The 144,179-nt window shown below is 29.6% G+C and overlaps 4 protein-coding genes, 1 long non-coding RNA gene and 1 other non-coding gene across 14 annotated transcripts in view; 3 read left to right on the top strand and 3 right to left on the bottom strand.

Moving 5' to 3' along the window:
* Positions 1 to 2,305, bottom strand: part of LOC130663544 (uncharacterized) — a 2,687-nt gene extending 382 nt beyond the window's left edge. The window contains exons 1-7 of one of the 4 annotated variants that reach the window (XR_008989213.1): positions 1,704 to 2,305; positions 1,477 to 1,624; positions 1,296 to 1,409; positions 1,111 to 1,185; positions 802 to 1,015; positions 584 to 688; positions 1 to 505 (exon numbers count right to left, since the gene is read on the bottom strand). The exon at positions 1 to 505 is cut by the window's left edge and continues 382 nt beyond it. This is a non-coding gene — a long non-coding RNA (uncharacterized LOC130663544). Of the gene's footprint in view, positions 506 to 583; positions 689 to 801; positions 1,410 to 1,476; positions 1,625 to 1,703 lie in introns of all 4 variants that reach the window. The other 3 variants (XR_008989211.1, XR_008989212.1, XR_008989210.1) reach the window with 3 other exon arrangements.
* A 28,370-nt stretch (positions 2,306 to 30,675) lies between these two features.
* Positions 30,676 to 33,688, top strand: LOC130663540 (holocytochrome c-type synthase). Of its 2 annotated transcripts, none has more exons than XM_057462815.1 (4): positions 30,676 to 31,007; positions 31,256 to 31,508; positions 31,591 to 31,946; positions 33,226 to 33,687. In XM_057462815.1, exons 2-4 carry the CDS (start codon positions 31,278 to 31,280, stop codon positions 33,461 to 33,463), a joined length of 825 nt encoding a protein of 274 aa, XP_057318798.1. In that variant the 5' UTR covers positions 30,676 to 31,007; positions 31,256 to 31,277; the 3' UTR covers positions 33,464 to 33,687. The 2 variants fall into 2 exon arrangements, with proteins under 2 accessions (XP_057318798.1, XP_057318799.1); XM_057462816.1 differs by lacking the exon at positions 30,676 to 31,007 and adding an exon at positions 31,044 to 31,179 and having other exon boundaries at positions 33,226 to 33,688.
* Positions 33,689 to 33,938: 250 nt separating this feature from the next.
* Positions 33,939 to 50,107, bottom strand: LOC130663539 (traB domain-containing protein). 4 transcript variants are annotated; one of them, XM_057462812.1, is made up of 8 exons: positions 49,890 to 50,107; positions 49,575 to 49,795; positions 41,329 to 41,546; positions 41,146 to 41,260; positions 36,649 to 36,785; positions 35,706 to 36,115; positions 35,473 to 35,626; positions 33,939 to 34,217 (listed from the first exon to the last, which is right to left on the bottom strand). In XM_057462812.1, the coding sequence occupies exons 2-8, from the start codon at positions 49,771 to 49,773 to the stop codon at positions 34,206 to 34,208; spliced, it is 1,245 nt and encodes a 414-aa protein (XP_057318795.1). In that variant the 5' UTR covers positions 49,774 to 49,795; positions 49,890 to 50,107; the 3' UTR covers positions 33,939 to 34,205. The 4 variants fall into 4 exon arrangements, with proteins under 4 accessions (XP_057318795.1, XP_057318793.1, XP_057318796.1 ...); XM_057462810.1 differs by lacking the exon at positions 33,939 to 34,217 and adding an exon at positions 35,150 to 35,287; XM_057462813.1 differs by lacking the exons at positions 33,939 to 34,217; positions 49,575 to 49,795; positions 49,890 to 50,107 and adding exons at positions 35,150 to 35,287; positions 41,628 to 41,740.
* Trnad-guc (transfer RNA aspartic acid (anticodon GUC)) lies at positions 46,993 to 47,064 on the top strand. Its single transcript has one exon. It is a non-coding gene; the product is annotated as a tRNA-Asp (tRNA).
* An 806-nt stretch (positions 50,108 to 50,913) lies between the features above and the next one.
* On the top strand, positions 50,914 to 53,193 carry LOC130663169 (coiled-coil domain-containing protein 86). Its single transcript, XM_057462281.1, has 4 exons — positions 50,914 to 51,047; positions 51,118 to 51,188; positions 52,685 to 52,889; positions 52,997 to 53,193. The coding sequence occupies exons 2-4, from the start codon at positions 51,166 to 51,168 to the stop codon at positions 53,081 to 53,083; spliced, it is 315 nt and encodes a 104-aa protein (XP_057318264.1). The 5' UTR covers positions 50,914 to 51,047; positions 51,118 to 51,165; the 3' UTR covers positions 53,084 to 53,193.
* Positions 53,194 to 53,241: 48 nt separating this feature from the next.
* Positions 53,242 to 132,441, bottom strand: LOC130663168 (Fanconi anemia group J protein-like). Of its 2 annotated transcripts, none has more exons than XM_057462279.1 (8): positions 132,283 to 132,441; positions 131,828 to 132,061; positions 131,392 to 131,741; positions 130,148 to 130,259; positions 60,401 to 60,451; positions 56,424 to 57,169; positions 54,335 to 54,679; positions 53,242 to 54,242 (listed from the first exon to the last, which is right to left on the bottom strand). In XM_057462279.1, the coding sequence occupies exons 2-8, from the start codon at positions 132,051 to 132,053 to the stop codon at positions 53,247 to 53,249; spliced, it is 2,826 nt and encodes a 941-aa protein (XP_057318262.1). In that variant the 5' UTR covers positions 132,054 to 132,061; positions 132,283 to 132,441; the 3' UTR covers positions 53,242 to 53,246. The 2 variants fall into 2 exon arrangements, with proteins under 2 accessions (XP_057318262.1, XP_057318263.1); XM_057462280.1 differs by having other exon boundaries at positions 132,211 to 132,416.
* Between the last annotated feature and the right edge of the window lie 11,738 nt (positions 132,442 to 144,179).

Here is a 144,179-nt window from a genome sequence, read left to right as displayed (position 1 = left end):
TTGTATTGAATATAATTAAAATATATATTATCTATAATAAATTTTGTGTTGTAAATTTTCAAAACATAAAATATCTTAAAAAACGATTAATAGGTTCATTAAGATCTAACACTGCCTTATATTTAGTAGATTCCGACACAAGATTTAAGGTAATAAAATTCGATAGAAGTGCTTTTCCCAGAATATTCATGTTTTTTTTTTTTTTTTTTAATTTAATTGATCTGTAATTATAAAAATAAATAAAATTAAAATATGTTTTTATGTCTTTCAAATTTGAAAACTAGAAACTATAATATATACTAAGCTGTAGTTTTTTATATGGTCTGGTAATCATTACTATTAACTAATTACTATGTTAATTCGAATCTCAAGATTTTGGAACAGTACTGTCAATCATGATGATGAGTCTTATGTTTTGGAGTCATATTTCTTTGTCCGTTTAACATGCTTCTATATATTTGTTTTTCGTCGTGATGCTCCTGTCCTCTATAGAGATTTTTTGCCACTGTAACATGTAAATTTTTGCCACTGTATATAACATGGTACTGATTATATGAAAACTTGATAACATAGAAATGATTACCGTATATTTTTCTCCGTGACGTATTTTTTTCTCCATTTTCACTTGCATAATGTGTAATTTGAACAATAATGCATCTTATCAGCCATAAGTTGAGTAAACCTTATGCTGTTAATTTTCGTGTAATAGTATACCAATGTGAAGGCAAATCATAGAAAATTCATTAATAATTATAATTATAAGCTAATTAATATTTTGATTGAATGCCATATATACCATACTTTTTCAGTAGTCATTGACTTTTGAAGGTCAATTCGCGCTAAGCTTTGCCTCATTTTTATTTTTACTATGGTGGTCTCTCTTCATTTTTCTCTAATTGGACTTATTTTCGAATAATTCACTCTTATATTTTCGACATAACTTTGCTACTTAACTACGTGGCTAGGTATAGGACTTTCTTGCTACTACATTATATCATATATTTAGCTCCATCCGCTATAACGATTGTCATCATAACGGCTCAAAGAAAGTCTCAAAAGAATTAACACAGTTGGCCAGTCTTATTAGCAAAAATTCCCACTTAAACTTACCTCTCATTCTGTCGTGTTTAGAACTTGAGAGCACTTGACTTTTGTAGTATTAAACTTGCACTTTGGTGTATTCAACTAGATCACATAAACCGTAGTCATTATCCATAAATAGAAAAAGGGATGTTAAAATATTGAACTGTATACAAATCTAAAGATCATTTGTAATATATAAATTTTTGATTTACTCAATGTTTATTTATTGATCAATTGATATTTTTTTTTCCATAGTCATTTTAATAGATGATTTCATAATAACCCGTTTCATAAAAAAGCTTTTGAATATATATTTATTGAATGCTCTGAAAGAAGTTTTAATTGTTTGTTTTGGTAATAAATCTTAGTAAATATATATTCAAAATTTTATACCTGATATTGTTTTCATTTACTAAAGTATAAATTTAATGTATACTCCAGATAGTCTCTTAACTACATGTTAATTTTCATTGTGTACCCGTCGACCTTTTCGCATCTTTTCAAACATCTTAAATAATGATTCGTTGTAAAGCAATAGTACCTACATGCAACAATGCTTTTTTATATCACAAATGAAAGCTAACTAATGAAAAGTTAACTGAATCGAGCATGACAATTACCTGCATTGTTGCTAATTTTTTTTCATGCACCTGATCAAAGCATTCTTGGCATACAGCATTAATTGATACAAACATTTCTGTTTTGTATATATCATTATATTAAATATGTGTAGAATGATTTGGAGTACTACTATTTTCGATCACATAAATGCAATAAAAATATTTTTTGGAAAATGTAATTATAAGGAATGTAAGAAAATTAAAGGTGATATAATTTTTTGACATTTCTTGAAATTGTGATTAACTATGCATTCTACAATTGCTTGGTGTTATTGACTAAAGATGAAAACTATTTTAGCGTTATGAGGCCAAGTATTTTATTATAAAAATATAAAACAACAGAAGTTTTATTATTTTATTTTTCGTTACAATACGTATATAACTTAACCGCGGTCAAACATAACCTCAGAAGTTATACTGGACAATAAAGTTAAATAAATTACTGACATAAAAAAAAAATCATTTACATTTGTGACCATCTGCAATACGGAGTGAACATTTCGCCGCGATGGCCAAAGTTATTTCTGTAGCACCTGATTCTTGATATTATTAAAAAGAAAATAACTGATGATTTAATCTCGCTTTCTCTTGCGTAAACTAATTCTTCGCTAATATACGATTAACTTGGCTGCGCATGTCACGACCTCCCTCTCCCCTGGAGATAAAGGGGTGCGTACACTTACCCAATACGCATGTTTACCCCGAATGACTCTACAGTGCAGAAAAATTTTAATATAGAAATAAATTTTTGTCAGATTTTAAGATGTATTGAGTACTTAAATCGGGTAATTGTGTTTACAATATTGAAATCAAATTATAAGTTTTACCCATGTTGATGTCATATTATTACAAAATTGACTTGTTACATGATTCGCGTGCGTACGTTCACACCCATTATGACTTATTCATTGACCCACAAAGCGCATTGTCCGGTTTTCATCTGGACCTCTGACCGAAGAACAGGTCCAGCGTGAGTTTATTCCAGTGGTAAGTTCACTGTAATTCTATTGTTATATTTCTATTGAATCAAGCTATACCACTATATCTGAAAAAGTAGTAAAAAAAATTAAAAATATTCATTGTCTAAAATGAATTTTACTTTCCTTATAATAAAGGATTTGTCAATAAAAAAATATCAATAGGCCTGAATAGTATACATTCAACCAAATAATACACAAATAAAATAGATACCTTCGTCCAAGAATATTTTTTGTAATCCAGAAGGAAAGCCAAAATTTTCTTGTTTCAAAAAAATTTTTTTGTGAACTAACGAAATTTTGACTTTCCATCTGGATTACAAAAAATGTTCTTGAGCCAAAAAAGTAACTCTTTAGCAGTGGTATCCGTTTATCTGTGTATAATTTGATCAGCGATTTGATAACACTATATATTTATAATTATTGGCCTGAACATAAAATATTTCAATTGGCTGGAAATGGTTTATGGAACCACTGCAAAGGAAGAAGCTGCAAACATCAAAAGATCATTATTAATTGAATTATATAATTTAAAAAATCATTGAAAGTTTTTGAGAACCTGCATGAAAAAAATTTTGATACAAAAAATTATCCAATTTCTTTTTTTCATCAACAATGAACGCGAAAGATGGAAACACGCACCATGGATAAATTTGCCATCATTAATGAACACCATACTGATATTATCAAGACTAAAATGCTAAGATGCTAAAGTGATGCTGTAAGCGAAACTTTGTAAAAAAAAACTTAATTTATAATAAAAGATTTATTTGTCAAATGAAATCGAAAAGTCTGAATCTTTAGATGATTTGTGTTATGATGATAAAAATATAACTTTAAGAGAATTTTAAAAAATTATGAATTAATTATATATTCATTGAGCCGGCCAGTTGAAATCCTATACAAATAGTTAAACTAATAAACATATTCTGTAATTTATATCTCTGGGAAAATTTTAGGTGATCGTCAAAATGCTAGTTGACAGGTGATCCCTGTATTTGATATGTGTAGAAGTAGAAAGCTTCTGTTATATATTGTCGGTTATAAAACTTGTTGATGTACTTTTGGTTGAAAAGTGTGAGTTGAAAAAAACTTGAAACTGCTACATTGATATCAATATATACATATATTTAAGCGATTATATACATGAGCAGTAATATAATATAATAGTGATGTACATACTTAATATCGTTGTAAATCTTGATCCGTTCTCATAACGACACAATTTTTGTTAACCCCGGAAATAATAATAATCTGTTATAGAAATCGCAATGATTACCAATCTAGATTGCAATCGTTGGATGTAACAACCATGAATACACGATCAGATAGAATGAAAAGAAACGAAATGAGTCGTGGCATGGGTCACCATCAGGGTCACCCGTGGGATCGTCGGGTCATCGGAGTTGCGGACCTGTCGTGGCACGAACCGGAAGACAAACTTGCCGCGAATTATAAAGAAAAAAAATAAATTTGCCAAGAGCCAGTTGAACAAGAAAAACTCATTGGGATCATCGGTTGGTCGTATGGAGAGAATCGTTAGCACGCGCACGCTTTTTATACATGTTATATATAGATTTATACTATATACCTGCTATAGGAATATTAAACTTTTGTATTATGAAATCCAACGTTAAGATATCAATGATGACTAGATTATACCTGGTCCCAGTTTTAAAGTTAGGCAATGAAGTCGTTACATCGAGTTTCCGAAAACTCAAAGAATACAACCGTTGGGTTGAGTTTTAGGTCATAGGCTGACCATCATCGCGTGGACATCCAGTTGAACCGGTGATTTATTATTAGCGGCCATTCACAATCATCAAAACTGGATGATGATGAATCCAAGTGTCAGGCAAGTTTAGTTGTTAGTTGTTAGTTCAATGATATGGGCACGCTTCAAAGTAGTTTTTGATCGTACATACATATATATATATATATATATATATATATATATATATATATATATATATATATATATATATATATATTGAAAGAATAATATATGTCTAAGGATCTGGTTGATGTTCCGGTCAATCTGGTCATGTGTCGACAGATTATAAGGTGAAGAGTGCAGCTAATGGTGATCTTGACCCGTGAGATACACACGAGCGTGTAATGCACTAAAATTCATGTTCGTGTTATTCAAGGGTAAAAACGTACCCTCAACATCTAAACAGACCGTAAAAATAAATATGTGGCTGTAAATACAATATAAATTACTGAATATGTTTTATTTGTGATGATCACCCTTTCAGTTATTATAAGTTCGTTAAAAAGTTTTTTTTATTCTGTTTACCGAGAATAAGCTTTAGTTTAAACAAACCATTTACATAACTTTAAAGTAAATGATTTTTTTTTTACTAGGAACTCGAGAGATATTTTTTTTTTATTTCTTAACTTTACATACTTTAAAGTTTGTTTATATCGATTCGAAGTATGAATTATTGTTTTAAAAGCTGAGTAGTTTTAATCAGGAAGATAATATTTAAAGTTTACTTAAAGTTATCATGCTGGTGAATAATACGTCAATTGCAGAATCCTACGGTTATCGAGGTGAGATATTGAATATAAAATTACTTGAAAGTTTTTCAATATTTTTATTAAATTTTAAAGTTATCTAAAGCTATTTTTTCGTAAATTTAATATGGTACTTGAATTGTAGTAAAAACACAAAGTGTATTAATTAAATTCATTATATTTATTATTCAATCAATACAAATTTACATAATTGATTTTTGTTATTTTTATTTTTCATTTATAATTTTGAGAAAAGATTAGCAGACCCTTATTTAATGTATTGTGCTCATTATCGTCATCATAAAGACTAATAATAAAGAAGCAAAGGGTTGAGGAATCAAAGAGATTGAAGAGGAAAATACGGCACCAAAGGAATAGACAAAGGAGTTTAAGGTAAACATGATAGTGGTTGAAAGCTAGGCGCCTCGAGGAGTAGAAATATAGTCTAGATTGTACATGTAGGTAAATGCGCAGCTGTTTTCTCTAAGTAGGGGGTATATGATGTTAGTGGATGAAAAGAGAAGGATGAGCAGGATAGAATAGAAGGCTGGTGGGAACACTGAGAGTCAGCCACACTGCTTCTTACCAATAAGATGATGCTGCACAGGACTGATCTCTTTGGCGTGACGTAATCGCTCCTCTCTAAGCAGCTGTGGCTTCTGACCGAGCTAACCCAAGATTGATTGCAAGATTAGTCTAAGTACTCGGCTCCAGGGGGGTTTACGTGAATGTGCGTCGAGAAACGGGAACGATCAACGAGGGGAATACCATTATACACTATTCCAATAAAGAAAATCGTTCTATATATTTCCTAACCCTTTTTAATGTTTTTAACTATTCCTACCTTGTTTTCCTACCTCATGCTGATTTATTTTGATTTCAAGGAAGTACATTAGGATACCTAAATCCTTACGAGTCTCTTTTAAGTTCAGTAAGTTATTTTTTATTTTGGACAAGCACTAATTTTTTTTTTTGCAATATTTTTTATAAAAACATTTAATTTTTATCAATTAAATATTTCATCCACAGTATCACTGTCTAAATAATCTATATGGGAATCTACTGAAGAATTTTTATGGATTCTTATAAATTCTATGATGTCTTCGGGCAAATTCCTGTGGCTTCCCATGGATTCTTATAAGATGATATGAATTGTCATGTACGATTTTCAGAGAGATTTTGATGGATTTCTGTAGGATCTCATAGATTTCTATATAAATTTTTATAGAATTCCCTACGTAGAAATATTCCAGTTTAGTTTTCCTTTGGTCTAAATTTGACATGGTGAACTCCGTATTTGCTATTTGCGCCACATTAGGCAATTTCATACAAAGCACGGATCACAAAAATAAACCACGATCGAATTTCTACCTAATTAGGAAAACTGAATTTAGCATATATTAATAGAAATCATACTTACATCTGACGACTCCAGTTTGTTACACACTGAAAAAAAAAATGCTAATTGTCACCATCTTGTAATAGGGAATGATTACCATCTGTATGTGATAATCATTATCATGCTTTTATGTTAACTATTTGTTTCTCATATAGTAATAATTACTATTGCCGATAGTAATAGTTTCCATCTAAATAGTAATATTTCTTATGCCTAAAAAATTTTTTAATTTTGCCTTCTAAGATATTAATGATTATCATCACGGATAAGAATGCTTACCATCTCCGATAGTAATAGTTAACATAAAAGCATCATAATAATTATCATATACAGATGGTAATCATTCCCTATTACATGATGGTGATAGTTAAGGTACCGGCGGGTAATAAGGCCTAGCTAAGGGAAGTTTTGAATAGAATCGAAAATATTGCATTTAATTATCGAAATGTATCATTAATTTTTATTTTAATATATTGGCCATAAAGTATAATGAAGTAATGGTAATTTATACCACAAACAAACAAAAAATTAAACTTTTGCAAAACCATACGAATAGGCCTTATTTTACTACGGTAGGATAATAAGGCCCACGGGTTAATCAAACTGGAATAGTTTAATTATACTTAATAAAATTGGTATTAGAGATGAATCATCACTCAAATTTAGCAACAATACTTTTTAAGAGTCAGAAGACTAGATTGCTTTGCTCAATAGCACTTGAAACTATCAGTATCCTTTTTAAGGGTCAGAGGACTAGATTGTTTTTTATGATTTCTTCTGCGCTACGACATCATATGCCGGATGATGAAATATAGAAGACAGGGAACGTGGTATCGGGACTCTATAAACTTGTTGTAACATCTCTAGGCAAGACCCTTCTACTAGAGTAGCCTTTAGTGGAGGCGGTTATTTTAAGTATCATATCTGTCACTTAGGCCTTATTACCCGACAGGCCTTATTACCCGCGGGTACCTTAATATTTTTTTTTTAGCGTATAATGGCGCTGCTCATAAAAAACTAATTTGGCATACCTTACTTTTCCATCCAAGCCTTTGGTCATCATTATAACGTGTCAATCAGGAATCCTAAAGATGTGCGTTAGTTGAGCCACGATACTAATTTTCCTGATAACAACCTATGAAATTTGGAATTTTTTTGACATGCCGTATTTTAGTTTTTCTTATGAGGACGAAACAGATTTCGAATTAAGCTTATCGTATTGCAGAAAGTCTCATCTGGTCCGGATTGGTTTATTAGCATACCTGATTAAAATTTCGGTATTTGTTTACAAGTGGGGGCCACCTTATTTTGGGCCATAACTAGGCGAAAAATTAACATTTTCAACTTTTTTTTTTTTTGATTCTGCTTATTTTTACGGCGCATTTATGATAAAAAATAAAGCGATGTTGAAAAATTAAAATTTAAATGACTTTTTTGCGATTGAAAGTACGAAAAATGAGATATTTCTCGGTTTTTCGTTGAAATTTGTTTCATATGATTTTTTGTGGATAATCTAGTAATTTTTTTTAGAAACTACAGAAAAAAAGAAATAATTTGAAAAAAAAAAAAAGTTGATTATCACAATTTAAACAAATTTTATGAATTATTGAAATAAAAAAAAATTAAAATTAAAATTTTTTATTAATGATTAATAAAAAAAATTTTTTTTTGTAATTAGTTTATAAATACATATATATATATAAATATAAAGAAATAATTTAGGTGGCCCAAAATAGGGTGGCCCCCACTTGTAAATATTTACCAAAATTTCTAGTTGGGTCTATATATAAAGACCCCATACTCTTCTCCACTTAATCGTAAGAACCCGTGGATTCCCATGATGTTTTCGGTAAGCATATATGGATTTGTTAAAGACAGTAATATATGTATAGACTTATCTAAAAATTCTACATAAGAATTTATATAGATTCCTATAGATTCTTACTCTGTAAAAAAATTGCTGAATAAACGCGGATTAAATCTGTAGTGAAAAGGGGGCAGATGATGTTTAATTTATTTAATCCTCTCGAAGTGAAATTTACTCCACAGGGGAAATCATTTCAACATTAAAATTACGGGTCGTATGCATATTAAAATAAAATCCACAGCACACTCCAAAATCACTCCATTGAAAATAAAACTCCTTATTTACTCCTAATGCGCAGTGATTTGCTTAAGTTCCGGAACCTTGAGTAACAGAGGGAATTTAAATTGAACTAAAAACCATATTTATTCTGAATTCACTCCCAATTTTTTACCGTGATGGCTTCCTATGCACGAAAAGAAGCGAATGTTATATTTGCCAATGTAACATAGTAATCATTACCATGTAGCATGGTGATGCAGATTTTTTAGCCATATTATTTATCAGACATAGTAATTTGTCCAATTGTGAATATGGTGACGCTTAATTTATAATTAAAATTAATTATAATTAAATTAGGTTAGATAATTAATAATTAAGGAATATTTGACTAATTAAAAAAATTTAATACACTGTAAAAAGAGCGGTGTTAAGAATGGACTCATTTTAACTCCGCGCGACGTTAAAATAAAATTACACCGGTGTAGGAGGCGTAATTCGGCGGTGTTAAAATACCGGTGTAAAAGCGGGGTAAACCGCGTCTGTTCAGAGTATATTAACTTTAGGAAGCTTATAAAACGCAACAAATATCTTGACACACACACGCACACACATATGCACACATTCCCAAAGTTAAATATTTTAACACCAGAAAATTTTATTTAACACTGGTAAAGAATATTTACACCGGCGGCGGCATTATTTTCACACCGCTTTCGGTGTTGAAATTTAACACCGCCAATTTTAACACTTACACCGCTTGGACTTTCCCCAATGATTTTTTACAGTGTATTATAATTACCAAATTTTTATTTAGAAAAATTTTGTCAATAAAATATTACAATATTAAAATTTTTTATTGATAATATAGTTAATTAATTATTAATTATGAGTATAATTGTAAACTATTAATGATAAAAACTTTAAAATAAAGTAACGTTTAAATAAGTTTATTAAAAAATTTTTATAAAATAAAATGCTTATTAAAACATTAAAGTACTTACATTATCACTCTTTTTTATGCAAAATTCTTGAACACATTCAACCACATGTATATTTATTTTGTAAAAAATTATTACCTTTATTATTTTATTTAATGCGTTTCTTTTTTTTTTTTATAAATCACAATTCAATGTTATTTGTTTTAATCATAGTTATGCCATACTATTTTTATTGGCCATATATATACTATAACAACGCGTAATATTTAAACTGCTTTAACGTCTATGCAGCATGGGGCTCAGTACCATTTTTGCATGGCTTTGATTCTTATGCTTCAAAGTAATATTTAGCGGTAGCATAGTTACTATGTTCCATGATAAATATTACCAGAAAAATGGTAAGCATTCCTATCCTCCATATTATCGATTCTAATTTCTTGGAAAATAGGACTGAATACGCTGTAGAATGGTAATCATTATCATTCTCTCCACTCCGTTTAAGATCTCATACTTTTCTATGTGAATTCTCGTAATGTTTTCGACTAATCCAAATAAATTTTCATACGGATTTTTTAGATAATATACCTAGTTTTTTTCTTTTTTTCAAAAAGTATTATTTGGATAGCAGTTTATTTATTTAAAAAAATGTTTTAAAGAAAAAATTTAACGGTAAATATTGTTTTATGTATTATATTATTGCTTTGTCATTCTCTTCGGCATCTGTGTAAAAAAAAAAGAAAACGAAGAAACAAAGTAGATTTTGGAAGACTAATTGTAAAAAATTCTCGAAATGAAATGGTGCAGTAATTGGACACGCCAGACAAGGTTTAAGGAAAATTATGTTTGACATTCGAAATGGTTATCAACTTTGACAGGTACAATAACAAATAGCTCTCTCGAGTTTTTCCTTGAAATAATAATGATCTGTTCATATATCATTAAGTGTTAAATATCAAGAATTTAATATAAATCATTAAATAGGTTTTAAAAATTATTTATAAATAATATAACATATATGTGAAGACAATAAAAACATAATAACCATTGGAATTTTTATTGGCAGTTTATAACCTTATACACGATATATATAGTGTGTGTGTGTGTGTGTGTGTGTGTGGGTATGTAAAATAAATATTAGTAGATGTAAATACTTTTTGAAAAAATACAAAGTTAAGAAAAATGAGGATTACAGGCCTTCGGGAGCATTGTATAGACCACACACGAATATTTTTGGGTGATGTCGCTCTTAACAAATAACAGCAAACCAAAACACGATGCACTTCTTAAGGGATTTTCATGAGTAACCAACTCATGTACGATGTGCTTTAGAGAAATGAACCTGTTGCGGAGGTTTATGAGTGACATTAACATTCTTTGTTGGCACACTGTGGTTATGCCAGTGTAACAGACTCTTTCGTTCCGACACCCACGGGCGCTACCGCAGGATTGGTGATACACTCGATCCTCGTTGGAAGAAGGAACGACTAACTGAAGAAGGAGAAATAAAAAAAACATTTGATGCACTTGTTGCATGCGCACGTTTAGTACTTCAGCGCCGACGCTGTTTCTTCGTATAACTTCACTATCACAATCTTCTGTATGTGAGATGGGATTTTTTTTTAATACTCAAATATAATTTAATGTAAAAAACAACTCAGATTTCATTTTCGAATAATTATTATAAACATAATTGAGCATTTTTTATTAAAATGAAAGGATCATTGAATAATTGTGTGTTCACAAAAACATTTCATAAGTAAATTATAAAAATTTAGGAATTCCAGTGAAATAAAAAGTAAAAGTATTTTTATTGATATGTTTAAAGCAGGCTTCACTTTTTTTATTTTGAATTTAAAAGGTCAATCTTTACGACGGATAATTTGATTATATCTTATTTAATAAATTCTTTATGATCGAGTTTTAGGTTTACCTATGACTAATTAATTTCGTCAAAGTTAATGTCAATTCTTTTTAATGATATACTAAAGGTAAAAAAAAAAATTGAATAAAATAGTGTGTCTAGAAATGCTTATTAAGTAGCTCATCTCAAGATAAACGATTAATTTTAATACTTAGTAAAAATTTTAAATAAATCAAAAATTAAATCATTAGATACTAAGCCTGTCGGTAGAATTTCCATCACGTTTTCCTAGTGCAGCTGTTGTATTGTAATAATAAATAAATAAATATATATATATATATATATATATATATATATATATATATATATATATATTATCTATCTTGAACTAAGTGAAAAGAGCCAAGCTGTGAAAATAATTACACCTCGAAAGACAGAAAGTAAGAGAAGAGAGTAAAAAAAAAAACGGTTCCCAGGATTCATTCGAATGGCATCGTCTGTCTCTTATAAAGGGAAGATTGTTTGGGGGGAGGATTGGGTGAAGGCTATATAGCAAGAAAAAATAAAAGAGAGAGAAAAAAAAAGTAAAAGAGAGGGGCTACATTCAACTCGAGACGATCCGAGAGTAACACCAAACGCTTTATATAAGGGGAGATATACCTCTGCATCTGCCCCTTCGTTGTAATGATATCTGCCAGAGAAGAAAAAAAACGTATTGAACGCGACACTTGGCCATCAATTTGGCTCATAAATGGAATTTCGCCCTGGTACTTTTGAACGCGATGTATCTACACGATGTTGAGCTATCATACCAATTCAACAAATATATTTTCATGATACCAGCATCGAAACTTAAAGTTTCAGTGTCTCCATAGCCAGCCAAAACAAGCTAATTTCAAGCCGATGCTGCAAACAACTATTAGCGAATTCGTAATTCGCACTCTAATTTATTGAAAATCACGAGACAATCACTATTTGGCAGTGAATAGTCACTTATTGCTAGTGAAAAGTATACCACTATTTGAATTAGTGACATACTTTTCACTAGTAAACAGTGAATAGACACTATTTTCACTATTTCAAATTAAAGAGAGCAAATACCTTCATACAGCGGGCAGAAACAATTGTGTCTTCCCAAGGGAAGGGTGTTAGTTATATTCAATGTCCATTTGCAGCCTTATTACTCTCATTTGTTTGCTTGCCACTTCAGTTTACTCATTTCATTTTTTAAGTGACAGTTTTAATTAATCAAATAAAATTACTAAAAAATGAGTGAATACAATATTTTTGTCATATTTACTATTTAATAAGTGGCTGCAAATCACATATTCTCATTCTCTAACAGTTCTCCGCATCATCGACTTGATATTAACGTGTTTTTTACTGGCTGCTGACACTGAATCTTGAAGTTCCGATGCAGGTAATCATGAAAAATATGGTGTGTGACTCTGGATGAAACACGATCTCAGACTGTGGGTGATGTTAGTCCTCACCTACGGCTAGGGCAGCCAACTTCACCCTAGTCTGAAATCGTCTTGTTTCATCCCTTGTCACACAATATACCTATAGTATTGATTAAGAATATTTCCAATAGTTAAAATAGTGATTATTCACTGTTCACTCGTGAAAAGTATGTCACTAATTTAAACAGTGGTATACTTTTCACTGGCAATAAGCGGCTATTTACTGCTAAATATATAGTGATTTTCACTAATTCATTTTTAGAGAATACACAATCCAGATTTTAGTGTTTTATTATACAATGATTTTTTACGACAATTTTCAAAATAAATCTATCAATTTCGTTCATCTCAATCATTCATTACACATAAATATCGTGTAATTTAATTTTCCTTTTTGTATTTGCTAAATTCAATTTAATGTATAGGCATATACAACATATATTTATATAAAAAATCTTTACTTGGAATTTAATCGTTTTTTATGACTATATATTAGATAATAAAATGATTTAATTAAAAGAGAAAAATACAACAATTAATCATTAATAAATTGATAAAGATTAAACTGTTGTGATGTTTATTTAATAAGTTTTAATAGTTATCATAGGAAGTTATTCAACTAATTATTTTGGTGACGTGACGCATATATGATGATAAATCATTTATCGCAGATCTTAAAAGACAAAAAAAATTAAATATTTATATCCGTATAGAATTTTTTAACAAGTCTTAATCTCTATGATCGACAAAAACACGGAAATTCCTTTCTTCTGTGCATATATTTACTCTGTGAATTTATTAGTGTATAAAAAATTAACTTTAAACAAGCAATAAAACCATCAGATATATTTGACATTAAAATACTTAGTTAAGGTAATTAAATGCTGCTTTAGAGATAGTTTATTTTCAAGAAGATAGAAAACATCTTCGATGTTTACTTTATAATGAACCGTGGATGAGAAAATTAAAGAGTAGGAGGAGTAAAAAAAATCTTTCGTATACATAATTCTCATGCTGAGACACATTATTTATTATTTTATTTTTTATTTTGTATTTTCTCTGCGCTCGTGATAAAAAATATATTTATTTTATTAATTAACCCATTAATTTTTACTCTCAATAATTTATCTGATAAATTAATAATTTATTTTATAAATCTCGAGAAAATGATTTCAAACAAATAACTATTTTATACATTATTTAATTAAACTAAAAATATGTAAATATAAATTGTTAAGAAAAAAATAATAATAATATTTTTTCGGGCCTACACAGAACTGGCTCATCTGAAATTAAGATTTCTGATGCATTTTAAATGGTAAAAAAATTTTTATTTTCAGTCAAACTTTTTTTGCGTCAACGAAAATAAGCGCACGATATACTCAATAAAAAATTTCATCCTTTATAAAAATTTCTCGAAAACCCAAGTCACTAAATCTAAACACTTTTAATAGTCATAGCGATTTAAAATTCAAATTTATCTATAATGACTTGTTGTTTTTAAAGATTAACTCCTATAAATTCTTCAGTTAAATTTTATAGGAAACTCAAATTTTTATGAAAATAATCAACATAAAAAATATATAAAGTCAGCATCTCGACTATAATAAGCTCTAACATATATAATTATTTAAGTAACTCTTCTATATAAATTCAACCAAATGTTCGACATTTTTTCAAAGTTTAATGATGCATACATCAAACATACGTTTTAACACTTTGGATAGACACTGTAAAAAATCGGGAGTGAATCCGGACTTAATTTCAATCCGAATTAACTCCGAATTCACTCCGCCACTCGGAGTTCTGGACACTGAGAAAATTAAATAATAGGAATTACTATCTAGTGATGGTAAAATTTTTTACCATCAATCCGATAGTAGTGAATACTATCTAAATGATTGTATAAATCATCTAGATTGTAACATTCACCATATTTATAATAATTGTTACAATCTAGATGATTTATGCGGAACCTGACTGAGTGATATTCGCACATGACTCAGTCAGGTTCCGCACAGTAATCAGTGTGGTGCTGCACCACAATCGAGCTTTTTTTTTTCAGCACCGTACTGAGTCGGGTGCAGAACAGTAACCAGTCGTGTTCCAATCTTTCCGTGTTGAAACGGTTAGATTTGGCATCTTGGGTCCTTAGAAAAATTTTGTAGAAGATAAAATTATGCTTAAAATTATCTCTTGAGCCTTTTTTGGTTGACTTTCAAAAAAAATTCTATAGCTAAAAAAAAATTATCTCATTTAATAAATCATAATTTTAAATGTACTACTTCTGTATTTGAAATACACTGTAAAAAATCGGGAGTGAATTCAGAGTGAATATGGATTCTGTTCCAAACAGAATGCCTTACGTCTTTTGTAGAGATTTTTTGAAAAATCACTCCGCATACCGAGTAAATAAGTATAGTAAAAGAGGAAGTTTTTTTCAGCGACGTGATTTCGGTGAAACGGGAATTTTATTTTAATCCGAATTCACTTCGATTTGGAGTTTTAATGTTGAAATAAATTCTCTTGATGGAGTAAATTTCACTCCAAAGAGATTAAATATATAAATAAAAAAACTTCCACTCCCCACTTGCTGAATTCACTCCGGATGCATTGCATGTAATCCATACTCACTCCAAAAAACTTTTATAATGTCACTGTGCTTTGAGAAAATTATTTTTTTTTTATGTAAAGGACAAATTATTTTCAATACGGAAACAAAAAAAAATATTGTTTTTTTTTTTTGTTTTTTAAAAAGAATCTAATAAAGATGGATAATAATTTATCTTAGAATAATTCATAAAAAATGCAGATTGTAAGAAATAGATAAAGAAACTCGAGAAGACTGGAAATTCGATATCTATAAGTATTTTAAATTATATTTAGAGAAAATAAGGTTTTTTAAATGTATGAATAAAGGTTTCAAAGATCTCTTTAACGCCATATGTACCCTATAATTACATGATCTTCATATAAAATAAAAATAGTCTTGTCTCTTCGCGTTTCGTACCCAAAGTTGTTTAGAAAAGAAAAAAGGGATTTTTTGAGAATCTACACGAATAAATAAAACTATACAAAAATATATCAAATTATGTGATGGCTGTCTGCTTCTAACTATAAATTAAAAAATGATGAGCATTAGTAGGTAAATTGTATGCTGAAATACACACGTCTCAGTTTTCAAATATCCTTTCGTTTACATATATTTGAGCTTACAGTTTGTAGTAGTCTCTTATTTGGCGCTTAAGGATCGATAACCGTTTGAAGAACAGAAAAAAAAGGATGATACTCGATATATACTGGAGAACAACGGTAAAGGATCCCAAACAAAAGCATGAGAATTTAATTATATACAACATATAACGGAAATCATTTTACTTTGATACGTTTTTTTTTTCTTTCTTATAAATTTGCTTACAACGGAGTAAAAAAATTTTTATTTAATTAAAAAAAAAAGAAAATTACATTTTAAAGAAACTTTTCATATAAAGAACTCTCTAATTATAGTTATAAAAAATTAAAAAATATCTCAGAACCGGATTTCATAACGTGATATAATTAATTTGAAAAATTTTTTAAGTTACGTAATTTAATTTAATGAGCGAACTTTTATTCCAAAATATGTAAATAAAAAAAAATTTAATTATAACCAAATCATTTTATATTTTTCTTTGCATAAATTTTCAAGAAAAAATGAAAATAAAAAAAAATACATAATGAAGAATAACATCCATAGAGTATTGTTGTAAAAAATCAATGAAAAAAAAAAATTGATTTATATCAGAGAGAATAAAAAAAAAGCTTATTGTAAAGATAAAGTCTTGTCTTCAAGTCAGGCATTATTTTTTTTTTATGACTGATGAATACAATTGAGGAAAATATATTCGAATGGTCATTTCGCTGTCATCGAACTCAAGAAATTTTACCGATTTACTTAGATAGAGAAGTAAAAAGACCCTCGATGTTCTATATTTTAGTCTCATTTTACTAAAAGCTGATCATATTTCATTCATGATTCTCACTTTTACAGTCTTCGTGTACAATACTCTCCTCATATAAGCAATAATTTTTTTTATTACAGTTTATTTAGTATCTTCCAAACCCTAAGGTATTATAAAACTGTAACCTGACTTCTTATAACATATATAAAAAGGGGATGTAATTTTTTGTCAATAATTTTTTTAAATACCTAAAAAACACACGCATGCAACGTATATACATGTACACATACAGACACGGTCATTTGTCCGCAAATTTAACCAAAAATAGAGCGACGCACGATATTTACTATATACGTCATTTGAAAGCGATAAAAAAAATTTTTTTTTATCATTCATTTTATTGTTCGTCTAGCGATCTATTCGCACCCCAATATAAATTTTTTTTATCGAAAAAAATTTTTCACCGAATCGATAAAAAAAATATTTCTGGTATTCCTTAGGAATAATATATGATACAAGGATCAAATAGCATGACCTACAATGAGGAGCGTGGAAATTTAGAATTCTAGTGCATTCGCAACGGACTAAAGTCTGCACGCGCAGTGTTCATACACAAATAAATTCAAAACTTTTAATCTGTCTTTTAAAAACTCATTTTGAATAGAATCAGTATCAAGTTACAATTTAGATTTTTTTAAATAATTTAAAAAATTATTATAAAAAATTTTAAAACCAGTTGAATATGCGGACCACCCAATTTTATTTTTTAAAATCTTCATAACTGGCAGTTCAAAAAAAATACATTACATAATGATGATGTGTTCACATTATTATGTATTTTTTTTTACAATTATCTTAGTACTAAAACTAATAGTTTACTAAAAAAATAATTTTTATTAAAAAATAAAAAGCAAAAAACAATTTAAAATAAATTGATAAATAATATCGTTGGTCACTTGAAGAATCTACTTAAATTATACATCAAAGAAGGAAGACCTAGAAAAAGACTTTCATCCTTTTATATACAACCGACATGTAGAGTCCTTTACCTTTGGAATAAATAAAATAATCAGGTCAGTGTCGGTTGCAGGTCAAAGTTCGACCAATCGGCGGCCGGACGATCCCTTCAAGTGTAAGGAAGTCGAAAAAAAATGATAAAATGGGTTTACGCACGATAAACGCGAGCCGAAATTCACGCATCGCCCCGGGATGATATTCAAAGAAGGGGTAAATTTCAACGAATAAGAAGACTTTGAAAGAATAAAGAGAATCTAAATGCATCTAGGTACTAGATATATCCAGAATATCTTGGTTCCTATGTCCGAGTTCGTTGGCATTACCTTTTTCTTCAATGTGTCCCGTATCCTATGGTGTGTCTTGGTGTCTCCACTACACTCTCTCTATTTGAGACTATACTAGTGCTCTTTAGATGTCCGTTGGAAAATCGGACTCTATGAGGATTAGGGGCTGTAGGCATTACCTAAATTCTCTGGCATGTAGTTCATATACAGATTTGAATATTAATCCCAGAGTTGAAAGGACCGCTCGAGGGTGAATTCAAAGTTGTCTTTCAGTGACCCTGATTTCGAATAACGTTATCCGTTATCCTTTGGTTAACGATTACAACTGCAATGCAGTATATGTTATATCATACATATATACATTTAATAGCATTTACAAAAATTATTAAACAAAATATTATCTTATATTAGCTATTTTTACAGGATATTCTGCTGTAAATCTGTAAAACAATTTTTTCTTTGAGAAATAATGGATTATAAAAAAAAATAAAATAATAGTTTATGGATAGTAGAATCAAAATTTCTTTATAAGAAAGAGGAAACAATAAAGAATGAAGAATATTAAAAAGTAGATGAAAAAAAGAAAAAAATATAATAATAAAAATAGTAAATCCATCGAATAATAACGGGACGTTGTCGGTCCCTAAAATCAAAATACAAGAACCTATCATTTTTACTTTTTTATTCTTTTCTTTCAACTAATATATCTATATGTATGTATATATATCGTAGTAAAAGAGCAGTTACTAGAATATACGTGCGGCTCACCACGTAATCGGAGTAGAAATACCAACAAGAAAGTATAAGAGATATCCTTGGTTGTGATGGTCTGCGTGTAGTGTACTGGTTCAAAAAGTATCTCGATCGATCCTTTGCGCAACTTATTTCCAAGAAAAACGTCCTATAGCTAACAAAATGGACGTCGGTAAAACGACAAAGAAATAACTGCCAACGGGCAAACTAGAAAGTAATATTCCCGCGATATGCTAGCTCAAGTGTGGGACTATACGCCTGTATCGTCCAATATTATTAGAGTCCCCTTAGTGAGTTCGTAGATTCGGCAATAATTCAATTAGTCGGAAGAATTTAGTACGGTGGACACCATTATTCAAGCGTGATGTACGCGAGCAAGCGATGTTGGACGAGAATAAATTAACCTATACACCTCCTCTTTCCCTCTGTACACTTCTCTGTTTTTTATTTTTTTTTTTTTGTCTATCGTCTCTGTTGCTGTGGCATAAATTAGAAAGAACAATGCTGTCCCCAAAAGAGAGAAAGGACAAGAGTCCATGCACATTGACGCATGAACGCACCGTCAGTGCCGAAAAAAAAAAAAAAAAAATAAGAGAAATACTTTATAGTCTGGCAAATAGACGTTGCGAATTTTACATCTGATGGATAAAATATGTATACCGGCCACAACGTGGCCTCCCGAACAATTAGAATTGTCCAGTGTTATAGTGTTACGGACTTTTAAAAAGTGTATACAGTATAAAAGGTATAAAGGTATAGGGTTTTGCTACCAAGACCCAAAGGGTTGCGTTTAAATTTCGGTGTGAACCGTTATATTGCAATGTCTACAGTTAAAACGTTCGGACAGTTTTCAACTGCTTGTGATTTTATAAAACTTTGACCTTCATACACATATTTTCAAAATATTCTCATTGTAACTATTCAATTATTTAGATCAAACACTTACAAATTTTTATTTTACAAGTTAATTTAAAAAATTACACGTACTCTGAAGTTAAGTTTATCTTTCTTGGTTTAATAATGAGAAAAAAAAGTTTTAAGGCTCAAATTTAGTACTTACAAATCACTTGTAAACAATCAGTGTTTAATATACAAAATAAATATTAAAAAACGTCATAAAAATTAATGATAAAATAAACGTAAGTTATTTTTAATAAAAAAAAAAAAAAATGACGTCGATCAACATGGGCAATTGTAAGGTCTGAGGGCAGATTGGAAGGTGTTTCCGGAAGGCAGATAAACCGGTGCGACCCGTGCCTTGAAGGGGGACCGACCATCAACCCGGTTTGATCGGCTCGCGCTTCTTCAGTGTATAGTGATCGTTCGGGGTTATTCTCGCATACGTCCAATGACCAGGTCACTGTAAGGGTCAGTGATGTCCGACCGATGACCTGGTCCGCCCCCCAAATACAATTATAAATGCGTTAAACTTACCCCTTTACAAGATAATATTTAAATCGAGCTAGGATATATAAATCGCACTGACACTGCCGGTCATCTACTGTACTGTGTCCAGTGGCATGAAGGGTTGCCACTCATACACATTTTATTGCGTGTATTTTCACTTATAAATCCTCAAAGGGACACCCAGCAACCCCTTAGAGAGCTGTCTCTTACCTTGTGTGTTATAGACATATCATAAGGGTCCCTCCTATGAAAACCTTTACTTCTTCTTTTTCTATTTTTTTTTTTTCTTCAACGTTGCGATATATACCAGAAGAAATAATAAAATATATATGTACATGTATATAAAATATAAGGGAAAAGAAAATATATATGTAATATACCAAGAGGGATACTACGACCTATGAAATCGGACAATGAGAAATTAGATACATGTCGCTGGACAGGCAACTTTAGTATGTGCAAACTGTAGTACGCAAGTCGTATATTTCACTCACACTTGCCTTTACGTCTGACTACATTTTTTTTTTTTTTTTTTTTTTTATACTAACTAAATTCGTTGGTATTACAATATTCTTGTGTATTATTGAGTACTTGTGAATTTTTAAGGTATTAAGTATCGACCCTTCTTCATGAATTAGTATAACTATATTCAAAGTTAAATTTAATATTATAACAATGCAAGTAAATAGATTTTAATAATGTTTTTTAATTCTTAAACCATACGTTTGTGCGAATGTGCAGAAGTTACATTTTTATAAAGTGAAATTTTCAAAAACACAATTTTTTTGTTTCAGTTTTTTTTTCTTTCTTGAAAGTTTACAATTTAAATCAATATATATATATATATATATATATATATATATATATGTCTTTTTTTGTTTTCTACAATGGCTTAAAACTTTTTAAATACACAAAAAATAAAAAGTTATAGAGGCAGCTCGCAAGGTAAACCGATTTTCGTAATTTTTCGTAAAACTTTACTATAATTTTGAAATGTTCAACAATATAATGAACAGATTATTATAAAAATATTAATATTTATCACTTCAGATAATGGGCCGAGTTAAAAATTTTAAAAAATAATATTTTTATGTTGAAGACCTTTAATGTTTCAAAAAGAGCTCTTCGCTTTTAACTCTCTCTGAAACCTAGCTCATCGACTGTGGAAACAAAATTCAAGTTTCATCGAAGCTTTTTTAAAGACAAAATTTTTTGTGAAAATTGTAGCCGCTGAAAATCAAAAAATTTGTTATAATAAAAAAGGTTTAGTTTTCATAAATTTTCAGAAAGAAGAATTTGAATTTAATCGATCATTTATTGTTTAAGAGAATAGGCTCACAATTTTCTCATAGTGTTATTATTTAAAATGCGAAAAAAACAAAAACAATTTTTTTTCTCAAAAAATTTCTAACTAAGCCTATATTTTTAAACACCTGTAATATCGATTATAAATGTTTGCATGTATAAAATTTAAATATTTATTGTCAAATACCATATTTTAAATAAAGTAAATTTGAATTTGAATAAAAGTACTCTTTTGACTCTAAACTAAATCCTTTCGAGTTTCCCCACCGACAAAATTAATTATACATCAGAGAGACTCCATCAGAGTTGCATTTTGTTTGTTGTATTTATTATTTAATAATTTTATACAATTCGAGTGTAACATAAAATGAGAAATAATTAAAAAAAAAAATAATAATTCGCTGAGAAAAATTATGTAGCAATTCATATGCAAATACAATAAAAGTTGTGTTTTAAAAATTCGTTCGTTAGAATTTCTCTTCTTTACATTCGTTCGTTAGACGATAATTCAATTCAGTTGCCTGGAAGATATTTTTAGTTAAGGGCTAGTCTGATTTTTTTCAGTGTTTTTATTTCCTTCCTCTTTTCACCGTAGCAATTGGATCGGTGAGTGGTCAAAAGGAAGATAAAGAATATAAGAAGGTGCATGGATGAAGACCGGTCTAGTTGACCGAGTTTGAGAAGGGTCGACTTCCGGGTTAGGCGTTATCTTTATGTTCTTCAAATTACAAATTCTGTATCAATGTATCTTAATAAAATTATTATTTCATTATTATGATAATTAGATGTGGTTGAATTTATATTTTATCCATTTTACAATATGTATCAAATACTTTATTCATAGTATCATTTTTTAAATTTATTAAAATGAAAATTATGTACATGACTTTGGCCGGGTCGAAAAAATAACTTGATTTTGGCGTAATCAAGTCAAGTTTAAGGTCTTATTTCAATAACTGCAAAACTTATTTTAAGGTATGAAAACACATTTGATTTTGACTTGTTTTTGACTAAGTTGTCTTACTTAGTACCGATTTACGCAAAGTAAGTCAAATTAAAGTCACGTTGTCTTGGATTTGACTTAGTTGACTTAAACTTTTGAGTTACAAAAGTCATATTAAAGTTAAAAAAATTAAGTTAACTAAGTCAAATGTAAGTCTAAAAAATTACTGCAGTCAAAAAAGTCAAAATCAAGTGATTTTTTTGACCCGGGTGAATTTTTTTCTCAAATAATAAATATCAATAAAAATTATTAATTGTTATTCTATGATAGGAACATATATTTGTTTTTTTTTTTCTCTTCTACAATGAGCGTGTAGATGAGATTATCTAAAAAGGAAAAGAATTCAATAATTATGTATTATTAAGCTATAATCATAAAATATAATTTTGTTAACACCCTCATACTTGATTCATGGGTTGTTCAACTTAAATAATCACGGTGATAGGAATAGAATACAGAATGTAGAGGATTACCAGCCTTCGTTTTAACGGCAATATAATAATAACAATTTCATCCTAAATTATAAGGTCCTCTAAGAACTATCTTTTGGAATTTTATAAATTCCTCATACCAATAATTAGACTAATAGATGGAAGAAGCAAATGCTAAGTTTTTCTATATTTTAAGGGTTATAGCTACTTTGTCTATATAGAAGCGGTTCTTGTCTAATAGAAAAAGCTGCTATGTTACAAAAAAAAATTTTTTCATGTAACAGAAAGAGCTTCTATGCATATACATGTAGACCTAATGATAGTAATGTAACTAAATTTTTTTAGTGTGGATGTAAGTGTTTTTTTTTAACTCTTCAGACGTATAGTATATATTATCTCAAGAAATAAAATAAATAAATAAATATAAAGAATCATCTATCCGTGAGAAAAATGTAAAAGTAGGAAAATTTAAACGTGCACAACTCACTTGCTCATTCAAAAATTGATCAATAGATGACACTTCCATTTGCAAAAAAATATTTAAAAAGAAAAGAATACAATAACAGTAATAATAAATAAAAAAGGCAGCTAAATTTTTTCATGAATTGTCAGTTTTAAGTTTTTGTTAATAAGAATTAACCCAAAAGGATTCGAATAGTGATTTTCAAGAGGGATGTATTTAAGAATTCAAGTGTAGTAAAAACAAAAAAATAGATCAATCGGTTGCGTACTATTTCAGTTATTGTGTGTACATTAGAGTGGTCGTTAAAAATTAAATTTTTTCAGACGTCCCACAAAAAGCTTCGTTTTAGTGAAAACAAAAAGTGGGAAAGAAGAACACGTGCCTCAGGAAGATCAAAGTTCATTTTTCGGTACAATCGCAGTTTTTTTTAAATATCTCATGAAATATGTAGACTAAAGGAAAAAATCACGAGAACAATTGTGCGAAATTAAATTCTTGACAGAAAAGGTCATGATAATTTTTTTTTTGTAAAATGTGTGTTTACGAAGAGACTTAAAAAAAATGTTTTTAAATCTTATCAATTAAGCATTGAAAGGCTTACGAATGCTAAAAATAAAGTTTTGATTTTAAATATAGACAACTTCGTAACTCGTAACATATCAATCATTATAATGCTTGTTATAGTTTCTATATACTTAGAAAAATGTTATTTTCAACATTTGTAATCCTTGAAACGCTCAATTCATCAGATCAAAAAAAAAGTTGTTTTTTTAAATTATCTTCATAAATACACGTTTTATAAAAAAAAATTATCATGACCTTATTTGTCAAGAATTTAATTTCCTAAAAAATTGTTCTCGTGATTTTTTCCTTTAATCTGCATATTTCATGAGATATTTAAAAAAAACCGCGATTGTATCGAAAAATCAACTTTGATCGTCCTGAGACACGTGCTCTTTTTACTTAAAATGAAAAAACCAAATTCCCCACTTTTTTCACGAAAAAGAAGCTTTTTATGGGGCGCCTGAGATAATTTAATTTTTAACGACCACCCTAGTGTACATCTGTACATGCTGACGGACATCACAGGATTTTTTCACTTTTTTTCAATCATTATTTTAAAAAAAAAGTGACTAAAAATTGTGTTCGTTGTATTTATTAATAAATTATCTTTCAAATGGCACGAATTTCTTTCAAATTGATTATATTTGAATAAGTTATAATTATAATTTTTACGTGAGTGAATCACCTGGGACAGAGTAAGCGTTAGCAGAACACATCGCTTCGCAATGGAGTTATGCAATAAACTTTATAAGTCCGTGAAAAATGAATCATCATGCTCATATTTAGTGCATGTATGGAACATAGACGAAAATTGGCCAAATAAACCATATATGATTTGTATATGTGCATCCCTGATTGAGAAATCTGACTTGAAATGATTTGAACTCAAATTTTGAATAATTCAAATAATTTTGAATCATTTCTCTCATTAACATTATAAATAATTTCAAATCATCTTTCGTAATTAGTGATATACGGAGTATGTATAGATTATATATGGAACATGTATGGCCAATTTTTCATATTTCTTCTTATTATTTTTCATATTTCTTCTTATTATTTTTCATATTTCATTCATTATTTCTTACAATTTTTACATTGAATCCATGATTTCTTATATTCCGAATAAACTCCATTGAAATAAAGATAATTACAATCATCAGTTTTAACTTTTGGACAATTTTTTTTGTGTTTTAGACTATATTTTATTTTTTCTAAATCCAGGTGTTTTCTCCTTTATTATTGCGGCAATTTTAAATTCTAATTCAATTGTATTGCAATAGTTGTGAAAAAAATCATTACAATCAATTTTTTTTTAGTATGTTCTTATATAAGAGTGAAAGAACGATTTATTACACCTGAAAGAATTGTTTTTGACTTATATGTCAGTAAAAATAGTTGTCGAGAGAAAAAAATACATTTTTAACGTTGAAAACAATTTTACAAAACCAAAAAAAAAAATTTTTTTTATCATTTTCTGGAGGGGGCAATTATGCCCCAGAAAAAAAATTTTTTTTTTTTTAAATTTCGAAAAAATGTTCATGAATTTGTTCAAGATATGGTAAAAATAAACTGATTTGATGATTGAAGGTTACAAAAAGTAATAACCGGCTTAGGGAGCCTTCTTACCTCACCCTCCCGTACAAAAAAACTGAATCGATCAATCGCAAGGATCCTCTCAATCCGATGATTCGTTCGAATGATATCGTTGAGAAAAGAAACGTTATAGACGATTTTTTTCGAATATCTTCAAGAATTAGAGGTGGGTAGTTCCGGACCTGTATAGTTCCATGAACTATGTCTTTTGTCGGATACGTATCCGATCGTTCCTTAAAATTCATCTTAGTATACTCACTAATTCTTTTTTGTCCGGCACTGCCGTCATTACCAACAAACAGTAAAGCAGCAGAATAATTTTTGATTGGGGATTTCTTATGAAACTTTGAGTTGAATACCATTCATAATTCATTCTCTATTTAGTATAAAATAATGTAGTCGCCGTGAATGCGTCTTAAACACATAGGTCGCATAACATAATCTTTTTTAATCACTGCATAATTTATTGTAATCGCATCGTTAGTTTAGAAAAAATAGTCAAGAAAACATTTAAAAAGTACTGCTCTAGAGAGCAGTAAAAAATTAGAATTTTTTTTTGGAGATTTTATATTTTGAGGTTGTGATCTAATTCAAGATTCCTTTTACTCGATTTTGATAACTAACATTCAGTTCTGTTCAAATCTATGCGTTACATTGAAAATAACCGTACAGAAAGATTCAAAGTTGCATTTTTTTTCATTTAGCTTTGATTTTTTGAATTCCCGAAGTTGAAGGCTCAAGGAGCTCAAAAAAAAACAAATGGAATGAAGATCATTTTCGAGCTCGAAATGTATTCTCAATAAATTTTTTCATGCTCTATCGGAGCTCGGCGACAGTGGGCAGTTTTGGGGCTGGCCCGCAGCTCAACTGTTTTCCAGATTTTTTTGGTTTGTTTTCAAAAAAATTTTCTTCCCTATGAACATAAGTAAAAAATACTACAAATCAGTGAATGTCTACAGAGAAGTACTCTCATACGGAAAAAATAGGTGCTGCAACAGGACAAAATTCCGTTGAAGCAGCAGGATTTTTCTTGTGGAATCAACACAATAAGAAACAAGTTTTATGTACTAATTTTTTTTTGTTAATATTATAAAATTTGAAAAAAAATTCAAATATTGTAAAAAAAATTTGAATTTTGAAAAAAATTTGAATTTTGGAAAAGATTTAAATTTTGAAAAAAAAAATTTCTTTATCACTATAAGAAGCATATAAATTTTATCGTGTTGCAGCACCTATTTTTTTTCCGTGCAAGAATATTACTGATCAAGTCATAGCATATCGATTATTAACAGAGTAGCTCAAGGCGAAATTGCATTTAGATATTCTGAAAAAATATCTAAATTCACAACATGCAGTCTAGAAGATAAGCTATAAAAAATGATAAGTTACCTACAAAACCTGACTTGCTCAGCGAGAAATTGCAGTTCAAAAGTTTCGATGTATTTGACGTCGTTTTTGAAGACTTCAGAAGTTTTCACCTTTGACTACATCATGAGTACAAGTTAACGTCAATCTGCTGCCACAATTTGAAAACAAATTCACAGAGATTCGCCATTGATTTGCTTACCAAATACTTGAAGAACAAAAATTGCTGTTAAATTGACCGTAAGCTGGCGCGAACCACAATGTTGCGTAAATCTACTTCTGCTTTTGGATTGCAAGTTAAAAAAAAGTATTATCTAAAAATTATACGAAAATAGTTCAAGAACAAAAATTACTTCCAAATTGTGAACAAGTTAGCGTCAACTATGTCTACGTTTTCATAGTAGACTTGACATCAGATTTAGGCCGTAGATTTCCGTTAACTTGCGATCAACTTGGTTATCAGAGTACGTTATATAGAATTTCTGTTTTTTAGACTTACCAACAAAAATTAGCAGTCGATTTGTGTTGGTAAATTGAATAAGTAGGAATTTTTTTAAACGTACTCTGATAGCAAGGCTTTTTGATCAGAACCCTGATAGCCACCATAACCAAGTTAGATTCAAGCTACGGCCGGAATCTGAAGTCAACTTAACAGCAAACTTTGGACAGAAAAAAGTTGCGGTTAAGTTGACAATAGATTGTCTGTAACTTGAATTCAATTTGACTTCAAATGTTACTGTCAGATGATGACGTTAAGTTCCCTGATAGCCACACCTTGTTCAGCAAGTTATGCAGTGAAACATTTTCGGCTAACTTAACGACAAGTTTTCGGCAAGCTTTGGCTGGATAATACTTATATGCAAATTGATGTAAATTTGCGGCCGTAAACTGAATTAATTTGACAAAAAAACTTGCCGTCAATTTGAAGTAAAACTTTCAATCAAATTAACGTCATTATCTGACAGTAACATTTGAAGTCAAATTCAAGTTACAGACAATGTACTGTCAACTTAACCGCAACTTTTTTCTGTCCAACGTTTGCTGTTAAGTTGACTTCAGATTCCGGCCGTAGCTTGAAGTTAACTTGTGGTTATAGTGGTTATCAGGGTTGATTGAATATTTCACTTCAAATTAACGGCAAGTTTTTCTGTCAAATTACTTCAGTTTACGGCCGCAAATTTACATCAATTTGCACATCAGTATTATCCAGCCAAAGCTTGACAAAAACTTGCCGTTAAGTTAGCCGAAAATGTTTTACTGCATAACTTGCTGAACAAGGTGTGGCTATCAGGGAAAGTTGGTGTACATTAGTTACGACCAACTTGATGACAACATTTAGCTTTTGTAACTGTTGACTACAAATTGTTACCAACTTTCCCAGAAAGTTGGCGACAATCTACTGCCGCAACCTGTCATAAATTTTCTGAGAAAATCGAAGGCAACTTTTCGTTAACTAATGGCATGCCAACTTTCGCAGAAAGCTGATGATTATAATCATATTATGTTACATATATGTTGCATATATGTAACATATTCCAGATTTGCCCGGATATATCCGGATATATATTTTTTCCGTATGGGTAGTTACCGTCAACTTATGGCAATGCTAATTTTTGTAGCCAACTTGGAGACAAGTTGCTGCAGTAGATTGTCGCTAGCTAGTTGCCAGCTTGGCTATCACGGAATAGTTGGGCGAGTAAAAAGTTACCAACAACTTGATGGAAATTTATCCTGTCAAATCGCCTTCATATCGCGCTTGCAGATTGTCACTAACTTTCTGAGAAAGTTATAATCAACTTGTAGATAATGGCCGTGCTTGGCCAAACTAAGTTTACTCAGGGTTTAGTTCGGCCAAACACGATCAATGTTGGATAGTCACGGAGTTGCGAGGCAATACTTTTTGCCTAAAAATTGCTGTCCGTTTAACGTCAATTCAACTGCAAAGCTTGGATTTCCGAAATTCGCTGTCAGATCGACGAAAACAGCCAGGCATTTTGGTGTAAGCCCGCTGTCGCCAGTTGACGTCAAGCAACAAAAATCGGTCTATCGATTGACCCTGCGGGCCAGCCCAAAAATTTCCCGCTATTTTCGAGCTCCTTGAGCTCTAAAACATTGTTGTGAACACGTTTTCGAGCTCTTCGAGATCGACAATACTTTTGGATGCTGTTGTTTTCGAAAAAAAAACGTTTTTTACCATTTTTTTTCCAACGATATCTCTCAAACGAATTGACCAATTGAGATGGTTAAAGTAGTGATCGACGCGTTTATTAATTCTAGAGCTAATTAGTTTTTGAAATCGATTGATTCAATTTTCTTGTAGATATTCGAAAAAAAAAACGATTTTCTCTATTTCTTTCATCAACGATATCTCGTCAACGAATTGACCGATTAATACGGTTGAAGTGGCAATCGACGCGTTTTATCAAGTTCTAAAGCTGATCCAATTTCGAAATAAATTTATCAGGGGTTCGTACTTCTCTCTTTATTACACTCAAGTCCACAAAAGGTACTATCTTTGTTACACTTGTGCAGTAAATGGAAACTTTGGTCGAGTTTTTCTCTTAAACAAACGAATATTGTCAAACAATTTAAGCGCACTTCGCTAGATTAGACAGTAGTGCATCAATGTGCGGTCTGTATTTTGTAATTAGAGATTTTGTTTCCGAAAAAAACTCAGCCAAAAATATTTGATAATCCCTGTTATCTAGTCGTTTTTGAGAAATTTCAAAAAAACTAAAAAAAATTTTTTTTTTAATTTTTTCGTCAACGGTTTCTCTTAAACGAATGTACCGATTTTGATGGTGGAGGTGGCATTCGACGCGGCTTATAAAGTTTTCGAGCTGATTAGATTTTGGAGTCAATCCATCAAGCGAATTAAAAGTTATCTAAAAAAAACGTTTTTGAAAAAATTTTATTTTTGAAATAACTCCGAACGCACCCTACCGATTAAGCTCAAATTTATACAGCTTTTAGATATTGACAAGCCGCGTCGAATGATACCTTGAAAATCAAAATCGGTTTATCCGTTCAAAAATGTTTTACTTGCTTCAAGAAAATTTTTACTTGCTCTAATGAATTTGTTGTATTATGAATTGAAAATGAAAATTTTTTTGAGCGAAAAAAAATGTCTTACGCCAATAAATTTTTTCTAATCCTAAGAAAATTTTTGTTTTTATTTCACAATGCAAAATTTTTCTTGCTCAAAGAAATCCTTTTTTCTGTGTAGTACTTACTTTTCCCTTCTCGCTGCATCTATCCGTTTTTTTCTTTGATTCAATTTCCATGAAGCAGTCGGAAATTTATAAAATGTGCTATCATTTTTTTTGCTCGTATGTTTGCAGTTCACAACACAACAACTTAGATGGCTCATTTTATTTTTTTTAATTAAAAAAAGAAATAATAAATTACAATTAACAAGTGTATTTAATACGCCAAAAGAATAAAATATCCTCCCATAGTACCGGAAATTATTCGTAGCTCACGCTATCGTCGATTTGGTTCCCCCTACCATGACTTCGCACGGAGCGAATAACATCGGGTGGGAGACAGTGAAACATGTAGTGGGGTTTAGCGAATTAAGGTCAAGTTTACATTTGCTGCTGGAATTCCACTGTATCATCAGTCAACTCAAGTTATCTACCATCAAAAGCTAACCACGCAATACAGAAATACTACAGCGACAAAACATGTGCACATTTCACTGCTCCAGTCTCAAGTCAAGTTAGAGCAATCAGAATATATCTAATAACAGAGAGCTCGGGATTTAGGTGTCTCAGTTCTTAAAAAAGTGATTTATAAATAAATAAATAAATTGGTAAAAAAATTACAACTAAATTATCCCGATATTTTAATCAGCTGTGTAATAATGTGTTAATATTTATTCAAGTGCACTATTGACATAAAATATTTTAACATTACATCATCAACAGTGGTGAGCGGGATAATTATTATATTTGAATTATAAATTGATCTAACATTAAATTTAATTAATCTTCATACTTACACGTTATCTTTTAATTATAATTCAGTTTTTTGAAACAATTTACACCAACTTAGGTCTATTGTATGCCTTTAAAATTGAACTTATTCATATAAATTTTGAGGTTACAACCGTTAAAATAAATTAATATTATTTCCAATGGTTTATGTATTTTATTAAATATAATTTTTTTGTTCTAGATAAATAAAATATTAAGTAAAAATGGGTAATACATTAACAATCGCAAGTGTCCTAGCTAAAGATATTACACCGGTGCCTCATGGTGAAATAAATGAAAAACCAAAGTACAATCATCACGTGCACAAATCATTTGAAGGTACTCCACCTCCAGAATGTCCGATGCATCAATCGGGAGATAAAAAACCTCAAATAATCACCAGTGAATGTCCTATTGATCATATGGACAGCTCTCAAATAAATCCTATGAATATGGTATTAATTAATTGACTTTTATTATTTGCTTAATAATGAAATTTAAAAATTATACATTTAATTATCAATCATTTTTGCTTAGATGCCTCCAGCAAATCAAAACCCAGCTCCGGATCAGCCATTCCCATTGCCAACAGAGAGACAGGTATCATCGATACCTAAATCTACGGGCGAAGGTGAGTTTTGGGTGTATCCATCTCAGCAAATGTTTTGGAATGCTATGCTGAGAAAAGGCTGGCGTTGGAGGGATGAAGATGTTAAACCCAAAGACATGGAGGATATTATTAAAATTCATAATGCTAATAATGAACAAGCTTGGCAAGAAGTACTTAAATGGGAAGCATTACATGCGAAAGAATGTGGTACACCGAAGTTGAAAAGTTTTGGTGGTAAAGCTAAAGATTATTCTCCTCGAGCAAAAATTCGTCAATTATTAGGGTAATTATCTTTTTTTTATTCTTATTATCTAGCTACTAATTATCAGAGTAGAATTACCGGTTCTGGACACTACACCTGAAGTAAACACTTGACATTAACTTCCAACATATTAACAAAATAAAGAAACTAATATTTATCTGATAAGTTTTTATACATTTTTTAAATATGATAATATTTTATGTCTTGTAGATTATGAGGGCCACTTTTTGAGGGTGTCTAAAACTAGTATAACTAAATATTTTTCTCCTCGACGGGCGGAAAGCGTCAACTTTCGTCCCGCTGTGCAAAACGAAGTTGCCGCTTTCCGCCTCCGTCGAGGAGAAAAATAGCATACACTCCTCGGGAAGTAAATAAGAAAGCCTCAGATCACATGTTTGTTGACCTCGGCTTCGCCTCGGCCAACAATTACATGTGATCTGAGACATTTCTTACTTTACTTCCCTCAGTGTGTAATATACTATTTCTCGCCTCCGGGCGGTAAGCGTCAACTTTCGTCCCGCTGTGCAAAACGAAGTTGCCGCTTTCCGCCTCCGTCGAGGAGAAAAATAGTATATACTCCTCGGGAAGTAAATAAGAAAGCCTCAGATCACATATTTGGTGACCTCGGCTTCGCCTCGGCCAACAATTACATGTGATCTGAGACATTTCTTACTTTACTTCCCTAGATGTGTAATCTACTATCTATTGATTTTAAGTATTTTTTAAATAATTAAAATAACTAATACTTATGTTTATGTAATAATCACATTATTTATGCATCTATGGTTTTATTAATCAATAGTTTATTGCATGTTATCATTTTTTACTATTTTTAAAAATAGATTAAAGTTATCAATTTCCTTCAAGTGTCCACAGCTGCTGTTTCTACCCTGTATATATTTTTATATATTTAATAATAACACCCGCATTGTATAACACCTTCATAAATATCTATAATAATAATAATAATAATAATACCCATATATTTAGTAATAACACCCACCTATTGTCTGAGAAATTAGAACCATATTAGTTTGTTACGACTTAATTAATTTCGTTCAATTAATTACCATTTAAAATATATTAGTATTTAGCTTCTCTAATAATTCGATAAAAAAAATTAACTGAACACTAATTAAAATTATATATTTTTCAAATTTAAATAATATTTTACCGGATCAATTCTATAAACTTTACATTTATTAAAATCTTCCTTAGTATTTTAAATAGATTTTAAAAAATGTCATTTCCTTAATTTATATTTCTAAAAATCTAAATAATAATAATTAAAAAATTTCAGATATGAATTGCCCTTTGATCGTCACGACTGGATCGTTGATAGATGTGGAAAAGATGTACGATATGTTATTGACTATTACGACGGTGGTTCTATTGATGCAAAATATAAATTTGCATTACTTGATGTAAGACCAGCTATGGATTCACTTGAAAATATTTGGGATCGCATGAAAGTTGGCTACTATCGTTTCCGTTATCAAAGTGATGAGTCGACAAATGAACAATCAACATCTTTATAATTGTTCCGAATCTAGTTTTAGATTAATTATTAATAGTAGTAATTATTTTATTTTTGGTATACATACATATATGTATACTATAATGATATTTATGTAATTTATCTTATAATAAAAATAAAAACAGTCAAAATGTTTGAAAAACTCATTGATGTACTCGCAGTCATATTATTAAATTAATATTTTTTTTTTATTGTGACATGGAATAAATTTTATTTTAAACAATAATAAAACATTTAATGGTATAATCAATACATATATTATTTATTATTATTAAAAACAAATTTTAATTAGTTTAATTAATTGACGAATTTTAATCAGCATTAAAAAAAATATATTTTACTTAATTTAAAATGATATAATATTTAAAATTTCATTACTTCAATCTTAAAAATTATTGATACTTTAATCAGTTTCATTCTAAGTAAAAATGAAATATTTCTTAGCAATGCTTTTTAATTAATAATATCGTTATATAATACGTGTTTACGATCAATTGTTACTTTATTTTTTTTTTTTTAAATACATCATCAATGCCTCACACTCAATTAATTTAGAAAATGAATTATTAATTACAATGGCTTATATTTGCTAAACTTACAACAAATAAAATATGTATAAACGTATGTGAAGATAATATTGTACATTAAAAACATGTTTCATCTTTTAATAAATTATTACTGCTCACAATTACCAATAATTCAATTATTTATAAGTCCATAAAAAATTTTCTGCGTTGATGTTTTTAATTTAAATCCTGAAATTCAATTTTACATAAAAATATTCATGACAAAATTTAAAATATAAATTTTTAAATTAAATAATAACTATTCTTAATATATTATTCATAATAATAAATTAATATTCTTTAATTTCAATCATTTAAAAATTTTAAAATACTGAATCTAATTTTAACAAGTTAACGAAAATAAAATATTTTAAATAATAGTTTGAAAAAGAAAAAAAAAATTATTTAAATCTGATGATGGGGTAAGAAACCAGTACAATTATATGATTTACATAAACATGGTGTTTCGCTGATATTTGTAACTGATTTATCAATATCTCCAGAATAATCAAATGTTATTTCTTCATCAATATCAATATCTTTGACAGCAAATAAACATAAATGTGGAATTAAATTATCGACTCTAACAGGAATTAATTTAGCATTTGGTGAACAACTATGATTACAATAGCGTCCAATATTACCAAAATATTTCGGATCTATACAAGTTGTTATTTTTTTATCACCAATATACTCAGAAACAATTAAAATATAATTCATTTTCTTATTTATTTTATTATCTTCAGTTCTACGTTTAGCTTCATCAATACCAATAACTTCACCCGCATACTCACATATAAATTTATTTTTTTCAATACATTTTGACGTAGATAGACCGAGACCTTTAGATCCAGAATTTATTATTTTCAAACAATCTATCGGTCCACGTTGTATTAATCTATTTTGACAATTAATTAAACACGAGCACATTGAATTACATTCAAATATTAATTTGGACGATTTATCTTCGTTGAATTTATTAGTTATATAATTGACTGTTTCTTTCATACAATAACAATTTTCTGTGCATATTGATTTACACTTACAGCCAACGGTAAATTCTGATTCAAAGTCGTCAATATCAATTCCTTTACCCGGAATATTATTAACTACATACATTACATCGAGCATTGGATGCTCATATTCATCCATTTTCCCAGTTCCAGTCTCCATAATAATTACCCTGTTATTTTTTTTTTATGGGTGATTTTTTTTTTTTATATTTATTACAGCCAGATATCGATGATTCCCATTAAATACTTGGGCGATAAGCAGCAGAAAAATAGTTAAAAAACAAGAAAATATTTTTCGTTTATAAAATAAAGTACGTTAATTATTATTATGTTATAAATAATAAAGATAGTAATTATTTACTAGAAATGGTTGAAATAATTGATGAATAAAAAAAAATTTATTTCGTAGATTCCTATTTATTAGCACTGACCTTAAAAAGTCCCTGAACCGATGACTTTAATGAATGAAATGATAGTACCGATGGAATTGGTATGAATTTGTAACCTACGTAAATAACTGCACCTACTAAAGATGCTTTAATAGTAACCCGAAGTAATTTGCTTGATAAAGATTGCGGTGGTATTCTGTAAAATAAATTTTTTTGATATTAATCATAAATTCATTTATTTCTTTATCATGATTATAATAATAATAATAACTTACTGCATAAGTGGTAGGATATCAGATGAGTGTACCTTGCCCCAGTGTTTAATTATACCTGGCAAATGACCAATGCCAACTACTCCAACGGCACGTGTACTCTTAATACCCTGTGATGATTGGAAAGGTCTAACAGATAGCTGGAGTGAATGAGCCAGAAATTTATCTCGTTCATTAACAAATACTTCTCCGAGAGTTGGATATTCAGCAGTCATTTCTGCTAACAATCTTTCTAACAGATCACGACGCTTACAACGTTCGACGTCTTCTTTGCTTATTGGATCTTTTGACCTTAATAGACACCAAAATAATGATATTGCTTGCCACCATGATAATGAAGCTAATGCACGTTTTACCGTTACATTAATGGGCCTATCACCAAGCTGGACTAAACAATTTGGTATTTTTCTTGCCTAAAAGTTAATTATTATGTAAGCAATTAGTCATTTTTAAGAATAGCCGCTGTTATTACTTATGACAATTTCCTAATTTTTACCCCCCCCTCCATCTCTAATATAAAATAAATAGCCCCCATGAACTTTAGTGAGAAAATCTAACTTATAGAGGTCACTCTGAATTAAAAAACTTTTTTTAATTGAAAATAGCTAATTGATATTTTATTAACTTGCTTTCATGTATGTCTGTTCGGGTGGAATTTTGTAACTGATTGTAAACAATCTTCCCGATGAGCTAGAGACTTGGAATTTCGAATATAGCTCAAAATTAGATGACAATGCAAGAAAATGAAAAAAAAAAAAAAAAAAAGGATAAGCAGTAGAAGAGAAAGAACTAAATTTAGGGTTGCCTCGTAAGGTGGCTGTTTTTCTGATTTTTTAAAACTTGTAATTTCAACTAGTAAGTTAAAAACAATATTAACTTTTCGATTTTTCATTTTTACAAATGTAAACAGCCGAGATTGTAAAATTAAAATTATATATGACATTACCTCAGAAAAGGCACGACGAAATTCGCCACCCGGCGCCATTCCTAATTGTCTAGTCATATGAGCTGACATATTTAGTAATAGTACATAAATTATACCATTGAACAAACCATTTTGTTGTATTGTCATAAGAATTTTTTCTGTAATAAATATAAGATATTAATAATCAATATTTGTTAATTGTTCTTAGGTATGTAGACAATGATTTAATTAATGTTGATTTTTCTGAATAGACGACATTTCGTTATTTTATTGTGACTTTATCAAATACTTAGTGGTAAACATCAATTGTCAATAAATAAACAGTACATTAACCAATAGTCATAAATTAATAATAATATGAACTTGAATATAAAGTGACGAAACGTCGTACATATAGAAAATTTAGTATTAATTAAATTATTGTCCATATACTTGAGAACAATTGGTAAATAATTATAGTTATGGACGAGACTCTAATATCTGATTAAAAAATATATTAAGTGAATTAAGATGCATACATTAGGGCGTTTAGAAAAAAAAAAAAAAATTTCCTATGGTCTTAAAAGCTGGTTTCATGTATAAAAAAAAATCCTCCCAGAAAAGCAGCTCGAAATCTCAATTCTACTCAGAGCTCAACTAATATTCATTTTTCTATTTAAATTCCATGTAAAAAAATTTGTTTTTTGTTTTTTAAAAGTAAAAGTATTGAAAAAATTTTTTTTCGAAAATCGAAGTACTTAATAGTCTTGTAGGAAATGAAATTCTCTACAAAAAAGTAACCAAGTATTTTTTTCGTACAACTAACAGAAAAAAAGTTATGAAGTTTAAAACTATCATAGTATAACTTAAATAATGTTTTTATTATTGTTACATTCTGGCTTCTCCATTTATGAGACAGAAAAATTTAAAATTACCAGGTTGACGTCGTTAGGGTATCGATAGACCCCAGGTGCGTCAGCTGTTGACTTTCCTTTATTTTAAGAAGTTAATTTTATGGGCTTACCATAGTGGAGATTATGGACCCCATAATTCGGCCCAAATAATCCCTTTTTTAAGTAACTTCTTTGCCTCTGCTGGTGCGTACTCGTCCCTGCCGGTGGCTTTGAAATAGGCCTCTGAATAGTACCCGTAGCGAGGGTCGTGAAATGGGATGCTCCCGCTAGGTGGACGGACGGATGGAACGTCCACAGGAACCAACTGCCAACCTTCACTGATGCCGGTCCAGAAGACCGGGTTCTCCCTTGATACCTTCTCTGAGTGCGAACAGGACGAGCTCTGAAGACTCGGTTCTTCCGGAAGGACAAGTGATTCTAGTCGGTCGATTAAGCCACCAGAGCTCGAAAGTTCAACACACGAGCTCGACGGCTCACGAACTTCACTTAACTCGGATAACGCGATACCCGAATTTGGTAACTCTTTAACCCGATTTCGAATGGCCAACGTCACCGGATCGAGGAGGATTTCCTCGGCAACGATCTCTAGGCGGGGACGTTGGTGAATTGAGCAACCCAGATCCTCGTGGATCGTTCGGATAATCCGGTGTAATTGGGCCTTTTTGCCCCCTCGTTTCTTTTTTGGCATAAGCTCGGGATGAGGTTTAGGAATTACCTGTACAGCCGGTAACAGCGCTCAGGTAGAGTACTAGGTCACCGGTGTCAGCGTTCTTAATAGCAAGACAGGAGGTGAGGACCGCCGATATCAGCGTTCCCTAATGTAAAGGTGGTTTTTAATGATAACTACTACGTATGTAGTAGTGACAGCTTTTATTGCTCAAAAACACGAACGAAAAGGCAGGACCAAGTCAAAGAAAATTTTGATTAGAGTTCTCGACTCTCTTAGATTTCGCGATCGACTGACTTGGTGCTGTTCTTCGTTGGTAGTTATACATTCATCAAAACGTTAACGTTGCATCTCAGGTTTCCTATGAGAGAATCGTCGTGGCCCGGGTCTCATGCATTGTCATCTGTTTAGACTATCCACAAGCCACGGTGACTCTCTTATCGCAAGAGATTTCCGTTACATTGTTGGCGGTGAAAAGAAATAATCTCACCAACAAAGTATCGATTTATTAATTTAATTATAATTCTAAGAAGTGTCGATCCGTTTATTCGCCCATCGTGGTGAATAAATAATTCGATACCTAAAGAAAAAAACTTCTAAAATTTGTATTTATATATTATTAAAGCCAGAACGTAACAATATATTACACTGTTTTATGACAGCAATTTAAATTTTTTCATTTGAGTTAATGCCATCAGTGAATTTTTTTTGAATACATGAAAAAAAATTTTCTTACTTTGAAAACAGAACTTCTTTTTTTTAATTTAAAAAAAAACCGAAGGTAAAAAATTGTAATTCTTAAAGAAAAATATTTTACTACCGAAATTTATACGGAAAATAAGTAATATCTCAGAAATTTTTTTAAAACATTCGATTGATTAAGCATAATATATAGATTCACCGTTTAAACATATAAGGTAAAAGACCTAGAACCCGATCAGGGAACTAGTACTCGAACACTCCATGTATTTGTATATCTATATTTAGTAAAATTTAGTAAATATAGATCTAGAAATACATGAGTGATCGGGTACTAGTTTCTTGATCGGGTACTGGGTCTCTTACCTTACATACAGTAAAACCCGGAAATTAGCTTTAAAACTATCTATACGTTAAGTTTTTCAATTCAATATTGTTTCAAACTTAATAACTGTTTTTCTGTTAGTTGTACGAAGAAAACAGTAACTTTTTTGAAAAGAACTAAATTTCCTACAAGACTATGTACTTCGATTTCAAAAAAAAAAAAAATTTCCATACTTTCATTTATAAAAAACAAAAACAATTTTTTTCGCCGGTAATTCAAATGGGAAAATGAATATTCGTTGAACTCTTAGCAGGGTTGAGATTTCGAGCTGCTCTTTTGGGAGGATATTTTTTATACCTGAGACTAACTTTTAAAACCATAGGACTTGAAAAAAAAAAAAAAAAAAAAATTAACACCTTAGTATACATACACAGAAATTACAAATTATATAATTATTAACTATCAATTAGATGTCACAGCTGGTTCTTTATCCAAGTTTGGCCATAAATTTAATATTAGGCACATGCGCGTCTCTAGTATCAGGGTATACCGAAATTAAAACTACCCGGATCAACTCTACCATCATATTTTTATCAAAATCTATCTTTAACCAATTAGACCTTCATCAACTGACATTACTATCTTGTCACATCTCTATTAAAAAAAAAAAAAAAAAAAAAAAAATACTTCCATAACTACATGCATGTAACTACCCCGTATTAAACAATTCAATAAGTTCTAATTAATACTTTTATAAAGTCCTGAAAAATTTTTCTATGGATGAATTGACCCTATAAGAATTCTATTTTGCTTTCCGAAAAAAAATTTATAAAAACTTAGAGGAAAAAATAAAATTTAAATTACAGAATAATGTTTCTACTATTAAATTATATTCTTGCAAGAATAAATAATTAAATATTATTTTCTTAATTAGAACTCATAAATTCGAATAAATTTATGTGTATCGATTTTATAAGAATATACTGGAACATAAAAAAATTTGAATCAAATTTGAATTGAGTATATTTTTTTCTATTATTAATCTTTATATGCTTTCACAAAAAACAGCTAGGGAAATTTATAAGTTCTTAAAGAAAGTTTCGAATTTTTTATTCGATTTCCCAATTAATTTCGATATGAATTTTTTATAAAAATCCAGTGAACTGCTTAAACAAGATATGTGTACGGAAGTGTTTTTTCGGTGGGAATGTGATGTGATGTGAATGTTCAAATTTTTAGTAAGAAAATAACCGCAATAACACATTTGGAAAGAGCAGTTTAATAAAAAAAATTGAGAGTAATCAATTTTTCATGATATCAGCATCAAAACTTAAAGTTTCAGTGTCTCTACAGCCAGTCGAAACAAGCTAATTTCAAGCTAATGCTGCAAACAACTGTTAGATTAAATCCAGAATGCATTCGGAGTGCATGCGGTTCGGATGATTGTTTATTTATTTAATCCTCTCGGAATGAAGTTTACTCCGAAGGGAGTTTATGTTAATACTCAAATTCCGAATCGGAGTGAATGCGGACGGAAATAAAATCCAGACCACTCCGAAATCAGTCTGGTGAAAAAAGGAACTCCCTATTTACTCCGGTTGTGGAGTGATTTTTTTTTAAACTCCGAAACTCCGAGTGACGGCGTAAATGCGGATTTAAATAAATTCCGTAATCACTGCAAATTCACTCCAATTTTTTACAGTGCATACATTAATGCTTAGTGATATTTCATGGATATACATAAATGCTCCACAGACCCTTGAAAATTACAAGAATGAGGACACCCGAAAATGTCTCCTACAACTCCTACAACTTCTCAACTTACAACGCGACAACACTGTTACCATTTTTTATAATAAATTTATGATTGTGCTTGAACTATAAATATCATTAAATAACCTAATTAAAATAAATGAAAAATTAAAATAACATACGCATATTTAAATTTTCAGCTTCTCTAAGAACAGTTTGTTCATCTAGCTGTAAAATATGAACACGAGCATCACATAATTCAACCATTACGATATGGGGTTGAACTGCTTGAATAATCTAAAATAAGATGTTAAATTATGTTATAAAATGTATTTTAAAAATAAATTAATATAAACACTACTAACCATAGATACGTCATTTTGACTTTCTTCACTGAAATGTGCTGTTCCAACTAAGTAAACTTTTCCACCATCTGGAGTTGTCAATAGAGAAACTGTCTCAGGTAATCTGTCATCAATAGTTGCATCATAGTCCAAATTATGTCCGAATAATCTGCAATTTCTTACATTTAAATTTGTGTAACTACTATCTTCTGTATCACTCTCCGTTCCATTTGTATTTTCTGAAATTTTGAGCAATTATTAGCATCAGTTACAACATATTATTACAAATTTAATAATATTAATATTGATTATTATTAAACCTTTTACTTTTATTACTTTGCGTCTATTTCTAGAGAACGCAGGCATTTTTTTTTATTCTAATAAACTGACCGTAATAAAAAATTTAAAAAAATATGTTATCACTTGTTATGTATAACGTAAAACTTTAATTTGATAAAAGTATAATGGATGTCATGAAACCTTATGAATATAATTCTCAATCAAAGACAAAGTTTTTAGAATTTCAGTCAATAGAAAAGCTTGGTATCACCTGCACTATTTTAAAATTAAAATAATTTTAATTATTAAATAATTGATTTCGTAATAATGAAGATTATTAAATTTTAATTAATTTTCGTATTTTATTTTTTATTTTTGTTGCAGAATTATTATCCTCATACGACCACAATATATATATATATTGACTTAAAGTCTCATAGTCTCAAAAGTTTCTACTTATAGTTTATAAAAAAAATCCTCCGAAAAAATCAGCTTGATATCTCGAAAATTGAGCTGGCGGTTTACAAGTTTATTTCCCCTTTAAAATAAACGTAAAAAAAATTTTTTTTGTTTATCGAGGAAAAATCAAAGAAAAAACATTTTTTTCCAATTTTGACTTTCATAGCCTGATAAAAAATCAAATTCACTACAAAAATATCCAGAATATTCATGTTCTTAACTACAATACAAAAAAATCGGTCTATCGGTTGACCCTGCGGGTCAGCCCCAAACCTTCCCTTTTTCGAGCTCGAAAATATTTTTATATGCCGTTGTTTTCGAAAAAAAACGTTTTTTACCATTTTGTCTCCAACGATATTTCTCAAACGAATTGACCGATTAAGACGGTTAAGGTAGCAATCGACGCGTTTTATTGAGTTCTAAAGCTGATCAGATTTTGGAATTGATTTTTCGGTTGTTTCTGAGATATTTTGAAAAAACTAAAAGAAAATTTTTTTTATATTTCTTTCGACAACGGTTTCTCTCAAACGAATGAATCGATTTTGATGGTTGAGGTGGCATTCGACGCGGCGTATAAAGTTTTAGAGCCCAGTTGATTTTGGGATCAATCCATCGAGCACATTACAAGTTATCCAAAAAAAACATTTTTGAAAAAATTTTATTTTTAGAATATCTCCAAACGAGCCCTACCGATCAAGCTCAATTTTTTTCAGCTTTTAGATATTGACAAGTCGCGTCGAATGCAACCTTTACGATCAAAATCGGTTCATCCGTTCAAAAGTTACAGATATTTACGTACGTACGTACGTACATACATACACTCGAACATAATCTTGAAATTAGTCAGAATAGCTTCCGAGAGCCTCAAAACGTCAAGATCTCTTAGAAATTCGATTTTCGAAAATCGGACCGAAACCAATAACTTCCCGAATTTTTGAAAATTTCCAATTTTCTTAGCGGGAAGTTAAAAACATAAGTATTTTTGTCGTTTCTAGGGTTTCACACGAGACGAAACGAGGCGAGAATTTCAAACTCTCGTCTCGATCTCGTAAATTGAAAAAAATCAGACAATCGTCTCGGTCTCGGTACGGAAAATTGTAATTGTTGTTATGTACGGAAAAAAATAAAAAATTCAGATTGCATTATAATGTCACTTTTATAAAATGATTTATTTGGATAGTAGAGGGTGGGGCAAGAAGGACCCCTGGGACAAATAGTCCCCCCTGAAAATCAGATCAAAAAAAAATTTTTTTTTTCTTCTTATTACTATAACCCGATATGTGTGCGCATTTTCAGCCCTACACATGATACCTGGGGCAAAATGAACCAGAATAAATTTTTTTATATATTTCCTCAAAACACTGGATAGCCTCATTTTTCATTTCTTTACCCCATTCCGTTAGTAAAAAAGTTTCAATTTTATGTCGAGGGTCTAAAATTAAACACGAACAATAAATTCAATTTGTTTTTCGGTAATATTTCAACATTTTATCTCTTGATGCTTGAAAAGCAATTAAAAGTTTCATCTACAACACTTCGATTCGGCTTAATGTCCAATTCTAATACTATTGATTCTATTTTAGACATAAGTAAGTTAAAAGCTACAACAACTATTGTTAAAGTTACATACTTTTCACCACATATAGCATTTGATACTATTTTAAAATTTTTTAAAAATACATTAATTTTTTGAAGCAAAAACCATTCTTCGTCGTTCAGTTTCAAATTTAACAGGTCTTGATTCTTTGTAGAACTTAACCATAATAAATTTAATCCATTTTTCAAATTAATTTCTACTTCAATCATATCATGGGTACTATCCCATCGAGTTTTCACGTCTAAAATTGGTTTAACGTAATGAATATTCGATCCACTGCAAAATTTTTCTAACGTCAGTTGTAGTTGTTCGAATCTTCTAATTTTGATAAAAGTTATGCGTAACTTGGAAATAGTTGCTGACGGACTGAAGACGTCCTGAATTATTCCAACTAATTCCTCTTTATCAGCCAGACCATCATCATCTATTTTTTCCGGGTCAAGTTCATTTTCAATTCTAGAGATAATATTATTAATTGTATCGCTAGACTCTTGCTCTATATAATGCACGTTTAGCATTTTTATGACATCTTGAACACCAAGATTTAAAATGTGCGCGAAACAACGAAAATGCCCGATGAACAAAGATTTTATACAATTGTATAAATTCAATAAAATTATGTACAAAAAATGGCCCGATCCAATTGTATACAACTGTATAGAAATTCTATACAAATTGTATACAAGTCTAAATAATTATGTACAATTTTATAAAAATTATATACAATTCTAAATAATTGCAACATATATAGTCTATATATAATTATACACTTATCCAAAAAATTAAAGAAACAAAAAAATTTTATAAATTTTTTAGTGATTTTTGGAAGGCTGTATTTTCGTGAAAAATGATCGTATCGAAAAAACAAAAAAAAAGCAAATTGAAGCTTAAAATCTCTAGTTTGAAGATCTTTCAGCAAAATATTTTTTCGAGCCACGGTTTTTGCGGAATCATAAGAAAAAGGTCGAGACAAAATTTTTCTAAATTTTTTTGTTTTGTTTTTAAGGTCTACGGGGCCGGGAAAAATTTTTTTAAAAAAACGAATTCGTGGCTCGCTTAGGAAATTTATTCAGCTACAATTTGCTTTTTTTTGTTTCTCTATACGTTAATTTGCTGCTGAGATATCAGCCTTCAAATGAAAAAGGATCCTTTTGTCTTTGATTGTTGATATCTCAACAAATAATGGCCACACAGTAATTTAAAGGGCAGTTTAAGGAACCCGAATAAATTCCCTACAAGCTCCATTTTCGATTTTTTCAAAACAAAAATTTTTTTCATCCTTGATGTCCATTTGAAAAACCCTTAAAAATGGTCGTTTTCTGGGTTTTTAGTCGACTCATCGCTACTCTGCAAATATTGATAAAAAAAATAATATTGCCAGGTAATTTTACAGCTTAATGTACCCCCAAAAACCCTGGAAATTTTCAGATTGATCCATTGAACCGTTTGTCCGGGCCGATTGCTCAAAGTTTTACAAAACAATTAAAGGAACAAGTTTTGTTCCTTAAATTGTGTAATGATTACCAAAATGAAAAAATCAATTTTTTTCGGATTTTCTTTCGTTTTTGCGTTAGTTATTCAGTAAACGTAAGGTAAAGAGAAAAGAAAAAAAAATTTCTGAAAAACGAAAAAAAAAAAAAACTGAATAAAACGTAAAAAAAAAAAAAGTAAAAAAATTCTTGTTTTATCTCGTTTTTCAGAATTTTTTTTTTTTTCTCTTTACCTTACATTTACTGAATAACTAACGCAAAAATGAAAGAAAATCCAAAAAAAATTGATTTTTTCATTTTGGTAATCATTACACAATTTAAGGAACAAAACTTATTCCTTTAATTGTTTTGTAAAACTTTGAGCAATCGGCCCGGACAAACGGTTCAATGGATCAATCTGAAAATTTCCAGGGTTTTTGGGGGTACATTAAGCTGTAAAATTACCTGGCAATATTATTCTTTTTATCAATATTTGCAGAGTAGCGATGAGTCGACTAAAAACCCAGAAAATGACCATTTTTTAAGGATTTTTCAAATGGATATCAAGGATGAAAAAAATTTTTGTTTTGAAAAAATCGAAAATGGAGCTTGTGGGGAATTTATTCGAGTTCCTTAAACTGCCCTTTAAATTACTGTGTGGCCATTATTTGCTGAGATATCAACAATCAAAGACAAAAGGATCCTTTTTCATTTGAAGGCTGATATCTCAGCAGCAAATTGACGTATAGAGAAACAAAAAAAAGCAAATTGTAGCTGAATAAATTTCCTAAGCGAGACACGAATTCGTTTTTTTAAAAAAATTTTTCCCGGCCCCGTAGACCTTAAAAACAAAACAAAAAAATTTAGAAAAATTTTGTCTCGACCTTTTTCTTATGATTCCGCAAAAACCGTGGCTCGAAAAAATATTTTGCTGAAAGATCTTCAAACTAGAGATTTTAAGCTTCAATTTGCTTTTTTTTTGTTTTTTCGATACGATCATTTTTCACGAAAATACAGCCTTCCAAAAATCACTAAAAAATTTATAAAATTTTTTTGTTCCTTTAATTTTTTGGATAAGTGTATATAATCTATATAAAATTGTACAAAATCTTTTTTCATCGAGTGTTGATTTGTATCATCAAACGAATTTTCCATTTTCCATCAAAGAACTTAGTTCTTTCATAAATGTAGTGTTCAAAGAAACATTATCAACAGTTATTCCTTAAATTTTGTGTTCTAATGCGTAATCTTTTATACATTTGAAAAAAACTTTTGCTATAGCTTTTCCACTGTGATTACCTTGGGCAGGTATAAAATCTAAAGCTAAAGATTGCAACTTCCAGTCTTGATCTATAAAATGAATAGTTATACCATAATATGACCTCAAGTTCAAAGAAGTCTAACCGTCGACAGTAAATGAAAATTTAGAACAATTATTCTTCAAAATTTCTTTTAATTTCGCTTGTTTTATTTCAAATTGTTCTATCACGATTCTTCGAGCAGCATTTCAATGTTTGGATTTAAATAGCGAAAAAAATTTTGGGTGTCTTGATCATCGAAAAAACTTAGCGCCAATTTTCAATAAAATAAAAAAATCAAAAAAATAGTCCGTTTTTCGCCACCCTATATATTCAAAAATTATTTATTTCAAAAATCGACGTGAAAATAGGTAAGAGAACATTGTATTACCGTTCATTTTCACTTGAGATTTTATAGTAATTCATTGGTACTTCTGAATCGAAAGCTATAGAATCAGATAGGCTTGGTTTTAGAATTAGAAAAAAAGGTCTTGTACCAGAAGATTATAAAGTTTCGACTGTGTTTCTGTAAGAGCACGTATACGTTTAAATATGTCCACGAATTCTCGTCTGACACGTCAAGTCCTTGGTAGTATAGTGGTCAGTATCCCCGCCTGTCACGCGGGAGACCGGGGTTCGATTCCCCGCCAAGGAGACTTTATTTTTTTTTTTTTTTTTTAATATTATAAAATAAAAATATTTTATATCATTTAATATACTACACTTAATTTGTTTAAAAAACAGTTTTTTTTAATGCGGAAAACAGCTACATGCAAGTATAGATATACTATTGAATACATTTGTATCTTTAGATATTGTTTTCCTTATGCATGTTCTAGAATGAAAATTTTTTTTTCGGAATCACTTGAAAATCTTTTGCTGCAGTTAACGAATTTGACAGAAACCGATTAGACATAAGAATTCAACAGTCTATTAACAGTCATATGAAGGTCAATTCATTTGAAAGATATCGTTCGAGAAAAAATCGTAAAAAACGATTTATTTTTAAAACAACGGCATACGGAGAGTATTTTCAAGCTCGAGGAGCTCGAAAATATATTTACAACAATCTTTTCGAACTCAAGGAGCTCAAAAACAGCGAGAAGTTTTGGGGCTGGCCCGCAGGGTCAACCGATAGACCTATTTTTTTTATTACAGTGCAGAATAGTGAAAATATGGTAGACCTATTATTAAAATTTCTGTCTTATTATTTAGATACTTTCCAAATTTCTCACAAATAGTAAGAGTGATGATTTCAACCAAGTATCCTCTATTAGTAAAATAGGTGCTTCATAATATGGAATAGAAATGAATTGATTATCTGGATTTCCTTCTCTAAAGAAAAAGATTATACTTTGGGATTGGAGGAAAGAAAACTTGTGATAATTATCAAAGTTTACAAAGTATTCTTGAACGATCAGATTTCTTTTGATTGGTGAATATTTAAAGATTCAGGGTAGTAAGCTATAACACACATTTTTCTTTTTAGTTTGATAAGACTCGACCGTTTTAAAACCAACTTTATATTGTTATTGAATTGTTTTACAATCGTTTATAGATAGCTTTTGCATAGTCTTTTTACAGTTAAATAATAGTTTACAAACGGTTTTCCATGCGTTAAAAAACTGTTTTCACATGTAAATTAGACCAAATAAAGATTTGGTATTAACTGTTTATTAACTCTATCTTATAAGATTTAATTTACAGTTTTTATCTAGTTGATTAACAGTTGATTTTTAGTTATCTTTAAAATCGTTATATGACGGTTTTAAAAGCGCACATTACAAATCTTTGTCAGCCGTTAATTTACTGACAGTAAACAAGTTTTCACTTTCGATAAGGAGTGAACGGTCTATAACTTTTTACCTAATGAACCGATTTGGATGGTTAAGGCGGCAATCGAAAGAGCCTGTTGGCCATCAACTTTCCTGAAAATTTCAGATCATTTGATCATGTAGACTCGAAAATATCGGCGTATTACAAAAAAAAATGTATTTTTTAGTTTTTTAGTGATTTTTCAGAAACGACTTGAACGATCGACTTTAAAATCTAATCAGCTCTAGAACTTAATAAAACGCGTCGATTGCCGCCTTACCAATCTCAATCGGATAATTCGTTCGAGAGTTATCGCGGGAAAAAAAAATGGTCAAAAACGGTTTTTTTGCGAATATCTTTGAAACAACGGAACTAAACAATTCTAAAATCTGATCAGCTTTAGAATTTATTAAAACGCGTCGATTACCACCTCAACCACCAAAATCGGGTCATTTGTCGAAGAGATATCGCGGCAGAAAGAAACGATAAAAAACAGTTTTTTGTGAATATCTTTAAAATATTTTATTTATATCCAGAACTGAAACCCAAGTAGCACAGAGACAACTTTGAGATGTATTTTAAAAGGATAAGACAAATTTTTTTTGTCTCAGTCACCTTTTTTTGGTATAAATACGACATGTAAATGTTGGTTCCGGAGACAGAGAAAATTTGTGTTGTCTTTCCTGTCTTATGTCAATTAAAAAGTCATGTAGATGACTTATTTTACCACTATTTGCAACTTACTTTTTGTCGTCACTTGTGTTAAGTCTTTTAAGTAGATATTTTTTCGGTGACATAAATTTCTGATCGTTTTGTCAACATATTGGTGTCTTATCGATATGTCAAAAAGTAGCCTAAAAATTGATATCGTATAGATGTCACAAAGGCAAGTGTGCTACTTGGGAAACTAGACACTTGAAGCTATATCACGCTTTTTTTTGTTTTTATTGTACGATCATTTCCCTCCGAGTTAGAGCATGTTAAAAATCACTTAAAAATTTGGGATTTCTAAAACATCCCTTAATTTTTGTGACTAGTGTATATAGGATTATACCACTCAAGTTTAATCAGATCTAATCATTTATAAATTTATGTAGGCTAATATCTGTCGAACAAATCAAATATGAAATTATATATGATTGGATATAATCATTTTTCTCGAGATTTTGTTTAATTCTAGCAATAGAGGGAACCAAAAAATTTTTAAATCAAGTTCTGGTTACTTTAAATAATATTTTGAAAGTGACAGTAAATAGCATTGACCCAGATAAGGTATATCTATACAATTGATGTTGTAATTTATAATTTAAAAATCAGTAAATAAAAAAAAATCGTAATACTTTTGCTTACCATCAATATTAATGACAGTATCTTTGTCATTCAAATGAAATCTTTTATTATCATTATTTTCAATAGAATTATTAGTTGTACTTTCAGCATTTATTATTGAAGAATTATTCGAATCAGGTTGTGGTTTAATTACTGATAAGTGCATTTGTTGAACACCCTGACTTCCAATAAAAAATTTTTTCGCTACAATACGCTCCATGGCGAATAATTGTTTACTTAATCTAGAAAAAATAAAATATCAATTTATTAAATTTACGTACAAAAGATATTTATTACTTTAAAATTCATGAATAATTATTACAATATGTTACTTACCATTAAAGTATAAAATTATACGTGGTTAAATGACGTGGATAATCATTCGAAAATCAACAAACAATTGTATTATAATAATATAACAAATAACATATATAAATACAACATATAAAATATATTCAAAAATATATATTTATAAAATAGTTTTAAAAAATATATATATTAGTTAAGTGATAAAACTAATGAAGTCATTACTTTATATAAAAGTGATGATAAACTTTTATTAAAATATAATATAACAAAGTTAAGAACCGTCATCAACTTGTTATTGTCAACAAGTGATGACTCTTGTTTTTAATTCTATATATTATATACCTATACACCTATACATATGTATATAATTAAATTGTCAGACATTTATCATAAGATGGTAACTTAACAACTGATAAAAATTTTGTGTTGGTAAATGGAAGCAGACTTACCCACATGAGTGTGAATGTAGCAGACATCAGACAAATTTAAAATTATAAATAGAGTAAATAATTTAAAAAATAATATTTATAAAAAATGCACTTATTAATTTTGTAATTTTTTAAATTCGCATTTTTTTAAAAGTTTATTTTATTAAATGACAGTATAAATTTTGAATAAATAAATAAATTAATTAAAATAATGAAATTGACGAAAATGCGCGAATTGATTTTTCATTTGTCTAAATACGCGTATTTTAATTTTCTTTTACTTACATTTTATTTATCTATTCTAAAATTTTACAAATTGACAATTGTCATTTAAATTCATACTCATCTTACCAACTGTAAGTTTTATCTAAATATATGAAATAATAAATTATTAAAATAAATAGTTGCAGTGAATATTTAAAAATCATAAATTAATGGCACAGATTAATAAAAATATATAATTAATATAGACAAAGCAAAATTAAGTGCTAAAAATAATTAAATATTTGTTTGACTGTTCCAGAAAATAATTTAATATCCTGACCAATAGAATGTGAGCTATGAATAAATCATCTGAAAGTTTAGATAATTTATTGGCCAATAGAAATAACGTAAAGGCTGTATGGGAAAAGCAAAAGTAGGGGCAAAGGAAGTGTTAGTAATCGATACCAATGTACGCACGTGAGTTGCCATAACCTTTCTTTATTTTAACTTTTGAATATATTTATGTGCTTCAGTTATTATAATTTAATTTTCGGTAAGAATTAATTATTACTGATAAATTAACGAATTTATAAATAGATTAATTTTCAATTCTATTATTACAGATTAAAGAATCTTATGAACTTGAGTAAATAAACAGAAACACGTGTCTAATGTCAATGGCTCAAAAAAAGAGGTAAATGTTTTTTTTTTTTTATTTAAAATTTTAATAATAGCAATAGTGTTCCAAAACGATGATTTTGATGAAAATGGATGTAACAGACAACTCTCGTTTTTTTATTTTATTTTGCAATGAATGAATTCAATATTGATTGAAATAAATTTTTAAAAATCCGTAAGTAAGACTTTAAAAGCATTAGATGTATATTTGACAGTAATTATATTTTATTTTAATGATATGTAATTAATTTAGAAAAATTAAAAAATTTATGAATGTCTGGTATTATAAATATTTTTATGATCCTGAAGTTAGCAGACAATTACTAATATTAGATTTTTTTTTTCAATGACAAGTTAAAAAAAAAAAAACTCAAAATATGCATGAGTGTGAATGTAGCAGACATCAGACAAATTTAAAATTATAAATAAATAATAAAATAAAATTTTTTAAAAATGCGCATTTAAAAAATTTTAAAATTAATAAGTGCATTTTTTATAAATAGTATTTTTTAAATTATTTACTCTATTTATTTATAATTTTAAATTTGTCTGATGTCTGCTACATTTATACTCATAAATATGCACATGTAGAAAATTAAAAAAACTATAGGTGCAGTTTTTTTAAATATTTTTTTTTTAATTTATCGTTTTTGATAAAATCCAAAAATTATTAGACGTGAACTAATATCAGTATCATATATTTTTATTCATGTATACTTTTTCAAGTAAATTCTCATTGATTTCAATTTAAAAAAATTTTTTGTATGAAAAACAGATCCATTTATATTACATGAGATTGTTTTCGATTACCCCCCCCCCCCCCCCCCCCGACTCAATGATAACTTCTAATAAAAAAAAACCCATCTCTTTTCGTAGACAATGCATTATGTATTGACAAATTTTTTTCTAAGTCAAATTTCTTTTGGTAAAATTTAATAACAACTTTATAAGAGCTCATATATTTTTACATATACAATGACGAGTGCGAATGCAGTAGACATTAGACAAATTTAAAATTATAAACGAACAGAGTAAATAATTAAAAAAATAATATTTATGAAAAATGCACTTATTAATTTCAAGTTTCTAAATGCGCATTTTAAAAAAATTTTATTTGATTCATTTTTTACTATATTCATTAATAATTTTAAATTTGTCTGATGTCTGCTACATTCACACTCATGTGTAATTTTAATTTATCATTTTATAACTCATGAAGAAAAAGATCTTCACTTTTGTTTTAAAAATACATGAAACTAAGATTTTTTCAATTGATAATTAGAAATGAAATTTAACTGAAAGAAAAAAATATATTAATAATAAGTAAAGATTTAAAACAATGTTAAATAAATCTTAATTAATAACAAACGGTATCAAAAATCTTTATTTGTACATCTTGTATAAAAATTTTATTAATATCTTCAGTACACATCATTATTTTTTTTCGTAATTATTAAAATTTTAAATATTTAAACAAATTATTCTATTTTATTTTTGTTCATTTTTTTACAGATTTTCTTCACTAGTAAAAACAAGAGGTTTGCGTATGTCTTTTGAGAAGAAACAAAAATTGAGAGAAGAATTGAAACGCGTTAAAGAACAATCACGCGCATTAAAAGACAAATTTAAATCTGAAAAAGAAGCTAAAAAGCAACGGAGAATTGAAAATTTAAAACGAGCTCAAGAGAATGCTAAGAAAAATGAAATTGTCCAAGTAGTAAGTATCAAAAATATTGATAATTTTTTTTTTATGTTAAAAATAATTTTTTTTTCGTCATAAAATAGGAAGTTAATAAATTATTTATAATTTTTTTTGATCATTAGATAAAAAATACTGCAAAAATAAAGAGAATGAAGAAGAAACAATTACGAATGATAGAAAAACGTGATACACTCAATGCATCATCGTAACTATCAACAACTACATTAACTTTATACATTTAATAATAAACGAAATGAAAATACTTTTTTTTCTTTTACATTAATATATAAATAAAGAAACAAGTAATTAAATGATTAAATTAATATTATAAGGTATTAAAATAAATCTCTATCATCATCATAATTAAATTATTTAATCACTAATAAGTTTACGTTCTTCATCACATTTAATCCTTTCGCTGACGAATTGTTTAAGCTCGTGACGTAAATTATAATTATTATTACGATTACTCCACATAGATTTAACCCAATTAGGAAGATAACTTTGATTATGGCTTATTAAAAATCTATCATCAACTAATAGTATAGCACCCCAGTCATTTCTATGTCTAATACAACGTCCTAGAGCTTGATTCAGTGCTCTGTATGCTTGTACCGCATACCATTCACTTCCACGTAATAATTTTCTTTCTTTAGAATGTAAATCATTATAAGCAACTTTAAGTTCAACTGCGGGATCATTTCTCACGGCAAAAGGTATCCCAATAGTTAAAACACACCGTGCTTCATTATCACTAAAATCAATTCCTTCAGCGACTTTACCACGAAATACTGCAAAAAGTAAGGCACCAGTTATTCTACGATCATCAATAGTACCTTCTGTACATTCTTTTATTATTGTACGAAATTCATTCATAACTTCAGACAAATCTTTACTGACACGTGGCTCTTCAATAATACGTTTACATTGATTTATTTTGGTCATCGTACCATTCTGCCACCACCTATTTGTCAATGTTTTCATAGAAGTGTATGATGAAAAAAAACATAATATTCCAAAAGGTACTGTTTCACATACATCGACTAGAACTTGTCCTAATTCATCTTGAAATTTCCATGAGTTAACATTTGCATAAGTTGCTCGTAAATTAACATTATTCGGTCCTTGACCTACAGCTTTAACAAGAACCTGATCTTTAGGTATTACATGATTAGCATGAAGCATGTGTGGAAATTTAGTGTCTAATTCACTAGAGAATGAAGTTGTTGGTGATAATGTACCAGATGCTAATATTATTGATCGAGCTGATTTAGCTAATGAAGAAAATACAACTGATGGATTCATGCACAATAAATCAAGCATTCGTACGCGTTGATTTCGTGGTTTTTGACTGGCACTTGGTGATCTCTGAATAATTAATTATACTTTTTATTTTTATAAAGATCTTATATTTAAAAAATATTAATATAATAATAATAAAACAATAGTATTGTACTTACGGTTGTTATTTTTTGACAAAATCTCTCAGGAACTTCTCTGATTAATGCTCGAAAATCAGATGAATATTTTTCAGATGTTAACATATCGATAGCAAAATTAAGCCTTTCAAGAGTACGAACGGCAATAGGAGATACTGTGGGAGCTACAACTTGTTTTTTGGGATCTCCATATAAATTAGGTGGCTCTCGTGATTTGTCTTTGGCTTCATTATGTTTATCAATTGCAATCAATGAAGCATTTTTAAACTGATAATGAATACGTACATCTAAATTATTTACGCTCATTAATTCCAATAGTTCACGGCTAGTCCAAAATTTACTTGTCAGTTGATCATTTTTAGCTTCCTGAAAAATAAATTAGTTACTATTTAAATATCATGCACTTTTACGTTTAAAATTATTATCTATATGTTCTCATGATATTTTATTGGTCGTTATAATTAAAATTCGAATTTGAAACAATGAATAATTTTTAATTTACATTTTCGGATTTTTTTAAAACATACTAAACAAAAATAATGCATTTAAGTAAAAATATGTTAAAAAATTAGTCAACTGTAATCAATTTTTATGCTTTTGAATTTTGAAATATTCCGAAAAAATTCAAAACTGTCAACTTAAAATTTCAGATCAATTTGAAGTGGTCAAATAAAATAAAAGTATTTTATTTTAGGTATTTTTGAACTTAATGTTGCGTACTCTCTACAGATTATAAAAAATATGTAAAAGAAAATTTCTGAAAAGTAAGAGCTTTTAATTTTAATATTAATATGACTCCCAAGGCAATAAAAGTTTTAAATGGAAAAATATATATGTATTTTTCTGAAACAAACTTTGAAGTTTTGTAACTTACTAACGGGTGAAAATACAGAAATGACCGAGACATACTTTTTTCGGAAATTAAATTCTCGATAAAAAAAAAGTATTTTGTGCCACATTCATAAAATTAATGAAAAAAAAAAGTTATAGAGCAATATAATTTTTAAGAAAACTGAGATTAATGAGAAATGAGATTTTTTGTTTATCATTATTTTGATAAAGTAAAATTTCATTTAAATTTGAAAAAGATAATTTTATAGGGAATTGAATTTTCTACAAAAAAAAAGTTTTGTGCTTTATGTCGGTATAATTTATAGAAAACAAGCATTAGAATAGAAGACTTATAGTTTACAATTTTTAGCGCTCGATAAAAATATTAATTAAATTCGCCCAACGGCTCGTGAACCAATCACACTCGTTTGTCGAAAGCACTTTCTACTCAATTAGTTAACATACTATATTTTTTTGACTCAAAGAAATAAATTCTGTGATGAAAGTGTTTAATCCAAATTTTAAAGAAATTAATTAATTATATAAAAAAATTTCTTAAGTTAGTGTTTTATTTGCTAAAATAATTTTTCGTTGATAAGAAAAGTATTTTTTGTATTACGAAATGACAACTGCAAATTTTCAGTAAAATAATTTTCATGATACCAGGATCGATACTTAAAGTTTCAGTGTCTATACAGCCAGTCGAAACAATCTAATTTCAAGCCGATGCTGCAAACAACTGCTAGCGAATTCGTCATTCACAAATACCTTCATACAGCGGGCAGAAACATGCGTGTTTCTTCCCTTGGAAAGAAACATAATTGTTTCTATCCGGTGTTAGTTATATTTAATGTTCATTTGCAGCCTTATTACTCTCATTTGTTTGCTTGTCACTTCAGTTTACTCATTTAATTCTTAAAGTAAGTTTTAATTAACCAAATAAACTGGCTGCTGACGCTGGAACTTGAAGTTCCGATGCAGGTAATCATGAAAAATATGATGTGTAACTCAGGATGAAACATGATTTCAGACTGCGGGTGATGTCAGCCCTCGCCTGCGGTTCGGGCAGCCAACTTCAACCTAGTCTGAAATCGTCTTGTTTCATCCCTTGTCACACAATATACTTCAAACAAATTTTTTTTTTTCTCAGTGTCGCATAAAAAATACCTGAAGATACATTTTCTTATTTAATTATTTACAAATAGAAAACTTGATAAAATTATATTTTTTAAAATCATTTAAAATTTGAGTAAAATCAAAAACATAATCAATAGCTTACCTTGCATTCGAGATTAGTCAATTCAATGAACCGGTTGAAAGCTTCGCAATAAGATCTTATCACAGCCGCGTAAGGAGGAATTTTGTCTTTTGCTACATTAAGGGTTAAATGTTCACATTCTTTAATAAGTTCCATAAGTTCATCGACCCTGAATGTCTCACTAGCACTATCTCGACAAATGTCTTCAATATTATGAGCTTCATCCAATATTACTATTTCATCTTTCAACGAAATTTGCATACTCTTTCGAATATTTGGATCTATTAAATAATTGTACGGACAAAAAATAATATTTGCTTCAACCATAAGATTTCTGGCAGCAAAATATGGACAGCAGCCATATTCTTTCCCCACTTCAACTAATTCTTCAATATCCCAAGGTTGCGGTAACGAGGATTTATCTAAATTTTTATAAGTTGATATTGTACGTTTATTAGATTCATTATAAAATGGACACCCTTGTTTTTTAATAGGATCCAATAATTCATTGCATAATTCTGTTTTATTTTTGTTCGATTGCTGAATGCATGTAAAATCTCTACTACTTAATATTGTCATTTTGGTATCTGCATATGCTGTTCTGCGAAGTTCTTTTATCACTTGTGAAATTTGTCGATGAGTTCTTGATCCATAATATATTTTAGGTATTTTTTTAGGCTCCTCAACAGGTGCTTTAACTTTGTCTTTATTATTAACTATTTTTTTCTCCGGTAATTCTTCAAAGTCCATCTCTACGTCGTTGAACTCTAAAATGATTGCAAAATAATTATTGTATTTTTTTGGCTTTTTTTTTTTAGTAGTTCTATACTGAACCGAATGAAATAATTTGCGGTTGAATTAATATTAAAAGATTTTTCAGCTCATTGATCAATAAAAATTGTCACAACGTATTTAACATTTTATAAACATTGAAAATCGATATAGTAACAAATAAAAGAAAAAATTGTCAGTAAAAATTGAGACCAGAACTTTTGAAATTAATACATTAATACGGATTCAAAATGAATCATAATTACATTAAACACGATGGGAAATTTATAGTAACAGTTCTTAATACGTTTATGTAATATCATAAACGTTTATGCAAAAGAATTTCCAAGCTTGAAAATCTCGAAATGAGAATCAAAATATCGTTTTCGAGCTCAGAAAGTAGCAGGAGGTTTTAAGAGTGGCCTCGGTGGTTAACTTCTTAATAAATTTAGTTAAAAACATATTGTTATAGTAACCATTACCATAACATTATGGCAACCATTACCATAACATTATGGTGGCCATTACCATATATCATGGCAATTATTCCTATAGATTATAGGAGCCATTCCCATAATATATTGTAATTGCTACCATAAATTTCTCTCCGTGTACACGGAGAAAAAAAGACAGTAATTTTTTCTATGTTGGCGTAGTAACTATTACCATGTGAACATAGGAGTTTGTTCCATGCAAATATGGGGAAATTCCCTATAGAAATATAGGAAAAAATACTATTAATTATGTATTATGTATTATAATACATAGGAAAAGTTTCTATGCTTACATAGTAAAATTTACTGTTGCAACATAGGAAACATTCCTACGTCAGCATAGAAATTCTTCCTATATTAGCACAGTAATTTTTCCCCTGTAGCATAGGAATTTTTCTTATGTTAACATGTAAAAAGAAACTATAAATGGATGAGATTTTTTTTTTTTCGCATATAGTTAAGGCATTTATATTTTGTAGTAGCGAAATAAATATAAGCTAAACAAAAATCCCGCTCGATATGAGTATCAGAAAAATGACATAATTTTTTAGATAACTTTATAATACCAATAAGATGTCTTTCTGACACTCATGCCTAGAGGGATACGTTTATGAGATAGATTTGCTTCTTCGAAGAAGACGTACAATTATAAATCCCATCTTTTTTTTTGTAGCAAGTAAGCTTATATATATGCAAAGAAATAAGTAAATTGTCTTTTTGAAAATTTTAAATACATAGGAATTATTCCTATGCAACATAAAAAAATTTACTATATTTACATAGGAGTAATTCCTATGTCACAAAGGGACTATTTCTATGTTAATACAGTAAATTTTTCTGTCGCATAGTAAAGTACCCTATGCTACATAGTAAATTTTCATATATTACATATTATGTTACATAGTAAATTTCCCTATGTCACATAGCAAATTTCCCTGTGTAAGCATAGTAAAAATTCCCATGCGAACAGGAAATATTGCTATGCAACATAGGAAAATTACCCGTCTTTTTATCTCCGTATATAATAAATTAACTTAATCATTGTAGTTTAATTTAATTAATTTCATTCCATGAAATGTTTTAATTAAATAAAATTTGTATCAATTCACTCAATAAATAAATAATTAAATGTAATTTATATTTAATTCCTATATTAATTAATTTAATAATATTAAAGTCTGTGATAATTGAGTGATAATTATTTTTTAAAAGATAATTAAAATCAATTAGTTTTCATTTAATTATTGAAAAAAAAATTGTAAATACATTGTGATAATTACTGGTATTATTTAATCTTTACAATTTTCAATTAAATTTAATAATCAATTGCGCTTTTCAACTCGCTGAATTGCTATTCCAATGATACTTCATGAATTTTAATCGATTAAATCATCCGATAAAAATACACTGTTAAAAATTTGTTAGTTTTTTAAGGATAATTGTCATGAAAACAATTAAATATATAATTTGACATATCACTTTGTTCACAAAAAAAAACAATTTATAAGCTATATATTTCTGACTGATAGTAACTTATTAATAACTTCAAGTAATTTGCGTTCAATTTTAAGAAAAATTATTAACAGTCCTTAAGCAAATTTCGTATCAATATATTACAAATATTAAATATAACAGTTAGTGAAACAAAAAAATTACTGAGAATTAATATATAACAGTGAATATTTACTTAATTAACTGAAAATACTTGAAGATTAATCAATAATAAAATAAAGATACTGAGCAAATGTTCAAAAATATTCAAATTTTGTGATAAAAAAAAATGTTACTCTACATAATATGGTAAAAAACTTTTCTATATAATATGGTAACCATTTCCATAATATATTTGAAATATTCCCATAATACTTGGTAATCGTTCCCAATGATACTATAGTTAACATTAATATCATAAGATTATGGTAATGGTTACCATAATATTGTGCTAATAGTTAACATAATATTATAGTAATGGTTAGCATGATATTATGAAAATGGTTACCATACTATTACCGGAACAATTATACCATAGTGACATAGTAACAATTACCATAATTTCATAAGAACTATTCCGATATGATACAGGAATGAAAACCATATTTATAGCAATGATTACCATAATATGTATGGTTGCCGTTCCTATAACCGATATTTTAAAAAAACCGGTCACCATGCGGTATAGGAACCATTCTCATAATATATTGTAATTGTTACCATAAATTTCTCCACGTAGTTACCTTCTATAGATAGTAATATTTCTTTTATCCGAAAAGTATATAAATTTTGCCATCTGAGATAGTAATGATTATCGTTTCGAATAAAAACGGTTACCATATTCGATAGGAAATGTCAACGTAAAAGAATGAGAATCTTTAAAATGTAAAAGTGGAAATAGTTACTTCGTTAAGATGGGAAGGTATTACTACTTTTTTCAGCGTGTATTAAACACGTAACAAAAAATTAATAGTATTTTGCTTGCTAAGGAAAAAAGTGTAGACGTCAGGTACAATCACGAAAATAAATCAGATTTAATTTATAATACATAAAATTAAATGGCAATATAATTGATAAATAGTTATTTAATAAATTCATTAATTAAGAGAGACTCTAAAATCGCATTATATCAGAATTAAGATATTATGCATAAACTGTGAAAGACTGATTAGTTTAAACTAAATTTTTAACAGTGTATTTAGTTAATAATCAGTTTAATATAAATTAAAATAGTTTACAAACCTGCATTACATTGTTGATTGATCCATTCTTGAAACTGAATTGAATATTGAGCTGAAAATAATAAAATATAATTTTATAAGTGAAAAATTATACTTGTAATCCAACAGCTAATGTAGTATATTTATTAATTTTGTTTTTATTTTTTATATTATTGAACAAATGAGAATAATAGATAAATAAATTCAAATAATAGCCAAGTCTTTCTTGCATTGACAGATTATTTAGTTTTGTCAACAATTTAAGAAAGACACGACAACTGTAAAAAGGGTTAAGTGTACACAAAAAAGCTTAGGATCAGAGCGAGTGACACAAGCGTCAAAACATACTCGAGACTCTAGATTGAATGGACATTATACAGAAAATCCATTTAGGGATATCAATGGTATATTGTGGAGAGAGGAGCGAAAGCGAGAGACCTAATCCTCCAAGTGGTAGGCCAAACTTTTTCAGTATATGAAATGGTAGAATGTGTCTGCACCTTCATCGATTCAAAGGACTATTTTTTTTTTTTATTCATTTTAAATCATAACAAACAAAGAAGAGTGCCAGACATGAGCCATTTGTTAAATTCCAAGCTAAGTCAGAAAAGATATTCGAATCATCTTCAATGGCGCGTACTATCGTTAAACGTTTGTGCTGCCATTTGTCTATAATCGGATTTCTAGAGGTCGACCGAGCATACAATGCTATGAGTTAGACAATATTCCTATCATTTTAGTTAATATACTATTGAAATGCGTATAATAAAAAAAAAAAAACATAAGTTTGTTTCTATCACTTATCAAAGAGTTCTAATAACTTTTGGTAAAAATTTCAAGTTCGTATGTATAAATCTAAAAAATAATTAAAAAAAAAAATCTTGACAAAATAATGTGGCACTCTTCAGTCGATTAAGCAAGTACTTGAGATCAAAGAAAGGGTACGAGTATAAAATTTAATTAAATGACGTATATATAGAGTTGATTGAAGGTAAATGTATGCGAGAGGTAGATGAGAAGAGAGAGGTTTATGGACGACGTACACAAGAAATTATTAGCTTGGTACATGTGCTGCATCAGTGATGTTTTGAGTGCTTTGGTTCTTCAGTTCAACAAAGTTTATTGGTGACATACAGAAGGGGATGGAGAGGTCGATAGGAGGATGGTAAATTGAACGGGTCCACTGGTTGATGGTAGTCCGAAGGGTGTACTACACTGATGGAGTTACTGATATAAATGAGGGGGATTCAATACAAAGGTGAGACAAGCTAAAATGAGAGAGAATGAAAAGGGAGAGAGAGAAAGAGAGAGAGGCAAGAAATAAGACAGAAAAGAGAACGGAGCCAATCGCAGTCCGGACTTGGAGGGTGTCGTTGCCAAGCAACCAAACACACCCAACACCCGAGGGGAGATAACCCCTATATGAGGGTCTCATCTCGTCGGATACAGTTCACCACGAAAGTTATCGCACCCTCGAGATCCCGAGGCACAATCGTGTGACCTATTATATAACCTAGACTATCTATGTTGTAAATATCCATTAAAGATCAACTGACCATATATTTTTCGTCTAAAGTAGTCTTTTAATCAAAAAACTTTCATTTACAGATAATTTTTTTATTTTATTTTCATAATTCAGCTCTCGTAGCTTGTAACTTATTTTTTACAATTAAAAAGGGTCTAAAAATATTCTTTAAAACATTCACAAATAGAATTTACTTGTTTTTTACCTTTTAATTAATATCACTCACTTTTTAAAAACTATCAGACAAGTCATGTAAAAGCTTTTATGACAAAGGAAGGTAACGAATATTGCTGGAAACGAAAAAAAAAAATAATCATAATAAAATTGGTTTTGTAAATTTTTATCAAACACTCAATAAAATTGTATTTCACAACCCTATCTGTATTGACAGTATTATATATAAAAGAAAAAAAAACTCGTATTTTTTAAGCTTCACTCAACTCGTCCTCTCAACAACGAACATTAATTACGGGTAGAGTGAGAGAAATAAAAACGGAATGATGAAGAATACGCATTGCAAGAGAACACATCTTTCTCTATCTTTCGAAGCATATTTAAGCTTTTATCACTTCCGTATACGCATATAGAAATATCATAGTATTACGCACATATTTTACGAAGAGAAGAGTGTAGAGAGTAGAAGAAAGTAATGGAGAGTGGTAGGATGAGTGTGTTGGAGACGTGAGGAAGGGAAAGAAAGAGGGTTGCGCATGAGGCGGCTGAGAGGGTGTTATTGACATGGTGGTGTCAAGTCAGCCATCTTGGTGCGGCGAGGAATCTCCGTCCTTGTCCCCTTCGTGTGACATTCACTGAGACTAACCTAACCTGGTCCGCACCGCCCTGGGCCACCCTTTCAACCGAGCTCGACTGTAGGGGTTCCGAGGGATCGCAGGGGTTGCTAGTCGTCATGACGACCAACCGTTGCCCAACCCCTCGGTCTTCGGGCGCCAATTCGTCTTCACGTTTCACGTACGTTCCCTCAATCCGCTGGCACATGCAAACACGCCTCTTCTACATCATCACCATCACTATCATCATCACCATCGTCATCATCATTATCATCTGGACCTCGAGACAGATTTTTTTTCCTTTCTCCCATACTCTATTATGATTTTTTGTCATGTGACATATCCCCTGGGCAATGATGAGTTTTCAAGTGGACAGCTCAAAATAGATTGGATGCAAGATTATATAATCGATTGATAGTAAAATATGCTGAATTGTTTTGTTCTTCCAGTTGTGGAACATAGAATAGGATAGAACTGTGGTGATTATAATACGATGAATATAGTATAAAAAAGCATGTGATATATCAAAGAATTTATAGAGGGAGGCAGATGTGAATTCTCTTCTAGTTTGTTATTATTATCACTATTATTATTATTATTATTATTATTATTATTATCATCTACAACTCAGTTGCCATTTAATATACCTGCAGTTCTCTCAATTCTTCGCGCTCTAATGAATTGGAATATGTTACGCAATATTATTCGTTACGCGCGAATACATCCCTTCTTTATGATAGAGCTACAATGGGTGCTGAAAACCGGAAATTCAGAGGCTCTGCCTCAGTTTATTTTGAAACTCTTCATACTTATATGTGTATGTTTCATATAATATACATAGTTTGCTTCTATGAATAAATATACGCATACAGCGCACCTTAGAATAAAAAGTTTTCCCAAGTAAATTTTTTAACAAGTTGTTTACTCAGAATAACATTTCTTACAAAACATTATAAGTTGTGATAATTGAAGAGTTAGATTTTTACGACTTATGATAAATTATAGTTAATGTAAATATAAAAACGTACTCTATAAATGATTGATATTGCTTATATTTTGTGTGGCATAATATTCAAACGTTTGAAAGTTTCCTACTTTGGCCGTTGAATATTATACTTGTTTGGGTATTGAACGAGATCTCAGCGTGTTACGCGGCATTATATTTTGAGAGTTGAGAGATTATGGGCCTGTCAGATGGCTAATAACTGGTCTAAAACCCTCGGGGGCTGGCGTACACATCTGATACCGAGGTAGAAATACTTCTCTCTTTTAAATGTTTGTATTAAATACTAATCGTAATGCCGAATACACTCGTATTCTTTTTACTTTTTTATTTTATTTTTTATCGTGTGATGTGTATAGTGGTACCGATTTAAACGAAACGTTACTGGGATCTTCAAAGGAACCGCTATATATATGAGTTGAATAAATGCCGACAAACGAATGCATATATGTAGATGCAAAACGATTATCGAATTGAATGATTTAATGGACATTTTGAAATAATAAAAATTTACTTTCTGTATAAAATGTGTAAAAACATTTTAACATTTACTCGATAAATATTCCGGGTAGTATTTATTTAACAAACAATTCTTTTTAATTTTATATTTTTGTTACAGTTCAAAGAGGATTTTTTTTTGTCCATTACTTTTAGGCAAATGGATGCATAAAATAATGAAAAGTTGAAAGTAAGTGTATATATTTAGAAGGAATGATCAAGGGAACTATATGTAAGAGATGATACTGAATCCCACTCGTTGGATCCGATAGCATTTATCCCTCATGGGAGTCGACATCCGAATTTGGTCTCCCCTTTGGGAATGGAAAGGATCCTAGGATATTGTCCCTCGCGAGACTTAGTAATGAAACCGTTTCGCCATCCCTAAAATCATCCCTTGTGTGTTCATATTAAGCCACCCGCATTTTCAATTTTAAGGGCCAGTAATATCTCACGAATTTTTTTTTACCGGGTATTATTGAGGTATCTTAAAATAGAAACATATATATAAAAGGAATGGGGCGAAATAAGACAGCATATTTTTCATAAGTATTTGGGGGTAAAATGGGGCAGCACTTTTGGAAATAAAAATTATTTTTTGTACACATTCATCTCCAGTCTCTCGAAAAAATAGAAGATGAGTTTTTCACCCCGAGTATTACAATCATTTCAAAATTTTCATAAAAAAAAATAATTTGAAGATCCACTGATAGAAGTATTTATTTGAGCCAAATAAATATTTATTAATAGTTAATAAATGGCTTATTAGAATAGAAAGAAATGATACATAAAGTTAATTAAGTAAGGTTATGACAAATAATTTATAGGACTGTTTAATTTCATTTTTTTAAAGAAAATAATACACACAATTAATGTTAATTGAGGATAAAAATTATTATACAAAAGATATAAAAAAAATGAAATATCATAATAAAATTTTACTAACAATCACACTCATTCCATTCAAGGTTATATAACCTTAACTTCGTGTGTCATTTCTTTCTATTCAAATAAGCCATTTATTAACAATTAAGAAATGGCTTATTTGGCTCAAATAAATACTTCTATCAGTGTCGATTGACCCTGCAGGCCAAACCTAAAACTTTCAGCTGTTTGCGACTTCACGAGCTCCTTTGAGCTCGAAAACAATTTTTAATATATTTATTTTTTTGAGCTCTTCGAGCAACTTAAAAGTTTTGTGTACGCTTATTCTTAAGTAAATGCGCCTATTTGAACCGTACAATAAATTTAAGTAATCAAAGATAGAGCGAAAGGAGTTCTGAATTAGATCATAACCTCAAAGTATGAAATAATAAAAAAAAATTCAGAGAACAGTCAGTTTTCAAATTTTTTGCCGATGATATTTTCTAAACTACCGAACCGATTACAATAAATTACTCTATAAACATGAATTAGTGAAAATAAGTGAATATTCACTAATTCCAAGTGCAAATCGAACCACTAATTTTAAAAAGTGGTTCGATTGGCACTCAGAATTAGTGAATATTCACTCATTTCACTTATTCATGTTTAGAGAGTATGCAGTGATAAAAAGAGACTATGAAGTTGAAGATATAGTATCATTTTTGAAACATTTAGCATATTAAATTATGAGATATCTAGGAAAAATAAGTTGAATTATTTTCTTTTTTTTTTTTAATGTTTTGGAATCCATAGCTCTCGAACAAATCAACCGATATTGGTGTTAAATACAGCTATCGACGTATTTTATCTAGTTCTAGACCTGATACGATTTTAAAACTGATCAAATCAGTTTCCTTGAAGATATTGGAAAAAAATATTTATTGCAATTTCTTTCTCTGGTGATATCTCTCAAACAAATCACCTACAATTGAAGCAGCTTATGCGACAATCGACGCTCACGTAAAATAAATCAGTGAATATCCCTTGTAGGAGAAGAAATATTGACAACGGGGCCGGTCTTGGCACAATACTGGGCTACCCAGGCTCGGCCTCCAAAGGTTGGTCCGAGATCCGACCAACGTTCAAGTGACGAGCCTCGGTTCGCCAGTCTTGGGCCAAGATTCAGTCACTACCCAAGTAAAAGACCTTGGTTTGCCATTCTTGGGCCAAGATTCAGCCAACATTCTATTGACGAGCGTTGGTTTGCCAGTCTTTGGGTAAGGTTCAGCCAATACTCAATTGACGAGCCTTGGCTTGTCAATCTTGGGCCAAGATTCAGCCAATACTCAAATAACAAGCCCTGGTTAACTAGTTTAAATAACAAATGGTGCCTAAAAACCTCTGGCTTCTACACTGTAAAAAGAGTGGTGTTAAAAATGGACTCGTTTTAACTCCGCCCGGTGTTAAAATGAAATTACACCGGTGTAGGAGGAGTAATACACCGGTGTTAAAAATACCGGTGTTAAAGCGGGGTAACCGATGTAAAAGCGGGGTAACCGGTGTAAAAACAGAGTAATACCGGTGTAAAAGCGGGGTAACAGGTGTAAAAGCGGAGTAAATTGCGTCCGCTTGGAGTATTAACTTTAAAGATTATAAAACACAAAATGTCAGTTCTTTATGAAAATTAATAAAAAATATCATTTATCAACAAGTATAGTGATCGAGTAAGTAAAAATACTCACAAAATAAAATATTTTAACACCGGTAAAGAATATCTACACCGGCGGCGGCGTTATTTTAACACCGGTCTAGAATATTTACACCGGTTTCGGCGTTATTTTAACACCGGTACAGAATATTTACACCGGTGGCGGCGTTATTTTCACACCGCTTTCGGGGGTAAATTTAACACCGAAAATTTTAACACCTACACCGCTTGGACTTACCCCGGTGATTTTTTACAGTGTATGTATAGTATAACATCCTAGTGGATAAGATACTTGCCTAACAGCCATGAAGGACCAGGTTCGAGACCCAGCAAATGCAAAAAAAATTAGTTTCATCGATCTACCTGATTTCTCTGTGTCTACTAATAATATAATAAGTATAGGTGCTTATTTAGCAACAGTCTTGGCACAATACTGGCTCTCGATATTGAGCCAATACTAAGATGCAGTCTTGGCACTACACTGTCACTCAAGCTTGGCTCGGTGTCATCATTTCGATGCTTAGACAGACTTGGGCCAAGCTTGGATTTCAAGCTTTCCCCAGAGTTAATAAGTCTTGCGCCAAGGCTCTGTCAAGCTTGGGCCTATTGTTTTTTCCTATAAGGAATATTTACTGCGAAACAGTCCCAAGTTATCACTGATTCAATCAGCTATGATTTGAATGTTGGATATATTTTAAAGAATAAAAATGAATCAAATTATTACAAAAATTGTTTTGTAAAAATACACATTTTGTAGTAACGATTATACATTAAAATAACGAATAAAATAAGCATCAATTGAACTTGAAATTCTAATTTATCGAAATAAAAATTAAAAAGCATAACAAATAAAAAATATAGTTTTAATAATTGTAAAAGGAAAACATTAAGAAGTTGACATCTTGTATAATGAAGATTCCTGAAGTCGAAGAGTTTGGAAATGAAAGGTCAACAAAGCAAAGTCGATGAGTACAACAATAAAAAAAAAAAAAAGGTTACAATGGAACTAAGGAATAGAGTCATATTAAAAAAACAATAGTTGCCAATAATATAGAAATGAGGCACGAGACGTTGAAAAAGCAGGGTATAATAATATTGATGAAAATAAACGGAAAAGATAAGCTTTGTGAATAGCAGAGTGAATGAAAAGGTTTATAAAACAGGTCAAAGTGAGGAGATTAAGTGTATGAGGTCCAAGAGGAGGTCTAATAAAAAAAAATAAAAATGAAAAAAAAAAAAAAAAACATATTGAAACAAAGAAGGATAGAATAAGCGGTAAAACATCAGGAGAGTGCAGCAGCCAGCTATTACTCTCGCGGCACGTGCACGCTGTTAAAAGGTTCTGTTCCGAAAGTTTTGACGTGCGGCAGGACCAAGAGAGAATTGAAAAGCGGAAACCGGCTGTCGAGATACGAATCTGACCAATCATAAAGCCGCATATATAATAGCTGGCGCTTCCGTGCGGTTTAAATGCTGTTTTGGTCTCTCTTCACCTTATATGCACCCTCTCTAAGCTTTTTTCCCTGTTCTTTTTAGTCCCATCTTTTTTTATCTTTTACGTTTTCTCTCTTATGTTCAACGACTGCAACAACAAGAACGGAAATTATGGTCAGGTTCGTTATGTTTATTAATTGACTGACGTTTCCGTCATATTATTGTAAAATGAATCGAGTTACCGCTGCTATGAAGCCTCTTATGAACGACGTGGGATCTTGATTCATATACCACATTTACTACTCGATCAAAAACTACCCAAATCATTTTCTACTATGGGTAATTATTATTATTTACTACGTACTTGAGATTATTTTTTTTTCTATTGGTACGTATTTATTTTTTTTTTTTTACTACACTGTAAAAAATTTGCGAAGTGAACTCCGCGTTTTTGCGGAATGAATGATTTTTTATTCATTTAATCCCCTTGAAGCGAAATGCACTCCAAAGGGGAATTTCGGAAATTGTTAATTATAAAAAAACTCCGCAGAGTGAAACCGTAGTAAAAACTCGCGGATTAGATTACTAATACATAGTGAGGTGAGGTCTTTTATTTGACATTTATTACGAATACGGATATAATTACGAGCTCCCTTTACATATATTCACGCGAAATAATTAAGAAAAATTGAAGCCGATGATAATGAAAACTTTCACGCTTATGAAGATACATAATTAGATTTGTCATTTTTCATCATTAACATGAATGAGCACTCGGCGTGATACCGACATGGTCTGGGTTCGATTCCCAGTTCGGGCTATCTATATTTTTCTCAATTTATCTATAAATTGTCTTATTGAGAAGTTTAATTGTAAGTTTAGGTTTCACTATATTTAAAAAATTGGTTTCACTGAGCCACAAACTGTCATATGACTTACATATACCATACCCCGAAATATCATTTTATATTGTGCAGAAATATGAAATATTCCCATAAAAACTATGTCACTGTAACTATTAAATATTTTAATGTTTGTAATATGTATTATATGAAATTATAATTTAGTCAGTTGCTAAAACATTTTATAAATTAAAAACAAACTATGTTATGTTTAATTATTTATAGCTGAATCAATTGTTTATTAGAATAATTGTAATTCTCATAAAAAAAGCTATTTCTATTAAATATAATTTATTCAAGTGTTACAACTTCGGACTGGAGTGAATAAGGATTGAAATAAAGTCCGTATTTGCTTCAGATTCACTCCCGATTTTTTATAGTGCAATGATTTTAATCTTTATACAATAAAATTAATAATTTATATTTTCAAGCGTAAAAGTATTATACAGTAAATGCTTTCATAAATAAATTAGTTTAACACTAAAACCACAATCAAAAACTATTTAGTGAAATAAAATCGATGTACAGTTATTCCCATGACAGGATTAAATATCTTATATAAATTACGGTAATTGTTATGTAAATCATATTTGTAATAAAAAAAGTCCGATTCATATTTATGGCTTTAATACTTTGATAAGTGTTATGAGCTTAGAAAAAATTATGTGATCTATATTGCTAAGTTGAAATACTTTGAACAAAATAAATATTCTTGATTAAAAAAATTATTTGATTGATGGTCTTCAATGAAATATATTTTAATTTCAAGAATTTGGAACTATCAAAAATTTTCATTACTCTACTTCATTTTTAAAAAATAATGTAATATATTCATTCCTTATTGGTAATTGCTGATTAAAGTATAAGTCTTGATTAACTCATTTAACTGCCCTAAAAATGATTTTAATTAGTCGATCCATTTAAAACACATTATTTAGAAAAATACATGCATACTTTTTGACGATTTTTTGAAAAAATAAATTATTTTTTGGGCTTCGTAATGTGAACATTTCCTATAAGAACATGATTATAACAAATTGAACTGAAAAACGATAACTTCATTTTTTAAAATTTAAATTTCAACTTTGATCGTGAGAAAAATTTTAAATTAAATTATTTTCGATAATTTTGCGATTTGTAAAAGAAAATGTATTCCGTTTTAAGTATGTATATTAAATTACACATTTGTGTGCCTAAGGAATAAATGAATATAAAATATAGAACACAGAATTTAGGTCAAAAAAAATATCCTAGATTATCTCTACCTGGTATAGAGTTATTTAAGGATGCTACAGGATTTATTATAGAAAAACAGCAGGTATGAGGGATGCTCTTAATAGATAAACAAAAAAGTGAGAGTAAATTATAAAAAAACAGTACGCCTTTTTTTTTTTTTTGAAGTGAGGAATATTCATAATATTTTTTTTTGCAGTTTATTTGCTCATAAACAATTCTTAGTTTGAACTTAATTGGAAGAGATTTTCAAGCAAACGGTTAATGGAAATTGAAAAAAAAAATATTAAATGAAGAAGCAAGAAAAAAATGAAAATTTTAGGGAGAAAAAAGTTTACAAATAAAATTAATAATTTGAATATGGTCCTTAATTATAAAAGAGAAAAGAAATATTACTTTACTATATTTATAAATAATTAATTTCATTAGTGAATAAATAAAAAAAAATATGCAACTAACTAACAAAAAAACAAAAAAATGTCATTGATTCAATACCGATTGTCAAAAAAAAATTATAAATCAAATTCGTCTATTTTTACAAAAAAATTTATAATGCATACATTGTATTGATAAACTAATAATATATGATAAGAAGAAAAAATTTTCAAATTAGCGTGAAATATTTAATCATTTACTCACTAACACATTTTTTTTTTTTTTTTTTTTTTGGAACTTTGTTATGAAGTTATTAAAATAAAATATTACTGGGAAAACAAGCGATAATTACTCTTAACAGTCAGTATAAGATGAAAAGACTTGAGCTTTTGACTTGTACATAATTTAATAAATAAAAGAATAAAATCTTTTATTAAGGAATCGTTATAAAAAAATAATTCAGTCTCTGTGCATCGATATTTCCTTCGCTTCTCAAGTGTCATCAAACTAGTCGACAGAAAGGGTAAAAAATAAAATAAAACAAAAAATAAAAATTTAGACGATCGTGATTTAAATGGAGAAATGATGAGAGCTTTTTTTCCTCAATATACAAAAGAAAAAAAAAGTTTCCCTCCATTTTATTTATTTTTATACGGCTCTCTATCGATTCCCAGCTCTCCAAACTTTTGCGTTCTTTTTATGCTGTTTCGTGCATATAACCCCAACCACAAGAAGGTCCTCAGAGCCTGGAGGGTTGAAAGAAAGGCGAGGAAAAAAAGAGCTAGATGAAAGTGAGTGTGAGTGAAGGCAATGGCGTCCCCATAAAAGCTGGTAGAGGATTGGTTCTCAACGGGGAGAACACGTTTTTCGCCACCCTACAATTCCTGCCCTCGTTGTCATTTTAATTTCAACCCCCTAGGCAGGACTACAGGATGAGCGATGAACCAGCATGAGGGAGTCTCAAATATACTCATCTCTTTGAAAACTTGATTCAGCAACATTCACAGGTTTATTATTATTTTTAGTTTTTTAATTAAATGTGTAAGTAAATGCAAAAATTCATACTCTTTGTTCCAGTAGAGAGATATAAAGGTTTTAAATCGTTAAGAATTTTTATTAAATTTTTTTGTAGTGTTTAATTTATTAATGTTAATTTTAAATATTGAAATGTAATCGTAATGTCTACTTATATTTTTTTCTACTTTTTTTGTTTAATAATTATAAATGTCATTTATAAAGGGTGATTTAAAATAATGTTTTGACTAATTTTTTTAATTTTTTTTTTTCAAAACATTGATTGTCACTTTAATACTATAGCATTTTCTAGTTTAGAATTGTTTATTTGATTGATATCCGATGACTGATAATTTTTATTAAAAAGATATTATAAAAAGTCATCCGTATATCTCGTCAAATTTATCAATTATATGATATTATTTTAATCAATTATAAGACCCATGAAGAAAAGTATCAGGAATTCATACCGTTTTTCATTTGTAGTCGTTTACAGTAAGTTGATACAAGCTTTTACGTTCGGTTTACATTTATATTAGTTACATTTTTAGTGGGTAATAGAAGAATCAAAATGTACTTAATTAGCTATGGATTACAGTGAGTTTATGTATTTGATTGTCAAAAAATGTCTACAGTTATTTGTATGCACAAATTTTTAAGTATTATGTCAATACTAAAAAAAGTTAAAAATGAATTATCAGATTTTGAAATCACATTTGTAAGAAAAATAAATTATTAAAATTGGACCGAGAGAATTAAATTTTTTTTTTTTTTGAACCTTTCAATTTTCGGAACAGGAAAGTTATAAATTTAATAAAATACTTCATTTAAAATATTTCAGTGAAAAATAACCAATTATATATATTTTTGCAAAATTTCCACGGAAAGTCCGAATTTTTTACTTCTTTATGGTCTGCTTAAAGAACCCAATCTTAAGTAAACGCATTATTAATTTACAGTTTTTACTTAACACCACTAAGACAGAAAAAATAATTTTATTTCATTTAGCTCAAAACGAAAAGTGTTTTCTTTAATATTAATTAGCACAGGATACAAAGTATCAAAACAAGAAAAGAAATAGTATATTACAAGAGATGAAACAATACGATTTCAGACGTGGGTGAAGTTGACTGACACGATTCGAAGTCTGAAATCGTTTTTTATCCCATGCCACGAACTATTCTCTAATAATGAATCAATGAAAAATGATGCAAATCAGTGAATATTCACTGCGAATCAGTCCCAAGTATATCACTAAGAGTGTATATTTTTAAAATTACCCGTATTGATACTGGGAGTTTCAATGTCTGGAGCATAAGGTCGAAATTGGCTAATTTATTTTACCAATAATGCGGCAAAAATATAATGCTGTCTTTTGACAAATATAAGTAATATAACAAGAAAATTAATGCTTTTTATTTATTTAAAACTTTTGTTTTGTTGGAACTCACATTTTTTTTTTAATTTCTAAAAAATTTCTAAATCCTCGGCCACCCTCGTCTTCGGATCGCAGTAGAAATGCCCTACTTTCTCCCCTAGGTGTGTAATATACTATTCTTCAAGTTTTCCAAGAGTTAATATAATTAAAAAAGTTTATCAAGACTTATATCACACTGGATTTTGAGACTAATAAAACTGATAGTATCAATTATTTAAAACAGAAAAAAAATCTGGGCATCGGTAGGCCCTGCGGGTCAGCCCCAAAACTTCCCGCTGTTTTCGAGCTTGAAGAGCTTGGAAACATTATCGTGAATACATTTTCGAGCTCTTTCAGCTCGAAAATACTCTTGAATGCAATTGTTTGGTATGAGCTTTTTAAGCTCAGACAAGTTACGTTTTATGTGGAAGTTTGAAAATTTAAGAATCGAAAATAAATAATGAACAAGCGTTTTTTAAATTTTTATTCTCGATTGTGTTCAATAATATAAATGTATTCAAGTAGAAATCAACGTGGGTGACTAAAATAAGGATTTAAATGAGTATCCGAGGAAAATGTTAAAAACGGTGTTTTTTCAATTTTTTGTTGATAATATATTATCATCATAAGTGATTCTAACTAAAGAACGGGATGCATTCACATTATGTGGGGATTGAAAAAAACCATAAAGACTGAGAATTAGTATGATTTTGAACAAATTTTTTTTTACATTATATGACGATTTTTCCGAGAAAAATGCCATAAAATGTTTTTTTTTTTATTTTTCGTCGTCGATAACTTTTGAAATTATTGAACGATTTTGATGTTCACACGGAAAGATTGGAACCCGACTATAGTTACTGTTCTGCACCGTACTGAGTCGGGTGCAGAACAGTAACCAGTCGGGTTCCAATCTTTCCATGCAAGGCGATAATTGGCGCGTTTTATTGAGTTCTAGAGCTGGTGAAATTTTGGCAATGATTGGTTTAGTCGTTTCAAAGATATTTACGAAAAACCTTTTTGCACCATTTCTTTCGCTATATCGATATCTCTTGAACGGATAAACTGATTGAGATGGTTGAGGTGGCAATCAGCGCGTTTTATTGAGTTCTGGACTCAAGCTCTTTCTAGAGCTGATTAGATTTTGGAATCGATCGATTAAGCTATTTCTGAAAAATTTTGAAAAACTAAAAACTAATTTTTTTTTCTTGTATTTTTTCTATATCTTAGTCCATTCGATCGATCGATTTGAAATTTTTAGGGAAGTTGACGGCCAACAAACTCTTTCGATTGTCGCCTCAGCCATCTCAATCGGTCAATTTATTAAAACGATATGAAGAGTTTTCATCCACACACACACACACACAGACAATCGGACATCATTCTGAAAATGGTCGGAATAGCTTCCTAGAACCTCAAAACGTTGACATCTGATGAAAACTCGATTTTCGAAAATCTGGATGAAGACAATAACTTCCCGAATTTTTGAAAGTTCACAAATTTCTTAGCGGGAAGTTAAAAAATAGGAAATATCAAAATTTTTGGAATTTTATCTCATTCAGTATTTCCCTACAGAGATTTTCAAGATCAAAATTGTTACGTCTACATATTGAATATAATCATTTACGAGTGGTACCAATGGTTAAGTAGTCTTAAGATGATTTAAGAAAAGTTAAAAATAAATATTTATTACGCTGATTCAAGAACTACTTGTTTTATCAAACTAAAAACTTAATCAACTTCAAGTCATAATAAGCCCTTTCAATTCTTGCAAAAACCATCTATACTTTTTAATTTGTTCGAAAGATACTATGAACGAAAAAACGAATTTACTTTCACAGACTTTCTTGGCAGACACACGGAAAAAAATAAATAGTAAATGCAACATGATGCAGTCTTGGTAAATAAACATGATGAAATCATGTTGCATCCACATGATTTGTCATGTTTCGGCTACATGACAATCATGTTGCGGTAGCATGAGAAAAATCATGTTGCAGCAACGTGATTTTCATGTAGCCTTAATAGCATAAAATTAAGCTGCAACAACTAAATATTGATGCTTCAGAAAAATTATTTATTATCAAGCAACTAGATTTTTTCGGATTTATGATATTGCAGATGAAAATTAGAGTAAATAATCAAATTAAATCATTTGTAAATGACATTTTTGCTTAGGGGTAGTCAAGATGTTCACAAAATCGATTTTTTGCTTGATTGTTGCTTGATAATAAATAATTTTTCTGAAGCATCAATATTTAGTTGTTGCAGCTTAATTTTATGCTATTAAGGCTACATGAAAATCATGTTGCTGCCACATGATTGTCATGTAGTCGAAACATGACAAATCATGTGGATGCGACATGATTTCATCATGTTTATTTACCAAGACTGCATCATATTGCATTTACTATTTATTTTTTTCCGTGCACGCATTTAAGTTGTATTTTAAAAATACTCAGAAATAGTTTCCAAAACTTCATGCTATGAATAATAATTGCTAAAATGACAAGTATTAAAAATGAAACTAAAATCAATAATTTACTTTTTAAAATTTTTAATTCTCACAAAGAAAAGTAAAAAAATCAATTAAAACATATTCTTTCATATATAGAACTGTAAAATGTCACAGATCTATCTTTTGATAATCTTCTTCAATGAGTAGTGAATAATAAGCAGCTTTTTTATTATCTTTCCCGAGCGTTAATAATTTTACCAAGATATCTAACTTCTTAAAAATTTATAGTCTCGCCTGAAAAAGGCAATATATAATCATGATGGTGCTTTTGTACGAAAATGATGTCGTGGATGATTCTATGGTAAGATACTATCACCAGTCAAGGAGAAAATACGAAAAGATTAAAAAGAAGATAAAAACTCTAGAGATATGGAAGCAAAAAGACTATAAACCGTATTAAAAAAAACGAAAAAAACAAAAAATGGTTTGACGTTATCATGGCTGAAGGGGTAAATGCGAAGTTATCCCGCGTTGAGACATATAGTAGAGCAATCCTCGGCTGCGTGTGACAGCCATTTTAATTCTGACTCGTTCTTCCCCACTAACGAGGGTGTCCCGCTGATTTTCATTCCCTGTGATAGAGACTATATATTAGCCTCAACCTCCAGTTATATTCTCTCTTACCCTATCCCTCGGTCTTTTAAATTCTCTTGACTATACTAGCATATTCCCAATGTTAAACTACCAGCATACGATGGGGTGAGTCTGCCTATCTCGGCCGTCGCATCTAGAATCGAATAAAAGCCGTTCCACTCGTCTACCCGCGTTCGTTTAAATCCCTGGATAACCGACAGCGTTTAATTTCAGGATAAATCCAGCTAGTGCAGCAGTTGTCGGAGTACAAGCGATAAGCCTGTTCACAGGGGGTAACGAGAGTGAAAGAAACTTCTTTGTCTTGACTTTTTTCCCGTTACTTCCCTCATCGTTTCGCAATCTGTGGAATCAGAGAGTAATAACTAGAACCAGAGTAGCTGCTGACAGAAAGAAGACTCGTCTGCTTTCGATGCAAAGAACCATAAGTGAGTCGTACAAATTGCAAACGTCTATTTGTTTCTTTCTTTTTGCTGTGTACTTTTATTTCTCTATATATTCATACTAATGTACATGAAGAACTGAATTTTCGACCTCTAGACAAACTACTCGATCGTTCATTCTTTCGTTTTCTAGACCTCGTTGATACTAGAATAGACAAACTAGGCTACAAAAAGTTCTTGAATTGTATATTTGGCTCTTTTTAAGGTATACCTATATACATGAAAGTAACTAGATATATATATAACCTGACTATATAAACATATATATGTATATGCGTATATCTCTCTCGAAAGAGCTGATAACAGAACTCTCCTCTCATTACTCAGTCGCTGTCTCTCAACCCCTCTATTCTTAGTACAGTACACTCACTCACCGGGGGCGTCTAATAATGTCGCCAGCCAGGCGTTCCTCGATGTTTCCCCAGTTTCCATCACCCTCCTCACCCGCACTTCATCCCTCTTCCTATATCATTTCATCCTACAAAACTCCCTTCATCACGCTCCTTCCATACCCTTGCAAGTTGCCTCTTCGCCGCGGCGTATCTACCACCTCCGGTGCCACCCGCGCCCGCAGGGACCAACTCCGCCATCCATTGCCGACAAAATGAGCCTCGCTTCGCCTACCACCCTCTCGCTTGCTCTACCTTTCGGCTTCTCTGTCAACGTCCTCGTCAATGTATTCTCTTGAATTGTGAGCTTTTCACTCTGCTCTTTACTATACACTATCATTCACTACGACTACGATGACAACATGCCAACCCTCAGCTCTGTCCTCACAACCCTCAAGAAAAAGCTTCTGACTGATGAGACACTAATGTGTATTCAACATATTTTTTCGTTTTTATTTTATCTGTAATGAAAACTTTAATTTTATAGATTAATTAACTTTTTTTTATACAGAATAAAAAAAAATAATAATTATTTAAAATAATTCAGTGTAAAAGTTATTGACATATTGATAACATTCATCGCGATAGATTTATAACTTTGTAAAATTCATACTTCGTTGATCACGTGTCCAATTATTTTGATATCCAAGTATTAATCCCACTGTTAATTGACTTATGAAGAGTTTTTTTTTAATTGGTCGAGTACTTGATACCAGACTTCATAGAAGTTAAATAAAAAAAGTAAAACTATCTGTATAAGGGATAAAAATTTTAATTCAAAATATCGGTCTTTTTCAGATTCAAATCTGCATTGAAAACGTTTCAAAATATTAAAATCTCTAGAAACTGTAAATAAAATTCAATGAATGCATAAAAATATTCACAAAATTGAATACTATCAATTTGGCCAATAATCAATACATGCGATTACCACAATATTTTAATTGAAACATTTTCAAATTCAGGCAAAATTCCCAATGGAAATAAAAATGAGACACCATTTTTTAAGCGATGTTTTTTTTTTTTTAAATACTTATTAACCATGGTTTGTAGAAAAAAATGAGATAAGTTGATCAACCTACACCGTGGTTACTTTAAAATTTTAAGTAAAAAAAAATAAAACATTTTTAATCGTGGCCCATTTTATCTCCAAAGCAGTTTTTTTCTAGTTACCAATAATATACGATTCAGATAACAAACACTAATTAAAATTTTCTTTTACTGAAAAATTTATATTGTCCGCACTGGCTGAGTTGATCAACTTGCCCCATCATTTGTCTCAAAAACCGTGTCTCATTTCGCCTCAGGTTCTCTTTTGTAGACTTTCATAACCGATATAAATAAATTAATAAATACAACATATTTCATATCAATCAAATAAATTTCTTTTCATTTTTTTTTTATAAACTTCTCTCATTGAGATTCTGACCTGTAATTGAAATTTAATATGAAGTCGGTAATCATTAATTGATAGAACTAATGATTAGATGATCAATAAAAATAAAAACATTCTATTTTATTTCCCAAGTACATCAAAACGAATATTCTCTCATAGTTGACTGAAGCAATTAATCTAAAATTAGTAAATATAAATTTCTGCTGTGTACAAGATCTCTATAAAAAATTACAACCTATCCATCACTACTTAGAGAACCGTAAACATAACTTTTTAAATTTTTTTTACACCCTTCATCAACGTGAACTTTTTTTCCTAAATAGAATCGTTGATGATTGCCTAAGGCTCAGCAGTTGCAAATTTTTTCATTTTTTTTATTGACCCGACTTATCCCATAGGATATTTTTGATTGATTAACCAATTGATCCACTATGATGTTATTGAATTTGTAACAAATTATGTAATTTTAATTTTTTCAAAATCCAAAACCGTCCATAACTGGCACCTCTACTCTATTACTGAAAATACAAATAGTTACTACTATAGCAATGTGGTCACTAGTAACTTATATTTAATTTTTTATGCCAATACTCTCTAAAACTGAATTAGCAAAATTCATCAGCAAATAGTGGGTACTTCACTCCAATGAAAAATAAGCAGGTAATGGATCTTTTACCTCACATAAATTCTTTCAATTAATTACACAAAATTATTTACAGATTACAGAAAAATTGATTCGTTATGCCAATTATTAGCATAAAACTTTACTACTTTTTCAAATTAGCATTTTTTTATTTTTCTTTAATATGTTACTTTGTTAATTTCAATAAAAAAAAACAATTATCGTATATTTAAAATATATCAATTAGTAGTTTTCACTTTATTTAATTAAATTTATTTACCGACAAGTTGTTATATTTTTAAATGGCCTATTTATTTTTACATTATATACAGATTAATTTTTAACGAATCAGTTTACTAACAGTAATTATTTTTATAAAAGTAATTGTTCATTGATAATTTTTTTGTCTAGACTTTACGAACACATTTAATTGTTCATTAACCTTTAAAATAGATAGGATTTTTAAAAAAATCACTATAAAATATTAAACAGAATATAGTCAATTTTAGCGATTGTTATTAATGAATAACATATAGTAATACACTGAAAGAGTTATCGAGTAAATTTTACTTGTTAATTGTGAGTAAAACCGGACCTGGAAGAGTAGTAACTCTTCCATTTTTTGATAGTGTTTAACTATGGGGTAGAAAAACCCAATTTCGAGAAATTTTTGAGTAAAAAAAAAAAAATAAAACAAAAGGAATCAGTTTTTATTCTTTCCGTATTTATTTTGTTTTTGGCCCGGATTTACACTAAATTGTAGAGTAAATTTTATCAAAAAATTCTCTCCGTGTATAAATATGTATTTAAACAATTTTTGAAATAATTAAGTATTGATTCAAAATTTTCCATTCAAAAATTAGAATATAATCAAGTGTTAAAATTCTTCACTTAATTCCATCGAAAAAATAAAAGTTCTCGCATATTTTTTTTATTTTTTCACACAAATTTGTTTAATTGAATATTTTTTTCGTACATTACATTCTTTTGTATGTAAAATATTATTTTATGACCTAAAAATTTCAATAAATAAATAAAAGTAATATTTATACAAACAGCCATACACCCGGGCATTGATTTGAAAATATGATGACAAATAAATTAAAAATTTTTTAAAATTTATGTTTAATAATAATAAAAAAAAAAATAAAATTATTCTATTTTTTACATGTTCTCAATAACTTCCTATTGTAGTTGATAAGTTTATAATTTTTAAAGTGTTAAGTTAAAAAAAAGTAAATTTGAATAGATTCACCCGTTAGATTATTTGGCTTTATGGTGTGGGGAATATACTATGCCAATATGATGTGGAGGGCTTGTTCACAGCGAGGGTGGTGAGTATCCATGGCAACGATGGCACCCGCGAGTGTCGGCTCCAACGCCACCCGAATTTCTCATCTCTCTCTGCTTTCGTCCTCGCCCTTTCTACTCTGCTTTTACCACCCCTTACCCTTGCTTCCCCATCGTCGTTCTTCCTCGTTGGATCGAGCTTTACCAGCCCCTAGAACCCAAGAGGTGGACGTGTCAGGGGTATAGAGAGACTGAGGGAGGTCGATACCACCCTATAAAGCCATCCCGTTACAGATGTATATATGTATATATATAGAATGGTCGAGTGTGCCTACGCCTCCACGATCAATATGGTGGACATAGACACTGGAATGAGGACCCTTCGACCACGGACATTGTTCACTGGACTCTTGTCTACGTACAAAAAAAAACCTCTCTTCTTTTTCTTTCTTATTATTTATGTATATATATTTATATATATTTTTTTTAAATTTTTTTATCTAAATTTTTAAATAAATATTTCATGAATTATTTATAAATGTAAACAAATAAAATTCCATATAGTTAATAAAATTCATCGATTCTATGTAGTTGAATTTTCGCTTCAAAAAATTTAACTGAGTAAATATAAAAAGCGTGAAAAATCGGTATTATATAAATAAAGGTGAACTTTAAAAAAAAAATTCTTTTTCGTTGTTATGGACGTTATAGTTATTGCGAAAATCGAATGACGAATATGTGTATAGATTTGTTTGTTTTACGGCAAAATAGTTTTAATACTTTTGCATTCATGAAAAATGTGAATTTCACACTAATGCTGTTAAAAATATATCTAAATTATAAACAATTTATTTGGTAAATAAAAATTTGTATACTGACTTATTTATGTTTGCTTTATAAGTTTTCATAAATTTGTTTTTTTTTTTTTTTTTTTTTTTTTTTTTTTTTTTTTTTTTACATGCTGACAAAGTTGTTACAGTAAATATAAAAATTACGTATTCCATTGAGCATGAATCAAGAAAATAAAATTTAAGAAAAATTCGAGAAAGATTGTAAAGATAATACCGTTTATACATAAACTAAGACGCGTCGTCTCCAGGTGCACAAACAAACCACTAGCGATATATCGTTAAAAAAACGTTAGTTGCACACGAGCTAAATTTTTCGCCGTGGGCAAAGTGACGGCGACTCCACCTTCCCTTTTCAAAACTCTCTTTCACTATTTTTTTTTAATTCTCCAGCGGCATACATTCATACTTCATTTTACTCTGCTGTGAAATGAACTTACTCATATAAAAAAAAAAAAAGAAAAGAAAAAAAAACCAACATCTTTTTAACCATATCCGCATTGGAAAAAAATATTTAAACTAAAAAAAGAGTAATAAATAATAAAAGTAGTTATGATCATAAATTATTTGACATCAAAATTTTTTTAATACAAATCAATCAAAATTATAAATTCAACTTTTTTTTTTTTTACTCAATAAAAGTGAGTGATATAGATAAGTCACATTGAGTATTCAAGAAATGAAAATAAGATTCCGGGTCTTGAGTCAAAGTGTATAAGGGTCGAGGACTCTTTTTAAATTGGGAATTGTTCGTCAGCGGCGAGTGAGCAAGCGACGAGAGCACATTTCAGCGGCTTCTCCGATTACAACCGTCTAGCCGCTTTCAGAGCGGCACTTTCGTATCACTGTTCACTATTTCAAGCGCCATGTGACATCAAGATTTTTTTTTGTTTTAAATTTGAATTAATTAAATTTTACAATAAAGTACACGGCGAAAACAAGTCTCGAAAATATTGTAAATTTGATATATTTTTAGAAAAAAATATTAATGCGAATTAATAATTGCATTACTTTTATTATTTATTACCAAATATATAGTAAAAATTATAAAATGGTAATTAATGATATGTATTTATCAAAAAAATTGTTACATTATTACTACTTCATTGATATTCTTTATTGATGGAACATCAATTCATATCAAGAGAATATTTAATTATTACTAACTGTAGGGTAATATATTTAATTATACGACTTGAAGATTTTTATTTTGTAAAAATATAGAAATGAACTAAAAGTGTGTATTAAATAGTATACGATATAAAAAAGTTACTATTTCTATAGTAATTTCTGTGAATTAGGTGAATACTGTGAGTAGGTGAGTACTGTAAAAATATTCTTGATTCAAGAAATTTTTTTTGATCGATTTGGAAAATCAAAATTTACTTGAATCAAGTAAACAATTATCTTGAAATTTTTATCTTGCATCAAAATTTTTTCTCTCACGTCAACATATTTTTACGCTTAAATTAAAAAATTAACACTTGTTTCAAGAGTTTATATTTCTTAAAGCAAGAGATATTTTTTTGAAGCAAGATGCATTATTTTTTTGTAGCAATGTTGTATTTTTTTGTTTAAAGAAAATAAAATTCCTTGCAACAAGTAATATATACTTTTTACGCAAGTATTTTTGTATTCTCCGACTAAGATAAGAAAAATTGCTTAAGCCAAGAGAAAAATTTTCTTGGGAGAAAAGATCAATATGGAGAAGAGGAAAGCCACTGATGCTAGGCAGCAGCAGCGGCAGTAGTTCGGTGCTCGCCACGAGATCGCGCCCAGCCACTTGTAGTGTCCCTGGTAAGATAGATATTTTAGTATTGTTATATTCTAAATTTGAATACGATTTTGTTCGAGTACTCCTCCGACATTTGACAGAGTGAAGTACCTTTTTGGATTGTACTAAAGTATATGCTATGATATATCATGACATTAATATTTAATATTAATGGTTACTTAAATAATTTTTTACAAAAAATAAAAAAAAAATAAAATCGGTTTCAGATAAAAAAAAAAAAAATCAACACGTCGACCTTTCGGAAAGAGAGTGTACTTCTGACTGAGAAAATTTTTCGTTTTTTCTGCCCTCCGGCCGGAAAGTGGCAACTTTCGGGCCGCTGCCCTGAACGAAGTTGCAACTTTCCGGCTTCGTCGAGCAGAAAAATAGTATACGCACCTTGGCCAGTAAAAAAGAAAGCCTCAGACCACATGTTTGTCAACCTCTGCTTCGCCTCGGCCAACAATTACATGTGCTTTGAGACTTTTTTTATTTTACTGGCCTAGGTATGTAATATACTATTTCTTGTGGCAAAAAAAAGTTTCTTGGCCGAAGTAAACTTTTTTTCGTTCAAAACGTTGATTTTTTGGAGTGAGATGACTTATTTTTTTTAGCCAAAAATTTTTTTTCTTAAACCAAGAAATTTTCAATCTCATATCAAAAATAAATTTTTTTGGAGCAAGAGAATTTACCGTCTTGAACCAAAAAAGAGTTTTTGAATCAAGTGTTTCAGTTTTATCGAATCAAGAAAGAAAATTCGGAAGACAACATTTTTCTTGAACCAAGTCAAGTGTTTTTTCTGTGTACGAATGTGTATTACAATGTTCAGAGGCTTTCATATAAAGGAAACATCGGACCGGCAGACTGAGGAAAAGATTCACAAGCGGAAGATCAGGTTTCGAATTTCGGTCAAGTCAAGTGATTTTCAAACATAAAAATTGACACCAACAGTAAAACACATATAAATAATAGCAATAATAATAATGATGAAAAGTTGAAAAACTATAATAAAGAATTGAATTGCATTCTAATATAGTAAAATTTACTAAACTGGAAGTGGTAAAATTTACAATATTGGATAGTAAATTTCACAAAACGAATAGTCAAGTTTCAATTGCGTTTTAAATTTACAATAAAAATTTATTAATTTTAACTCATAATTTTAAGTAAAGTTCCCTGTATTTTTTTCTCTGTGTAGATGACTTATTTAAATAAAAAAATATACATTACTCTCAAAATAAAAAATAATTAATTAATGAACATAAAATATGATATTAATAGCGAGGATTTTCATTTTAAATAAAGAGGATTGTAACAATTAACTGCTTAGTTTGGATGCATGTGACTAAAATTTTATATTTAATGAGACTCGTTAAATCGACAGACGTGGGTACACGTGTAAATAGTTAGCACGCCCATGGGAGATCACCAATAGGTTTCGCCAGAGAGCCACAGGGGTTTTGATTGATCAGTCATGCAATATAGTTTCCAAGAGGGCTGCGCACATGGTTCAATTCATTCACGATTCCCAAAAGCTTTAGCTATGTCTAGTTTAAGCTATCGGTATTTCTTGATTAGCTTAAATCTATTCAAACCATTGTTCTAAATCAATTCAAATTGTTATTTTTCTACTTTATTGTTAAACTATTTTCATTCAAACAATATATGTAATATTTAATTCAAAGTTTAAAAACAACGTTTATACAGATTTTTTCTTAAATATATTTGAATTTTTTTTTTTATTGCTATGAGAGAATTTGATGAAAAATCATCTAAAAACTTTTGGTAACAGTGAGTTAACTCGAGATTCTTGAGAATTAAACTATTTATTTTATTTATTTCTTTATTTCAATGTATAGAATACAGGAGTATCTTTTTACATTTTTGCCTTCAAATCGCAAACTGCTTCCTTATTGTGCGGCTGTGGCCCGACTTGTGCTTATACTGTACTGCATCATTATGGTGATGCCCTACAAGCTCCCTTGTGCAATGGAGGTGCAGTGGCTAGGAAACCCACAGAGAAAACCTAGCCAATACAGTTTCGGTTTGGGTGAAGCTCCAGTGATCGATAAAATTCCCATTTTACCGACCACTGGATCTTCATCCCGCGCCTAACGATCAGAGACCTTTGTTCGAACCCGATGCGTGGCTAAACGGTCACCCAGCCAAGTTGTGATCATGCTCGATGCAACTTAACTTCGGTGATCGCCCGAGCCACGCGCGTGCCGATAACGGCTGCCTCAGCCGTCTGAGAATTAAACTATTTCTATCAGTATTTTTTAATATAAGTTGATTAAAATGTACTATAAAAGAGAATTATTTTTACTATACCACATGGTAATATTTCTTGTGAAATTTTTTATTGTATTATAATTATATATATATTTGAATGCTGCTGAAATTTTGAATTTGAGTAGATGGAATGTTTTTATTATCTTTAAAGGTAATTTAGTGAAATAAATAAAGTATAATTTATTTTTAAAAATTAACATGCCTATATTTTGTTCTTGCTAAGTGATTGCATGAATGTAGAGCTAATGTACCTATCCATTTTCGTTCAGATTTCTTACAATTATAATTTTTTTAATGTATCGCTTTTATTTTATTTTTTAATAATATTGTATCAAATATTCTAATTTAGCATCATCAATTACGATGCGGCTGCTAAAAATTTATAAAATAAAATTTAATTTGTTGCTGTGTCAAAATTTTAATACACATTATTTCTACGTTATCGATAATTTATACTGTTATAATTCTATACTGTCCTCATGCTACTATTACTATAGTAATTTTTCTATAATTTTTTTATGCAAAAAATACCGTAAAATTTTTGGAGTGATATGATCATTAAAAATGAAAACTTGAAACAAATTACATAATTTAAAATCTAATAGATTTTATTCATACAAATACTTTATAACCCACATTGAAATCTAGAATGTATAGAAAATTCGAAAACAAAAGAGGAAAAATCAGTGAATCGATTTAAGTTATAATAAAATATATTGTATTCATTTGTTACTAGACAAGAAATATAAGCTGACGCAGGCACGAATATTTTTTTCCTTTGGGTTAAGAGTTCTCTTATGCCAGATTTTCCTTAGTTTCTTTTTCATATTCCCCGAATGCACGGTTAATTAATAATTCCTTTGACGTGATGTATAATCATGAACAGTATATATGCTCGTTCTGGCTGTCGGCGTCTCGACGGACTAACGACGCGTTGCAAGGAGAAAAATTTAACAGTCGTCAGACGCGACTAGTAGTCACCTTTCATAAGCGACTATATTCAGACAGCTCTATTCAGTTTTTTTTTTTGCTTTTCTTTCTAGGATTTTTCAATATTAATATTACATAATTAAAAATAACTATTTTATAGTTGAGTTAAAAAAAAATGTTAATTTTATTTAAAAAATAATTTAATTAAAAAAATTAACTCTTTTTTCTAATGGAGCATTAACGTTAAGAATGATGACAGTAGCAAATAAAAAATGATTTACTAAGAGCCTAAGGGTGGAGCAATTAAAGATAAGATTTCTAGGTACTCGGTCATCGTCTTGCCTCGTTTTCTTTCCTCTTAGAAAGAAAAAGAATTTTTTTTTAATATTTTTTTTTTATTTCAGATTACACAGAAGAGTAAGAGTATTATACTAAAAGACGAGAACCTTGAGGGTACGTGAAAATCCCATGGTCGTATGAACCTTCGGAATTTTACAACGTAAAGAAGCAGAGTAGTGGAAGGAAATAAAACTGGATAAGAAGGAGGAATCATTGTAAAAGTGGGAGATACAAGAACAGTGTAGTTTGCTCCAAGTAGTTTTGAGTTGTCTAGTTTTCTAGAGTGGCTGGTCCTAACAAGTTACTTTTAACGAGGCCTTGTTTTGTTTTATTTTTTTTTATTCATTTTTCAACACAATGACTAGCGAATAGCCAAAAAAAAAAAAAAAAAAAAAAACATGAGAATTCTTTTGAAAGAAGAAAAGTTTGACGACCATTGCGATAATAGGCAATTGTTTAATGACTAGCTGAAACTAACACAAATATAAATCTCTGTGAACTTCATAGTAATAAATGTAACAACTTTTAAAATATTGAGTGAAATACGTGAATGAGAAATTTTATTTTCTCTAGTGCACTTGAAGGTGACATTATTTTTCAATTGCTTATTTATATTTTTGTAAAATGAAACTATTAAAAATATTATAAATATTCACAAGACATATATTAGTATACATATCTACAATAGATATAAAATTTTTGGTTTGATTGTACGTCACTTATGGTGGCTAGACAACTATGCGGACATGTTGAGGACCCCCTGGGTTGTTTTGACTCCCGCGGGGTAGTAAATATGGCGACTACAATGGCGTCCTAACCCTCGAGAGAGCTTCAATGATGGGGGTGATAACGATCGCTTATGCAACGATTTTAACGGCGAACGTTAACCACCTGAATTGATTACAAACCCATCAAAATCTATGCGATGAAAATATTTTAATTGCTATAAATGAATTATTAAAATTCATAAAATTTGGTTTATTTTCTTTTTTTTCTTTAGCTAGTTTTTACTTGTAAATTTACATAGATTCTTTAGAAAAATTATTTTTTATAAGGAAAAAAAAATGTAGTTTTTAGTTCGTTTTAATAGTGATTATTACTATTGCTATAAAGTTTTTAACCATTGCTATGTTGATATATTAACAATTACAGTACGTATAGTTATTCTTTTTATGTTGGATGATAACTGTTATCATCTTTTGCCTGTGTATTACTTACAATGTTGACGTAATCGTTTTTGATGACAACTAAAATGGTACATAGCTTGCTATCTTAATAATAATTATAATCTAGCATATGAGAACCTACTGCACAGAAAAAAAAAAAGATATATTTCCAATTTTTACTAAGAGAACAATTTATTTGAGCCAAATAAATGCATTTGTTTGAGGCTAAGATATGACTCATCATTTGAATCAAATATAGATTTGTTTATTGTTGTTTATAGTTAACAAATCTTTATTTGGCATTAAAAAACCAGTTTACTTCAACCAAATAAAGATTTGTTATTGTTACCATAAACTAATATCATATTTAAATGTAGGTAAATAAATTATTTTTTATAACTCCTGCGTTTAAAGTTCAATATTCGACCATCGTGTGGCGCGAGTAAAATAGCTCTTTCTGTCGATAATTAACGAAACTATAGAACGATATCGAAAAATCAGCTGTTTCACTTTTCAGCATGATTTAACTGTGCTGAAAAGTAATTTGCGATAGGGAATTGTATACAAATCAGGAAGCGACTACCGTTTACTCTAGACAGAAAGAGATAGAGAAAATCATCTCTCTGTTTGAATTGAAAAACAAAACATATGAATAACTTATTTCATAAATACATCATATATTTCCTTGTAAAATTTGATATTTATCAGTAAAATCATAATTTTTTTTTTTTTTTATTAATTCGAATTCTCTCAATTAAACTTTAAACACAGTCGTTATAAAAAACATTGTTCTTTAACAAAGTGACTATAAATGTATGACATATTTTATTATTTTTATCATTGATAAAACAAAAATAATTTATAATATTTATTTACTAGTTATAGTCTACATAAAGGTTATTGGCAGGGAGCCTAGTATATGGTGGGGATAACTGAAACGATCGCAGCGCTCGCTGTGGATACAATTTCGTTAAATCATGCTCTCTTTGAATATAAACACGTGAAAATTAAGTTTAAAATAGTTCATAATAGTTCTTGTGTCGTTAATGTTTGCCTTTGCTCATCGTTTGAGGTTAAAACAATATTTTATAATTTATTGATTCAAATCCGGTTTGGATAATGATTTTTATCATTGCCTAAAAATTATTTTTTAACCCTTCGTTACTCGCGCTATACGGTGATTCCCTGGACAACACTACTTAAGCTAATAGAGTTGGCGTGAATATGAGTGAGACACTAGAGAAAGCGCGTGTAACGGAAGGTTAAAAAAACGTTATGTTTTCTTAGTTACGATTTACAAGCAAATTTTCATGAATTAAAATAAAATTATTTTCTTCAATTTTGTTAAAAAACTCAATTGACTATTCTACTATTTTTTAAACCATTACCATTGTAGTTGTCATATATTATTTGATTTGATTTTATCGGTTAACCTTATTATATTCTAAAATAATAGTGTTTATTATTTATTAAAATTTTTTATACTTAATTTTTTTATCGAAATATATTCAATTTAATTTTCTCTATCAAAAATACAATTACACTTTTTTATTTATATCATTATAAATTTCTATATTTTGATTTTATAACGAATTTTTATTTTTTACACTGATTTTATATGTCTTTTATAATTCTCGAGCATGATTTTTTGTAGCCATCAGATGTCGTTTTCGTCGCGCTCCCTGCCAATATACATCAAAATCAATATATGTTTCAGAATTAGAGGTTATCATACATGTATATATAATTTATCTCAAAGTTTTGATAATTTTTGTTTTTAAATTCATTTAAAATTCTAATTAAACACCTAGCATCAATTAAACTTTTCATACTTGGCGCGAAAGTAAATGTTCGATTATACACCGTCAGTAAGGTGGCGGCTATAAAAAGTTGTATACATAAGATACGTATTGTTGTGGTAATGATCTACGAGTAGCTATACTTTAGATAGTTCGATTAGCAATATTTTTTTTTCCAGTGCATACAATATGATAATCAACCCTATTGCAGCAGGGTAATAGTTATCATTATTTTACAGTGTACTATGTTAACATAGAAAAATCCCAATAAAATATAAGAAAAATATCCATAAAATATAGGTATTGGCATGGAGCACGACGAAAACGACATTTTATGGTTACACAAAAGCATGCTCGAGATAAATATGAGATATATAAAAAATCAGGAGAAAAAAATAAAAATTCGTTAAAAGAACAAAACATAAAAATTTATAATGATATAAATAAAAAAGTACAATTGTATTTTTGATAGAGAAAATTAAAATGGACGTATTTTGATAAAGAAAGTAATTATATAAAAAATTTTCATAACCCAGGTAGAAAATTGTCTTAGTCGGACAAGTTTGAAACTTCAAAATAGCTTTATTTTAGCTCAACATCTAAGTCTTGTTTTGTAAGCTTTATTCTAGGTTGTTATTAGGATGAATTCTATGACAAGTCTTTAGAGTGTAACTAACCTTAAAATATACCTTGCTGTTAGCTCTTTTTCCACGCGTATGGTAAGATTTGTTGTAAGCTTGGATTCTAAACTTAAAACTACCTTATCTGCTAACATTACTCCAAGCGTAAATTGAAAACTGAAGTTTGAGGTTAATTAGGAGTTTGTGTTATTGTTTATAAGTAATAAATAAGTTCAATTTTATTTGCAACATATATAAAGAAAAATATTTACTAAGCAAGTAAGTTTTGATTTTTTTTAATTTATTGAATCACAAGTTTTTAATGCTCATAATAAAAAAATTTGAATTTTTTAGAACGTCCTTACTCTCTTAAGTTAAATCAGTAAAAATGTTACTGATTTTTTCAGTGGTTACAAAATTTACTGAAAGATCAGTAGCTTTGAATAAATTTACTGACTAATAAGTAATTTACTGACTAATAATGAATTTAGCTTCACGGCAGTAAAGAGTGCCATCTACTTGGAAGCTTGTTTGTTAGACAGAGGTTAATTGCAAGTTATAATCAAAGTTTATCATTTATATTGCACTATTATTAGGGTAAGTTTAAAATATTTCAACAAACAAAAGTTAATTTATAATTTATATACTAATAAAACTTCCCTGTGGAAAAGGTCTTATAAAATCTCATAAAAAAAATTGGCTATGAGAAAACGATCAGTATTTGTCCACGAAAAATCTCAAAAATTCTTATACAATTATTTTCTCATAGATGGTGCATCAAAAAAAATTTTTTCTTAAAATTCTCATATAAATCATCAGAATCTATAAGAAACAGAAGCTGTAATATTGTGATTATAAGTACTTGTAAGTTTTTGAAAAATGTAAAGTTTACAATTGAGTAGATTTTGGAAATGAATAAGATTGTATGAGACGATTTCTGAAGTAATCATACAAGATTTGATACTGATTAATCAATGTGATTACAGTAATTTTCCATATAGTAACGAAAAAATTTATGAAATTGATTAAGGTTTATATGCTTAATTATTGAATTTTTTAGCATGAATTCAAAAAGTTTTTATTATGTATATTCAAGAATATTGGTATGAGTATTTACGCGGAAAATCCTTAGGAATCTATTCACGAGAAATCTATGAAATTGATTCAGTTTATTTATTCATCAAAAATTACTCAAGTAAAAATTAATATTAAATATTAAAGTCATGATATATTATGGGATATACTACAGTACAACCCAAACAGGTACTTGTTGGTCTGTCAAATGACAGAGGAGTACTCGAATAAAATCGTATTGAAATTTGGAATATAACACTTCTGAAATAAATGTCTTACCAGGGACACTACATGTCGTAGGCGCGATCTCGTGGCGAGCACCGAACTACTCCCGATGCTGCTGGCTAGCACCGGTGACTTTCCCCTTCTCCATATCGATCTTTTCTCCCAAAAAATTTTTTCTCTTGGCTTAAGCAACATTTGTTATTTTGGTCGGAGAATACAAAAATACTTGCGTGAAAAGAATAGTACTTGTTCCGAGAAATTTTATTCTGTTTAACCAAAAAAATGCAATATTGCTACAAAAAAATAATGTATCTTGCACCAAAAAAAAAAAATGGGGCAAGATACATTACTGGGTTTGTAAAAAATCACATAAAAACTTATATTTTCACTCATCTCCGAACAGTTAAAATATTCAAAGTACAAGAAAAAGTGATAATATTAGTATTTCTGGTGTAAATTCTTGTAAAAAAAAAATGAAGTTAAGCAATTATTTTTAAATGAATCTGATAAAATTAATATTTTATGTGAATGGAAATTATTTATAAAATCTCATAAGTACTCCATAATATTTTATAAGTAATAGCCTTCTAACTAAAACTTACAAAAACTCATAAATCACATAGCTTTTAAATTGAAATTAAATCTTTCAAGTTTTTACAAGTTAATTCGATTATAGATTTTCTTACTAATTCTCATAAAATTTTTATGAGAAAAAGTTCTGCATTTGTCCATGTGATTCCTGATTCAGTCTCATAAAATTTCGAAGAAATACATGTTAAATATTTTCTCATAAAATATGACAAATATTTTATGATATTCAATAAGATATTATCTCCTAGGATAACTCTTACTAAAACTTATAAATTCTGAAAATTTCGTATAAAAAAATAATCTTATTGCGATTTTGTAAGTATTATAACATCGGAATTCGCCTGATCAATTCTTATTGAAAATACATCAGAATAAACTGTAACAATCTTATAGAAGTGAAAGTACTTATTGAATCTCATAATCGTTGGCGGAATTCGAGTTACAAAATCTCATAAATTGAAAAATCTTACTCATTCTTTTAAAAATCTAGTGCGGAAATCATGATAGGAAAACATCAAAAGCTTTGACTCATAGATTCTCATAAAAATTCATATGAGAATTTTTTTAAATCTCATAGATATTTTCGAAGCTCATAGATTCTCATAAAAAATATTCAATATCTTATCAGAATTTATGAGAGCTTTTCCACAGGGTTATATATTTTTCTCTATTGAATGTGACTAGAATAATTCTGAAATGTATTTGTAGTTGATTTACATCTAAGGTAATGCTAACCTCAAATCGTCTTATTAATTATTTTATGTTTTTAAATAAATATTATTATTATTTTCAGATAAATGTTTATACGGTGACGTCAAAACCGCTAGGGAAAATATATATAACACTACACATTTAATGCCCAATATCTGATGTATGTGTACAAAAAAAAAAAATAATAAAAAATTTTTCTCTGTAAACATGTTTTCAAACTTATATTACCAAATCTATTCTAGCTAAGAATAAGATATACTTTTAACCTTATAGTAAGCTAAATTGTCACTGTTTATGCAAGCTAAAACTGCAAGCTTTATGTTAGCGATACAAAGCGTTACCAACTAACCTTGTGTTAACCATAGTTTGTTGGCTAATTTTAGGCTAAAACTGATAAAATTAGCTTAATACAAGCTAATTCCATTGATGACTTTCTACCTGGGAAATATAAAATTATTTTAGAATTATTTTACTTTATAACAGAGTGAGGTTAACCAATAAAATCAAAAAAAATAATATATGACAGCCAAACAATCATAAAAATTAAAAATCTAGTAGGATATTTGAGTTTTTTAACAACATTTAAGTAGATAATTTTATTTTAATTCATGATAATTTGTTTGTGAATCGTAGCTGAGAAAGTACTAACTTATAATTTTTTTTTTTTTTTAAATAATTGTTTTATATATGGGAAGCCATATTGTTGGAATGTAACTCGGACGCCTCCTCTTCTGACTTTTGACCTCCAATAAAATGATCACTGCAGATGGTCTCTATTGGTTTTGGAGTCCACGGTGATCCATCAATACTAAAAAAATATTTTTTTACTTGCAATGCACTTTAAATTATCACTTAATTTAATTATTGTTACACAAATATACATATTTTTTTAATTTATTAACTATACAGTGAAACAAACTCTAGCCTAAGTAAGCATACTACAGAATTAGGTTATCCATTACTTACTTTTTTCTCCTGACTGCATTTATCCATTTTTCTTTTTTCTCTAATTTTCAACTAGCTCTTGAAAATGTATAAAATTTATACTGACAATTTCTGCCTGTATTTTCACAATTACCAACACAACAACTATTATGAATCATTTTTATATTTAATTTTCACGTATTTATTTACAATGAGAGCATGATTTAACGAAATTTTATCCGCAGCGAGCGCTGCAATCGATTCAGTTATTCCCGCCATATATTTTGCTCCCTGCCAATGGCTCCCATTTTTACATATGGATTATTCCTATATCGACATAGTAATTTTTAGCACTTCAGCATAGGAACTTTTTCTATATGATTATCGGAAAAATAGCTAATTTTTTTTTCTCCATGTATCTTCAAACAATAGTTATCATTTGATTAATGTAATAGTATTTGCTCCAATAAAATAGTGAATATTATAATTTTTTACTCAAGTATTACACGAATTAATGTACTTTGTCAGTTGTAGACGGAAAGAAAATCTTGTTGTTAAAACCAGATTTTAATTCAGAATTAATATAAATCTACATCTGTAATAAGACTCATAGTCTTTTTTAGTTAGTAAGAAATTTCGCTATCAAAATTATAGTCCGTTAAATTTTTACAAGGATTTTTAATATTATAGTGCTCAATTTAAAACGTACTTTCAAAATGTTTCTGTTTCATTTTGTTTAACAATGTATATATTTTACTTCTTAATCACTGTGATAAGAATTATAGGAATTTTTTATTTTTTTTTAACTATTTAATTGATGTGCATTAAATTCATATATAATCTAATATTATTATCTATTTATGCAAATATACACCACATAAAATTGGAAATGAATATGGATTTTATTTTAATTCAAATTTACTCCGTCACTTAGAATTTCGGAGTTAAAAGAAAAATCTCTTCGCATAAGAAGTAAATAGGAATTTTTTTTAATATAGTCAGTTCGAAAATATATGAATTTTATTTTAATTCGTATTCACTCCGATTCGGAGTTTTTATGTTAAAATAAACTTCCTATTAGGGTGAATTTCACTCTGAGGTAAATAAATGAATAAAAAATTATCCGCTTCGCATTCACTCCGGATTTTATCCGCGCTCACTCCACAAATTATTAACACAGTGTATTTCAGATGAAAATGAGTAAATCGATACGAATATTATGTTTTTAAGTCAGCAATAATTGAACATTAGTTTTACCTCAAAATATCTTCATTATTGATATAGATTTATGAAGGTTTTTTCGACATTAAATATATCACAATATTATTAATTATCATGAAAATATCTATTATCATCAACTGTATTTCCTTATTATTACACGGGATATAATTACTATCGCCTGTGGTATTGATAGTCATTTGTAGTTGATTCAACTATTGAGTGTTGTAAATACCATTACTTGTACCACAATAAATTAGTGCATATGTAACATACAGCTCGTACTATATTCAAAGCTAATTTTCTATACATTATTAATCAATGTACATGATTAATAAAAATTCAGTTAAATTAACTACAGTTTTTTAGTAAAAAAATTATCGATTTTGATAAAAAATTTTAATTATTTATATTTAAAAACATACACGAAGAGAATTTAATAATACTATCTACAATACAAAATTTTTAGTTTTAACTATCTAAAATGGTAGTAAAATTTTTCAGTGGTTCTAATCATTAGTTTTACTATTGAAAATGATAACAGTAACAAATGATGGTGGTGACAATCACTATCGAAGATGATAATTCTAACTATTAAAGATTATAGTTGTTACAACCGAAGATGGTAACTGTTACCATTCAGAGTTGTAAAAATTCTCAACTAAGAATGTGTGTGTGCATGAGTGCGGGCAAGTGTGCGTGTGTGCAGGCAAGTGTGAGCATGTGTTCGTGTGTGGGTATATGTGCACGGAGAAAAATGTTGGTTCAAAACCTACTAATTTTTATCATGCTGTCGACGAAACTTGAAACAGTAAGGGAAGCATCCACAAAATTATTATGCTCATACGAAAAATTATTATGCTGTATCATAATACTTACTACGCGCGAGACACTTATCGATAAGATTTAATAAAAATTACTTCCATAGATTATAATAATTGTGATGCGGCATAATAATTTTTCGTAAGAGCATAATAATTTTGTGGATGCTTCCCTTACTGTTTCAAGTTTCGTCGACAGCATGATAAAAATTAGTAGGTTTTGAACCAACATTTTTCTCCGTGTGTGCATGTGTGTGTGCGCCTGTGTGTGTGTGTGAAATTAATCACTTCCACAGTTGAACAAATTACACATAGACAGCGTCAGACTATAACGCTAATATTAAAAATTGTAAGATATTAAAAGTTATAATTTCTGATTATCATAAATAATTGTAAATTTTACCATATAGTTGGTAGATACACGGAGAGAAATGTCAAGCAAATATGCCTATGGAAGCATAGTAATAATTACATTACTCTATAGTTTGTGTAAGCAATCGCATAAGAGCGACGTGACACAAACTATAGAGTAATGTAATTATTACTATGCTGCATAGGCATACTCACTTGACATTTCTCTCCGTGTACTACAATTCATATTGTTTGTTTAATAATTTAAATGATATTTTCTATCATAAAATTCAGTTTAAAAAATGTACTATAACTCGATGATAAATTTTACCATAAAATTCTCTCCGTGTAATATTCGAAATCACTCAAAGTATAAATAATCGAAATCCATCCATATTATAAGAATATCTATACACTGAGAAATGATTCTTGCACACATTACTCTAAAACCAAGTGTGTTACGAGTGTATTATCGTAATACACATAAAATGTGTTCTATTTTTATGGTCGTAAGCAGAAGTATAGTTCGTTCGTAGTCACTTAAAACACGTTTCACGGTGTATGAAATATATCTGTAGATTGCTTATGACGTTTCAATGTTATTTGGTCAGTGTATTAATTTTGACTACCACACTTGGTTTTAGAGTGCAGTAAGAAATTTTGTATATTTTTTTATACTAAAATAATCAGAAAGTCCGGAATGTAACACATTTCTTGTGTTGTTAGAAATTTAACAAGAAATTGGTGTTGTTTGATTAAGCACACCCATGGCTCCCGTGTGATTCTTCATTACGATAAACAAGCAAATCATTGAAGCAGCATTGTCGTAAAGGAAAGTTGGGCTATAATTGATTTACAATTAAATATAATTATATAGATAACTTTTATGTTTTTATAAAATATACACTGTAAAAAATTCGCGGAGTGAATGCGGATTAAATCCGGAGTGAATGCGGAGTGAATGAATTTTTAATTACTCACTCCCCTCGGAGTGAAATTCACTCCGCAGGGGAGTTTTCGCGGAGTAGATAATTTTTTATTAATTTAATCCCTCCGGAGCGGAGTTTTGACACAAATTTGCACACACGCACACATTTGCACACACGCACGAATTTGCACACATGCACACATTTGCACACACGCATACAAACACCTGCACACACCCAAACACACACATTGTTTAGCAGTTTAATATAAATTAGTATATATTTATTTAAGTATTAAAACTCCGGACCGGAGTGAATTAGGAGTGAAATAAAATCCGCGTCACTCCGAGATCACTCCGCTAAAAAAAACTCCCAATTCGCTCCGCATGCGGAGTGATTTTTTTCAAAACTCCGGAACTCCGAGTGGCGGAGTGAATTCGGGGTTAATTTCACTCCGAATTCACTCCGGATTTTTTACAGTGTATGAAACATAGCTCTGTTCTTTAGAAAAATCACAGAAAATCGTTTTAAGGTAATTCTAAAAAAACGCGAGTCAATATTATTCAAGCCCATGTCTTTTGTGGAAATCAAAACTTATTTTCAGAATGCAATTTCAAAATAGGCATAGAATATATGAAACGAATATATAAGTCCATTTCAAAATAACTTAATCAATGATATATTGACGATTATAATATTTTTCCGTTTATTAATTAATATTTACAAAATGAAGACAACAAAATACGACTTATCTTATGACGAATGTTTCTACACTCAAAGAAAAATTGATTTGATACATATGAAAATACATATTTGAGTATTTTATAACTTAGATATTTATGTTCGGTCTCGATTTTTAGCAACTCTAGTATATTTATTAGTATTTAATAAATGTACATTGATTATCGAAATTTTTAAATTCATTTATAACATATAAATACTGGATTATTGAATACTGATTAAAATGTAAACAAATATAATTAACAATTTAATAAATTTCGATCTCACTGTAGGACATATTATAAAGATAAAATTCTAAGCACATTTTATTCAAAAAAATGTTACTAGAATTCGTTTTTTATATTATTGTACCTCCTATTTCCTTTGCTTCTCATATAATCTTCTCCCTTTCTCTCATCGCCGGCGGCTCACGAATATCTTAGAACGAAAAGCCCGCGGAGTACAAAGAACAAAAGGAGACGAACTTCGGGGCACGCTCTTCTCTTCGCTCATAAAGGCACAAAAGTACATCTCTCGTGCTCGAGAAGATCCCACGATCTATTCGACAAACAGACAGACGGGCCGAGAGCGAACGGACCATAGGTCGAACCCAACAGACAGACAATACCGTTTATCGTTCGAAGGACAAAGCAGCTATTGCGTAAACACTCGAAAAAAGAAGTGTGGGGTGAGTTTGAGAGAAAGAGCGAGAAATATAAACGAGGGGTGGAAGAAAAACAAAACGACAATACCGGAAAACGTATATATATATATATTTATACATATATATATGCTATTGCCGCTAGCCAATTGTAGATTAGCCGGATAACTCAGCAACCGCTTCTGTTTTCGATTCAACCACGTACACTGCTATTGTCACGCAACAGATTGAATTTCTTTCGACTGTTCGATTTGAACTAGATTATCTAGATCAAAGTGACGAGAGGTATATCCTCGTCAAATATCAGATCAAGAAATATTCAGTTGAGGCTATATAACGAGTGTATCCAACTGTTAGCGTACATGGACTCTTGGGATGATGAACTGAAATGGTTCAAGGGAGCTTGTCATAAAACATCAGAATCTTAAAGTAACCCCTAGAGTTTTAATCAACTCTGGTAACTATTTAATGACCTATTCTAATTCATTATCTAATCTTAACTGTTATGGACTGATTCAAAAATGAAACTTGTTAAAATTAACGAAATGAAAGTATTATCATCAAAATCACTTAATAAATAGTGAAAGAGTTTATCAGCACATTTTTGTTTATTAAGTATGTATGATAATATGATGGATAAGTAAGAAAACAAGAAGCTATATTGCTGACATCAGTACATGACATCATACAGCTTCTTGGTTAAGAATATAACGTACGTGTAACAAGTTTTCAAGAAACAACTTGAGCTCCTGATGCAGTACAGAATCGCACTGCTGTCTCGCCAGCATCTGACGACAGGAGCAAGAAGGGTGAAAGAGCGCGAAAGGGCGGGTGAAAACGCGAGAACAAGAGAAGAAGACAGACATAGGTGCGATTTCATAGAGGTTCCGGTGGGCGTGGCAGTAACGACGCTCTCGCCCAATCGAAATTGCCGAGTATCACTGGAGAAGGACAATATATACGTTAGGTATAGTTTACTCTTCTCACATACATACAGACTCCAAAGGCTATAGCTGGAGAAGTAGGATAGGTACCGTCCCTGGTCACCCATGTATTCAGATAACAAAGGAGTCAAGTCGAATGTCCCCGAACAAGTTTCGTGATTTTAGCTATTATAGATTCTACATGTACATGTGTACATTCAGTAAAATACTTTGATTTGATAAAATGACTGCATGTTAAGTTTTAAATTTATATGGTAATAAAAATATTTATTATTTACTTTCTTGTTTTACTTAATTTTCTTTTCTCTGATAATAAGACGGAATTTTAAAAGATTTTGCTAACAAGTATACAACTTTTATTATTCAGCAAGTCAATATTGTATGTATGCCCAATTCAGCCTTAATTATATCATATTTCACAGATTATTTTAACATATATTCTATTTTTGAGCATTGATTCAAAACAAAAGTTAATTTTAAAAAATATGAATTACAATGGATCAGTTTACTTGATCAATCAAAAATTTAATATTATTTTAATGCTATTAAAAATTATGAGTATTTTTCATTATATATCCAAATGAAATTGCGAGTTTATTACATATTTTGATAAAAATTATATAGAATCAATAATATATTCGTTCTAATTACGGGTAATTTATTTTATGTGAACAGTGAAAGAGAATAAATATTACACCAAGACTTATATAAAAAATTTATTATTACATTGGCTATGCAATGTATGCAGCTGAAGCTGTTCTACATGTGATAACGTAACTAAATTATGATATTGATCTTTCATGTGCCGTCAAGGGCTTTATAGTGTATAATATTAACATAGATATTTATATTTATAATTGCCTCATGGCTAATTGGCAAATTTTAGTCTATTGTGTAATTACGTAGTCGAATTGAATAGCTCGTATAGTTTTCACGAATTAAAGCTTGATAAATGACTATAAATATATAGTCTAACAATATGGTGATGATGAATTTATCAAAAGAGGAATTTATAGAATCATTTGTTTAATTACGATTTGTAATGTTTTATAATAACTGCGTTAAATCACATGAATAATTTATCATTCTTTGTAAAATTTTAAATATATAAAGCTATGATCAGTTTCATGATAATTTTCAGAATTTGTAAATTATTTTATTCATTATTGTATGAAAATATATGTACTTATGAAAGTACAAATTATTGTAATCGAAACCACTAATGTATATAGCAGTACATTCATAATTCGATATTATATATATGTGATGTACTATAACAGATTTGAGGTATTATTAATTAATACATTCACAACATGAGGAGACCAAATAAATGCACAATATGTATACAGTGTGTATGGTTTAAATATTTTCCATTCAAGACATTATGGTAATATTCATATGTAAATAAATATGTATAAATTATGTTCTAGCATTTAATTTCATGTACGTCACAGAAATTCAAATAATATTTCTGCCAACGCAATATTTCATCGTAGAGTAATATAAAATTGTTATCTATATATATATTTACACATGCATTACAACACACATGAAAAATTACATTGAGGATAAAAATATGATCCTGCAGTAAATAAAAATAATGATTTTAAAATGACAGTTCTAATATATTGATGAACAATTGTATGTAAATGGGCAATTCGTCAGAACAAATGAGTATTCATAGGAAAAGCGAAGTATTACTTTGTGTCATGGAGAATATATTTATATAAACCTATACATATCCACACATTCAACCAGAGAGAAAGCTGTGCGGTGGTCTCATTAACCGTGAAACTATCAATACGACTACGTAATGAGAATCGGTTAATTAGAACACGGTAGGATTGGTTCTCTATAGATCTATCTTTATCTCTACATGTTGTAATGCGAATTCTGTTCTATCGCGCATATACATATATCTAAATATATATATCGATATATATATACTGAAGTACTGTATAATATCAACATGTGTGTATAATGCATTAAATCTGCGGTAGATATTGAACGATAACTAAAATTTAATGTAAACCTATTATATTCGCTATCAAAATCAATAATATTAATCATATATTTTCATACAATATTGTGGTTTATTTATGAGGTATGATACGTATGCACGGCAAAAATAGTCTTGTAAAGTTTACAGAAATAAATCTCTAAAATTTACTGATCATATTATCTGTAACATTAACAGATAAAATTATGTAATTATTGCATGTTTTTTCTGTAGATTATACATTACCTTATGTAATATTTACTGATAGTTCATGTAAAATCTATATAAGTGTAATGTTATCGTCACAGAGTAATTTCATAATTTTAGTAGTTTATTTAAAAAAAAAAAAAAAAAAATTGGAATATCTTGGATTTTTTTTTCGAAAATCTATTTTGCACAACTCAATTGCGAAGCAATGAGATGTCGGCTACCCAATTTCAAAACACAGTAAGTGACAAATTTTTCGAAATCGATTTTTTAGTAATTTTAATTCCAGTGGAGTCTTGTGAATATGATTCGATGCATATTTCAAAAATTTTATTTTTGTCAGTTACTGTGTTTTGAAATTGGGCAGCCGATGTGTTCTACTAACGCTTACTCGACCTCAGCTGATTCACTCCCTTAAAAATCATATTATCTACATTTATTCAAATATGCCTAACTAGAACAAAATTCGTACATGCAGAGAATGCTTGAGCAAAAATTACTCATAAAGTTTGGTACTGTAAGGACATCTAGCCAGTTCCTAAATTTTTACTATGTTGTTAGTAGAAATTACACTTCATTTACATCTATCAAATAGCATACTTTACAATGTGCGTGGGATAAATTTAGATATTTACCACATATTCTCACAGTGTCAAATTCTTACTAAAAATTTCTTTGCGTGTACCATTTGAAAGATAATTTATTAATGAATAAAACAAACTCAATTCCAAGTCACTTTTATTAAAATTAATGATTGAAAAAAAAAAAAAAATTTCTTTTTAAATTTGTGATGTCCATCAGAATGTACGGATTTTAGTAAACATAATAATTTAAAAATCCACAATCCATTGATCAGTTTTATTTCTTTCACGCTTAAATCCTCAAATAGAAGATGCCTTCTGAAAATCACTATCCAAATCCTTTTGATTAAATCATAATTAATGCAAGCTTAAGACTGGCAATTCATGAAAAAATTTAGCTGCCATTTCTCTTTATTATTATTATTATTTCATTTTTTTAAAATAATTTTTTGCATATAGAAGCATTATTTATTGATTACGTTTTGAATGAGTGAGTGAATTGTGCACATTTGGATTTTCCAACATTTTTTTTTTTTTAACTTTTAATTCTTCCAAAAATTTTTTTAAAAAACAAGATATTTTTCATGATACCAGCATCGAAACTTAAAGTTTCAGTGTCTCTACGCAGCCAGTCGAAACAAACTAATTTCAAGCCGATGCTGCAAACAACTGCAAGCGAATTTATAATTTAAAAATGCCTTCATACAGCGGGCAGAAACAATTGTGTTTCTTCCCTTGGGAAGAAACACAATTTTTTCTGCCCGGTGTTAGTTATATTTAATGTTCATTTGCAGCCTTCTTACTCTCATTTATTTGCTTGTCAGTTCAGTTTACTTGTTTCATTTTTTAAGTGACAGTTTTAATCAACCAAATAAAATTACTAAAAAATTAGTGAAAATAATATTTTTGTCATATTTACTATTTAAAAAGTGGCTGTAAATCACAGATTTCTCATTCTCTAACAGTTCTTCGCATCATCGGCTTGGAATTAACTTGTTCCTTACTGGCTGCTGACACTGGAACTTGAAGTTTCGATGCAGGTAGTCATGAAAAATATGGTGTGTAACTCAGGATGAAACACGATTTTAGACTGCGGGTGATGTCAGCCAACTTCACCCTAGTCTGAAATTGTCTTGTTTCATCCCTTGTCACACAATATACTATTTCAAACTTTTTGCAAAAAAATTTTATATTTTGGTTTTATATAATATTATAACGACTTGATTTGAATTTTCATGAATTATTTTATAGCAGTTGTTTAAGAAAATATATTCATAAGTTACTGAGCATTTAAAAATTAAAATTTTTTGATAAAAAATTACTCCTGCATTTATTATTCTCTGCTGAGATGTTATATTTACATCAGTCACTCTGCATTATTCACATTAATATTTCTGTAAACTCTGCAACTTTGTTTTGGAATTATTATACCCTCAAAATGTAAAAACTAGAGACTTAAGTTTACAGAATTCACAATGTAAAAGTAACATGTCTTGTTCTGTAAATATTACATACGTTAATTTGTAAAGAAGCTTCTGTAAATTTCACAGACTTTTCTGTGATTTTTAGAGGACCTGCTTTTCCGGGTGGTATATTTATAATTTTTTTTTTTCAGTTTATAAATAAAAATTGTGTGTCATCTGAATATATTCAAATCTACAGAAGCTGAATTATGTATGTGTGTACTTTTTACAGAGATAGATAATAGATGTGAAAAAAAGGAAAACTTGAACATTTAAATAAAGGAGCAAGAAAGCAATCAACGAAATAGTAATAGATTAAAAAATAGAAGGCATTACAAAGAGCATCCTTCAGAGGATAGAAAAAAAAATAAAATGAGAAGAAAAAAACGATTTCACTGTGAAAAATCGAGAATGAGACTAAAGAAAAAAGATCCAATGGGATGAGAAGGGATGAAAAAAAAAAAGAGAACATTGCTAACACTAGCATGTCTTCTAGCTTTCTCTGAAATAAGGAGTCTTAAAGCAACGTTGTTGGCAATGATAGAAAGAGGGAAAACGGAAACGCTCCTTCCGTCGTTTTTACTCCCACAAGCCACCTCCTCTAGCTTCGTATTCTTCTACTTCTACTTCTTCGAGTTCCAACCCTCTAACCTTCTTTAATACTGTCCTCATTCCAAGCGTTCTTTATTACTTGAAATACCCTTACTGTCTAGAAGAAATAAATCATAGAGTTGCAACTCGCGGGCGTGATAGTTATAAAGAAAGCTAAGCGGGCAAAGCAAGAAAAAAGTGCCGGAAATATCTGAAAGAGCACTTAATAAAACCAATCGGTATTGGCTTTTGAATTTTTTTTTGTATTACGATAATCTTTCTGGACTATGTATATAGTACGATACTTTCAATATTTAAACGAAAAATAAAAAAATAAGATACATTGAAAAATTTTAAACGGAAGAGAAAAAGAAAAAAAAAGGAAATCAGAATATAAAAAAAAAAGACATTTGTAAAAGCTAAATACTGCAATATATACTGTATAACATATGAATAGATTGCACTGATTTTTAATTTTGTTTTCAAATATACATGAAAAAAGTTCGATAATCTACTTTTCAATGAATGTAATAATTTAAATACAATAAACTATTTAAATAAAAATTTATGAAATATTTAATACAAAATCTTTTTTTTTAGTACTGTTATTATATTGAAGATAATGTCTGTAATTACGCTTGTTTACATTAAAATTAGAAACAAAAATCAAATTTTTTCATCAACATAGTAATTAACAACAGTATACCAATGAAAAAAACTTAAACTTTTTACTAAAATAAAATAAATATTTGTTGCATAAAAGTTAGTTTCTGTAGAGTATTTCTCATCTCAGAAAATATATGTAGAATTGAAATAATAAAAAACCAAATTTTATCAAATATGACTTTATATTTATACTAGTAGATATTTATAAAAATTGAATATACATTTAGTGAAATTATTGAGTTACAGAAAATTAAGATACACCCTGTATATGGTTTGTTTCTCGCCTACTTCAAAATATTGACTACAAGTTTGATCGTCTCTACGAAAGATGGCATTACCGGTCTTAAAAATTGCTTTTCTGAGTTAGGGGTTGGCTGGATTGGGTTCTCCCAAGGTCTATACATCTTTATATTTTTCAATAAAACAAAAATAAACTTTTTCAAATTGAGGTAATTTAGCCATACATCTATTTGTTCTTCTGAATTTTCAAGTTATTTTAATATCTAATTTTCTAACCTATGGATGTATCTTCTATAAACAAAAATAGATTGCATTGAATTTATATATTATTAATAATTACATTTCAATATGTAATTAAATTCAATACGAAAATTATGCGATTAATTGGAAAGAAGTATAATATTTGAAATAAAAAAAATATAATTCATTTATATTTGACAAATTTATTCTCAGAATAATTATAAGCTTTTAAATTTATAAGATTAAAAAAAGAACAATGTATATGATGATCTTAATAAATTCACTTATTTGATTAATTAGCAAGAATAAATAATTTAAACCGGTGAAATTGATGATATCAAGAGCCCGCAGATGAGAAGGAATTCTCGCGAATCGAATGAAGAGTAAATGTAATTTACAATTTATAGGCATAAGTACTTTTATAAAAGCATTAGACAGAGATAGAGAAAAAGATAAAATATAGTAAGAGCGAGTAGATCGCGGGCGCGCGCTTCCAAGCAATCGGCGCGTTCGCAGTAGCAATTAAGAAAATTAAGAGTCATTAATTAGTATTCACTTCCTTCATGGCTCGTAACCAGCAAACGTTCGAAGACCGACGATTCGACCATCAGTAATGCCGGCGGAATTCTTACGGCTGTGGGTACATTATCCGGCCTGGTGGTCTCTCTTTTCTGTCTCTTTTTATCTTTTCTCTTACACTTTTTATTAATATAATATTCTTCTCTCTTCTCTCTTCTTTTATCATTTTTATTCCGCGTACTCAACTAACGAAATGAGATCACACCACATCAAGACTTCCGCCGGCTTACGCTTTTTTTTCTGCCGCGTCCGAGTTGTAAAACGATTTTCTCACCTGTTGTGGAAAAGACGTTTGTTCAAGTTTCATTGAAATGCCGACGAATTAAATTATCTTATCTTTCGAGTATTTACATTTTAATTGTAACAAAAAGAAAAATAATAATAATAAAAAACAACTAATTTTTAAATAAAACTTAATCGTTTTACACTCAACTTTTTTCACTTTAGTAATTTTAATTATAGCATTCGAGTTGGGAATGTAATACATTGTTAATTCAAATATTTCACGTTACTCATATAGCAGAAATGTTATATATCGCTAAGTGCAAAAAAAGAATGATTAAAAATTAAATAGTCTTATACGAATAATATTTTCTTTTATGCATCAATTGTATTATTATACAAACAGTAAATAATTATTAGATGTTTTATAGAAGTAAATTAACCGTTTGTTTGTTAATGTTGTGAGCATGTTCAGATACTGAAGGCACTGAATTATATTTCAAACTGTCAAAGGGTATAATATATATATAAAATATTGTAGTAACAATTCTTAGCATAATTTGATCAGTGTCACGAGAAAAAAAATCTGGGCGTCGGTTGGCCCTGCGGGCCAACCCCAAAACTTCCCACTGTGTTCGAGCTCAAGGAGCTTGAAAACATTTCTGTGAATATATTTTCGAGCTGGAAAATGCTATTACATGCGATAAATTTTTTACGAGCTTTTCAAGCTCTAACAAGTTACGTTTTATGCTTAAGTTTGAAAATTTAAGAATCAAAAATCATTAATGAAGAAGCGATATTTAAATTTTGATTCCCGATTATGTTCAATAAAATAAATTGATTGAGGCGGAAATCAATGAAAGTGATCGAAATCAAGATTTGAATAAGTTTTGACTTAGGTCAGAGCAATAATATATGAAATATCCGAGAAAAATATTAAAAACTGGGTTTTCTCAATTTTTTTCTAATAATATGATTTAAACTAAAGAACAAATTAGATGACATTATATGATAATCGAAAGAGACTATAAAGAGCAAGAGTTGGTATGATTTCAGACACATTTTTGTGCATTATATTTTGATTTATCCGGAAAAAATAACATTTTATGTTATTTTTTTAATTTTTCAGCGCCGATATCGTTTGAACTAATTAACTGATTGAGATGGTTGAGGCAGCGATCGACGCGTTTTATTAAGTTCTAGAGCTGAATAGATTTTGAAGTCGATCCTTAAAGCCGTTCCTGAGAAATAAAAATATTATAATACACACCTAGTAAAGTAAGAAATCCGCTTCGGCTCGGTCAACAATTACATGTGATCTGAGACATTTCTTACTTTACTTCTCTAGGTGTGTAATATACTATTTTTCATAATTCGCAAATATCTTCGAGTCTTCTCGATCAAATGATCTGAAATTTTTAGGAAAGTTAATAACCAACAAGCTCTTTCTGATTGCCACCTTAACCATCCAAATTGGTTCATTAGTTAAAAAGTTATAGAGCTTTTACATCCACATCCACATCCACACACACACACACACACACACACACACACACATATATACAGAAACTTGGATATCATTCTGAAAATAGTCAGAATAGCTTCCTAGGACCTCAAAACGTCGACATCTAATAAAAACCCGATTTTCGAAAATTGGGGTGAAAACAATATCTTCCCGAATTTTTTGAAAATCATTGATTTTCTTAGCGGGAAGTTAAAAAAGTAAAACAATCTCTATAGTGAAATGTAACTGGATGTAAGTAATATTATTCTCACAAAGATTGGTTCACGTTAAAATAATTATTTACAAAATTTCTTGTGTAAAACAGATTATGTAAACATATACTCTTCTAAAAAAATTTTAAAAATCGTTTAATAAATTTACTTTAGAATGGCATTGTATGATTTTTTTAAACAAGTAGTGCTTACAGTTATTTCTATAATTAATATTATTCATACATTTTGAAAACCTTGATATCGTATTACCTATATAATCATAGTAATCTTATGCCTGATGGGACTACTCGGATTAATCAACAAATCCATTAATGAGAAATAATTAAATAAAAAATCATTATAAATAGATATATTACTTTAAAAATTAAAAAAATTTTACTGAACATCGAATTACCGACAAGTGTTTATAAATTTATTATTTTATTTACATATTTTGTGCACTGATAATTTTGAACATTTAAATTAAAAGATGTGTGCACTCATCTATCAAGTTCAGATTGACTGATCTTGAAACAAAATAAATAAGCAATATGAATAAAAACAACATCAATTGATGAGATGAATAGATTTTGACAAATATATTTTTTCAATTTCTTTTATCTGCATCATTTATACTTGAAATTTTTGTTAAGAAATTAAAATTCATAACCTCTCGCAAATGTTTTATAGCCACGTCTAGTTAGTAGAAAGCTTAAAAAATTGCAAAGGGAGAAAGATGTTGAGAGGAAAGGGTGAAAGAAGTCGGCGTCTTTGATCTGGTATACACGATTCACGTAGTGTTTCTCGTAAAAGTACAAGCGAGAGGATTTTAAAATAAAAAAAGAGAAAAATAAAATTCTCCCAAGCGTTCACATATACATATATGCGATTCGGAAGGTCTATATCGTTCTATTCTCATCATGTTCTCGGGTGTTCTATATGCAACTCACTTTTGATTGCGCACGTGCGCATTTAACTCGATAAGCCAAAAATTTTCTTGGAGAGACTAGTTATACTTATTATTATTATTTTTTTAATAAATCAAGATTAGATAGTGTTTTCTATATTCTTAAGGAAACCGAATCGACTACACGGAAAAAAAAAAAACATATTAAAAACTAATAAATAATAGTAAAAAGTGGAATCTGTTCTCAATAATTAGTACTATCATGTACTTAATGCAAAGTAGTTTACTAATTTTGGTAGATTCCTAAAAACTACTATCAATTATTTCAAAAAGTAAGTAAATATTATTACATTTAGGTATAAATACGTGACTTATTGGTGAAAATTAATTAATTTATGGCATACATCTATTAGAAAGTAATGATTGGTCACAGTAAAAATTGGTATCTTAGATACTGATTTTTCCAGCCGAAAAATTGCAAAAGTTACTAACTTTTATTTTATAAATTTAATATCACTGATCAATTATTAGCTGAAAATATCAGTTATTCATCATTATAAATTAATTTACAATATCATAAATCGAATAAGTGGTAAATAATAAAATGAAAAATTAGTATACTACACTGCAAATCCAAGTGTTTAACTTAGTGTGTTAAAATAAAACACGTTAGTGTTTTCTGCAACTTAAGCGCTTAGAAGTAAAACGGTATAAACGTTTAAACAATCGCATAAGTCATTACAAGTGTTTTAAAGGTTCGCGTAACACACTTAGGTGTTTAATCCGAAAACGTTTTATCCGTTTAAAGAAAAAAACACTTCTATGTGTTTTATTATAAAGCGCTTACTGTTACATTAAACGTTTAAAAAAACATCGAGTGTTTTAAATTAAAACAGATATACCGGAATTAAACACTTTTTCAGAAAAAACGTTTAATCTAAAAAACATGTATATTATAAAACGCTTAAATTTCTTAAACAGTTTAAAAAAATTCTACCAATTTTGTCAATCGACAAATGATACAAATAACAATTTCAAAATATAAAAGTGTAATAATTTTCAAATATATTTATGCATTACGATATAGATGTATCAAAACGTATTTTTTTGTATTAAAAATAAAATTTTACAAATGATTGAACTCGGTTCATATCATCCAATGAATTCTAAACGATCTTAATTTATTATTAAAATAAATGTTAAATTTTTAATTTTAAACGACGATAGAGATATTCTTGAACTAATACATTTTTTATATCTTCAAAGTTAACATGGGAAAAAAATTTTATTTTTTTTTATTTTTCTAGCTCGGCATTCGCACGTCATATGAATAAGTCCATAGCATATTATTGTAGAGAATTGAACGCTCTACAAAAAAGGTCTCTTATCATTTTTTGATAAATCCATCCATTCGAAAATTATCGGAGCTGGAAGTCAAATCTATAATAAATTTTCAGATCTTTTTACTTTTCCAGCAAAACTATCAGACTTATCAAAAAATGTTATAGGATCTTTTTTATAGACAATTTTATTTCCTACAAATTAGTTTAAATAAAGTTCATTCGAATTCTGCATTGTTTTCTAGTTATTTTCATTTTAATCTTAGGCCATACATTACTAAATGTACTATCATATATGTTAATGTATGATCCGCATCTTTACGATGCGCGCGCACAGGGTTTACACAAAAACTAAATGTTGAAGATGCTACATACACAACACGTGTTTTAAAAGTGCGAATTGTATATGTGCTTAATAATTATATTCAGTATACTGAATCACTATAGTGATTTAAATTGAACATTTTGATAAATATTATTTACTACTTATTTGTAAATATTAGTGAAGAAAATTGTGCTTATATACTTTTTCAAGTGTTCCAACATAATTAAGGTTAACTATCCGTATGTATTGTTTATTGATATAAATTATTATAGTATTATTTAATCTAATTTCTACTAAATATTATTAAATTATTAATTTAAAATATTTATTATTGATTATTTAATATTTGAAAAATAAATATAAAAATTATAAAAATATATTCAAATATACGTAAGATATAACCTGTAAAAAACGTAACGTTGTACAATTAAGGAAAAATAAATAAATATTTTAAAAATAAATCAATGAATTTAACACAAAATTTGTGATAAAAATTACAATCGAATATTAAATTAAAATAATAAATATTTAAAATTAATAATCTAATAATATTTTGTATAAAGTACATATATAATATATATTGACTATTCTCCAAATTTAATATTTTTTATAAATAATTAAATATTAAATAATAATGAAAATTAAATATTTAATTAAATTATTAATTTTTAATATTAATTTCTCTACAATAAAATTTGCTCATCAACCTAAGATTCTGTTATTGTAGATTTTATGACTATTAATGGTACTATTCAATCTCTATTCCAGTTCTTAAGATGGATAAAACAAATGCGGAAATTTGTAAGGACTGTCACAATTGGAAGATGCTATGGCAGTAATATGGACATAATTTAAAAATAACATTCGAACAATATTATAAAATTTATGTTACACTTAATGGAAGAAAATGAATATTTATTTATTTAATTTTTCAAATTTTAACTAATTTTTATTAAATGTGTTGACGATCTTTTTCTAGTTCTTTTATTATATTATTGTAATTAATTATTTGTATTATACTGTATATTTTCAGATTCTGAATGATTTTTATAACTCAATAAATAACCAGTTATTTTAAAGTTACTTCTATGGTTTCTAATTTTTTTCAAGTGTAAACATTTTTTAGAGCTTTTTTTTTTGGACAAAAATACAAATATATTTTTAATTTATACTAAATTCCATTTTTTCTTTTATGCTGAATGTGTGATGCAATAATTATCTGAATCTTCTGATGATAAGAATATTATTCCAGGATATGACAACAATCAATAACGATTTTTATTCAAAGGCAACTATTATTTTTAATATTAGAAATATTATTATAAAAATTCAATTGATTGTACTTCAATGGAAAAATTATTATTTTTATTTTAAAAATATTTATATTATTAATTAATGACACTAAACACTTAAAGTGTGTATTAATGCCTAAACACTTTAAGTGCCTTATTATCTAAAACACTTTATGTGTGTTAAAATTAAACGTTTAAAGTGTTTACTACACTTTAAACACTAAAAAGTGTTTAGTAAGTGACTACAAGTATTTAAACGCTTAAAGTGTTTTAAAACAAAACACTTGGATTTGCAGTGTAGATACTGATTTTTTGCTCATAAAAATACCGAAAACTTTTAACTCTTATTTTATAAATTCTATCCCATCGACTAATAATTAATATAAAATGTTATTTATTCGTTATTATTAATTAATTTATTATATACATAAATCGAATAAGTGGTAAATTTGTTAAATTTTTCTATGTTTATTTGAATAGTAATAAATAACCGTAGATACCAACTTGTCGATTCTTTTTCATATTAATTTTAATATACGAAATTACGAATTTTTCTCTTCTATGTGTATCAAATTTCAGTATAAATAATAGCCATTTTGTAATATATAATGATCCTGGTTTGATATTAGTATACAAATATACTAATTTTAAGTCAAAAATAAACTACAAACTACGAAAATATTGAGCATCATTTTTCTCCGTGTAGAGTACAAGAAATTAAAGACACAGCATTATGTACACACTGATAGAAAGATTTATTTGGGAGTAATAAACCAAATTCATTAAAACTCTTTTAAACAGATTATTTAAGACAAACAAATATTTATTACACTTAAATCAATCACTACTTAGTCTTAAATGAATGTTTGTTATATTAAATAAAGCCTTCTTTGATTTGAATAAATATTTATTTTTGCCAAATAAGAATTATTACTCCACAAATTTTTACTATTATCGAAAAGTTCGAAGTTTAGAAATTAGTAAATACTACAGAATAGTTTCGCACAGAATCATGCATTCCACAGAAGATGCAAAAAATTTTTACTCGTGGCTTATAATAAAATTTATGATTCTAAATAGTGATGCGAGTTGACCGGTCAGGTCTCTTTTTGACCGTCACATCATGGCCACAAGACCGTTCATAAAATGACGGACCATTACAATTGTGGCGACATCTTACGAACACCTTTATAACTTTTATATAAATTAAAATTTTTAAGCCGCCATTTTCTTAAAAATACCACAAGTTAAGAATACGAAGGGAAAAATGAATTTTACAATCATTTAAAAAAAAAGATTGCGTCTAATCATCTAGCTGGTTGTGACTGACAAAATTCGTGACTATAAACGTCAATTTGTGACTACAAATTTAATGACGGTTACAAATCATCTAACTAAATGTTATTGACCTAATTTGTGAGAAAAAATTTTTTGACGATCCGAAATGACGGGTTTTGACCGAAAAATTAGTGACGGTCTTTAAACAGAATCGTCGATTAGGATCGTTGGTCACAAGACCGTCAGCGGACCGTCGTGCGACCAAAACTCACAATGATAGTCATTCCGCATCGCTAATCACAAGTAATTGATCTATAATTTTAGTTCAAAATGTAATTTACGATACAATTGGTAGATCAAATCGTCAAATTAAAAACGTTTGTTTTTTTTCCGAATTTTCGGTACCACTCCGATGGTACTATAGATTTCATACTAACCTTATCTGCCGTCCATACATCTACATAGGTAAAAGGCAAATTTATAAATTAATTTTTCAAAAATGAGTTTTTTATTTGATATTTTAAATACTGTAATCATTTGTAATAATTGAATATCATAAATTAATATATATTAATGTTCATTCCATCGCTCTGGACGGGACACCAGAATAAAAGTGATGACTTAAACAACAATGAATGAATCGTAACGAATAAACTTCGCGTTATTTAAGAGTTAGAAAATCATTAAAAATTAACATTCATGGTTTTATTTATTAATTATTTAATGATCCTTGACATATTTGTATTTTTTTCCTATAACGATTCTATACATATCATGAAACCTAATTTCCTGCAGATTTATCATTTAATATTTTAAGATATTATCAAAATTTCAGCAACGAAAATATTCATTTTATTTTTGTATATTTTATGTAACAAATGTTATAAAATTTAAAACTACACGGAGAAAAAAATATTGTTCCTCGAACGATCTAAAGTATCGCAACTCGAAGATCGTTACCACAACAATATGTATACTTGTGGTAACAATACCGTATCGTTCCTGTAACTATCTATTAGATAGCTGTGAGCCCTATACGACTTTCCGTAGTCGTCACCTCACACGGCACCACCTAACCTATTTAAGCATCCATTTTCGCGTCTATTTTGTGTATCGGGTATAATTGTTGCTAGCAGACGCTTAATAAATAAATTATTTTATTTAATCAAAATTATTTATTTATCATTTATTTATTAATGATAAAGATTTTTAAACGTCTCATATATCATTTGCAACGCACTTGACGTCAGATAGGGCGCAGAACGATACGGTTTAGCTGTCAGAACGATACAGTATAGGTCTCAGAGCTATCTACCGTATTGTTGTCAAAACGATACAGTAGATCGTTGCAGTAACAATCTAGTAGATAACTTTTTCGTATTGTTACTGTTACTATACAATATTTTTTTCTCCGTGTATATTTTAAAATCATAATTAAGGACTTTACTTAAAAGAGAATTTTATTTTCCGGTGCATCCTTGATGATTTTTAATAGTGAACATAACAAAAAATATCGCGTTACTGATGCCATAAGGGCGTATCCCGAAAAAAATACCCTTGAAAAGGCATAAGGGCGTATAAAAAATTTTTTTCCGGGAATCGACGTAGTTATGCCTGAAACGGGCAGAAATGCAAAAAAAAATTTTGGTACGCCCTTGTGGCACCCGGGGCACTCACCGGGAGCCGTAAGGGCGTACCAAAAAAAAATTTTTTTCGGCAAACGACGTATTTTTACTTTAAATGCAGAGAAATGATGAAAAATTTTTTTTTTCAAATTTGAAATTAATTTTGATTAAAATTTTTTGGAATACTTTTATTCAAAATGATCACTCTCAATCACAAATAAAATGATCAAAGTTAATTTCAAATTTGAAAAAAAAATTTTTTCATCATTTCTATGCATTTAAAGTAAAAATACGTCGTTTCCCAAAAATTTTTTTTTTTTTTACGCCCTTGTGGCTCCCAGTGGATACCCCGGGTACCATAAGGGCGTACCAAAAAATTTCAAATTTGAAAAAAATTTTTTTTCGTCATTTCTACGCGTTTCAAGTAAAAGTACGTTGTTTCCCGAAAAAAAAATTTTTTGGTACGCCCTTATGGCACCCGGGTGCCATAAGGGCGTATAATAGGCTGATACGCCCTTATGGCATTTGTAACGCGATATGCTGCAAAATGACATTACGTCCCCTTTCTGGGTAAACTTTGTAACTATATTCTATTCATAATTGAAATTATGAGTAAAAAAAATTTTTAACTTCCCGCCAAGAAATTCGATGATTTTCTAAAATTTCGGGAAATTATTGTTTTCACCCCGATTTTCGAAAATCGAATTTTCATCAGATGTCGACGTTTTGAGGTCCTAGGAAGCTATTCTGACTATTTTCAGAATGATGTCCGAGTGTCTGTATGTGTGTGTGTGTGTGTGTGTGTATGTGTGAATGGTCTACAACTATTTCACTAATTAACCGATTTGGATGTTTAAGGTGGCAATCGAAAGAGCTTATTGGCCATCAACTTTTCTAAAAATTTCAGATATTTTGATCAAGTTAACTCGAAAATATTTGCAAATTACGAAAAAAAAAATTTTTTTTTAGTTTTTAATTGATTCCTCAGAAACGAGTTGAACGATCGACTTCAAAATCTAATCAGCTCTAGAACTTTATAAACCGCGTCGAATGCGACCTCAACCATCTCAATCGGTTAATTTGTTCGAGAGATATCGTAGGAGAAAGAAATGGTAAAAAAAGGTTTTTTTCGATTATCTTTGAAGTGACTCATCCGAACAATTTCAAAATTAAATCAGCTCTAGAACTTAATAAAACGCGTCGATTGCCACCTCAAACGTCACAATCAGTTAATTGGTTCAAAAGATATCGGCGCTGAAAAGTTAAAAAAATAACATAAAATGTTATTTTCCGGATAAATCAAAATATAATGCACAAAAATGTGTCTGAAATCATACCAACTCTTCCTCTTTATAGTCTCTTTCGACTATCATATAATGTCATCTAATTTGTTCTTTAGCTTAAATCATATTATCAGCAAAAAATTGAAAAAAAAAAAACAGTTTTTAATATTTTTCTCGGAAATTTCATGTATTATTGCTCTGAACTAAGTCAAAACTCATTTAAATCTTGATTTTGATCACTGAAATTGATTTCTGCCTCAATACATTCATTTCATAGAACATAATCGGGAATAAAAATTTAAAAGCCGCTTCTTCATTAATGATTTTCGTTTCTTAAATCTTCAAACTTTAGCATAAAACGTAACTTGTTAGATCTTGAAAGGCTCATAAAAGAAATAATTGCAAGTAATAGCATTTTCGAGCTCGAAAAGCTCGAAAATATATTCACAGTGATGTTTTCAAACTCCTTGAGCTCGAAAACAGCAGGAAGTTTTTGGGCTGGCTTGTAGGGCCAACCGACGCCCAGATTTTTTAGTACTGCTATTGCGTAAAAAAAGCTTCAAATTTGAATAATTATAACAAAATATTCGAGAGACTTTTGAATTTTAATATTTCCGTCAAAGCACGTCTAGCAGAGTAGATGTTTTGACCAATTTCTGAAAAAATTATAATTTTGCAGTTACGAAATTTATCCAGAAAGGGGACGATTCACCTTTTCTGAAGAAATTTGATATTTAAGAAATATCTATATAATATTTTGTTGAAGGGAGGTCTACGGTAACGAACTTGTATATATACATCAACGCTATCCTTGATGCGTTGGGCAATGGATATGAGATGCACACTATAAACACAGATTTTAGTAAAGCTTTCGATATCATGGATCAGACGGAATTAATCAACACCATGAAAAACTTGGGAATAAGAAGTAATGCTCTGGAATGGTCGAGGTCGTTTGTGGAGGGTCGAAGTTTGAAAGTAAAAATAAATAGTACGGTATCATCAGCTTATTCAGCGGAAAGAGGGGTTCCACAAGGTTCACATTTGGGACCTAAACTGTTTATCATTGATACAAATGATATGGCAGAGTTTATTGAGTCTGAACTTAACTGCTTTGCTGACGATACCAAGATATACAGGGTGATCAGGAACATTGATGATACTTACGCACTCCAAAATGATCTAGACAATCTAGTTAAATGGTGTAGAAGGAAAAACTTAGTCTTAAATATAAAGAAGTGTAGTGTGATGGTGTTCCACAGGGGTGTGGATGCTAAATTTGTCGCCAACTATCACATAAACAATATTCAACTTGAAAGATTGACGGAAAATAAAGATCTAGGAATCATGATTGATGATAAGTTGAATTTCAATAAACATATTGATACTGTGATAAGGAAAGCTAAAAAAACCCTGGGATGTATCACCAGGATTGGTAAGGACTTCGAACAGATCACAACACTAGTACAGCTTTATAACACATTGGTAAGGCCTACACTAGAATATGGGTCAGTTATTTGGTCACCACAATATGCGGTTCATGTTCAGAGACTGGAGGCGGTTCAACTTAGTTTTATTAGACACATAAAATATCTGTGGAAACGGAAAGGCATCATTCTCACGACGAAAGAGACGAGGTGTAGATTGAAAATGATGACTCTTGAAAACCGTAGAAAATTGATAGATTTGTGCTTCTTCCACAACATCATCAATAATAGAATAGATAGTCCAGAGATTCTCAACGAAATAAAATTACTAGTACCCACAAAAATTTTAAGAGAGAATAGATTGTTAGATCTACCTCAAGACAAGAGGAAATTTATAATGAGTGGCCCTAGGAACAGAATATTTGCTACAGTAAATGAATATGGCAGTGATCTAAACTTTTTCGATAGTAGTTACACTACTTTTAAAAAAGCTGTATCAAAAATGTTGAATGATTTCTAAATATGTAATTTTGTAGTATTATTAAACACATGGAGTTAATTATAGTCGAGCAATTATTTTTACACTTATATATTATTATTACGTTAAACTATTGTAAATTGCAGATAGCGTTAAATAAATAAATAAATAAATAAATAAATAAATAAATACTTCATAAAATTTTGATTTTGTATTTTTTGTTAGAGGATTTATTTTAGTATCGTATCATTATTATTTTTTTTTATTAAATAAGTTATACAAAACGTAATTTTAGACCGATTATGATGAAATTTAAGGGTTGGTTGATTTATAAACTATTAAAATCAATCCGTGCTACATCTTAATTCCACCTTCTTTAATTATTTCATAAAATATCAACTAAATATATTAAGGATGATGTTTAGTATCATGAATTAATACTTTTATACTCTATTAGTATATCTCAAAATCATTTCAGTACATACTAGACTGCACAGAATGCAGTCGGAAAGTTTCTGCACTTAACACGGAACTCATGACTTTCGAGGTATCCTGTGCAGTTGCGTGTGCAAGACGGGTTAACTCTTGTAAAGTTAAACAAGTGGAGAAAGAGTGAAAAAGAGAGAGAAGAAAAGAGAGTGAGATCCTGTACCGTGTGAATCGAAACTATGCAAGAAGGAATTTCGATAATGGATTAAAGGTCGAGGATGCATGCAGAAGTGTTGCATTATCCTTTTAGCTAAAAGGGAAATCAAGAAATTCTTCAAACAATTGAAATATTTTAAAGTTATTTCCTTTATAAAATTAACTCTATAGATAAAGTAGTAAAATATATCAAAATATTAAAATCACATTTTATATTTTAAATTTTATTAAACCTTTTTTTTACTTGGGTAAACAACGGCGCTTAGGGATCACGAAATAGATATCCGAAAAGATAATTCTGGGATAGTAGTGCAAGAAGTAAAGGGAGTTACTCTTTTCTTCTTTCTCTCTCTTTCTTTTTCTTCGAGTTGGGTTGTGTGTCGGTGCGGCTTGTCGTTGACTGGGAATTGGATTCGTGTTGTCAGCGTTCGGTACACGTACTACGAACGCGAACCTAGTTAACACGGGCCCGATACGGATCTACATGCTTGCCGCGGTGGCCCGATAAATACTTATGAGCCACCTTTCGTAATGATCCGCGCGCGCGACAACCTTCCTACTTGTGAGGTTATATATATTATATACATTGAAATAATGTATTGTGAAAACATACCAAGTATCAGTAAGATTTTTAAAAAAATTTCAATTTTTAAATAATTTAAAAAAATTTATCCGAAACCATGGAATATGTTTTGAATTTTTCTTTTCGCGAATGTAAAAAATTTTTTATCAGAAATTAATAGACAACTCCTAAATTCCTGATGGAACAATAGTAGTAGATACATAAACTCTTGATTGTGTCAATGGAAAAAAATTACGAAGCTTTACAAAAGTTCATCACTAGTTAATTAAATTTTATAGATTGAACAAAAAAATTAGTTATATGTATATCTGTAGTATAATTAAAATTTTCAAGGAAAAATTTTCGACACGCGAAATTTGAAATAAGTTGTGATATGAGAATGGTAATTAATGCACTTACACAGAGAAATTATTCTTGTTTGAAATCCTATGGTGACAAAGTAAAGCCGGACTATGTTCGCCACCTGCAGAAATTGAAATAAACACATGCAAAAATTACTATGGTCATAGTAAAGTAGACAACAATTATATCACAAATTACTGTAACCATTGGAAATTTTACTATGACCGTAGTTATTTCTGCATGTGTTTATTTCAATTTTCTACAGGTGGCGAACATGCTCGATATGCATAGTCCGGCTTCACTATGACACCATATAGCATTTCAAACAAGAATAATTTCTCTGTGTATTAAATTAATTATATAATATTTTTTATGTGGGTAAATGTAATGGGAAAATAAATAAATAATCATATTTTTCTAACCGACTTTAGTTTTCGAGCTTTTAAAATCCCTAGTCAATATGAATCAAAAGAAGGTAGAATGAGGACGAGTGAGAAGAAGAGATAAAAAATATTTAGCATTTATCTGTTGGTTACTGAAGAATTATGTAAGTAAGCAAGAGTTTGAGAATCCGCGAGGGAACGACGGCGCCTTCGGAATTGCGGCGCCTTTTCGAATAGGACTCGGACTCCTTCTTCTCAGAATGAGAAGTCAGTCGGCGACGCGACGACTATGCTGGATAGGGCCCCGAACGATGTATGGAAGTGACTAAGATACAAGAGAAACGAAGGCCCATTACATCGAAGGAATCGGAGATCGAGAACGAAGAAGCAAGACGAAAAGTGGGGACTTGCGAAGCGAGGGAAGCTCCCGCGTATAAAAGAAAAACCGCGAGGACGGTGGATAGGAAGAGAGGCCGAAGAACGTTAAGGACCACCCGAGAGAGTTGAGGACGGGGATACAAACCGTCGGCGCTCAGCGAAGGCCTTTGGGGGGTCCCTTATCTTCCCGGAGTTCATCCGGGATCTGCCCACGGTCTTTACTTTTCCCTCTGTCTCCTTATTCTTCATCTTCTTCTACTTCTACTCATTCTCAATCTCCTTTTCTTCTTCCTCCTCCTCTCGAACCTCCTTCTTCGTTGAATCCATTATCGATCGATTCTTTACGCAACTTAGCTGAACATAGATCCACGTTGAAATTGATAAATAATACTTATATTGAATATACATATATAAAATATATGTAATTTTTATAATAACGAGTAATAAATAGTAAAGTTATTTGTGACTAATTTTTTATGAAAAAAATAAAATTTTAAATATTAACCACGAAAATATATAGGAAAATAATTTAAAAATTTAAAAAACATAATTTTTAAATGGTAGATGTTATTTCAGATGAACATGAAGAACGATAATATTCTAAAGCACGCGATGACAAAATTAGTAGAAAATGAAGCTGTCTCCAGGTAAACGAATCTCTGCTAATCTTCGGGACAATCAAATCAGACTAGCTGTGCACGCGTGTCTACAGAACGGTCCCACGAATTGAAGAAAAGAGAAAGAGAAATAAAAATAAATAAAAAATGAAAAAAGAAATAAAATAAAAAACAGAGGATCCAGAGGGAAAAGAAGAAAGAGGGACAGAGAGTAGCGGCGCTTGTGCGGATACCGTCGGACTCGAATGAACACAGGGAAGAGAAGGGTAAGCCACGTTCGAATGTGAGACTGTCGTCGGTGGCCGTAAGCGCAGAGGCAGAGGCAATCACGAGGACTACGACAACGACGTGAGATCCGTTGGACCCGCATGTGAACGCTCATTGTCCTCCGGACGTGTACGCGCCCATAGGTACCTTAATGTCGGCAGGATGAAAGCGTGGGTCGCCTTTTGTCTCTTGTAAGCGTGAGCAAGAGCGAGTGGCTCAGTACCAGCTACCGGGCACTGCGGGTAGTCCTCAGCTTAGACTCGCTGGTTTAACATCATTTATCCCCTGGGTTTACCAATTCATCTTTTTCAATCCCATTATAATGCATTTGGTTATTTATTCTCATTATTTTATTGTTTAAATTATTTATCAACTGCAGTTGATTACGGGTTACTAAGAATAATTTAGTTTAATAATTGATGGTTTGTTAATATTGAAGTTAATTTTAAAAATATGTGGTTTAGGACATCAGTGAGATGGAAAGACAAAGAAAAAATAAAAGAGGAGAACCAGGCACGAGGTATCGATGTGACGTTTTCGCTAGCTCGTGTATGCCCGAGACTGAAATTACACTCCAATTTTCAAGCTTCTCCGCCTCTGGGAATAATGTTCGAGGTTGGTACCACGGTGTGGTACCCAACCTCATTCCTCGTCGCACTCTTTCCACCCACCTGGATAGTTCATTCCTCTCCGCCCCCTCACCATACCAGAGGAAGGACATTATTAATGTCAGTACGTCAGCGAGAACGTCGCGCGTATATTCTTCCGTCCTCTTCCTAGAGAACAGCTCGCATGTCTACGCTATTACCGTGTAGTAGTCCGCCAGTGCGATATATAATTCCGCGTTCACCGATAATTATTATGAGCCAACCGAGCAACCGAGCTTCCTGTGTCATGACAATGCGACGACGCGGGACGACTTGTGGATATGTCGTCGTATTCCTGTCACGTATTACATAGTAAAACCTTGACGTTTTATACACCAACAACCACATTCTCCAGCAATTTTGTTGCCGATCAAGAGTCCTCATTGTGTTGTATTGCTAAATTCACCCTTGCAGGTTTCTCTTTTATGAATCTTTGATAAGTAGATACGCCAACAGAGATAGAAAAAAATAATAATAATAAAAAAAAGAAAAAAAACAGCACGCTTCACCTTTCTGCACCATTGGTAATAAAGTGACGTTATATCCAAGCATGCGATTCCGCGATAAACTTTCGAAATTTATTTGCCATCCCTTCGTCGATGTTTTCTTGCTCTGTCAATTTCTTAGCTCTCTTAGCTCTTTTTCACTCTTATTTTTCTCACTAGGCTTTCGCAATCGTCCGATTCTATACTCTATCTTTCTTTAATTTTTTTCGTGACTCTCCTCGCACCCTCCTCAAAACGATTTCAAGCCACGACGCGACCGTGCCACCAATAACCATGCTGAGATCTTTCTCCTTTTATTTTCATCTCTTTACTTATAAATATTTTTTTATTTTTTATATTTATGTTTTATCTACTCTGTCACTCTCTTCTTTTTCAGAGTATCGTCACAGAAGTATTTCTCTTCGAGTACTCATTTTTTTCATCATTCTACCGACATTCTCTTCTTCATACAGCAACAGTTATAAACATATAGAGCTAGTAAACTCGTCTGACGCGCGTGTAAACATGATATCACATCAGTCGCGTATCACACACGACAAACTTATAAACTTCTCGTTATCGTGTTCGTATACGATCTAGTTGTTACGCTTATGGATTACGTGTGTCGTAGTTTGTGAATTGGCTCACTCGAGAATCTCGACAACCCTCTTCTACAAACAATCATCTTCCAGTCTACCTCTATATACCCTGATGATCATTCTAATGTACGCTACTTTTTACATATTTCTCATATTTTAGTATAAAAATCATATGTCTGCTACACGGAAAAAATCGTGATACTAAAATAATATCATTAATGATATTAAAATAGTAAAATGTGTGGTACAAATATAGAACTAGAATTAACTAATTTTGTATAAATTTTCGCACATACTCAAACCAATCGTAAAATGTAAACAGTGATGGTGAAGTTATATTAAATTTTTTATTTTCAGATTGATCACTTTCAATTTTAATTTTATTTATTTAAAAAAAAGTAAAAAATAGAATTTTTTTGAAATTTGATGAATAGCTGTATTAATATATATACTCTATTGAGGTGTTCTAAATTATATAATATATATGTTCAGCGTCATTTAAAATACATTAAATTACAGAATTTGTATAAAAAATTACCAACTTAGTATCATTTTATTCGGAACCAGCACTGATACGAAATTTGTATGAGGTGGTAAAATTCTAGTTTCACGTTTTTCTGTGAGAAAATTTTTTCAAATGATATTTGTGGTTTAAAATACTATATACTATTATATACTCTATTATATGTTTTACTACAACGATCGGTAAAAGTACAAAAGCCGTCTAGGTTTGTTTCATGACACCTTATTTGAGACATAAATTAAAGGCTGGACTTTACAACGTGAACGTTTGAGGTTTAAGAATGAGAAAATTTTAAAAAATAAAGAGAAAAAAAACAACCGATAATAATAATAATGATAATCATCATAATAACAAACATCACAAATCAACAATTCGTTATCTGAATGATCTAAAACTTGAGTGTAAGACCTTGATGGTGACACGCCTACTAAGTTAAAAGTTTAAATTTGAAACCCTAAAAAATTTAAATTTACTTTTCAAAGGTGCGGTATCATCGATTTAATTGCATGTCTATTTTTGTTGCTCGTGCGACCTTTAAGTAACCTTTTTTTTATATTTTTTCCCCAGTATCACAATTTTTTCTGTCTATATATTCTTTGTCTTGAACTTAAAATTACTAATTTATGCTGTATAAAAATGTTTGAATGACAAAGTTTTAACAGTTCAGCGGCTAGTACTACCACTCGAGGTGAGTTGTACAGAATATAAAATAAATAATATACCTAAGTTGGTTATATTTTATAGATAGAAAGAAATATCATGCGATGATGCATAAATAAAGGATAGAGAACAAAAATTGTTCTACTTGCTTGATGCTTCGTGTCGAGGTTACTTTTCCAAAACTTCTCGACGTGAATAATTGTCAATGAAATATGATAGTTGCGAGGAAAGTATTATGTATAATCATTATACCCTCGGAAATGAGTGCAGGCCTAAGAGAATAAATTTTAAATTAGACTTGGAGACATCGTGCACTTGTGCACAATCATGAGCACGACATTAAAAACGACATAAATACTTGTTTATTTTTTTAAAATAAAACTCATGAGTCAGAACATTTGTTAGTTACAAGATACATGGTGGCATGATAATTTGAATGAAATTACTTGGTCAACAAGATAATGAAAGAATACGATGACATTTTTTGGACATTTATATTACCTTAATCAAGCTTTTATTATTATTCACAATACTAATGAAGCATGGCAATTATAAGGTATATACGTTATTTAACAAACTTTATAATGTCTGTTACTACATGGGTATAAAAAAAAAAGTTTGCATGTCATCTAAAATGTCTGACTGCAAATTATACCATAACAAAGTACGTGGAATGTTCGTCATCATCTTCTTTACCACTGTCTGTGTAATATAAGCACCTTCTTATTTCTTTAGCTCAAGTTGTATCATACTTAACTTTTCTCAATTCTATGTCGTTGTATATCCATGGGAATCGCGGGAGCTTGAAATTACGACATTTGTGTTCCAGTGTGTTCCCGGTTTCTCTTGGCAAGTAAACGGAAAAAGAACATGAGAGAAATAAAAGAAAATAAAAAGTACGAAGAAAATAATAAAAAGATGAGTTGAGAAAAAGTAAACTGGTGAGAGAAGAAAAAGTCAAGGCGCAGAAAGCGAATTGAGGTACGAAAAAGAGTAGATAGGATTCCGCACGCAAATTCGACGTTAACGTTAAAGAAACGTTTAATTTGACGAGTCCCCCAAAATGGCACGCGATCGTTTGCCTTAAAAATGCGGGACGTCCTATCTTTTCCCCTACTGTTAGGAGTACGCCGATCCTGACTACCTTCCCGTGACTATGCAGCTGTCTCGTTATCGACTAAATTAAACGGCTATGACAAATAACTAGAATTTTCAAATTATCTAAATACCATAGTCTATCTGATAATCTCTTTCAATTTTATAGACAAACCCCTTGGATATGTTTAACTGTTTGCGCAAGGAACTGTCATTACAATATCAATCATCATTTATTGCTTTAAATTTTATATTATTAGTGTTTACTTTTTGTTTACATTTTACACTTTAAATCAATAACTTTTTAAAATAAAATTGGACTTTTTTATATAATCAACACGTGGTAAAATAACTGTACGTAATCAAACGATTTAAAATTAATTTTCTTATCTATTTTTTCTTCAAATAATAATAATAATTATCAAGTTTTTTTTTGCGTATAAGTAATAAATTAAATTTTAAGCTATTAATAAATAACCTAGATCACTAAATATCCGACTCAATCCAATAAATAAAAGTTTAACAGTGATATATAATTCATTGTCCTTTTTTAACACTCCTATTAATACTATTACTTATCAGATGACGCACATGCGAGTGAATCGATTTCGAGATAATTTTTTGAGAGGGCTAATAAGTTCTTTCAGACAAAAAAGAAAAACAGGAAAGTAATACTCATCAGTTTAACTGTTCTTTCGGTAATGGCAAATAGTTGTTAGGAGATAATTAATTTGGATAAGGCTCATAAAATAGACTATATATAAAGAGTAATGGTCAAATGTCATTTTAAAAAATAATTTATAACTTTTAGGCACAAAATCTATAATTGCCAATGAAAAAGTATTCTTAATTTAATTAGACTAGACATAACATGCTCGCTTCGCTCGCCTTCATTCTTTCAAAAATCCCACCACACAGAAAAAAAAGTTATCTTGAGTCAAGAAAATATTTTTGAAGACAAACGTTTTCGGAAACCAAGTCAAAAAATTTTCTTGAGCCAAGAGAATTTGTCTTGGTTAAAAAAAATTCGTCTTGGTCGGAAAAGATTTCTACTTTATCTAAGAAAATTTAGGTCTCCAAAAAAATTTTCTTGAATCAAGAATATATACCTTCAGTCAAGAATTTTTTTTTTTCTGTGCACTATCTCAGTCGACCAATCGACAACCGAACAAAATAGTCACAGAAGTGACGTGAAACGATACGACATCCGGTCATCAACTTTTTAGAAGAGGATTAATGTAGATCGAATTTTTTGTTAATTTTCATTTATGGTGACCATCACAAATTCAAGAACATTCTTAGACGAGACCCCTCCTCCCCCACATTCACATGCTTATTTCATAAATTCAACGACTTTAAACCGTCATAACTGTATTGAAATTTTATTAATTACTGGGTAACAAAAAAATCTTTGAAAAAAATTCTCAACTTCAACACGTGACACAACGACGAACTTTTTTTTTTTAATTTTAATTCTTCTGAAAATACAAAAGAAAAAAATTACTGACTTAATACTACAAATGAACGATTTTTTATTCTTCTGAATACTTTTTTCAACTCTCCCTCAAAAGTTCTGAATATCATGTTTTTCCGTACAAAATACGTTCAGAAAAAGCTGTCTTTGGACTATTTCTGAACGTTTTTTAACCATAATTTACTAGTATCAGACGTCAATTATTGTTTTTTTGCTAGAATTTTCGAAAGTTTAAAAAGCCCATTCAAAAAAATTTATCGCTGTGTCACGTTTGGAAGTTTTGAATAGTCACTTTTTGATTTTTAAAATATTCTTTCAAATATCCTGAATCTAAATATGGTATTTGTGCAACTGCATGAAGTTGGTGTTAATTTTTTTTTTTTTTTTTTAAATCACTTGTTTTAACCGAGATTCGAACCCTGATCTCCTACAATACTACGCTACTCATCTGGTTTACAGAAATTACTAAACAGATAGTAATTTTTGTGTACTGTGGGGTATTCAATGCATCTTTTTAGTTACTTTTCATATTTGTAGAGAGTAAAAATCGTTGAATCGTGTTATAAAATGTAGTACTAGACGTTTAGTAATAATTTAATATTTTCTTTATAAAATTTGCTGTTCGATTAATAATGAATACAAATAAATTAGTAATAAAAGTAATAACATAACAATTTTTCAGATAAACATATAGTATTAATTACTGTTCTGTGATTTTTAGTATACATTTAGTAATAAATAGCAAAAGTAATGCACTCATTAATTTGCATTAGTATTTCTTACTTAAATACATTAAATATTAAAATATTTTCGAGACTCGTTTTCTCCGGGTGGACTCACCGAAATTTTACCGTTATGTCCAATTTAATTGTTTAAGTCGCTATAACAGTGAAGCTATTTGTCGCAGAAGAAAACATTAAAATCAAAATGTGTTACTTATATTAAAAACTAAAAACAATAGCGTGTTAAATTAAAGTTACAGGGATTTTAAAATGATGAGTACAAGCAGCAGGAAGATGATGATTTCATAGAATAAGAGAAGCAACGCGCACATGACTATTAGCTTGAAATGAATCAGTTGAATAATTTAAATTGATATGGCAAGCGAGGAATTACTAATTGTTGATTCGCTTTCTTGCCACGCTTTGCTGGAATGAGGGAGAAAAAGGTGGGGGTGGCTAACAGCCGTATCTCTCTTTGCACTGTTTCATGAGTCGTGTCGACGTTTATATAGTTTCCACACTGATTTCTCATACGTACGTGCCACTTAATGTTCGTGCGAAAAGAACTTACAGTAACTCATTTGTAATTAATTACAGCGAATTAATACTATTGTAAATTTTAAATTGTGTACGTGTATATATGTGAAAACATATTACTGTATTATAAAAGGTTAAACGTCTTACCAAGTAAAGGGAAATGACAGCTTAAATACAATACCTGCGTACGTTTAAATACGAGGCAAATTTTTTTTTCTCAAATAAATGACAGCATTAATACAGTTGCCGCTTTTTTCTCATTCTATTGTTTCAAATTAACTAGTCAAAAGTTTTATATTACACAATAATACTACACTAATTACCGATTTGAAAAGAGATATTTTTGTTGAAACAAAAATAAAATAAAATAAACCGTCAAGTTAATAGTCTGATAAGCTTTTTGTCAGTTTAAAACAGAAGTTGATAATAGCTTCAAGATATATCTATAAAAAAGAATTAATTTCTTCACTAGCACCTAAATAAAAATAAAATGAAAAGAAAAAAGTAAGAACAAGAACATACCCCTGTGTAGATTGGTTAAAATTTCAAGATTTTCACACGCTAAAAAGTCAGCGACGTTGAATTTGAATTGGGGGCAAAAGGAGCAGTCGGCCGGCTTGCGAGACTTCGGGACACGACTGCGAGACGAGGACGAAGCTAACGACCAAACGTCACGAGACAATCCCTTAAGAAAACGCGATGGCACGAGTCACAACACATATTACAATGTAACAAACGCCACGAACAAGAATATTTAACGAGACTCTGGGTTTTGGCAATACGACTTACGGTCATCTACTACAACATTTATGTAGTTGGATGATCTATTTATCTCATTTTTTCTACGAATTGTCGTATACGACTTTAATATACTGTTACGTTCCCGTAAAATTAATTAATTAAATAAATATTATTTATTAAATTATAAATTTTAATCCGTTTGAATGGAAATATCGCTAATAAACATTTTAGAACGTCGACGCAGTCCATCTGTAGATAAAACAAAGTGTCTACGTAGATGAGAATTGGGCTGCCTCGATGTTCCCACAAGGAACCTGAGTGCAACATTATTAATTTGTTGATATATAATGATGCAGTGTCAAAAGAAAGTAGTTAGTCGGAGGACTCAGCAGAGACTGGTACTCTGCTGAATCCGAATCTAGGAGTTTGCTTTTACTCTCCATTAATTAACCAATAAACCATACAATTAATTGTAAATTAATTAACCCTTTATTTTGGAGTGCCATTTGGCATCTTAATATTTCGCCTATACTATCTTCTGTATTTTTGGGTGCTGCTACCGGCCGCCAAAAATAACCATCCTAAATATTGGGCGCTGTCACCGGCAGCTCAATAACTTATCTTGGGCTGGGCGCTGCCACCAGATGCCCAGCCACTCTTCAAAGTCCTTACCCTTATATTGATATAATAATAATTGGAGGATAAAGGCAGATATCGATGTCGCATTAATTTAAATCGCGATATTCAAAAATTTAATAACTAACATTATAATTGACGACTAGGACCCACCGGGGGTCTATTAAGAGGAGGGAGGGGGGGGGGGGGGGTCCGGGTCTGAAGCGTGAAAAAAAAAACACTTTTTTGCGAATTTTTTTCAGCTATATGCATAGAGTAAATTAATTTAAACCCTTTGTACGTTATGAAGTGCCATTTCAAGAACATTCACTAAAAGTTTACGCGAAAATATCCACAAATAAGCCGGCGACAAAGCTTTCCCAAGAACGCCGTTGAAAAAAGACAATTTGTGATCACTGTATCTCAGCTAATAATTATCTGAAGTCGAGTACTCTTAAAATTTAATTAAAGTATCATCGAATCCTCCCCTTAAGGATCTCTGATACTTTTTTTTTTCATTTCTACATTTTCGGTGGTCATGTGAATAAAAAGTGCTACTTTTCACGAAAAATTCCGTCATTTTGGGGGTGGAAAAAATCCTCAATGTAAAAAAAAAAATTCAAATTCAAAGTTGGGGGGAGGTATTTTATATGTCGAAAGTGTGTACCAAGTTTGAAATAAATCGGTCATGTAGTTTTCAAATGGCAGTGATCATGGATTTTGAAAAAGTAGTTTCGAAAAAAATGCGTTTGAAGTTTTAGAAAGAAAGTGAGTAAAGTTTTTTTTTCTACAACTTAGGGAAGAAGGTGGCGGGAAAGCCCCCTGGGGCCGGAAGGCCTCCCTTAAAATTTGATCAAAAATAATTTTTTATTTTCAACTTCGGGGAGGATGAGGCAAGGGTTGCTCTAATTGACTTGAAATATTGGGATTATATTCTTGAAATTTTGAAGTATAATAAAAAACAAAAAAAAAATCTATTTTTCAAAAGTGCAAAACCCAAGCCCCCCCTTGACTTAAAAAATTATTTAATATTTTAAATAATTAAATACTTACCAGCGTAATGTTCCTGCCAAGCCAAAGCTCCACAAAGTAAAGCCAATGTTTTTCCACTGCCTGTTGGACTCTCCAGTAGTGCATGTTCTTCTTTAGCACAACCCCGAATTAACTACACAAGCAATTACAGTTTTTTTGTACTACCATCTTATAATACAATTAATAGTTGATATAAAAAAAATGGCACCTACTAGACAGAATAGAATGTAGATCCATAAAAATAACAATAAAATGAATTAAATAAATAATTCACATTGTTCAACAATAATTAAGTGATAATGAAAAAGCTTGGTTCGAAATATTATGTACCTGAAAATCGGAAAAAACTACTAAATCTACTGGAAAAAACCGGAAATCTTAGACCACCCCCAACCTCCGGAACTACCCCTTAAGCAGTCAAATTAAATTATTTTTTTTTATTTTCGTTGCGCGAAAAACGTTTCGATCTTCAGGTACATGAAATATTCATTTTTTAAATTTTGAATAACCATTGAAAAATTTCTATGAAATACTTGTAGAAAATGGTTAAAGCAAGGCAATTGCATCTCGTTATCATACTTTGACATTCATTTAAATAAATATGAATAACATTTTTTTACTAAAAAGTCATTTAAGAATAAGGTAAAAGACTCAACACCCGATCACACATGTAATTGTACATTTATATTTACTAAATATATACATATAAATACATGGAGTGATCGGGTACTAGTTCCCTGATCAGGTACTAGGTTTTCTACTTTAGCTACAGAAATTGACATTTGTTATAGAAACAAATTTTCGTCACCTTCATAAAATAAGAGACAATTGCAGGAACAATTTTAAAATAAACTGAAACTTGCCGTTTGAACTCCAATATTCATTTTACGAGTTTGATTTTTAATTCCGTTAATAAGTTATTTAAGAAAAAAACCATAAGCATTAATTTTTTAGATATTTTGAAAATTTGAAATTGTTACAATTTCACTGTCAACCAACTAACATTGCTCACCTTCGAGTTCAATCAAGTTGAACGCTCAAAGAGAATATGTACTAAGTAAAATTGCAACTAAAAAAGTACCGAGCGTTATCGTGATGACAAGACGCGTTATATAAAATGAATATATATAAACTATTGAACCAAGGGTAGTTGTCGAATTTACTCAATTAATTAGGCCATCATTATCTCAAAGTTACACTATGGACCCTCTGTGACAGTCAAGATATCTATGAAATTAATCTAAAAGTCTATTGTAAACACTTACAGCGTTCATGACAGCTATTTGTGAAGAATAAGGTTTCAATGGGAACATAACATTAACCCCAGCAATCATAACTTTGTTCGGTTTAGATGCCAACGGTTTAAATAATTTTGTTTTAACACGATCATCATCCTCATCCTCAGTCATGACATCATCACCATCATCACAATTAGTATTTTGCTTCTTGGATTCCCTTTCAAGTGGACTTATATTTCGTTTTTTTAAAAACTTGTGCAGTGATGATTGAATTCTTTTTGATCCCCATCGAAATAATCCTGACGATGTTCCTTGTAATGCTGGAGCATGCGATGTGTTGATAGGATTTCCGGGTACGGTTGTTTCATTATCAACAACTAAATATTAAAAAACAATTGATGTCAGTAATTAAATTTACAATTATATTTATATATGTTTAGATTGATATAAACTTTTGACGTACCTTTGTCAATGTTTTCATTGGCTGTGACGTTTGGAGAGACACTAGAATCAGTTGAATTCATACGATCATCATCAGATATTATAATTTCTTCAATATCTTGATTATCATTTTTACCAGCAATCAACAGACCTGGATTTTTATTTATTGCAGGAAAATAATTTGATTTTTTAGAAATAATTATTTTTGATGGTTGAAATTCATCAGATGAATCATCATCGGAAATCATTGTGAGATCTGTCAACATAATTAATTAAGTTTTACATATTAGATACCCAATTAATTCATGCATATAATAATTACAATATCTGAATACATTTATTTAATATTGTCATTACATAAAACTTGTAAATAAAATAAAATTATAATTCAAAAAAATTTATAACCTTAAAATAAAATTCAAAGTAATTTGATCTGATGGATTTACATTTTTTAAATATCAACAAAAAATTATTTACCTTTGAAGTTTTTATTTCATAGATCTTACGAAAAAAATAAACGATAAACAAATAATAAATAATTTAAATTTATTGCTGAATACAAACATCACATAATAAAAGACAGATAACCCGCGTGTTTACTGTTTACTGCGCGAACTGCGCGGCAAACATTTTTTAACTTGTGCGCATGCGCTCGCTGGAGATAATCGAGTTCAACTATCGATTAGTTGCTTGTCATTACTTCGATAGTCTATACAGATAAAAGTGTATCGATTTAATTAGTTCAATAAAGTCATTTTTAAATATTTAAATTTGTAAATTCACTGTATTGTTTTGTAATTAATCAATTAGTATTATGTTGGCTTATTTTTTTTTTTAGTTTACGATTAAAATAAAAAACGATATTTAAAAAATTCTCGGGCTTATATTTTAAGTTAGTACGATACTTTATTACTAAATGGCGCCACTTATTTTAACTTGGGTTTTGTGCTCAATTTTTGAATAATTTATTTAAAGACAGAAAATATTTTAACTGATGGAATAATTAATACTTCAATAATTAAGATACGTGACCTAATTTCTGAGCTTCTATGGATAGTAGATTACGATTAAACTTTATTGAGAAATTTGTATACTTTTAACAATAAAACAAAGTCTACACGATAAAAAATTTTTCAATTTTTGTTTCAATATTTACCACTTGATAGTAAAAATAAAAAAAAAAAACTTTCAACGGTATATTTTTTAAGCTTTAGGTTTGGTGGGAGGTGGTAATCTCCCTAAGAAACAATTTTTTGGTCTTATGACAAGCGAATCAAAAACAGTATAGATGGGTCATTTCATACCAAATCACCAGATTTTTAAAATCGTATTTTTTAATTTAGCTGAATTTTGGGTATCTTTTTGTATGTATCAAAAGACGCTTACCTGATGTAAATTTTTAGCTCTTTGTCTCCAAAAGTTCTTAAGATACGAATTTTCGAAAGTTTCAAAGAAATAATGGTATAGACTTTTAAGGCTTCCGCTCGGATTGTAGTTGAAGGTATCGCTAAGCAAATCACTCCGAATTTACTCCGCGATCACTCCGCTATTTTTTTACAGTGTATAGGGTTTTTAAATCAATTAATTAGCTGATAGGATTTTTTAATCTATTTAATTAATTTAGGATAAGGGTAATTCGGCAAAGCTTTCTCAAAGATGCGCTGAGAGATTTTTCGCAAAAGACTATATCACGGAGAAAAATGTTGGTTCAAAACCTACTAATTTTTATTATGCTGTCGACGAAACTTGAAACAGGAAGGGAAAGCATCCAAAAAATTATTATGCTCATACGAAAAATTATTATGCTGTATCATAATACTTACTACGCGCAAGACACTTATCGATAAGATTTAATAAAAATTACTTCCATACATTATAATAATTGTGATGCGGCATAATAATTTTTCATAAGAGCATAATAATTTTTTGGATGCTTCCCTTCCTGTTTCAAGTTTCGTCGACAGCATAATAAAAATTAGTAGGTTTTGAACCAACATTTTTCTCCGTGATATATACCCTATGCGATCAACCTTAAAAACATATGACAAATCGATGGTGATCATGATTTTTATTTGCTCATCGGTGGTTTGGCATAAAATCTCCGATATTATACATTTTATGCATACAATATAAATGTACAATATAATCCTTCTACTTATAAGAAATCACTGCAGGTGGCTATCTACAATATTTCATATACATCAGTTATTACCTTGAAAAAACAATATATACAATCGGGGACATTAATTTGAGTCGGTTTTAGTTGGTTTTTTACGTTAGAATCTATTTAGAAACCGACTCAAATTAATGTCCCCGATTGTATATTTTAAATAAGTAGAAACATTTCTGTTATAACTGCCTATATATATTAGAGTGATCCAAAAAATAACAAATTTTTTTTTTTTCTCGCAAACAGATTCAAATGTTTCATTTAGATAAAAAAAGACGCCTGTGAAAATTAGAGCTCTTAATATTAACATTAAGAGGTTCCTCATCGCACTTTTCTATTTTCCATAAGAATAACATGGAAAAAATTATTTTTACGTCTTCTGATTTTTATAAGTAGCTAACGATGCGTCATAGGAATAATTGGCAGGCTTATTTTTGTAGGGAATTGAATGTTCTACAAAAAAAGATTCTTATCATTTTTTGAGGAATCTATTTGTTCAAAAGTTCTTTGAGGTTGAAGTCGAATTCATATTAAATTTTGAGATTTTCTTACTTTTCCGGTGAAACTATCAGACCTATTACAAAATATCATTAGACCTTTTTTGTAGACAATTTTATTCCCTAGAAGTTATTTTGAATGAAGTTTTTTCGAATTCCGCATCGCTTTTTCGTTATTTTTATTTTAATGTCAAGCTCTTAAAATCGATCAGAAGACTATTTTTTTTTATGAGCTTGACATTAAAATAAAAATAACTATAATACGTTGCGGAATTCGAAAAAACTTTATTTAAAATACCTTTTAGGGAATAAAATTGTCTACAAAAAAGGTCTAATGATATTTTGTAATAGGTCTGATAGTTTCACCGGAAAAGTAAGAAAATCTCAAAATTTAATATGAATTCGACTTCAACCTCGAAGAACTTTTGAACAAATAGATTCCTCAAAAAATGATAAGAATCTTTTTTTGTAGAACATTCAATTCCCTACAAAAATAAGCCTGCCAATTATTCCTATGACGCATCGTTAGCTACTTATAAAAATCAGAAGACGTAAAAATAATTTTTTCCATGTTATTCTTATGGAAAATAGAAAAGTGCGATGAGGAACCTCTTAATGTTAATATTAAGAGCTCTAATTTTCACAGGCGTCTTTTTTTATCTAAATGAAACTTTTGAATCTGTTTGCGAGAAAAAAAAAAAATTTGGTTGTTTTTTGAATCACTATAATCTATACTAATATATAAATCTATAGGCTCTGTCTGTACGTTGTGTTTTTATTTCGAATTATGCGTCAAATATCATTTTTATGACCTACTAATACTGTATTTACCCTTTTTGGAATTTTTGTCTGTCTGTCTCTCTGTCTGTTTGTACCTTTATAACTGATCAACCACTCATCTGATTGAGATGAAATTTTTTATGCATATACAAGATGCTGTCACTTAGAATATAGGCTACTTTTTAAATTCAATATAAATCAGAATTTGGGTATATAAATTATTTTTCTAAAAGTACAATAAAAAAACAGTTAAATTACAGCCATCAATTGTTTTTATTCCATCAGCGTCAATTGTTTCTATATAACGCATATCAATTGTTTTTTATATTTTTTTTCATAGATTAGATTTTGTTTCATTTATCGATTGTTTCTGTCAATTAAATTGATAGGTTATCCCAATGCCTTATTGAAGAACTAAATAACTTTATTAAACCGTCAAAATAAGAGTGTCTCATCTGACTTATTTGTAACTAAGTAAGAATGTAAATCTATTTAATTTATTACTTGAATTTTTTTAATTTGTTGTATGATATATGGGATTAAAAAGACAAAATAACATATCTTACACAATATGTAAAATAAATGAAGATCATAACCTATAAATAATCATTTATATTATTTATCACCCGTTTTTGTGCACCTTTACTAATATATAAATCTATAGGCTCTGTCTGTACATGGTGTTTTTATTTGGAATTATGTGTCAAATATCATTTTTATGACCTACTCATACATTATCTACCCATTTTGGAATTTTCGTCAGTCTGTCTCTCTGTCGGTTTGTACCTTTATTACTAATTAACCACTTATCTGATTGAGATGAAATTTTTTATACATATACAAGATGCTGTCATTTAAAATATAGGCTACTTTTTGAATCAATTGTTACTCAGGATTCGGGTATTTGAATTATTTTTCTAAAAGTATAAGAAAAAAACAGTTAAATTACAGCCATCAATTGTTTTTATTCCATTAGCGTTAATTGTTTTTTATATTTTTTTTATCGATTAGATTTTGTTTCATTTATCAATTGTTTCTGTCAACTGAATCGTATATCACAGTTTATTAAACAGTCAAAATAAAAGAGTCTAATCTGACTTATTTGTAACTAAGTAAGAATGTAAATCTATTCAATATAGTATCTCTGGAACTACAAGGCTTACGGATTTAAAATTCAGCATGAACGTTTGTGATGTCATGTAGGTATTCTTCATAAGGGCTTTAATAAAATTTACTCCTAACAGGGTTTGCGTGGGCTTCAAGCGTTAATATGCTTCCGTTTTTCAAATACATACGTTACAGTGTTGAAATTCGGCATGAACGTTTATTATGTCATTTAGGGATCCCTCATGAAACGACTTTAATAAAATCAAAACTCCTAAGAGGGTTCGTGGGGCGTTAAAGGTTAATATGCTTCCGTTCATTGAATGTATATGGTACAGAGCTTAAATTCGGCATGAACGTTAACTTTGTCATGTACACAGAAAAAAAAATTCTCGACTGAAGATAAATATTCTTGATTCAAGAAAATTTTTTTGGAAACCTAAATTTTCTCAGATAAAGTAGAAATCTTCTCCAACCAAGGCAAATTTTTTTTTAACCAAGACAAATTCTCTTGGCTCAAGAAAATCTTGATTTGATTCCCGAAAACATTTGGCTTCCAAAATATTTTCTTAATTTAAGATAACTTTAGTTTCTGTGTAAGTATCTCTCATAAATCGAATTTAATAGATTCAACTCCTAAAGGAGTTTGCGGGAGTGTCAAACGTTAGTGTATTCCCGTTTTTTTAATATATGTGTTACAGAGTTTAAATTAAGTATGACGATTAATTGTATCGTCTACTTATGTACTATACTGAAAAAAAAAATGTTCCCAAGTATAAATACTTCATTTAAAAAAATATTTACTCGGCACTATACAAACAAATCATATTCTTAATCATAGAAAATATGTACTTCAACCGAGTAATATTTTCTTGATTCAAGAATTTCTATACTTATTTTAAGAAAATATACTTGATCGGAGTACATTTTTACTGAGATTAAAAAAATATTCACTCGGTATGATACAAGCATTTATATACTTGAAAAAAGTTTTTTTTCTCAGTGTAAAATGGGTTTCAAAGGTACGATATTAATTTTTTATACACCCTTTAACTGAATTACTTCAATGAATCTATGTTAAAGAAAAAACAAAAAATAATTACATTTCAATCAAAATATTATAAACTCCGTCTTTTATCCGTGATCTGATAAAGGAGACGCGTATGTTTTCAACTCAAAAAAAAAAAAAAGCAAATAACATTTTCGTCTCATCGTTATGATTGTGGTGTAATTATTTCTAATTGCATTTTGTCATTAGTTCTTTATAGCTTATTACAATAATATCAATACAATTGCCGAGGAAGTCATCGGTCAAAGCCATAGTTATAGAAATATTCTTAATCATGAAATAAAAAAATCATCACTTAACTGTAATTTACGCCCAGCGAAGCGGGCAGGTAACGGCTAGTATGTATATAAATTTATCAATATGTATTAAATCTTTTATATACATAATAATGAAAATATGTTTATATTTACGTTTACGTTTAAGGGTAAAGTAGTGAGACTTATCATTACATCAAGGTGGATTAACGAGCCGTGAGTTATATATACCCATCAGGACGATATCCATAAACTATATGAAGGGCGCAGCTAGTCATTATTACGAAAGGCGCTAAATTGCGTGTAACACCCTTCATTCCATGGGATAAAATCGAATTTCATTTGCTCTCAAGTGAATTGACAGATTTGCTGAGTACTACTGTTTCTTTACAGTTTTTTTTCGGAAGGGATAATATAATTTTGAATTATTCATGTACAAACATTTATCGTTATTTTGCGTAAAAATTACATTTTAAAGTAAAACAAATAATTTTGAAATAATATTGTTTATTTGAAAACGAACGGAAAATAATTTATTTATTTTCATTTTGAAATATTAATGCATGAAAATTAACAATTCTAACGAGCAGTAAAGTATTCTATATTAATTATATTATTTTTTTGTATATTTATGATGTGTATTAACAAAAAAATTTATATATTTTGATCTATATTTTTTTTATAATTTTTATTTAAAAGAAATGAGTAGCTACATAAAAAGTTTTTACTATGTATTTTTTTTTGTTTTTATTTTTTCAATTAGTGAGTATTTATATCGAATCGTTCCGGGCATTGCAAAATAAAATATGTAGGGTATAATGGGATACAGAAACTAATGAAATTAAATAGTATATTGTATGAGTTTCAATAAACATTATCATCAAAATTCGGAGGCATGTAGGCTGTTCACAGTAGAATATTTGGACACAAACGACCCATGTTCAACCGATTAGGGTTAAAACTGTCACTTCAAAAATGAAATGAGTAAACTGAAATGGCAAGCAAACAAATGAGAGCAATAAGGCTGCAAATGAACATTAAATATAACTAACACCGAGCAGGAACACCCTTTGGAAGAAACACAATTGCTTCTCTCCGCTGTATGAAGGTATTTGTAAATTACGAATTCGCTAGCAGTTGTTTGCAATCTCGGCTTGAAATTAGCTTGTTTCGAATAGCTATAGAGACACTGAAATTTTAAGTTTCGATGCCGGAATCATGAAAACTATTTTTCTCCTCGACGGAGGCGGAAAGCGGCAACTTCGTTTTGCACAGCGGGACGAAAGTTAACGCTTTCCGCCCGGAGGTGAGAAAAATAAATTAATGTAAATTTTACAAAATTTTCATACCCGTTGTGTGTAAAAGAATCTCATGGAACGCAAAAATAATGATTGTCAATCCATTCCAGTAAAATTTTTATTAAAATAATCAGAATCAAATTTTCGATAAATAATTCTTGATTTTAAGATTTATCGAAAATTATTTTAAGTGACCCTAAATTTTCTTTAAGAAATTTTTCAAAAAACATACTAGGAGGCCTATTTCTCTCCTATTTATATTATGAAAAATGTAATAATTTCAGGAGAGTTATTTTTCCCCACCCCCTCCCTACGATTTAAATAAAAATTCATTCTCATCTAAAATGTTTTTTGTTTGTTCGTTTGTTCGATGATGATCATCAAAATAAATCTTGTTAAATAAGAAAACAAAAGTTACGGCTACAGTAATGTTTGCTCTAACATATGTTTATATTTTTGTATTTTCCATCATATATTAGCACTGCAGATTATTTACATCTGTTTTGTTTTAACAGACTCGAAAAATCTAATTCAAATTTTTCAACTTTAACATTTACTTTTTAATTTTAATGTTAAAGAATAAAACAAATGAAAAAAATTTTTATATATGTCTATGACGAAATATTTCTTAAACAAATAGAGCGTCCAGAATAAAATTTGCGGCAGTTTGAAAGGCTGAAATATTTTTAAATTAAATTGAATTCCTTTAATTACCAAAGGGAACACTTGTACATTTATTTTTTATACTTATTAAGAATGCATTAGATTGGAATGTTATCCAGTTTAACTTTTATAATTTTATCAAAACACCACATCTGTTTAAATGCTATTATGAAACTGTTCAGAGTAAGTTATTCCTATCTACTTTAGCTATTCCACATATATATATGCATACATTATACACAAGATTTAACAATATCTTAATCTAAAATATTTTTGTTTCAGTTTATATCGTGATGTAAATATAGTAAAAGCATAAAAGAAAAAAGAATGGAAGAGTGGAAGAGTAGAATAGAAAAGAAAATAAGGTGGTCCATTCTACATATAGAGTCAGACCGAGTCCACAAAATAAAAAAATATAAATAAAACATATTCCCATGCCGCATGTAATAAACCGCAGGCAAGATAACGTCTATGCGCAAAGAATACAAAATGTCAAAGTGTGTCGTACGTGCATGTTTCCCTTGTATTTCCCCCTCTATTTTACTCTTTTGGCATTCTTTTGCACACAACCCTAAGTATTATTTTTTGGCCAAGTCCTATACTCCCTTACATCATAGCGAATAAGCGTGACGTGGCGATTGCACCGGACATGGTCCTGTGACCACAATTTTTTCGATAATATATTATTTTCATTTCACTTATATCATTCTGGCATTTAATATTTACGAGCTTTAATAGTATCGCAGACAATTGATAATTTGTCAAATTTATTTTTATTTCCATTTTTAATAAATCTTTTGATTCTTTATTATACTGCAACGAAAATTATAAATTTTTATAAAAATGAGGTATACACTGAGAGAAAAAACTGGTTTTCTGAACTGGTAAACAATACTTAAATAAGACCTGCTCTATCGACTAGGTGAATTATTTAATTATGGTTATATTAATCACCAGTTTTTTGTTAATTTCAGAGACCTATTGTGTGCTTCAATTTATACATATATATTATTATAAATTGAGAAAACTATTCATGCGTAGTTAAATACGACGACGACGACAATATCAGTAAGTAGTTCAATTGACCATTATTTTATTGACTATTTTAATGAATAGTTACGAGCTATTTAATGATAAATAAACTAAAATACTTACTTATTATTATTATTTTCTTAATAGCTGGGATGAATTAAACAAGTGCATTGTTATTATTATTGCTAAATGATAAGTTCTGGTCACTGGTAACTAATTGTCAGTAGTTAGTATAATTAATCAAAAACTGTTATTGATGGATAGTTCATATAACTACTTTCAATTAGTTTCTAGAATTTATATATAGTACAAGTAACTATATATAGATTAGATGAGATTACAGCCCGTGTAAAAAAGCGTTGACTAGTATAAACTTCAAAATCTGAGACAATAACAAACTTTTTTTAAACGATTTTCAAACTTCGGAAAATACAAAGAAAAAAACAATTGGACTATAAATTAACGTTTTTAGAATCTTGTTAATTTTTTTCTTAGTCTCCTTTAAAAGTGCTAGATTACGTCATTTTTTTCAGTGCAAAATACGTTCAGAGAAAACTAATTTTGAACTATTTTTAAACGTTTTTTCGTTAGCATATCTTAATAATGTTAAGTTATTCAATGATTTTTTTCTTAAATTTTCAAAAGTTTAAAAAACGTTCAAAAAATGATTTCTTTTCAATAACCGTGTCGAATGTTGCAAAGAACATTAAAATCGGTTTATTGTGTCAAGATATCGATAGCAAAAGTTTTAAAAAATAACAATCTTTCTCATTTTTCATGAGTTACTCATAATGTCTCTATGACTATCCGAATTTTGAAATCGTCACAAGATTTGATTCAATCGGTTCATTAGTTTTAAAAAAAAATAGTCAACAAAAAATTTAAAAATCAACCATTTCCTGCACTTTTTTCGGATATTTTATAATTAAACAGTCTGATTTGATTTAAACCTCATTGAACTTTTTTTCTTCTGTTGATTTTTGTCTGTCCATTCGTTTTATCAACAATAATTGCGAACAAAAATTAAAAAAACTGCTCATTTCTTAATTAATTTTTATTTCTTTAATTTTTTCACCCCAGAATAAAATTAAACTTTATTTAAGCTAAAATAATTTTTGACTCAAATAAATCCATCGTTCGAGAAAGTATTTTTGAGCCCCATGAGCGCTCAAAACTATGGGAAGAAAACAGATTTCCAATTTTTTTTCCCACTTATCTTAAATATCATTTGTAAAAGATAACAATTGTAATAAAATTAATGTATATTTTATTTTCAAAAAAAGTGTAATAGAAGTTGTGGAATCATCGCTTACACACAAAAATGGTGTAAAAGTACTTTCTTAGAATAGATTTTAATCTAATATCAGTTAACTCTAATGAAATTGGCAAGTTCCTGTGGGAAGTCTCCAATGTTCTATGACTAAGTCGACAACAAAAAGTTTTAATTGACCGAGGTACAGCTGCAACGATCACTCAAGCGTGTCTTCAATTTCGAGTATTCTCCCACTATCTTAGTTTGGTATCTATTGGTCGGCGATAAGACGAAGGGTGTAGGAAAGTTATCCTCATCGCGATAACATCCTCTTGGTCACCGAAAATCAACTGACTTTTACGGACATAGCATATGTGGTCAAAACTCTTATCAGTCTATTCCCAGAACGAATGACCCTATGATGAGTGTTTGTATCCAAATACTTTTGTGAATTTTATTTTATTTTTATTTTTATCTCAGACATTGCGTGAATGAACTTTGAATCTAACAATCCTACTGTAACTTTGATGAGGGCATGTCCAAGAGTTCAATAGCTCTTTAAAAGTAAAACAAAAGAAGCATGCTGGTGGGTAAGAAAATATAATACTTACTACTATAGTAGATCTTTGGTGGACTTTAAATCTTTAAGTAGACAAAAGAAATTTTTTTTGTTCTTCCTTTTTTCTTTAACGATAACTAAAACTCTATGAAAAATTACTGTGAATGACACTTTGGCAGATTTAAATATTTTAAGACAAATACACGAGGTCAGTCGTCAGTCGGTAGTCGTTAGAGGGTGAGGCCGGTCGAAGGATATCGATCAGATACGATCACGGTGGAATTAGCCGTCCCTTTCAGGACTCAAGACTCAAGACTACATAACCCCAAGTTTTTCTATGTCTCTGCTGTAACCCCCGTAGATTTCTATTCCCATCTAAATCTTTTACTCAGAGTAAGTCAACTTCCCGACGCAAAAAAAAAAAATAAATAAATAAATGAAAAAATAAAGAAAAGAGGATAAGACAAATCCAGTTTGATGAAGTGATCACGTTTATATTTTCTACTTTCGATAAATAAAGTAACTTATATATTTCATGACATAAAATATTTTTTTTGAAGAGAATAGATTTTAAGTTGGTAGATATTTAACTATAAAAAATGTTTATTATTGAAATTTATAACTACCGGAAACGATTACACATTTTTTTTCTTATAATAAAGAATACAGTCATGGAAAATTAATCGTGCGACAAGCGTTAGCAGACGTGTGATTTAATAATAAAAAATCATCCCCCTCGACAGATACAGGGTTGGCAAGACGATACCAACCCCCGTCGCGTAATAAGTTTAGTTTCTCCGGCTGAAACCATAAAACAGTGAGTCTCACAGCGTGATACCTCGTCGGCGGCAAACTACTCTACAGTTTTCAAATTTTCGATCTACGCCTACCCTCTCATATCTTTACGGTCCTCGCTCATTTGTCGACCTCTCTCACCACAAAAATGTCTTAGCAATAATAATATATCTCAAAAGATACCTATACTGCCGAAAAAGTTTTAAATGTTTCAAGTCCATTAATTATCGATAGCCGTTGCAAATGAAAAATTAACTCACTGTTATCTTAAATTTTTTTGTATCCAACGACTCATACTTTCATTATTTGTTTTTTTTTTTTTCGTATATATATAAATAAAATAAATAAAAAAAAAAAAATATGTACAATAAAAAGGGAGAAAAATTTATCCATGGCTGGAAGTTATTAGGGTGTGATTTAATTTACGAATTTGTCACCAAAACCACATGGATTTTTCTAACTCTCGCTCTCTTATATGTAATCCTTGGCCTTAGGGTTAAATGGCCGGTGCAAAAAAGTCATAAAATAAGTTATAATTTGGCGCAGTCGGCGACGCCTTGTTCAATGTCCTGTATGATCACCACGCACTCTCGCTCCGTTAAACAATCATCCCTTTTTCCTCTTGCCCCGTCACTATATATCCCCCTTTTGTACTACACAACTAAATTGAGATGGTACTTTGTCCTTTTTTTCTTATACTTTGTTGTATTTTATTTCTAATTTTATTTTATTTTTTTTTTTATCCTTCTCATGTACTAAAATAAAAGCTATTTCAATTTTACTAAAAAATATAAAAATAAAATAGACTTTTACCTTAATTTATTAAAACTATCTATTCGTTTGGTCAAAAATAAAATAAAACAATAAATCTAAAAAACTCAATTTATTTTTTTTTATGGCC

The sequence above is a fragment of the Microplitis mediator genome, chromosome 2, assembly GCF_029852145.1.
Source record: "Microplitis mediator isolate UGA2020A chromosome 2, iyMicMedi2.1, whole genome shotgun sequence".
Classification (NCBI taxonomy): Eukaryota; Metazoa; Arthropoda; class Insecta; order Hymenoptera; family Braconidae; genus Microplitis; species Microplitis mediator.
The sequence above is the reverse complement of the archived record's forward strand: the minus strand, read 5'-3'. Positions and strand labels throughout refer to the sequence as shown.

Excerpts from the sequence above, each read along its gene's own strand:
- LOC130663539 (XM_057462810.1), bottom strand. The coding sequence starts at position 49,773 with ATGGAGCGTATTGTAGCGAAAAAATTTTTTATTGGAAGTCAGGGTGTT. Across the intron at positions 41,261-41,328 it reads GTCAAAATGACGTATCTATG|ATTATTCAAGCAGTTCAACC; the intron begins GTTAGTAGTGTT and ends ATCTTATTTTAG. Across the intron at positions 35,627-35,705 it reads GATATCCTACCACTTATGCA|AATACCACCGCAATCTTTAT; the intron begins GTAAGTTATTAT and ends TTTATTTTACAG.
- LOC130663540 (XM_057462816.1), top strand. The coding sequence starts at position 31,278 with ATGGGTAATACATTAACAATCGCAAGTGTCCTAGCTAAAGATATTACA. Across the intron at positions 31,509-31,590 it reads AAATAAATCCTATGAATATG|ATGCCTCCAGCAAATCAAAA; the intron begins GTATTAATTAAT and ends ATTTTTGCTTAG. Across the intron at positions 31,947-33,225 it reads AAAATTCGTCAATTATTAGG|ATATGAATTGCCCTTTGATC; the intron begins GTAATTATCTTT and ends AAAAAATTTCAG.
- LOC130663168 (XM_057462279.1), bottom strand. The coding sequence starts at position 132,053 with ATGATTTCCGATGATGATTCATCTGATGAATTTCAACCATCAAAAATA. Across the intron at positions 130,260-131,391 it reads AAATAGCTGTCATGAACGCT|TTAATTCGGGGTTGTGCTAA; the intron begins GTAAGTGTTTAC and ends TTGCTTGTGTAG. Across the intron at positions 54,680-56,423 it reads TGACTAATCTCGAATGCAAG|GAAGCTAAAAATGATCAACT; the intron begins GTAAGCTATTGA and ends TTTATTTTTCAG.
- LOC130663169 (XM_057462281.1), top strand. The coding sequence starts at position 51,166 with ATGTCAATGGCTCAAAAAAAGAG. Across the intron at positions 51,189-52,684 it reads TCAATGGCTCAAAAAAAGAG|ATTTTCTTCACTAGTAAAAA; the intron begins GTAAATGTTTTT and ends ATTTTTTTACAG. Across the intron at positions 52,890-52,996 it reads AAAATGAAATTGTCCAAGTA|ATAAAAAATACTGCAAAAAT; the intron begins GTAAGTATCAAA and ends TTTGATCATTAG.